The sequence below is a fragment of the Callithrix jacchus genome, chromosome 21 (genome assembly GCF_049354715.1).
Source record: "Callithrix jacchus isolate 240 chromosome 21, calJac240_pri, whole genome shotgun sequence".
In the NCBI taxonomy this organism is placed as follows: Eukaryota; Metazoa; Chordata; class Mammalia; order Primates; family Cebidae; genus Callithrix; species Callithrix jacchus.
Window position 1 is genome coordinate 40435422 of NC_133522.1, and position 135435 is coordinate 40570856.

A 135435-nucleotide genomic window follows, 5' to 3' on the forward strand; every position below is an offset into this window, starting at 1 on the left:
CAAGATTCTGAGAGAAGTTGTCTGCTTGACTGGTGAGACGGATTGTGACTCTTCTTTGCAATTGGCCATTATACTAGTTTACGATGCGACACAAAAACCCAGGCATAGTTTTCAAAGAAGTTGGGATGGGTTATTAAGGTTCTGTTGAGTTCAATGCGACTCCGTGGCCAAACTCATACACCCATGTTCAACACGTGTTTTCTATAACAGGACACAGAGCAATATTTGCTAATGAATTGGGGTGTGCGGTAGGTGACACACACACACACACACACACAAAAGAAATCTAAGCTTATTCTGAGGTTTTTTGGTTTACATGACTAGAAAGAAGGTGGAGTCACTTTACTGTGATAGGAGAGGAGTAGTTTGGTAGGAGAACTGAGTTATGTTTGGACATCTGAAGTTGAGATGCTGGTTAGAAATCCCAGTGAAAATGTCAAATGAGCATTTTGACACTTGATTCTGCAATTCAGAGGAGAGGACTGGGCTGGAGATACAAATTTTCAAGCCCCCCTACAAATATGTGGATTTTAAATAAATCAACTTTATTGTGGTATAGTTTACATAAAATTATACACACCTGTTTTACTTGCATGATTCAATGAGCTTTACCCAGGTAACCACCTACGACAACCAAGATATAGAGCAATTTGATCACCCCCCTCCCAAAAATCTCTCTTCATCCTTTGCAGTCAGTCTTCCCCTCATCTGGTCATAGAAACTACTGCTCTGCTTTCTGTCATGATAGATTGCTTTTGCCTTTCTAGAAATGGAATTATACAGTACAACCTCTTTGTGTATGACTTCTTTTGCTCATATACTGTTTGTGAGATTCATCCATGTTGTTGTGTGTATCGTTTATTTGTTCCTTTTTATTGAATAATATTTCATTGTATGAATAAAACACAATTTGTTCACCCACTTATCTTTTGAGAGATATTCGGCTTATTTCCAGTTTTTAGCTATTTTGAATAAAGCTGCTATAAACACTCATGAGTTTTTGTGTGGGAATATTTAAAAAATTTCTCTAGGAAAACACCTAGAAGGGGGATTGCTGGAAACTTTAGGTCCAGTTACCAAACTGTTTTCAAGTGGCTGTATCATTTTACATTCCCATAACAATGTATGAAAATTCCACTTAGCCCACATCCTCACCAACACTTGGTGTTGTCAGTCTTTCAAAATGTAGCCATTCTGGCCAGTATGGTGGCTCATGCCTGTAATCCCAGAACTTTGAGAGGCTGAGGTGGGCGGATCACTTGAGATCAGGAGTTTGAGACCAGCCTGGCCAACATGGCAAAACTCTGTCTCTACTAAAAATACAAAAATTAGCCAGGTGTGGTGGCGTGCACTGTAATCCCAGCTATTCCTGCTGAGGCAGGAGAATTGCTTAAACCCAGGAGGGGGAGGTTGCAGTGAGCCAAGATCTCATTACTGCATTCCAGTTTGGGTGACAGTGCGAGACTCCATCGCAAAAGAAGAAAAAAAAGTAGTCATTCTAGTGAGTGTGTAGTGGTATCTCATTGCGCTTATAAGTTACATTTCCAATAATGTTGAGCATTTATGTGCTTATTGTATCTTTTTTGGTAATGTCTGCATAAACCTATTGTCCATTATTATTGAGTCATTTTTTTTTCAAATGAGTTCTTTATATATTCTAGATGCAAATCTGTTGTATATTCTAGAAACAAATCCAGCGTGGTTTTTTCCCCAGTCTATTACTTACCTTTTTATTTTCTTAGAAGTAAAAGGCTTTAATGTTGAGGCCCAATGTATGAACATTTTCCTTTTATGATTCACGTTTCTTAGTTTTTGTTTCCTCCATCTGCTTTTAAGATTTTTCTCATTGCTTTTGATTTTAAGCATTTTATGCAAAGGTATGACTTTCTTTGAAACAATTCTCTCTGAAGTTTTTAGTACTTCTTGAACTCATGGCTTGATTTTTTTAAAAAAGCACTTTTGGAAAAATCTCAATTACTATTTCTTCAAATATTGCTTCTGCATCAGCCACTTTCTCCTCTATTTCTGGGACTCCAACTGTACTTTTATTGGTTCTTTTTCCTATATCTCTTATACTTTTTTGGGTGTATTCTATTGTTTTGTTCTGTGCTTCACTGTAGATATTTTCTGCTGAATAGGTTTCTAATTCACTAATCCTCTCTTCAGCTTTACCTATGCTGCTGGTAAATCCATTCTCTAAATGGATACATTTAAAAAATAGATTTCTACAGAGATTTTATTTATTCTTGGCCTGATTTTGGAAATTTGTATTTTTCTGGAAAATTATTTATTTCATCCAAAACTTCAAATTGTATTTCCAGAGTGACTTTTTATTTAGTTGATTTTATTTTTATTTGCTTTCACTTTTGTTCCTGTTTTTATCTTAAAGTTTCATTTATTCTACATTTTTGGTTTATTTTGTAGTTATTTTGCTTTTTGAGTTTAATGAGTTTCTATTATTTTCCTTTTATTTATTTTTATTTTTTAGAGACAGGGTTTCACTCTATCACCCAAAGTGGAGTGCAGGGGCACCATAATAGCTCACTCTAACCTGGAACACCTGGGTTCAAGTCATCTTTCCACCTCAGCCTCCTGAGTAGCTAGGACAACAGCCATGCACCACCATTCCCAGATAATGGTTTTTTTTTTAAGTTTCTTTTACAAAGATGGAGTGTCACTATGTTGCCCAAGCTGTTCTCAAACTCCTGGCCTCAAGTGATCCTCCTGCCTCAGCCTCCCAAAGCATTGGGATTACAGGTATGAGCCACCATGCCTGGCCTCCTTTCCTTTTAATGAATTCATTTGCTGTATAAACTTGCCTCTAGGGTTCACACTGTCTGCATCCCAGAAGTTTTCATATATGGCATTTCCTTTGTAATTTAATATCTTAATATTTCTGTGTTTTCCTCTTTATCCATAAGTTAAGTGGTGATGTACTTATGTTTTGGTTTTTAGATATATCAAGGTGTACTGTTTTTTGTTGTTGTTGTTTTTCAGACAAAGTCTCACTCTGTCTCCCAGGCTGGAATGCAGTGGCACGATCTCCGCTCACTGCAACCTCTGTCTCCCGGGTTCAAGCAATTCTCCTGCCTCAGCCTCCCAAGTAGTTGGGATTACAGGAGTGTGCTACCACGTCTGGGTAATTTTTTTTTTTATTTAGTAGAGACAGGGTTTCATTGTTGTTGAGGCTGGTCTCAAACTCCTGACCTCAGGTGATCCACCTGCCTTGGTCTCCCAAAGTGCTAGGATTACAGGTGTGAGCCACTGCACCCAGCCTTAAGGTGTACTGTTACAAAATATCCAGGAGACCGGAGAGACCAGCGGGTGAAACGAGGATTTCATTAAGGTGGCCGCTGGCTCAGAGGATTAGTATTCCAAGTCTGAGCCCTGGAGAAAGAAAATGGGGTATTTTATACATTCAGGATGATGTAGCAACTAACAGGTATACAGATGTTAGAACAAGGAACGGTTAATTAATTCGCAATGTGTCTCGTGATGTGCGTTACATTAGAAAAACAGCATTTTGAGGAACGCATTGTACATTCTTTAGGTGTTATCTTGTCCTGTGACCTTGCAGCTGGTCAGTAAGAAAAACAGGAGTCTTGAGATGGCTGGGAACTTTGCTGAGAATGTGGGGAGAATAGATAAGGTAGGTTTTACGAGGAGTTAATTAATTTTAGGCAGAGCTGGGGGTTAGGTTTTATATTAAACACCACACAACACAGCAAAATTTACTTTATTATATAGCAACTCCAAATTATAAGGTTTTTTACTATTATTGCTATTATGTAATTCCCTTATTCAGTACAGAATGTATTTTTGTTGATTTGTAATTTAATTGCATTTTTGTAATAGATTCCAGTCTACATAAAGCTAATATTTAAAATTTAGGTTGGATTTCTTTTAGGACCCAGCACACCGTGAGTTTTTAAAACTATTTTAGGGACCTTGTAAAGAATGCATATCACTTATTGGTTAGGTGTGGGTTCTCTCTCTTTTATAAAGGTAATTAATTCTATTACTCAAATATTCTATGTGTTTACTTTTAAAAAAATTTATCATTTTCTGACACCTAATTCCTACCATTGTGGATGCCTCAATTTCTTGTTAATCTGCCTGTTCTGCTTCAGATATTCTGAGTCTACATATAAGCCCATGATTTGAGTATTTTCCTAGCATGTTGCTGCTTCTACTAAATTGTAGTGACATTTCATAGCCTGTGGCTCACCTGAAATTTCACTTTTTCTTAGATTTCTATATTTTAGCCTTAGCTTTTTTCATCACTTTATTTTCAACTTTTTATTTGTTTTTACTTTAGATGTACATCTTTATTTTGTATTTTACTTTTTGAGACAGTCTTGCTGTTTCAGCCAGGCCGGAGTGCAGCAGCGTGGTCTCGGCTCACTGCAAACTTTGTCTCCCAGGTTCAAGTGATTCTCATGCCTCAGCCTTCCAAGCAGCTGGGATGACAGGCATGTGCCACCACGCCTGGCTGATTTTTATATTTTTAGTAGAGATGAGGTTTCGCCATGTTGGCCAGGCTGGTCTCGAGCTCTTGGCTTCAAGTGATCTACCCGTCTCAGCCTCACAAAGTGCTGGGATTACAGGTGTGAGCCACTGCCCCAGGCCTAGATGTATATCTTTTAAAAAGCATATTGTTAGATTTTATTTTGTTATTAAATTTAATAATACTTCTTTTAATAGGTGCTTATTTTATTTAAGGATACTGTGATTATAGATATATTCAGATATTATCTTAGTCATTGGGGCAGTTATAGTAAAAATATTGCGAACTGGATGACTTATAAATAACAAAAGTGTATTGCTCACAGTTTTGGAGGCTGGGAGGTCCAAGATCAAGGCACTGGCAGATTCGGTGTCTGGTGGGGTCTCCCTCCTCAGTTCACAGATGGTGCCGTCTAGCTGTGACCTCACATGGGAAAGGGGAAGGCAACCTCCCTGCAACCTCCCTTCTAAGGGCATTAATTGCATTCCTGGGGTCTCCACCCTCTCAGGCTAATCACCTCCCAAAAGCCGTACCTTTCAATAATATCACATTGGGAGTTAGGATTTCATTATATGAATTTTGCAGGGACAAAAACATTTATGCCACAGCAGATATATTTCTACCACCTTATTGGTGATTTCCGTTTTTTTGTTTGTTTGCTTGCTTTTTGTGTGTTTTTTTTGAGACAGAGTCTCGCTCTGTCGGCCAGGTTGGAGTGCTGTGGCGCGATCTCGGCTCAATGCAACCTCCGCCTCCTGGGTTCAAGCGATTCTCCTGCCTCGGCTTACCGAGTAGCTGGGATTACAGGTGTGCACCACCACGCCCGGCTAATTTTTAGTATTTTTAGTAAAGACGGGGTTTCATCATGTTGGCCAGGCTGGTTTCGAACTCCTGATTTCAGGTGATCCACCTGCTTCAGCCTCCCAAAGTGCTGGGTGGAATTACAGGTGTGAGCCACTGTGCCTGGCCAGTGATTTCTGTTTAGAAATTTTTTCTCAAAGTGTTTTTCACACCTTTATTTGCATTGGTAACACAGTCTACATTTGCTTTTATTTAAACAAGAAATGAATTTTGCTGTGTTTCAATTTACAGATTTAATTTGTTTCCCATGATCACCCACACAAGGTTAATGATAGTGCCGTGTGAGGTCAAGGACTGCTCCATGCTGGGAGAACTCATTCAAGCAAAACAGCAGAGCTGTCCCTTAAAATTGATTAATTTATTCATACAATTTAATTCCCTTTTAATTCATTTTTAAGGGAACATCACATTTTGTATGAAAAAAACAAGATTATTTTCATATCCTGCTTGTGGGAAATAAATGTATTTATAATGCAATAAAGTAAAATTGAATGTACAATTTTGTGGCTATATGTTTATGTGTCTTTTTCTGGAGGGCACTTACTAATGTGTGTCCGGTTCTCAGAACTCATGGCTTCAAAAGGTTAAGAGCCACTGGCTCAGATTTGTGTTCTAGGTGTCACTGAGGCTGTGCGTCACTGGTCCTAGAGGATGTTTTGTGGAAAAAAATAAGTTTCTACCATCAGATATGTTTGGGAAATGCTGCGAAGAATAGGTAGAATAACGAGAATCCCCCAAATCTCCTTTTGACGATTTGCCATGCTCAGATTATATTGAAGACAGAAATCCTGCCATGAAGAAACCTCCAACTTTGTCAAGTCAAAGTACCCCACTTCAATTTGATCTCAGAACCTGTTTCTGAAATCATTTAGCCTTCCACTGAACATTAGGGGAAAGAAATGATGCTCTAGAATATTCTCGATCTTTGCATTATGCCACACTTCAGGGAGCTGTTTTGTAAAACTGCTTCTACTGAACTCCATGTTGACTTTGCATTTTCAGCTAATTTTGAGGAACTTCATTTTTAAAAAGGCTAGCAGCTGTTTTCAACATGAGAGAGATGTCTAAATGACTTGCTCTTCAAGAAAGAGGGAGACGGTTGGGTGTTGTGGCTCATGCCTGTAATCCCAGCACTTTGGGAGGCCGAGGCAGGTGGATAACTTGAGCCCAGGAGTTTGAGACCAGGCTGGGCAACACGGAAAAACCCGTCTCTACAAAAAATAATAATAAAAAAATTAGCTGAGCATGGTGACACATGCCTGTAGTCCCAATTACTCGGGAGGTTGAGGTGGGAAGATCACCAGAGCCCAGAAATGTCGAGGCTGCAGTGGGCCATGATCATGCCACTACACTCCAGCCTGCAAGACAGAGCGAGATCCCATCAAAAAAAGAAAAAGAGAGAAAAAGAAAGAAAAAGAGAAAAAGAAAAGGAAGGAAGGAAAAGAGAAAGAAAGAGGAGAAGCATGGAGAAGTATCCAAGCCAAGGAGGGTGGTGAAGAGAATTCTCAGGATGATGCCAAGGAGAAATCCCAGAATGCCAGCTATATGGCATGCTTAGGGAACAGTCACGGAGGGAGGAGGATGGAGCAGCTGGGGAAAAAACAAAACTGACAAATTATCTAGTGAGGCAGACCATGTAGAAAATTGTACTGAGCCTGAGCACATCACATAGCCCTTGAGGGCTGTAGGAAGAGGGTCAAAGATAGCTAGGCAAAAATGAAAAAAAAAAAAAAAAAAAAGCAAAAGAATTATTAACTTCAAGAAAAACAAAAACCTGTACAGATGTAATTGTAGTTCATTACTGCGCCCATCAAATAACTATATTTATATCATCATAATGCACACTCTCAAGTTGGATTTGACCCTAAGTTGTGATGTGATGTGATTATATTGGGAGGGTGTGGAGAAGGGAAGTGGGAATATCACCTGCTCTAACAGGAAGTCAGTAGATAGAGAAGCCAGTGTCTTTAATGTAGGCTATCTCCTAGTGGGATTGGTATTAACCGACTAGAAGATCTCCGAGAAGATTATCCTGCTTTCCGTACTCCCCATCATGTGTCATGAGCAGTCCTGCTCTAAGGCGTCTCATTAGCCTGGTAGTTTGCACCCACAGCAGTCCCCTCAGAAAAATACAGTAGCTTGAAAGGCACAGTCCATGAGAAACAGTCTTCTACAGCTCTTCCTTTTTGAAAGAATTTTGTTTTTTGTTATGCTGGATGGCAAACCAAATAACATCTGATTATATATCCAAATGCAGACTCAACTCCTTGCGTTTTAAAAACACATTTCATATGTAGGCAAAAGAGCTCTTGTAAAGGTGTAGGCTACAATTTGATTTTTTTTTTTTTTTAAGCCAGAGTTTTGCTTTGTTGCCCAGGCTGGAGTGCAATGGCATGATGTTGACTCACCGCAACCTCTGCTTTTTGGGTTCAAGCCATTCTCATGCCTCAGCCTCCTACGTAGCTGGTACTACAGGTGTGCACCACCACTCCTGGCTAATTTTTGTATTTTAGTAGAGATGGGGTTTCACCATGTTGGCCAGGTTGGTCTCGAATGCCTGAGCTCAAGTGATCTGCCCACCTCGGCCTCCCAAAATACTGGGATTACAGGCATGAGCCACTGTGCCTGGCCTGCAATTTGATTTTCACCAAGAATCTTTGCTTTTACATCTCTTGTTTTCTGGGCGTGTGCCATTTCACTCTCTTGTTCGGGATGATGTGGAGCGAACCCATTGAGAGCCTGCTGCAGAGATGAAGGAGACGGCAGCCTGTTAGGGACACTCCACGGCTCTCGCCTTCCATTTTCTTCTCCAGCCTCTGACTGCTGCAGGGGTTGTATGTGCACTCTGCTTCTGCACCCACTTCTTCCAGGCCCCATCTCCTTCCATACCTTAGTCTGTTCTCACATTGCTATGAAGAAATACCGGAGACTGGGTAATTTACAAAGAAAAGAGGTGTAATTGGCTCATGGTTCCACAGGCTGTACAGGAAACACGATGCTGGTAGACCTCGGGAAATTTATAAGCGTGGCAAAAGGCAAAGGGGAAGCAGGCACACCTTACGTGGCTGAAGCAGGGGGAAGAGGGGTGCAGGGAGGTGCTACGCACTTTTAAACAACCAGATCTTGGCTGGGTGTGGTGGCTTATACCTGTAATCCCAGCACTTTGGGAGGCTGAGGTGGGTGTCAGGAGATCGAGATCATCCTGGCCAACATGGTGAAATCCTGTCTCTACTAAAAAAAAAAAAAATTAGCTGGGTGCGGTGGCACGTGCCTGTAGTCCCAGCTATTCAGGAGGCTGAGGCAAGAGAATTGCTTGAACCTGGGGGACAGAGGTTGCAGAGAGCTGAGATCACGCCACTGCACTTCAGCCAGGGCCACAGAACGAGACTCTGTCTCAGCAAACAAATAAACAGATCTTGTGAGAACTCTACCAAAAGAACAGCACTGGGGGGATGGCGCTAAACCATGAGAAACCACTCCCATGAGCCAATTACCTCCCACCAATCCCCACCTCCAGCATTGGCGATTACAATTCAACACGAGATTTGGGTGGGGACACAGATCGAAACTATCTCCTTCCAGTTTCTCAATCTAGTTCTGTGAATTGTGTAGTGGAGTGTAGGTAACAGCTGTCTAAAAATTAAGGAGCTACTCTTCACCTGGTGCTAGAACATACTTTTCATTGGTGAAGGTCTGGTTAAGCTCTACTTTTCACTGGCATGTGTTCTTGCTTATTTCTTCTAAAACAATAGCAAAAACTAATATGTGTAGGGCGCTTACTACCCTATCTCGCGGCGGGTTCTGTGCTAAGTGCTATATATCTGTGATCACAATTTAACTTTTATAACAAGCAAAATGAGCAGGAACTCTTATTATCTCTAGCTTACAGACGAAGAATCCAAAGACCAGGAACCGTAAGTAATTTGCTCACCTGGTTTGCCAGCCTCCATAACACATCGCCGTCCAGTTCCGCCTTTAATTACCAAAGTGTAGACTAGCACACTGCTTTGATTCTCCTCTCGGCCAGGAGAATTCAATAGTGACGTTAAACAGAGGCTGCGTTAGAAGATTGGCCTCAGTTCCCTGTTTCCACCAGCAGGTGGCACCGTCTCCCAGCGGAATGCTTATTCGAACGTTTTTGCTTCCTTTTCTGCAGAGGCACGCGCTCAGTGGCACCATCAGAGCATTCCTTTTGGCCGGGTTTGCCTATCTCGTTCAGTGAAGGCCACTCATGAGGACAAATGGTGTTAATGAGAAGCTGATGTGGAGTTACAGAGATCCTTGAATTTCTTTAAAATACACCTAATAACGCTAACTCTGCAATAATTTGTAGATCATTTTAAATCTTCGCCATCTTCTCTTGCCACCCAGTGTGCTTCAAGCCACGTGGTTCAGAGCACCATTTAATGTGAAACTCCAATTTTAAAACAAGGTGAACCTTCGCTTTACAAAACCGTAAGATAAGTCACAGAGTAATGACCACCCACATGATCTTGAAGTGATTTTGATTGAGTGAGTGTAATCTCCGTGACTGCCATTTAAATTGGATTCAAATCCAGATGGCTCCACTCCTATGTCTCCAGACCTCTTGTGCCCCGATTCCCCTGGCTAAGTTCATAGTACCTTCTACATGGGTATGGAGTACTGGGGTTGTGGCAACGATTACCTGAGGTTAATACAATAAAAGCACATGGCAAGCACTCCTCAATGACAGCCAATATAAAGACCCAATCCTCCCAATTCTAAGCATCCCCACCATGATAGGAAAGGATCTTTTGGTAAACAGAGTTTGTTTAGCTCTTGCTAGGTCTTTAAATACTTGCTGGGAGCCAGGCATGGTGGCTCATCCCTATAATACCAGCGCTTTAGGAAGCTGAGGCTGGAGGATCCCCTGTGGCCAACAGTTTGAGACCAGCCCGGGCAACAGAGCAAGACCCTATTTCTACAAAAAATAAAAATTAGCCAGGCGTAGTGGTAAACACCTGTAGTCCCATTATTTGGGAGGCTGAGGCAGGAGGATCCCTCAAGCCCAGGAGTTCAAGGCTGTAGTGAGCTATGATTGCGCCCTGCACTCCAGTCTGGGTGACAGAGTAAGACTGTTTCAAAACAAACAACAACCAATAACAAAAGCTGAAACCCCAAAACCTCTCTGATGGACTTCCATCTCCATGTAGTACCTTAGTATACTTGCAGCCAGTTTCCCTTTTACAAGACAACAATGTTATTATAAAGTCCAGCACTTTGGGAGACCGAGGCGGGTGGATCACGAGGTCAAGAGATTGAGACCATCCTGGTCAACATGGTGAAACCCCGTCTCTACTAAAAATTACAAAAAATTAGCTGGGCACGGTGGCGTGTGCCTGTAATCCCAGCTACTCAGGAGGCTGAGGCAGGAGAATTGCCTGAACCCAGGAGGCGGAGGTTGCGGTGAGCCGAGATCGCGCCATTGCACTCCAGCCTGGGTAACAAGAGCGAAACTCCATCTCAAAAAAAGAAAAAAAAAGAAAAAAGAAAAAAAAAAAAAGAAAATGGTCCCATGGAGGAGTATTTACACAACATTTAGCATATGGGCAGGTCTTCAGAACACAGCACTTGCCTGGAATTATACTGACTGCCTCAACGCAAACCAACCACCCAGAGATGGCTATTCTCAGTTCCTCTCCTCCCCCTCCCCCTCCTCCTCCTCCTCCTCCTCCTCCTCCTCCTCCTCCTCCTCCTCCTCCTCCTCCTCCTTTTTCTTCTGGTTTGAGACAGAGTCTCACTCTGTCACTTAGGCTGCAATGCAGTGGTGTGAGCTCAGCTCACTGCAACCTCTGTCTTCTGAGTTCAAGTGATTCTCCTGCCTTAGCCTCCAGAGTAGCAGGGACTACAGGTGCATCCACGCACCCAGCTAATTTTTGCATTAAGTAGAGATAGGGTTTCACCATGTTGGTGAGGCTGGTCTCAAACTCCTGACTTCAGATGATTCACCCACCTCAGCCTCCTAAAGTGCTGGGGTTACAGGTATGAGCCACCGCACCCGGCCCTTCCTATGTGTTCTGGCAGGGAATGCTGTTGTCCCCCAACCCTACCCTAAGAGGAAGACTTCTCCTGGGGAGAGATGCTCACTGTGCTCAGGCCCTGCCCTGACTAGAGCTGGCAGAAAGGGTCCCAGAGGGAGAACTTGTGCCACTCTGCCCAAAGCCAGAGTCCCTGAGGCACACACCCCATCAGGCACCAAGGTTGATTCCAACTGCCAGTTGGTATTTAACTTTCCATATATGATTAGATTAAATACGAGGGTTCATAAAAGCCTAGGATTGCAGACTGCAGTTGTAAGGGCTTAGATGGTCGTAAGCTGAAGGTGCCCAGCTGGCTGAGGCTTATGTGCAACCCAGAAGGGAGCTCGCTAACGCCAGCAAGAAGGTTCAGAACAGCCCAGCTTTGGAAAGGAATTTCATCTTGCCCACACGCTGCATAGGTAAGTCTTAGTACATATCTTTATTTTTTGAGAAATGAAGTAACAAGCTTATCTTTTCCAGAAAATGATCAAAAGAATGGTTTTCCTGGTATATGGCCTGGCTCCCCCATCCACTCTTCCTTCTTTCCTGCTTGTGTTTTCCTTACTTGTTTCTTTGTTCATTGACTTAGCATGAAAATTTGAGAGTTTTTTAAATGGGGGATTCATGGTAAATGTGGGTAATCACACTGTTCTGTCTTCTTGATATAAAAATGAAAGACTTTGCTGCCTTTTGTCGGCCCAGGTGACGCGAGTGATCCATCATCTTTCAAGAAAAGAAAACTCTGGACTTTGGGGTCAAATGGATGCTACTTTCCTAATAGTGTCCTGATTGCCCTTGTCATGAATAACACACATTCGTGACAGGAACGGCTGGAATTAGGGGATCATTCTGTAGCCTGGAGACAGGGCACAACTAATGACACGTGTAAGCTCAAACCGTGGTCTCCGTCTTGTGTCCTGTACCCAGTTGAGCTGACCGGTCACAGCAATGGAAACGGAGAGTTACTAGAATGTGTGACCTCTGCTGGGATAGTCAGTGCTGGACCCTGGCTGCGGTGACATGGGTTCTAGTCCAGGCACTGTGGCCAACTTGAGAGCCCCGTCATCTTGAACAGGTGACTTAAGCCCTCCCGGCTGTAGTGATTCCACCTATCAGAGAGCAGGCCAGCCTAAATCATCTTCTGGGCCCCACCTGTGCCAGGACTCGGCAAGAACCATTCGCTGGAAATGTAGCTCCTGCTAGGTTGAAACACATGAACTGCCCATATTTGACCATTTCTAACCTATATAAATGGCTATTTCATATGAGTCCAAAGAATATAAGTAACATTTGTCTTAGTATTACTAAAGTAAATGCCTATTATGATATTCTAAGTAGGGGTAGGATAAGTGTGTGTACCAAATACGGTTTGTTTTGTTTTGATTTTTCAGATAGGGCCTCACTCTGTCATCCACGCTGAGTGCAGTGCTGCGATCATGGCTCACGTGGCTTTGTCCTCCCAGGCTCAAGTGATCCTCTCAAGTAGCTGGGACTATAGGAGTGGGCCACCTACATCCAGCTAATTTTTTTTATTTTTTGTAGAGGTGGGGTCTCACTACATTGTCCAGGCTGATCTCGAACTCCTGGATTCAAGCAATCCTCCCGCCTCAGCCTCCCAAAGTGCTGGGATTACAGGCATGAACCACTGTGCCTGGCCTCCAAATATGGTTGATGCCTATCAGTTAAATAGTAATTTTGGGAATAAAAAAATTGAAGTCAATTCACTTATAATTTGAATGTCTTAGCATAATGTCCTTCAATGAAACTGCTTTCACACACTGTGACTGGTGTTTTCCTGTGGTCAGGGAGCAGGCATGGACCACTCAGCCACAGCTCATGCATCCGAATTCAAAAAATGATTCCCTTTTGGATCCTATTTATTTGGCCTGGAGGGGTCGGCACTTAGGTATTTAATCCCCATAGGCCCTTTCCCTCCCTGTGATTAAGTGTTATCAAAAAGCACCTCCTGACCTGCTTAGCAGCGGGGCCTTTGCTCACATTAGAAGGGTTGAACAAATAATGGGCAGTCGGGGCCACTTAGCTCGAAAAGGCTGGTGAACGCCGCCATGGCTGCACCTGGAAATCAACCCTGTGACTCCAGGGGAATTCAGCACTGAAGTCCCTCATCTCAAAGACCTTTTGTGGCAGAGATTCTTGGATGGGCCTTAGGGGGCCCAGGAGTCCCCTGAAATTCAATGTAGAGCTTCCTATGTGCATCTCTATACTTTCTTGGGGAAAAATAAAGTCACATGATTTTATTTTACTTTTCGAGGGATCTGGGACACTGCCCCCCACCCAATTCCCACACCCCTTAAAAATAAATTATGAATCACTGTCCTGGTAGTTTCCAATTGAATTCCATAGAGAGAGGAATTCACCTAATCTTAAGTAAAGATTTGCTCTGTGCCCATTGCTGTGCAGGGTCCTGGGATTCAGAGATGATTAAAGCAATCTCTGCTTCCAGGGGTTCAAGCTCTCCTGTCACTGGGTCTCCAGTTACTTAATCTCACTAAACATGGTGACGGCAGGAGTTTATAGAGTGGTTTTGAGGATCTCATGAATAAGCACGTAATATATGCGCAATTGAAAAACTAAACTAACACGGTCATTTGCAGAGGGGGCACAGAAAAAGGGTCTCTGCCTAGACCGGGGGAGGTCAGGGAAAGTCCTGTGGATTGGTGACAACTGGTCGGGGTTCCTACAAAAGAAAAAGAACTACATCCACAGAGCCAGAGCTTGTCTCTTTATTTAAAAAAGGCCTGGCACAGTGGCTCACACCCGCACTCCCAGCACCTTGAGAGGCTGAGGCAGGGGGATCACTGGAGCCTAAGAGTTTGGTAACATAGTGAGACCTCATCACTACTTTTTTATTAGAAAAAAAAGTTAATTAAAAAGAAAAGGGTGAGAGAGCCAGTGGCAAAGTCCACTAGTTTTAGTCCAGTGGACTAAAGCCAGCTCAGCTAACTTTTACAGCAGACTGTAATTTTCAAGGGGAAAAACGCATCTCTGTTACATTGCTTAGGAAGTGTGCTTGGTATACACCTTGGGGGAATCTTATCTATTTGTTTAGTTTCCTTCCAACCCACCAGTCTGTGTGCACAGGAGAGGGAGAGAACGATCTTAGAGCTCTCTAAGTAACAGAACTTAAAATATCAGACAGAGAAGAATATATTACCTTGGTGACAGTAATTCTCAGGGAGGAAAATCCCGGGGAGGTATGCTCTGTGGGAGAAATGCCTGCAAGTTTGTTTAATAGGTTTGTTTATTCAGGTAGTATTGAAGTTCCTTTCCCAGACAGAAGATCTGAAACTTCTCTTTTCGAGAAGGAAAGAAAAGTCTCGTGTTTAAGAGACAGGCACGTCTTTAGAACAGCAGCAGGCAAACCCCCGCTGGGTTGCTGGGGCTTTTACTAATTGCTGGTTTACCGCCTGTCTGTGCTCCTTCCAGCTTTGTTGAAACCTGTCTAGGAACCGTGTTCAGCTCCATTTTCTGAGCTCCCTTATCTTTCTATCCATCCCTTTTACAACTCTTGGCACATTGCATTGTGTTGGTTTGGTTCCTCCCATTCAGCTGAGCCTCTCACAGAGTTCCTGCCATCTCTGCCGTTTCATCACCCGGTATAGTACCTGGCACTAGGAATTAACATGAATCAAATGTCCGCTGAGTGCCTTCTATGTGTCAGACATCTGCTATCACGAGCTAGACAAAGTCGGCAGTCATGACAGCCGAGTGGAAAAGTGAGACCCTAAACCCCCTCAACCAATCATCAAACAATAAACCACACACATACACACAGGCACAATTTATATACACACACACTATATATGTTATATACATGTATGTATAAAAAAATCTTTTGCCTTGCAATCATCTGCCTTGATGTTGTATCTAAAGCCCCACAATTCTCTAAAAACAGAGATGTATAAAAAAGCGCACCTATATAATTCTCTAAAAACAGAGAGTATAAATGAGTCATTACTTCATTTGACTGACATTTGTTGAGTGCTTGTTATAAATATGGCACTATTCTAGCTGGTGTGAAGTTGCCAATTTGTTTAAAAAACAAGAGTAATATAAATATATATGCACACATTTAGTTCCTGCATATATGAAGCGTGCTTTTGAAGAATAAGGCGCTGTTGGAGAAAAATGATGATGGTGGTGGGAAATGATTTAGAGAAAAGCCAGGGAAGTCTTCTCAGAAGTGACGAGGAGGCTGGAACCTAAGGAATGAGGAGGTAGAGGTGGTAGAGAAAGGCAAAGCTATTCTGGGTTGAGAGAACAGAATGTGCTGCTGTCCTGAGGCAAGAGAGCTTACGACAGGGCGCGAAGATGTCAGCTGTGACCCAGCTGTAGTGAGCGAAAGGTAACTGAGGAGGTGGTCAGAAACCTGCTCAGCCAACCGGGTAAATACTATTAAAGAATTAGGACTTGATTTTAAGAGCAACTAACCATCATTTTAGAAGCAAACAAATGGCACTATAATTTTCCCTTTCAGAAGGGCGCACTGGCTGGGTGCAGTGGCTCACGCCTGTAATCCCAGCACTTTAGGAGGCTGAGGCGGATGGATCACCTGAGGTCAGGAGTTTGAGACCAGCCTGGCCAATATGGTGAAATGCTGTCTCTACTAAAAATAAAAAATGAGTCGGGTATGGTGGCACATGCCTGTAATCTCTGCTTGAACCTAGGAGGTGGAGGTTGAAGTGAGCAGAGATTGTGCCACTGCACTCCATCCTGGGTGACAGAGTGAGATTCTGTCTCAAAAAAAAAAAAAAGTGGGGCACATTGATGGCTATTGAAGGCAGAGAGGGGCACATACAGCCCCAAAGAGATGGCCGTGGGGAGGGCTATGTTGTATTACATTGTTGAGATTGTATTATCCAGGTGAGAGATGCTGGCAGCTGGGCAGCGCCAGTGGGGATGAAAATGTGAGATGGATTTGAAAAATAGGAATAGTCGCTCAGATTGTCTCTTGGCATCACTCACCTAAAATGCTGCTTTCAAATATGGATGTAAACACCCCTCCCTTTAGGATACTTGGGACAGTGTGTCACCTAGACATAGGGGATGGAACAAATTGGACAGTCTGTCAATGCCCCTTGCAATCTTTTCCCTTGATGGTATATCAAATGCCCCACAATTCTCTAAAAACAGAGAACATAAATGAGTCATTGATTCATTCAACTGACGTTTGTTGAGTGCTTGTTATGAATGTGGCATCATTCTAGCTCTTGTGAGGGTACTCATTTTTTAAAAAACAAAAGTAATGCAAGATTACTGATGAAAATGTGGAATATGAGAAAAGCATAAAGAAGGAAAGATGTATCTTTAAGTACACCCCCCACTGTTAACATTTTGATCTATGTATTTCTAATGTTTTCTCCATTTTCATATATATATATATACATTTACATGCAATGCAGATATCAAAGCATATATATAATTTTGTCTGCCATTAAAATTTTTATTGTACAATAATCATGCATTGTAAAAATAGTGAATAAAATGTATACGGTCAGTATAAAGACCAACAAAATATGCATTCAATCACCAGCCAGGTTAGGAAGAAATACTATCACTTCTCCCCCTGCAGCTCCCTCCCTCCCTCCCCTTACATAGCCAAATCCAGAAAAGATCTGTTTTCCTAACCTTGTTCACCTGTTTTATTATTTAAACTGCAGCAGGAGGGAGACATGCCTATTTTATCCAATTTCACACGGACGCTGGAAGGCATCTTCCAAAGGGTTTTTATTACTTACATGGACGACTGGCGCAGGAACATGACAGCTGAGCAAGAGGCACTCCAAGCCAAAGTGGATGCTGAGAACTTCAACTACGTCATCTTGTACCTCATGGTGATGATCGGAATGTTCTCTTTCATCATTGTGGCCATCCTGGTGAGCACCGTGAAGTCCAAGAGACAGGAACACTCCAACGACCCCTACCACCAGTACATCGTGGAGGACTGGCAGGAAAAGTACAAGAGCCAAATCTTGAATCTAGAAGAATCAAAGGCCACCATCCATGAGAATATTGGTGCGGCTGGGTTCAAAATGGCCCCCTGATAGGGGAGAAAGGTAGCAGGCCAACACCTGACATCCAGACATGAGATGCCAGTGCCACGAGGCAAATCCAAATTGTCATTCTGAGAAGAAAGTGAGTTCCTGGTTCTCTGTTGAGAATTTTCATGGAGATTATGTGGTTGGCCAATGAAGATAGCTGACGTTTCAGTCTCAGTGATTTATTTTGTGCTGAAGTATTGTTGGAGTAGTATTTTGTGCTGAAGACCTCTTTTATTTTCTGGGCAACTAAATGTCATTTTAATCAATTCAATGGTAAAAATAAAGCCAAATTGGAAGTAAAGTGTCTGGGCAGTGGCCGTGGGACAGAAAGGAGAGATTTACAAAGCACTGAATCTTCTTTCACATGAAACATCATTTGTGTGTGACAAATTCCATTCATAAATAACCCAGATGTATTATGTAGAAGCTGAGGCTCAAAAGCTACCACTCGCATATGAGATTGACATAGGGGCATTTATATATAATATTAATTCATGAGTGTTGAGTCTCAAGAGATGAATAAATGAACCATAAGGTTACTTTGTATTTATTGTTTTCCTGGCCTTTAATCTATTTAGAAATCTTAAGACAGAACCAACATTTCTCCTTTTTCCTTTGAGACAGTGTCTTGCTCTGCCACCCAGGCTGGAGTGAAGTGCTGTAGTCTCAGCTCACTGCAGCCTTAACCTCCTGGGTTCAAGTGATCCTCCCAGCTCAGTCCTCCCTAGTAGCTGGGGCTACAGACACGTGTGCCACCACACCCCGCTAATTTTTTTTTTTTGTAAAGTCAGGGTCTCACTATGTTGCCCAAGCTGGTCTTGAACCTGAACAAACATTTCAAAGGACAATCCATACCAGAGAAGTCGAATGTTTAAGAACTACCCAGTATAACAAGAACATATTTTAAAACTAACATTTAAAGTTCTGCAGAGAATTAATCTTAAAAAGTTATTATTATTTAAGGAAAAAAGTTATAATGTTGCATTATAAATGTATTCTTTTGACTTAATTTAGTTTTCCTCTGTTTACAATTACTTATTTGCATTTATGTTTAAGAAACTAAAGGTTCAGAAAGGGTCTAAATTGCTGATGCCTTCTGAAGACCTAGACAGGAACTACTTAATATTTTGTACCACGGGGTGCAGGATACATAGAATGTCAAGGCTGATCATTCTACTGTTGGCAGAACACTTCATTTATAGATGAGATAACTACAGTCCACTGAGAGGAGATGATTTCATTCACTAATTCAATCAGGCAACATTGATCTACTTGGTTCACTGGCCTAGACCCCAGGAGTATAAAGATGAACAAGGCCGGGCACAGTGGCTCATGCCTGTAATCCCAGAATTTTTGAGGCCAAGGCGAGTGGATCACCTGAGGTCAGGAGTTCAAGACCAGTCTAGCCAACATGGTGGAACCTTGTCTCTACTAAAAATACAAAAACTAGCCAGGTGTAGTGGCAGGTGCCTGTAATCCCAGCTATTGGGGAGGCTGAGGCATGAGAATCGCTTGAACCTGGGTGGCGGAGGTTGTAGTGAGCCGAGATTGCATTACTGCACTCCAGACTGCGTGACAGCGTTAAGACTCTGTCTCAAAACAAAACAAAACAAAAAGATGCACAGGATCCCTAAGCTCAGGGATCCTCATACAGTAGAGATGGAGTCAGATGCTAAACATTATGGTACAATGTGACAAAGCCCTAACAGAGATCAATGAAAAAGGGATATGGCCAGCCAGCGCAGGGACAGGAGGGCATGTCTAACACAGGTCAAGGTCTTCTTTCTCAGAGGAGCTGAGAGGAGCAGGTCAATGGCAGTAGAGAGATGTGGGGCCTCACCATTCCACAGCTTCATGCCTCCTAGTTTACCCTGTTCTCCCCCTGACACCCCAGCCAAGGCACAGCAATAATAGGCAAGGCCTCAAGCCTCAGGGCACTAGGACAAAATTGAGAAAAAGAGCTCTTCTTCAGAGCACGCTTGTAGGACTCCTTACTCCAACCACAAGATTTGTCTCTTTAAAATTACAGAGTGAGATATACAAGGTATCTACTTCCTAATAACAGATTTGCAATCATGCCACCTGAAGCATTCAGTCCCGTGTTAGAGAAAACCACCCATATTCCAAGAGCAGATGTAGGAAGAACAGCCTCCCTCCTCAGATCAGAAACCCAGAAATGCTGTCCCACCCAGAAACATCCATCCCAGAGAGCCTAGAGCAGCCATTAGGCTTTAAATCCCAGGACTCTGCTCTGCATCTAGACAGAAATCCGAGGTTTCTATCAGGTGACAAAGACCCTCTCCTTAACCAAACTATCAAGCCCCTCTGAGTCCTCTTCTTGGCCCTATACAAACTGCAGACTCTTGGCACAAATGATTTCGCCCACCTTCGCACACTAAGAGACTCAAACACTAGCATAGGTTCTAAGGGCTGAAAGCTAAACTGTCTGCCTGAGAAAAGTGAATGCTGCCTGAAGAATTTACTATCTGTTCCAACCAAAACCTGGTGACTGGCAGACAGTCCCCTGATCCCTCTCTTAAAGCAGTTACTTTAGAAAGTCTGCAATTATAAATCCTTTCTCTCCCACTTTGACATGTAAATCTTCTACCATTCAGAACGGTATTGTCTCTTTGAAATGCAAACATTCGAAGTCTCCTTGCTGAGTGGATGCCTTGCTCTAACTTACTGCCCCCTCATTATAGACAGAAGTTTGTTTCTTTCTCGATAAGAGCCAATTAACAAACCCAGATCACACTGACCAACCCCTTCCTGTTTTTTATGCATTTCCACTTCCTTCACTCTGCTCAAGCCCCGTTCCCACTCAGTTACCTTTGCACAAAGGGTAATTGGGCTGGGCCACTTTCCTCGGGCAAGAGCTAATGATTTCAGTTAATCCTTGCTGGTATAACTAGTGACTGGTTTTGTTTACCTCTGAGACAGGTAAACAAACACATGGAGAGCAAAATCAAATTTTTTTCTGGCTGGGTGCAGTGGCTCATGCCTGTGATCCCAGCATTTTGGGAGGCCAAGATGGGAGGATCACCTGAGGTCAGGAGTTGGAGATCAGCCTGGCCTACATGATGAAACCCCATATCTGGGCGCCCGAAATCCCAGCTACTTGGGAGGCTGAGGCAGGTGAATTACTTGAACCCAGGAGGTGGAGGTTGCAGTGAACCGAGATTGCACCACTGCACTTCAGCCTGGGCAACAGAGTGAGGTTCCATCTCAAAAAAAAAAAAAAAAAAAAAAAAAAAATTGAGGTTTTTCCTAATTAAGTACATTTCATCACTGAAACTAGGGTGATAACATAGAGGGTTATCAGCCAACTTCACTTTGGGGGAATGGGAGAAATGATGACTCTTTCCAAGCACGCTGGGTGAATAGTGGTTGAGGACATTTGCCAAGATTGCCCATCTAGGATCCACTCCCACCAAACCTGGGCTTTTCACTTTCAACCTACCAGCTGAAAATGCCAGGTCATTTTTCTACCCCATTTGCTTTTAGAGTTCCTTCTGCCTGTTTTAGTGGCTCTATGTGACCTGAATACCACTTATTTCTTAAAGCATAGCTCAGATGCTATTTTAAAAGGAGCCCAGGATATTGGCTGATCTGATAGAATCTAGACCCAGATTACCCAGGGTCAAGTCCCAGTTCTGGTGCTTGCTGCCTTTAAAGCCACAGAAAAATTACTTTAATCTCTCTGCGTCTCAATTTCCTCATTTGTGAAATGGTTACCATTATAGCACGTCCCTTACAGCCTTGATATGAGACTTAGGCAAGAGCCACTAAGTGCTTAGAACAAACCTGTCTCTGTTACTTTCTCCAGGAACACTTCCCTTAACAGAACCAACCCCTCCACCCCCCAGTTCTTGCCTCTGCACCCTCTATCATTCTAACATAACCACAGAGTCTTGATGGGATTTGGAGTTACACTGCCTTGGTTCCAATCTCAATTCCGCCACTGCCATTCGCGCGTTTTCTATTGCCAGCCAACTTACTCTCCCCTGTCCCCAGTTTCCTCATCCTTAGAGGGTGAGCAGAGCAAATGATGGTAACTCCATGCACATTCCTCTCGTCATCCTTGTGTTGGGTGCCCAGTTTGTGCCCTCCCATGGCGCTAGCACTGAGTGGGCTCAAACTGCACGCGTCTACGAAGCATCTGGTTGAATCGAAGAAATCTGGGAACTAGCACCAGGGCACCATACCGTTACCCCGAAGGAAAATGCATGCGTGGTGTCAGAGATCTGGAAACTTCTTAAGGGGACCCACGTGTCCTCGGCTGCAGACAGCAGCGAGAAGACACCCAGGGAATGCGAGACCGGGGAGGGTCGGAGGGGTCCCGTGACAACTCAATCCCGCTCTGGTGAGTTCAGAGCGAGAACACGCCCCCAGGCCTGTGCTGCCCGGTCCACTCCCCAGCTCCTCCCCGTTGGGGCCTAAGTGAACATCAGCCTTCCGCTACTCCGCCCAGGCTGCTCGCCTGGGCCCACTGCGCCTGCGCACGGAGCGGCGCGCCCTAGGACGGCTGCCCGCGCCCACGGCGCCTTCGCACGGAGTAGTGCACCCCTCCCCCCAGGTCGTCTGCACCGGCCCACTACGCCTGCGTACGGAGTGGTGCGTTTCGGGAAGTGTAGTTTAGTTTTTCCCGTGGAAGTCTTGGTTTGTGTGCGGCGGGGAGCTGGAGGCTCCGCCGCCAGGAGCAGTAAGTGTGTGACGTCGGGGTAGGAGGGAGCGACTCGACCTCAGTATCTCTTTGGGGTGCTGCGATCTCGCGGCCGGCCCTGCGCTATAGTTTTCTCTCCTAGACAAACGTCTGCCGGCCCCCTGCCATGCTGGGGCGGGGATCTGGAGGATGAAGGCCACCAGGCCGCATCCGCTGGGCGCCCCTGCTGGATCCCGCCGTCAGGCGCCGCCAAACCCGCAGAGCTGCGTGTTCCGGCTGGCACACGGCCCGGGCGGGGTCCACGATTGGTTCAAGCCTAAGGGTGTTGGTCCCCGGAGGGTCTAGGGGGACGATCGAATGTTCTGGAAGGGCGGGGGAAGCGGTGACAGCCCTTGGCCCTCATTCTTAGGTCTGAGGGGGGGCAGGTGGGGAGAGGACCCTGGACTGGCCCCCGGGTTACCCAGGAGGAGCTGAGGCCAGAGAGGTTCAGCGACTCGCCCAGGGTTGCACAGGGAACACAGACACCGACGTTGCTCTCCAGGGCCTGGGCTTCCAGCAGGAAGAGAGGCAGAAACCTGTCTTGGCTCCTCGGCAGATCCCTGGGTAGCTGAGATCGGGCGGGGCTGGGTTCTTGAAGGTCAAGGCCCCCGTGTAGAGGGGCAAGTGATGCCCGAGGTTCACCTGGCAGCCCCCTCCCTGGACCTCCTTCTGTGTATGATTGGGTGAAGGTTTTGTGAAAAGGGTAGAGACTGGGAATGAGAACAGCTTCAGAAAGTTCAGACAAAGGGCGCAGCATGGAAGGATATAGCGGGTGGTAGACTGATCCTCGAATTTGTTAGGGGTGCCGAGAAGAAAAGGTATCAATAGTTTGTGGACAACACATTATCCATATTGCTTTAGTTGGCCTAACCAAAATAAGCGAATAGCTTTTTTGTTTCTAGCAGAAGCCTGACAACGGAAGACAGGATATTTTTGCAGTGAAGGAAATAGAAATATTTGGAGTTGTAGCTAAGCCGCTTGTTACTTTTGAGTTTTAAGCTGAGATCGTGGATAGTTCCAAGGAAAGTTAAAAATTTCCTGCACTTCGTGGACTCTATTCCCCTCGAAAAGTCCCCATCTTGTTGGCTTTTGCAGTTCAGCCCTCAGATACCAGCTGCCTCTTGTTTCTAATATTGCATCAGGTGTACATATGGCAGCAAAGCACATAGCTTACTGATACTTTTAGCTTTTTTGTTCTCATTTGCTGAAGGCTGAAGGGTGCTATGGAAATGGCTGGCTTGGGTGTGCAATTGAAGGGAGGTGGGGAGAATTGGTTACTCGGAGGCAGTTGGTGGGAATGAGCAGGGCAGGTCAGGGTGGTTCACTCTCTTGCCTGCCACCCCCAACAGCCCTTCTGTTACTGTTGCAGATTGACTCTAAATGTTTCTTTCCTAAAGAGTTGAATGTTACCACTCTAGGTATGAAGTTGAGGCAGCTGCCAGTATATTTTGGCATCAGGTCCTGTGATATGAGCCAGGATGGTGAATTGTGAATTCCAGAGTTGCAGAATTGTTCTTTAGATTTAGTTTTTTCCTTTTTTTTTTGAGATGGAGTTTCAGTGTATCATCCAGGCTGGAGTGCAGTGGCGTGATCTTGGCTCACTGCAACCTCCGCCTCCTGGGTTTAAGGGCTTCTCCTACCTCAGCCTCCCGAGTAGCAGGGACTACAGGTGCATGCCACCACACCCGGCTAATTTTTTGTACTTTTAGTAGAAACAGGGTTTCACCATGTTAGCCAGGATGATCTCTATCTCCTGACCTCGTGATCCACCCACCTCTTTCTCCCAAAGTGCTGGGATCACAGGTGTGAGCCACCGCTCCCAGCCTAGATTCTGAATTTTTTAAATGACAACACTTAGCTTCAGAGGGTTAATGACTTACTCCATATGCCACACCATGGGTGCCACCAAGAGGTTCAGGTCTCCAGTTCTCCTGGTCCTCAGGTTGCTGTTCTTTATTCCACGCCCTGCTGTCTTGGAATGACTGCATTTTGCACTGGATGCCACTGGTCTATATCCTTCAGCTTGGCATGTTCGGTAGTGGATGGAGTGAGATTTAACATAACAAGAACAGCTGACATTTAATGCTTTCTCTGTGCTGGCTATGGTGCTTTGTGTTTACAGTCTAATCTGCAAGAGAATTTACAGATGGGCAAGTTGAGGCTGAGAGAGGCCAAGTGACTTGTCTGAGGTCACATTGCTACTGAACACAGCACAGGCTTTCTAGAGGGCCAGACCACGGGATATTCTTTTTCATTCATTTCCTCCTGCAAGATTGGTGGACCTGTTTCTCATTCTTGACTTTGGGAATCAATATTCTACATACATCAATTCAATGGATATGCAGTTTTGCCTCAGAAAATTTTGAAGGAACAGCCAGACTCATCTACTGTATTTGTATACAACTCAATTAAAGCGGGACTTGTAAAAATAACATTTATAAGACCTTTAACATTTTAATATACACACAGCCAATCACTAAGATTATTAGAGATTCTCGAAGTGGGAATTGTAGCAACAGGTTGTAACATGTTAGGAGCATATTTCTTTAGTGCAGGTCAGAATCTGCTTCTCCTTAAAGATAAGTGGGCCATTTATACATAGAGGTAATGAGCAAATTCAGCCACCATCATTAAAACAGATCTACCATTTAAATTCCTATCACTAGCTTATCTGACTTTGAAAAAGTCATGGGGAAAACTTGGCTACGTTGTGCCAACTGCTAGCTTGTTTTCAAGATATTATAATCTTGAATAGATGGGGAATGAACTTTTTATACTTAGATATCTTTGTAATTGAAAAAACTTTTTTTTTTTTGAGATGGAGTTTTATTCTTGTTGCCCAGGCTAGAGTGCAATGGCACAATCTCGGCTCATCGCAACCTCCGCCTCCTGGATTCAAGTGATTCTCCTGCCTCAGCCTCTCGAGTAGCTGGGCTTACAGGCATGCGCCACCATGCCCGGCTAATTTTGTATTTTTAGAAGAAGTGGGTTTCTCCATGTTGGTCAGGCTGGTCTCAAACTCCCAGCCTCAGGTGATCTGCCTGCCTCAGCCTCCCGAAGTGCTGGGATTACCAGCGTGAACCACCAAGCCTGGCTGAAAGTTTTTTAAAAATCGTCTTGCCTGAGGTTCATTGTATCCCCATTCTAAAGGCCTTTGAAATTTTCAGCCACTTTTCTTAATTATAACTGTAAGTGCATTTCAAGAGAAATGTTTCCCTGACTTCTGAATGCAAAGCTCACTGCCTGCGTCAGGATAGTGCCGAGGTTAAAGCCCCAGAGCCAGACTGGATGGGTTTGAATCCCAGGCCTACCTGTGAGACCTTGGATGTGTTCCTACATTTCGTTTTCTCTTCTGTAAAGTGGAGACAGTCAGCTGTGTCATGGGGTAGTTGTGAGGGCTACATGCCTTAACTCATTTAAGCACTGCAGCCACTTTTCTTGTCTCATACAAAAAAGTTAAGCTATGATTATTGTGCTATAAAGCATTGAATTTCAGAAAGAGTAGGGACACTAAGCACCACGTCTTTGACACGTTTCTTCATTTACAGATAGGACTGAAGCCCCAGAGGGAAGTCACTTACCAGAGATGTAGGAGGCTCTTGGGGTACGTGGCATATTCTGAGAGTAGTGACCGCCAAGGCCCTGGAGTGAGTCCTGTGCTGGGGCTGCCCCTGCCTTCTCACTTCCTTCCTGCCTTCTGCTATGTCTCCCTCAAGCTGTAGAGAGAATTCCGCATGTGAATTGCATCTGACAGTTTTTCTGCCCTGTCCTTTATTCCCTTGCCTCCAGATAATCCTTGAAAAAACCAAGATGAGCTTAATTAACACTCAGAGGACTTGACAAAGACAGTCCCCAAACAGCCTCTGTTTAGGTCTGGAGCAGGTAGAGGGACAGATTTTAGACGTGGCCTCTTAGGTCCACAGATGAATGGGATGGGAGCACGTGGCCCCTCGGGAGCGGTGCTGGGGGCTACAGAGAACTGCTGAGGAGAGCTTTCGGCTCATTGAGGACCAGTCCTGTCTGGGCTTTCGCCCAGCTTGTCCACTTCCCAGCAGTCTCTCAATCGCCTTATCAGGACACAGCCCACCTCTCTGTGAAGCTCACTTTCTGTTCACATGCCCTCACTCCATCAAAGAGACATCTTTCTAAGGTGGTCTGCCCTAGGAACTCCAAATTGACCTGTTTCTTTCTTCCTGCCCAGGTCAGACCTTCCGGCTCCCTGGACTTGACCTTCCAGCCGCCTCTCATGTACTTGTCTGGTGGGGGTTTGTGTTATTAATCAGGAGTGAATTTACAGTTGCTCTACCATGAACTGGAAGGTGAGTATAGTTTCAGGCACACACACCCCTGCCAGGTGCACACACCCATGTCAGAAACACACCTGCATCAGGAACATACACTGCTGCTGGGCGCACATACTCATGTCAGACACACATGCCCGTCAGACACACACATCCAGGTGCACATACCCCTGTTGGGCACACACGCCCTGGGCGCAGTACCTATGTCAGACATACTTGCTCCTGTCAGGTGCACACACCACTGTTGGGCACACACCTCTTTCAGGTGCACACCTGTCAGGTATAGGTGTGACAGATTCTTTTCTCAGTCAGTGTAGTGTTAGCATAAATATATATGGCTTGGGGTTTTCCCCTCCTCCTGATGGCGAAAATTCAGAATAACAGTTCTATACAAGTAGATTGATTAAAAAGAAAAAGGTGAAAGCCTAATATTTATGTTTCATTTTAAGTTAAACATAAATGTACATTTACTCACTGGACTTGAGGAAGAAGGCCAGACCTTTTCCTCTTGTGTGCATTCACTAACTTCAAATCTGCCTCACTGTTCTTACAAAAATTAGACCTTTAAAGCTTTACCTGCAATTTTGCATTTTGCTTTCTTTTTTTATACATTTTTTTTTGTGGAGATAGGCTTCCATTATGTTGCCCAGGTTGCTCTTGAACTCCTGGGCTCAAGCAGTCCTCCTGCCTGAGCCTCCCAAAGTGTTGGGATTGCAGGAGTGAGCCACTGTGTTCAGCCTGTTTTGGTTTCTTTAGAGTAGGTGCAGTGGACTGAATGTTTGTGTTTCCCCCGGTTCATATGTTGAAACCCTAGTGCCCAGTGTGGAGTTGGAGCCTGTAAGAGGTTATCAGGTGAGGAAGCTGGAGCCCTTATACAAAGGACTCCAGAGAGCTCTCTTACCCTCTTTCTCCCATGTTGGGGGCACAACAGGAAGTCAGCTGTCTGCCACCTGGAAGAGGGCCCCACTAGAAGCCACCTGGACTGCACCCTGATCCCCAGGCTTTCAGCCTTCCAAACTGGGACAAATATCTTTTTAATAAGTCACCCAGTCTGTGGCCCTTTGTTGGAGCCTGAATTGACTCAGACAGTGGATTAAGATCTTAGGAAGCTCTGCACACAGCATCTTTCCAGAGTTTCATGCTCTGCCCGAATCTTCTACAGTTGTCTTAACAACAGCATTTTTTTTTTCCAGCTCAAACTTGAGTCTTTCAAAGTATTCAACTTGGTTTTCATATAAACTTTGTTTTACACAGTCATATTTCACAAGTGTAATGTTTTAGTAAGTTATCGAACATAATGTCAAGTACAACTTAAATTGTTTGGTGAATAAACACACCTGACCCTTGTGGATCATTAGATTTGACTGGTGGGAGCAGAAGTTCAAGGGCAGCCAGAGAGTAGGTCAGCAGTCAGGTTTCACAGAGAGAAAGGAGAATGTCATTTTAAGTCCCTGAAGTCGGTAAGGTGTGGTGGAGGTTGGTAAAGAGAGCAGCCACTAAAATATACCTTTATTGTAGTCACTTAGCAAAGTCTAAAATCAAGCAAAAATTATACATTGTCTCACCATCTAGAGATGGCTACTATTAGCAATCTTGGTATAGTAACAATCTAGGTATAGTAACAATCTTGGTATAGTATCCTTTTCTGTATATGTGTGTGGTGTGTTTTCATACATAGGATCTTATTATATGTGTTTTTTCAATTATTATAAGCATTTTCTTCAAAACATCCAGTAGTGTTCTATTGCAAGGAGAAACTGGAAAGGTCTGGAAGCAGGACCAGGGAGTCAGGAAAGTAGCTTTCCCATCTTCCCCAGCTCTTTGGGGCAGGGGGCTTGGCAGGCCCTGCAGGAGGGCTGAGACCTCAGGACCTGGCATAAGTTAAAGATGCAGAATGAGTGTTCTATGACGGGTTGGAAGATATAGGAGAGTTTGTTTAGCATGGCTTGAGGATCAGAGCTCACAGTGGAAAGGTTGGGAGGGAAAGAAGAGGCAGTGAGAGGATGGAGAGCGGAAAGCAGTGTGGGGTGAGGTTTAGGGGAGCCATTCACCCACTGCAGTGGCTGAGTCAGTAGAGGTGAGAGGCAGTAACTGGTATTAAGGGCCAAGGTTCAAGGCATTAAACCTAATGCTTCCTGGTGGTGTTTCTCACTCTAGGACTAGTTAAGGCAAGGATTTTAGGCCCCACGCCCAGAGCTTCTGATTGGGTAGATCTGGCTGGGGCTGAGAATTTGCACTTTTCTCAAGTTCCAGCAGTGCCGATGCACACCGGTCACCAATGCACACCGGTCGAAGGCAACATGTGGAGACTCTTCTTCTTAAATTGTGGAGTGGCACCAACCCACTTGACCCTTGGGCCAGTCTTGCTTGTGACAGTTTTTTCTGCCGTCAGGAACAAAATCTGCCCAAACCTTCCCAGCCTTAGCACCATGGCTTCCATGGAGCAGCTTTGCGTTTAAACACAGCCCCTTCCAATGTAGCGTTAGAAAGCAATGGCCCCAGGCTGGGCACTGTGGTTCATGCCTGTAATCCCAGCACTTTGGGAGGCCGAGATGAGCAGATCACTTTGAGCTCAGGAGTTTGAGACCATCCTGGACAACGTGGCGAAATCCCGTCTCTACAAAAAAAAAAACACAAAGATTAGCTGGGCATAGAGATGCGCACCTGTAGTGCATCTGGGGAGCTGAGGCTGGAGAATTGCTCGAGCCTGGGAAGTGGAGGTTGCAGTGAGCCTAGATTGTAGCACTGCAGTCTGGGCTACAGAGTGAGACCCTGTCTAAAAAGGAAAGGAAAGGAAAGGGGAAAGGAAGGAAGGAAGAAAGGAGGGAGGGAGGGAGGGAGGGAGGAAGGAAGGAAGGAAGGAAGGAAGGAAGGAAGGAAGGAAGGACCCTGATAGCAGAGAGCTGCAGAAAGTTGAAGGATTCTTTGAAGGATTGTGTACCCCCAGAGCATCTGGAGGCCTTCCCCCTCTGGCTCAATGGGCCGTGGCCGGCAGCGACAGTCAGCACTGCCTGTGCATTAGTAACAAATGTGGCCTCATGATTCAAAAACTTCCTTATTCCCACTTTACAGGTGTTGGGGTTTTATTTTTAAAAATTAATGTAGATCTAGGCCAGGCATGGGGGCCCATGCCTACAGTCCCAGAACTTTGGGAGGCTGAGGTGGAAAGATCACATAAACCCAGGAGTTCAACACCAGCCTGGGCAACATAGTGGGACCCCCATCTCTATAAAAAATAAGAAAAAATGAGCTGGGCATGCTCTCACGTGCCTGCAGTCCCATCTACTCAGGAGGCTGAGGGGGAGGATTGCTTGAGCCTGGGAGCTGTGATCATGCCACTGTACTCCAGGCTGGTTGGAGTCTCAAAAAGAAGTTAATATAGATCTAGTCTACCCTGGTAGCATTCATTTTCCTCACTGAAGGTCTGCATGTTTCAAGAAATATAAGGGGCTTATATTAAAAGGAAATTAGAGGAAGTGGTTTCACACCACTGAAGGTTAGTGCCTAGGAGAGGGGCAGGAAAGGGGTCCCGAGGCCCTTCGCATTAGCCTATTAATGTTCTTGACCTCTGCTGCCCTTGTTCTGCCTCCTTCTCAGTCCAAACCTCGGCCTCTTGCTGTGCCTTTTTGCTGTCTGTAAAAGAAAGTGGGCACCGAAGCCTCCTACCTGCGTCCGTTGGCTGATGCATCTCCATTTTCGTGGGTTTTCTAACTTCTGGATGAGAGTGTACACCCCGCAATTGCTAAAGCTAGGTTTCCTATTTGGATTGTAGGGAGCTGTGGGCAGTAATGTGGCCTTTGTTATATTAATAGTAGAACCCCATTAGTTTATGCGGAGAGACTGAGAAAGCTGGAAGAGAGTAGCTTTTCCCAGTGTGATTCAGTGCGTCAGATAGCCTGGGAACTCCTAGCAGAAAAAAAAGAAGTTTCTACAGCACCATTCTTAGCATAGCTGGTTTGTATGCATGGAGTCAAACCTTCACCACTAAAATGTGAACCTTCAAGAAAACAGAGGATCTCAAGGTTTATTGAAGGGAGGGGCTTAGCTTAGGGAGAGAAGAGCCTGGTAACCACGTCAGTATTTGAAGCCGCTTGTGTTTACCAGGGTAAAAAGTTGAAAAGTCCCACTTTCTGAACGTTTTCAGTCTTTTATACTGATGCCAGCATGATCTTTCTGAAGTAGATGTGACGTGTTTATTCTTTACTGTCAAAATGAGTTCGTGGTTGAAAACTATTAGCTGATTACTGAGTGTTCTTGTGTTCTTACTGTTTTAGTAAAATTAAAACGATTTAAGTATTTGCATCCCTGCCCCCTCCCATGGTTTTCATTCCATTTCTGTTATATCACGTTATATCCTTCTGCAGATCCATACATAACCAGTAAGATGATTTCAGAGGGAGCGAGTCCAGTTGCCTCTGGAAGTTTCAGTAGCCAAGCCGTAGTGTATTTGCATAACATAATTGTGAAGTGGATGAGTGTGAGGAATGAATCATACATAGTAGGACAGCGTGATGCTACAGAGTTGGGCTTTGGAGCTGGGTCGGGCCCTGCCTCGCTGACTGCTGCTTCCCCGCCTCTGCATTTTCTCAGCTCTGCTGCAGTCGGGGCGATCCATCTGCTCACGGAGGTAGCTAAGGACAAGAGGGAAAGAGCCACGTAAGGCACTTTGCATGCTGTGAGTTCCAAGTCCACAGTAGCTGATGGCTACAGTTCTAAGTGTGAAATCCACATCTAGTTCTGAGTCATAAAGAGTTTTGATACAATCGTAGGAACATGTATCTACATATATTGTGATTTCCTGAATTTCAGCATATTGAAAATCAGGCATCGGTGGAAGGGAAGGGAGACTGGCCCTGGGGTTAGAATGTCCTTCCAACTAGCTCCTCATGAGGGAGCTGTGGGACCTCTCAGCCTCCTGGAGCTCTACTTTCCTTGCTCATGTAACTAGGGGGTCAACTAGGTCACCCTGAAAGTTCTTTTCAGCCCCTCGGTTCTGTGAGCATCTCATGCACACCAACTAGGTTCAGATCAACTTCAGTTAGACTATTAGAGGGAGGTGTGCATGTACCCCCATAGCAGAATCTCATTTTATTGGTATTACATAGAGTAAGTGATTGGCAGAAATATGAGGATTTCACTGGGTGTGGTGGCGCATGCCTGTAGTCCCAGCTACACAGGAGGATTTATCTGGGTTTTTGTTGCTGTTGTTGTTTTAAGATACGGGATCCTATCAGGTAAGATGCTACCTGGTTCTCTAAAATAATGATTGCTCAACCGAAGCATACCTTTTCACTATTTGGGAAGGAATTTTTAATCACCTCAAAAGCACATAATTATCATTCAGGTCATACTAACCATGTGTATGGAACTGGTATTTGCTTTGAGGTACTGCTGCAATATGTAGAATTTCACAAAAAAACTTACTAGTGCAAATAGTGAATAATTCAAATTCATAGTTTTTCCCTAGGTTTTATTTTAGTAAATGGGTTTGCAAGAGCAGTTGATAAGTAGCTATGTTTTAATGTTTTCAGTTCTGCTGTGTTTTATTTTACCATCAAGTGCCAGTGCTAATGAGTCTCTAGAAACAAGAGAAAATCCAGAGTATGAAAGCTGCAGTTTCCAGAAGCAAGGTCTGATTCACCTTGACTTTGCAGATGAAGGGGCAGGAGCTCAGAAAGGCCCATGGCCTGACCCAGGTGGCACAGTCAGTTGGTGGCAAAGTAGAGCTGTCACCCAGGTCTCTGGGCTCCAGCTTCTTTCACTGATCTGGCTGCTGCCTCAGAAGCAAGGGTCTGGGTGATCGGCAGGTTGCATGGTTTGAGCTGAGAGAGACCAGAGTCACCATGCCGGTAGTTGACTGGTGGTCCCCTCCATGAAGCCAGTCGCAAGCAAGCCACAAAGAGCAGAGCTGTAACTTGAACGCCGGTCCCGTGGGGATGCAGACCTTTTCTGCTTGGTCTCCAGTGTAGCCCCCGCTCCTAGCCTCGTGCCTGTTGCGGAATAGGTACTAAGTAAATATTTGTTGACTGAAGGAACATAAAAGAAACCTCCCACATCAGTGATGGAACATAGCATGACTCCTTTCTTCTTCAAGGTTCTTGAACACGTGCCCCTGCTGCTGTATATCTTGGCAGCAAAAACGTTAATTCTCTGCATGGCATTTGCTGGAGTGAAAATATACCAAAGAAAAAGATTGGAAGCAAAACAGCAAAAACTGGAGGCTGAAAGGAGGAAGCAATCAGAGAAAAAAGAGAACTGAAGGTGAGTTACCGGAACCTGCAAACGGGAGCCGGCCAGTGGGGCGGCCAACGAATGAGAGAGCTCTGAGGCCTCCCTGTCCGTCGGGTCGGAAGGGCTATGTGGGGCACGTGGCCTCACCTGTTCTCTAGAAGGGCCAGGTGTGCAGATCCTGGGCCTGGAATCTGAATGCTGCTGAGCCGAGGCTCACGGAGGATTAGTTCATCCTTCTCGAAACCTGCAGTGCAGTGGTTCTTCACAGGTATTGGGTTAAGAATTGAGGAATTAGTGACACTCTGGACCTACTTCCCAGAGAAGCATATACTAAAACCATCTGCATTTGTGTGGGGAGAAGTTTGCAGATGTGAGAAGTCACAGGTCATTTGAAATTCTAAGATTAAGAAACCCTGTAATCTTTAAGATAAAGTCTGACTCCTTGGGATGACAAATCCCTTCCCAGTCTGGTCCCAATCCAGACTTCACTTGCCGCTTCTGCCCACTCACTGCAGGCCATTCCTCGGCCACCATGGCACATTCATCGCTGTCACCCAGAGCCTGTCACCTGTCACAATGCACACTGGTGGGCTCAGAACATACTTGGGAAGTTACAATACATCAAGGCACCAGAACGTTACAGATCTAACACCTGATAGTTCACAGCTGCCTTGATTCTGGTGCGTTGGTGTGGTTTCTTCAATTTGCACGTTGTTTTGTACTTTAAAAATTGGAGGATTCAGCCAGTGTGGTGGCTCATGCCTGTAATCCCAGTGCTTTGGGAGGCAGAGGTGGGAGGATTGCTTGAGCCGAGGAGTTTAAGGCCAGCCTGGTCAACATAGGGAGACTCTGTCTCTACAAAACCTAAAAAACAACCACCAAAAAAACGCTTAGTCACACACTTATTGGGTGGGGTAACACATGCCTGTAGTCCCAGCTACTCAGGAGACTGAGGTGGAGGATTGCTTGAGCCCAGGAATTCAAGGCAGCAGTGAGCCATGATCACACCATTGCACTCCAGCCTGGGTGACAGAGCAATACCCTGTCTAAAAAAAAAAGGATTAAGTATGTGGCAGTGGTGGGGGTTCTAGGTTAGTGCTTCCCAGACCCGGCTAATGATTAGAATTGCCCAGGTGTTTGTTAAAATGAAGATTCCCAGGCTTCAACCCAGAGAGATTCCATAATGTCTCTGGTTAGGTTTCGGTATCTGGGTTTTTTTGTTTTTATGATGTGGGATCCTACTCTGTCATCTAGGCTGGAGTGGTGCAGTGGCATAATCTTGGCTAACTGCAGTCTCAGCCTCCGGGGCTCAAGCAATCCTCCCACCTCAGCCTCCCAAGTAGCTAGGACTACAGGAGCATACGACCATACCTGGCTAGGTTTTTAAAAAACTTTTTGGTAGAGAAGGGGTGTTGCTGTGTTGCCTAGGCTGGTCTTATACTCCTGGGCTCAAGCAATACTTTCACCTCAGCCTCCCAAATTGCTGAGGTTACAGGTGTGAGCCACTGTGCCCAGCCTCTGTTCTTTTTTTTTTTTTTGAGATGGAGTTTCACTCTTGTTACCCAGGCTGGAATGCAATGGCACGATCTCGGCTCACCGCAACCTCTGCCTCCTGAGTTCAAGCAATTCTCCTACCTCAGCCTCCCGAGTAGCTGGGACTACAGGCGTGTGCCACCATGCCCAACTAATTTTTGTGTTTTTAGTAGAGACGGGGTTTTACCTTGTTGACCAGGATGGTCTCGATCTCTTGACCTCGTGATCCACCCGCCTCGGCCTCCCAAAGTGCTGGGATTATAGGCGTGAGCCACCACGCCCGGCCCACCTCTGTTCTTTTGAAAACCAGTTAGGTAATCCTTAGGTTGTCTTCTCAGCAACAGATCATCGTAGGAACCACTGGGCTCAGTGACCCCCCAAACCCAGCCCACTCTGAGATTCCATGCTTCTGTCAGTAGGAATTCCTTTGCAGTGCCGTCAGACTCGTTGAGGTTAAAGGCCTACTGATGAGGAATAGTAACAACACCTACTGGGTGGTTCTTCTGTGCTGGGGACTTGGCCAAGCAGTTCATGCACAAGTGTGTTATTCAGCCCTGATGACTCTGTGAGGCATGTTCAGATGGAAAGAATGGCTCACTCTGTACGTGGTGAAGAACAGAAGCAGAAACGGATCCCAGGTCAAATGCATTCAATCATCAGGCCCAAGCCCAGCTGCACTGCCTTCCTGAATACAGGCAAGTGAGCTTGGAGGGACACTTCACTCTCAGTTACTCACCCTTTCCAGCGTCTGCCCACCGCTTGCTGGTCCTCAGTGAGCTGTAGGCTTTTGCTAGTTAGGAATTAATTTCCTTTTTTTTTTTTTTTAAAAAAAGGTTGTTTTATTGGCACATTCAGGAGTAGGCATTAGGATGGGGAGGAGAGACATTAAAAAGGGTGAGGGAAGGCAGTTTAAATTAAAACATTGCTGATTGAATTTATATTCCTGACAGTCCTCATGTTGTGTGTTAAACCGATTAAAGGAAGAAAAGATGAGATGGAAGATAATGAAGGTTTTTTCCCTCCCAAAACATCACCAGAGACCTGCAGTTAGGTCATGGCTGGATGGCTCAGAACCGACTCGGGGTGTGGGTCTTCCTCTCTAGGCTGGGAGCTTCTTAAAGACTAGAGCCTTGCTTCAAACAAAGGGGTTTTTCAGGCCAGGCGAGGTGGCTCAGGCCTGTAATCCCAGCACTTTGGGAGGCTGAGGTGGATGGATCACTTGAGGTCAGGAGTTTGAGACCAGCCTAGCCAACATGGTGAAACCCCATCTCTACTAAAAATACAAAAATTAACTGGGTGTGGTGACATGTCTCGGTAATCCCAGTGATACTTAGGAGGCCAAGGCACGAGAATTGCTTGAACCTGGGAAGCAGAGGTTACAGTGAGCCAAGATTGTGTACTGCACTCTAGCCTGGGTAACAGAGTGAGACTTTATCTTAAAACAAAACAAAAAACGGGGCGGTTTCAGATGGAAGGGAAATGTGATGTTAAAAATATATTCATTAATAAATAGACTTGAGTGATAGCCTTGCGTGATGTCCATTTGTTTAGTCTGATTGTCTGAGCATAGGTGTTTAAAACATTAGGTTTACCCTTATGAAACATTTCCCACTCATCCCTTTGGTTTTCTCTTCTAGATTCTGCAGTGTAAATGTCAGCTTGAGTGGATTCCGGCTGAGAAGAAAGAGAAGAGAGACTTAACTATTGGAAAATGTGTCAGAGGATAAACTCCCAACCCAGACTTTTAACTCAAAATAGTGTGAATTTGTATATGCCTTTAAAAGAACCAATATTAGCCAGGCATGGTGGCTCACGCCTGTAATCCCAGCACTTTGGGAGGCTTAGGTGGGTAGATCACTTGAGGTCAGGAGTTCAAGACCAGCCTGGCCGACATGGTGAAACTCCGTCTCTACTAAAAATACAAAAGTTAGCCAGGTATAGTGGCACACGTCTGTAATCCCAGCTACTCTGGAGGCTGAGGCAGGAGAATTGCTTGAACCCAGGAGATGGAAGTTGCATTGAGCTGAGATCGTGCCACTGCACTCCAGCCTGGCAACAGAGCAAGACTCCATCTCAAAAAAAAAATAAATTAAATTAAAAAAATAAATTAAATAACCAGTATTTTGTTTACTAAAATATCTTTTTTAAAAAAGGTGTCATGGCTTTTAAAATAAATCAAAATTTATCTCTCTCTGTCTCCCATATGGCACCCTCCACTCTATGTTGTAAAGAAGGGGGTTTTGTAGACTCACACCTCCTCTACCATCTCAAGCTGGGGGGTGCCACATGAGAGGCTTCCACAGAGGACGAGGTGGTGCAGAAGCATTTGCTGTGGGGGTGGGGCCCCCAGCACTGGGTGCCTGGGCCAGCTACGACCCCACCCCAGGCCCCCTCATAGGCTGTCCTCCTGGACCCTCATTTCTCCTCTTTCCTTCTTACAGGTGCCACGCCCCTGGGAGAGTGTTTTCACTGTGAGGGTGGAGGGAGGCTGTGTATGTCTAGGAGGGCTGGCTCCTGTGCTACCCACGAGGGTCCTCGCAGCGGGGAATTGTGGGAGCCCCACGGTGTGCTTTGTGCTCTCCTCATCTGTTTGCTTCTTGGGATTTGCTGATGAGATGAAGGATGAGGCATCCATAGGAGCTGCTGGAACCAAGGGCAAGGAGGATGGGAAGAGGTTTTACCCAGCACCTAACACACACAGATCTCTGTGACAAGAGCTCATGCTCTCCCGCTTTTCACAAGACCCCAGAGTGGATGGGGAATGAGGCGACAGCAGCCAGCACCGGAAGCAGGGTGCAGTGTTTGATCTTGTTGCTGACGGCTGCATGGGAAGCTTGCAGGAGTGTGTGTTACTAAATGTCTACCCGTCCTGGCCCAGCTTGGTAGCAGGTTGCATTTTCCATGTGGGGAGTCGGGAGTTCCATCTTAAATTGCACCGTGCTTGCTGGATGCTCTTCATCACAATTTAGGAAGCAGGAGAGAATTTACAAAGTTCTGCGGACAGACAGACCCTGGTCCCACAAGCTGCGGAGCTCACCATAGTCAAAGCGGACTTTCCCGTAAGCCCAGACCTAAGCCTCTCTGAAGGAGGCCACTCCAGCCTTTGCCAGGAGCTCTGTCGACTTTATTCTGCCTAATCCTGCTGTGGCCTGGGGTCCTGTTGGAACATGAATGGAAGACCAGAGCAGAGGTGGAATGCCGTTGGCTTTCTGCCACCTACCCCCCACGCGTCCATGACATGCTCAAATGGGGCCTAGAACTGACCCTGGGCCGTGGCCTACCATCCTGCCTGTGTCAGGGCCGCTCTGCAGCCTGGCAGGCCACGCCGCCCACCCTGGCCCGTGTTCCTGCCCCAGGGGCCTGGCCTCTCTGCTTACTGCCCATCCCGTGGGTGTCGGGCATCCCCTGCTCCTGCCTGGCCTGGTATCAGACCTACAACCTCGGCACTGTTTCCTCATTTCCTCCCTCATGCCCATCCACCTGTGCGCCTCCCTAAGTCCAAGGAGGGTGGGGGAATCTGCTGGCCAGGAGACACTCAGGTGCTAAATATAGTGCTTTTCTAGGCTTTGGGGTTTAAAGCTACACTTTGGAATTTGCGGAAGATCTGGCCACCTTGGAAAATTTGGCAGAAGATGACCTAAGGATGGAACTCAACCACTGATCATCCCCGTCATGTCCCTGGCTTTTCTGGTTTTTCTTTTTGGTTTTATTTTTTTAGAGATGAGATCTTGCTGTGTCCCCCAGAATGGAGTGCAGTGGTACAATCATAGCTCACTGCGGCCTTGGACTCCTGGGCTCAAGTGATCTTCCCACCTCAGCCTCCGGAGTAGCTGAGACTAGGCCGTGCTAATTTTTTTATTTTTAGTAGGGACAAGGGTCATGCTATACTGCCCAGGCCAGGTGTAGGGTTTTTGTGAAGAGCATTTGGGAGCTTTACTTTTGCTTTGTTACTTTTCCAAACCACTAGGGGGAGATGATTAATCACGAATTAAAGGGATTTGTTTCTTTTTTTTTTTTTTTTTTTCCAGTTAAGAAAGAATTTAATTGAAGTAAGGCAGGCCACCCGGGGGATGGAGTTATTATTCAAATCAGTCTCTCTGAAGACTCAGAGGTTAGGGGTTTTCAAGGTGGAGTTCTTGTTATAATTCCACTCTTTCTCCCTTCTCCCTCTCTCTTTTTGAGAAAGGGTCTCACTCTGTCACCCAGGCTGGAGTGCAGTGGTGCGATCAGAGTCCACTGTAGCCTCAAACCTTTAGGCTCCAGCCATCCTCCCGCCTCAGCCTTCTGAGTGCCTACAGCCGCTACACCTGGCTTAGTTGTTTTTTTTTTTTTTTTGAGACGGAGTTTCGCTCTTGTTAGCCAGGCTGGAGTGCAATGGTGCAATCTCGGCTCACCGCTACCTCCGCCTCCTGGGTTCAGGCAATTCTCCTGCCTCAGCCTCCCGAGTAGCTGGGATTCCAGGCACGCTCCACGACGCCCAGCTAATTTTTTGTATTTTTAGTAGAGACAGGGTTTCACCATGTTGACCAGGATGGTCTCGATCTCTTGACCTCGTGATCCACCCGCCTCGGCCTCCCAAAGTGCTGGGATTACAGGTTTGAGCCACCGCGCCCGGCCGGCTTAGTTGTTTTAAGCCACCAAACCTGTGGTAAGTAACCCGGTGAAACAACTCCTATTGCGTAGTATATTTGTGAGGTCTTTTCCCCTTAGGATTTCATGTACATTTTAGGATTTAAGTTCTTTGAGAGCAAACCATGGTACTCAGACCTCCTTATTCACTTCAATGTGCTGTCATCGTGCAGGCCCACGCGTAGGGCCTGAGTTTTGGGAGATGAGTGCTTTTCCCTACATCCCGTTTATTCCACGCCTCCCGGGGTCCTGGAATAGTTGACACCACCAGCTGCACAGGCCGAACTCACACCACGGGGATGTGGGAACTACTGTTACCTGCCGCAAACTAATACAGCACTGTTGGCTGTCAGGTGAGGCCTGGAACAGTGGGAACTTGGTAGTTCTGAGTGGTTGGCTGTTCGAGGTGTGATTCATCTCCTGGAGAAATGCTCCCAGGGTTTCCTTTGTAACCAGGACAAAGTGCCATAGAAGTTAATCATTTAGTTGCTGAAAAGCATTGAACACCCACTTGGGTCTGGCAAAGTCTTTCTGAATAATACAGGGAGGTTCAGGAGGGAAAGAAGCCAAGCCAAGGATGGGGGGCACTTTCTGTACTTGGCTGTCAGAAACCTGGACTCACAATTTTATTGAGCCCGTTAGGGGTTGAGTAGAAAGTTTTTCTTTCTTTCTTTCTCTCTCTCTCTTTCCTTTCTTTCTTTCTTCTTTCTTTCTTTTCTTTCTTTCTTTCTTCTTTTTTTTTTTTTGACAGGGTCTGACTGTGGCACCTAGGTTGAAGTGCGGTGGTGCCATCTCTGCTCACTGCAACCTCCGCCTCCCAGGGCTCAAGCGATTCTCCCATCTCAGTCTCCCAAGCAGCTGGGACCATAGGCGTGTGCCACCGTGCCCAGCGAATTTTGGTATTTTTTGTAGAGACAAGGTTTTGCCATATTACTGGCCTCGAACTTCTGAGCTCAAGCAATCCTCCCACCTTGGCTTCCCAAATTGCTAGGATTACAGGTGTAAGCCATTGTGCCCAGCTCAGAAATTTTTATAACTTGTTTTTATTTCAAAGAGCTTATGTTTTTAGAGCCCCCCCTTTTTTAGATTCATTCAGAATTGAGTGAATTGAGAGGGTGTCCCACCACCCACCATGCTATCAACATCCCATATACATTTTTAAGTCTTTTTTTATTTTAGAGGCAGGGTTTCGCCTTGTCACCCAAGCTGGAGTGCAGTGTACAACCATAGCTCACTGTGGCCTCAAAACTCCTGGCTCAAGTCATCCTCCTCCCTCAGCCTCCCAAGTAGCTGGGACTATAGATGCATGCCACCCAGCCCAGCTATTTTTAAGTGTTTTTGTAGAGACATGGTCTTGCTATGTTGCCCAGGCTGGTCTTGAACTTGTGACCTCAAGCAGTCCTCCTGCCTCAGCCTCCCAAAGTGCTGGGATTACAGATATGAGCTGTTGTGCTCAGCCATAAGGTATTCTTACACATTTTAGAATGATTACTTCTATTGTAAAATTACTGTCCGAATATATATATCCAAGAGTGAATTTTATGATAGATTTAAGAGGGGTCAAGCCTTTTTTCTATAAAAGTGAAAAAGACAACCACAAACCCTTACAACTGACATCAGCAGCAGCCCCAAACCTAAAGAGGGGGGTGTTGTCCCAGCTTCAAGTGGCTCAGCTACAGGGTCTTGAGATGGAACTCCACGGCGGCATCTAAGGACCTGCTGGGATTCCTGGAGTTGGCCAGGAGATTGGCTGGATAAGTGGTCTCTACAGACCACCCTGCGTGCCACCCCATGCCCACATAGCCCACTTGAACCCACCACTGCATAACTTTGCAGGTCCTAATTGGGACCACCTACTCTGCTTGGAGGGTCTGGATGGAGTTTTACCTCTACGGATGCCTCTCGCTCATCCTCCATCACCTTGCTGACAAGGCAGGACAATTGGGAGGAGGGAGTCTTGCTTGGCAGACCTAAAGGCAGGGTTTCACTTTGTCACCCAGGCTGGAGTGCAGTGGACAATCATAGCTCACCGTGGTCTCAAACTCCTGACTTAAATCATCCTCCTCCCTCAGCCTCCCAGGTAGCTAGGACTATAGATGCATGCCACCCGGTCCATCAGCAGTGTCTCGCCCATGGCAAGCTGGATCTCTGTGGATTACTTTGGTGGGCAGAAACCGGTTGGCACCCTATTTAATTTGGACTTTTTGGGGGATAACTGCACACTGGTTCTCTTTTCTTCTCAGACCTGAATTTTGACCACACAACCTTTCAGCCTGCTCACCCCTGCTCACCCCCATCCTCCTTTGGGCTGGGTTGGCCCCGATCCACCCCCTGACAGAGCCCTCAAAGTAGCCTTTACAAGATAAAGGTCGAGACCCCAACTTACCAACAAATTTTAATGAAACTTCTAGAAAAAGTGCTTTGCCAACATCCTTAGGAACCGCTCAGTTCTTGCAGCTGAGGGCGCTGTTGAAGTCTCTTTGGCTGCAGTGGGGTGGAATCCGACATGCAGCAGCCTCACTGCTTGTTGGAGGAATCGCCCTTAAGAACATTTCCCAAGATAGTGGTTTTCCCATCTCCGTACTCTGCTAGTTAATGTTCTCCACTTGCTTGGGTTTATCCTTTCAATCCCTTCGGCAATTAAACTGCTGAAAAGTATATATTGGTAAGAACAGACATCGTCAATGGACTGCAGACAAAACTCTTTTCTGTTACTGAGGATAAACCATTTCAGACAAGACCAGGCTGAATCTAAAGGGTTCAGGTAATTGCAGGGGGAAGGCAGAGAGAGTAGTTCATGGCCACAGGACTTGGCCACCTCTGGGCAACACACAGTGTTTGCTAAGCTGCTGACTGCAGGGATATAGACCTGGCCCTCAGCCTCTCTGTCTTCCTTTGGCCTCCACTCCTCCCGCTGCCTTCTTTCTTTGACCACGATAATACACTTTCCATAGGCCTTCCTCACCACGTCGCAGAACTCGGAGAAGAGGCTGACTTCTTGTTTGACGTGAAGCTCATCTCTTAGGAACATCCGATATCGCCAAGGCACCCATCCCTGACTACCCCCAGCGTGCACAATACACCAACTTGGGGTTTGCATGTAATATCCATCACTGACATCTTCCCCAGTCACGAGACTTTCTGGGATACTGGTTTCCCCAAAATATACGGTCTTAAATCCATCATATTGCAGTGTTCTCAGGGTTTTCAGATACTGGAGGCATTGCTTCCTCTTAATGCCATCAAGTTGACTTCTGTTAATGATGTTTCTGAAAAGAGGGTTTGCAAAGCGAAGCATGGTGGCTTCTCAAGTGGTTTTTTCTTGAGACAGAGTTTCACTCTTGTTACCCAGGCTGGAGTGCAATGGTGCGATCTCAGCTCACCGCAACCTCCGCCTCCTGGGTTCAGGCAATTCTCCTGCCTCAGCCCCTCGAGTAGCTGGGATTACAGGCACGCGCCACCATGCCTAGCTATTTTTTTTTTTTTTTATATTTTTAGTAGAGACAGGGTTTCACCATGTTGACCAGGATGGTCTCGATCTCTTGACCTCGTGATCCACCCGCCTCGGCCTCCCAAAGTGCTGGGATTACAGTCTTGAGCCACCACACCCAGCCTCAAGTGTTTTTAAAAGCTTACATGTCTGCATCTGGGGGATGATGACCTCATAAAGGGCTTTCTTACAGCTGTGCCAGTCCCACAGATACACTTCAGGTTTCAAAGCATCATGAACAACTCCCTGCTGACCCATAAAATGTGGGAATCGCTGATGCTACCCACAAAAGTGCTCCTTCGGCATCACTTCTGCAAAGGTCTGAGACAGAGGTTTGCAATCTTTTAGTAGCAGTGAGTCTACTGGTTTGGCTTAAGGTGGAGAGAAACGTTTACATTCGTGTATCCACGTCAAAAATAGTTCCTGAGCACCCACTACACACCAGGCATTGTGCCTGGCTCCAGGGGTATAGTCATGACACACCCAGGCAGTCCTGGACTTACATGTTGTGTGTCTGTGTATGCACAGAACTTCTGCCAACTGCCTTCCCACTGGTGCAACCAACAGTGATTCTTACGGGTGGCAGAGGAAGGGATGGCAAATAGCAAAAGAAAGTCAGTCTGCACACCTGCCTTCCACTGGAGCTTGCAGTAGGATTAGCTTGAGCTAATTCAATACCCCATCTGGAAAGCACTTTTAATTTTGCATACTCAGGCAAAATGACAGTTTGCTTCAACACTTTCTTCAATTTCCTTTATATTTTCTTGTCTTCTTGGTCAGGCTGGTCTCGAACTCTTGACCTCAGGTGATCTGCCTGCCTTGGCTTCCCAAAGTACTGGGATTACAGGTGTGAGCCACTGTGCTCAGCCACTGTAATCAGCCAGTGATTTTTTACTTTTTGCTAGGCAAAAAGATCATTTTGTTGTTTTAACTTGTTTAATTATGAGTAAATCTGGCAATGTATTATGAAAACAATAACAAGAGGAGCTTGATATAAAATGTGCAAATTCAGATGTCCTTGAAGATCATTTTAGAGCCAGTATGAAGTGGGGCGATGCTGGTAGTGGGGGCTGGCTGTGGAGAAAACAAGCCAAAGGCAGACTTATGAGATCCTGAAGCTTTTGACTGGGGTTCACTCGGAGCCCAGACTCAGGCTGGTTCTGACAGGGACACCTGCCAGGCCTCGGCTTAGGGCCACAAGGTGGGAGACAGGAACTGGGGGTGAGGTCCCAGAGCCTAAGAGGCAACAACAGAGAGGTCTCTGCAGAATCCCATCTGAGCCCCAGACTCACTGTCCCAGGACAGGCTAAGCCAGAGTCTGTCCAGGAACTACTTTTGCATAAGGAGCTGGAAGTGGTCTACCCAGTAAGTGGGGGCCTGGATTCACGCAAACCATTGCACCATGGACGGCCAGAGAAACTCACAGAACCTTCCTGTGCTGGCTAACATACTCTCTCACTTCCTCTGCAGCCTCTGCCAAGCCAAGCAGCCAGCTCCTAGGGCTCCCCTCCCTCCACCTGAGGCTCCTCGTCCTCCCTTCCTCTGGAGCCTCCAGCCTCCCGGGGCTTGCCCTCCTCGCTGCCAGCTCCAGCAGGGGCTGCCAAAGGTGTGGGAGAGAGAAGTGGGCTTCCTGGGGCCACCTCCCACTTTGGGGTGTTTGGAGGGTGACGGAGTGACCGCCAGGGGGCAGTGTGGACAGGTCTCCATAGGACTGGTAAGGAAGACACCTTTGTAGCCACCTCAACAGACGGGAGCCCTCCACACGCCTTCTCCACTGCCCAGGTAACTGATATTCTCAAGTGACGCATTGTAATTTGTCTAATTCATTTAAATTGATTTCATATAATTGGGAGATCAAGATTGGTCAGTTCCAAGACAAAGTCTTAACTTGAACTCTCAGGACAGGGGTGGGTTCCTAAACTCGGTGTGTGAGTGTTGCTGGAGGACCGTCGGGCCATCTTCCACCTGCCACCGATCACATTCTTCACCAAAGAGGAGGAAATATTCAGAAACTAGCGGTACCAAACAACAACAACCAACAACAAAACACCAAAATACACACACAAAAAACGAAGCAGTTGCCACTATAAATAGATGTGTGTATACATGTGGCAGGTATGAATCTTAGCCACAAATTCAGTTCTGCAGGACACATCACATTTATTTATTTAAATCAAGTCATAATGGACTTGGACATGGTTGGAGGCTCTTACTACCTCCGCTCCACTTCCCAAGCCCAGTGCACAGGCGGGGCCTGAGGTCACCCTTACCTGATACTTGAGTTAAGTGCCCAGACACAAGCCCTTGTGGTCCCGTCATGTGGGCACAAGCAATTCTCCTGCCTTAGCCTCCAGAGTAGCTGGGATTTTAGGTACCTACCACCATGTCCAGCTAATTTTTGTATTTTTAATAGAGATGCGGGTTCACCATATTAGCCAGGCTGGTCTCAAACTCCTGACCTCAAGTGATCCACTGCCTCATCCTCCCAAAGTGGTGGGATTACAGGCGTGAGCCAACATGCCCGGCCTCCCAGTGACTGGCTTTCTGTGTGGTAAGCAGCAAGACCTAGACCAAACTCCTGGTGGTTCTTCAGTAGCACTTTCGGGAACAAAAGATACCTGACCAGGACCAAGGGGGCTTCTTCACCTTTCTCGATCTCTCTCTAGACCTTCTTTTCCTCTTAAGGAAAATGAGAGAATTAGACCAGGCAAAGACTGAGGTTCATTCGCCCTAAGAGTCTGACCTTTCTCTTTCTTATGAAACTAGAAAGGTGTGTGGGTGTGCATGTAAGCATGCGTGTGCGAGGTGTGCACAGGTGTGGCAAAGTATGTAAATGTGTCTGTGTATATGTGGGGGTGTCTTGACCCATGTGAGTGTGTATGTGTGTGTGAGGTTGTGTGTATGAGTGTGTGTATTTGTTTGCTTGTTTTCTGAGACGGAATCTCACTCTGTCGCCCAGGCTGGAGTGCATGGCACCATCTCAGCTCACTACAACCTCCGCCTCCTGGGTTCAAGCAATTCTCCTGCCTTAGTCTCCCAAGTAGCTGGGATTACAGGCACCTGCCACTATGCCTGGCTAATTTTTTGTATTTTAAGTAGAGACAGGGTTTCACCATGTTGGCCAGGCTGGTCTCAAACTCCTGACCTCAGGAGATCCACCCGCCTCGGCTTCCCAAAGTGCTGGGATTAGAGGCAGGAGCCACCACGCCTGGCTGAGTATGTGCGTCTGTGTGTTTGCTTATGGGAACGTGCAAATGTTTGTGTGAATGCATGCACGTGTCCCTGTGAATTGTGAATACGCTGGACTTATGGAGCACTCAGTTCCGGATGTGCTTCCTGTTTCCTCAGCAGCCGAGCTTGGGCCTGGCATTGAGTGACAGCACTCCAACCCCCCTGGAACCCCTCCCACACCTGCTTCCCATGGCATTCCCAGCTCCCACCACTGGGAAGCAGCTGGAATCACGAATCAGGGTAATCACTAAATTCTCTTCAACCTTCCTCAGCTCCTGGTTTGTTGAGGCAAACCCCCATTTCTGGCTTCCCCTGAGACCTCCCCTCCCCGAAACAACAGACTCACCATGGGCCCATCCAGGTCTCTTCGGGAGCTTCACGGAATTGCTTCTGCCTGGCCCCAGCTCAGAGGTTCTGACAGAATTGGCCTGGGGTGAGGCCTGGCATCCATGGGATTTTCACAAGCTTCCAGGTGATTCTACAGGGAAGCCAGGGTGAGAACCCTGGTCCTAGAACCAGGTCTGATCAGGGCCTGGTGGGGAACTGTGAGTGCAGAACATTAGCGCTCCCAGGGCCTCAGGGGTGGTTTCGAAAGGAACAGAGCACATGTTTTTCTCACATAGACATATAGAGAGAGACTTTTTAATACATACATATAGAGAGGATGTTTTCATAAAGAGAGGTTTGGGTTTTCTGTTTTGTTTTGTTTTGTTTTTTGAGATGGAGTTCCGCTCTTGTCACCCAGGCTGGAATGCCCTGGAGTGATCTCAGCTCATTGCAACCTCGGCCACCCAGGTTCAAGTGATTCTCCTGCCTCAGCCTCCCGAGTAGCTGGGATCATAGGCGCCCACCACCATGCCTGGCTAATCTTTTTTTTTTAAGTAGAGATGGGATTTTGCCATGTTGACCAGGCTGGTCTCAAACTCATGACCTCAAGTGATCTACCTGCTTCGGCCTACCAAAATATTGGCCTGGGTTTTATATAGGTTAAAAAGATAGAAAATAGGTAATGAGATTAGGCTTCCCCTTGCTTTCAAAACATGGTTTGGGAGCCTCAGAACTGGTTCTACTCTGCGATAGCCATGAGTACTGTTCCTCCAACTTTTGGCTCTCAGCCTTCCAGGCACCAGCGGGATGGGACTTCCCTGCCACTCATGGTTGAGTGGAGCCATGGGCTTATTCTAGCTAATGAGTAGTGGATGGAAGTGGTGCGTGTCTCTTCCAGGCCTAGAGCATTTAACTGTCCAGGTGAAATTCTCAGGGCCTCTTCCCCCAGGTGCTGAGAATGGCAATGTTTCCAGAGGGTCTGCGGGGGCAGCCTGAGTCTCAGAGCACAGCCCCCAGTGGACCTGCTGCACATATGTGGCAGGGAAAGGAAGAGAGCCAGCTGTCTGCAGCCACTGAGAGTCTGGGGTGGTTGTTTTCATGATGAAACCAGCTCGCCCTGACTCATACAGCCTTTGAGTTATATAGATGGGGAATGAGGCTCTTGGGCCCCTCTGCTCTCACAAAGCAATAGTCTAGCTAAATCCATCTATCGGCCAGGCACAGTGGCTCACGCCTGTAATCCCAGCACTTTGGGTGGCCAAGGGGGGTGGGTCACCTGAGGTCAGGAGTTGGAGGCCAGCCTGGCCAGCATTGTGAAACCCCATCTCTGCTAAAAATACAAAAATTAGCCTGGTATGGTGGTGGGAGCCTATGATCCTAGCTACTTGAGAGGCTGAGGCAGGAGAATTGCTTGAACCTGGGAGGCGGATGTTGCAGTGAGCTGAGATAGCACCATTGAGCTCCAGCCTGGGCAACAAGAGCAAAATCCTGTCTGAAAAAAAAAAAAAAAAAAAAAATCCATCTATCTAGGGAAGCAGAGAAGGGGAGGTGCTGGCTCGCACCTGTATATTGTCACGCAGGTGACAATTGTTCAAAAGTCAGGACACCTGGAGCGATACCTCAGCCACACCTAGGTGAGGGCCTTAAGGCCACACCAACAGGAAGTGGCAGAGATGGGACGCACATTGGTCTTCTCACTCCCAGTCCAGCACTGAGCTGCGAACTACCAGGACACCATGCCCCCACATGAGTAGTCTTCCCACTCCTCACCTGGAAGGAAAAGTGTTTTTTGGACAAATACCTAATGGAGACATTACATGGGCTTTGGAATCCATTAGACCTAGCTTCTTGAAACTCTTGCTAGCTGCGTGACAATATACAAGTTTCTTAACCTCTCTGAGCCTCAGTCCTCTAATTACACTCCCCTCATAGAGTTTCTAAGAGCAACCCCGGGGCTGGCACATGTCAATGCACCTAGCATTTGGTGGAGTTTGTTAAATGTTGGTTATCTTCTCTCCCTATTGCACCTTGAATGGTAAAGGTGGCCTGCCAGCCTCCATTCCCCAGCAGTGCCCTGAGCTCATTCAGGTGTTCATCCATCTCCCACAGAACTCAGGTTCTTTTGGAGGAAGCCATGTCAAGTCCTGCTCCAGGCTTAAGCCAGTCGCACATTCCCTGCCCTGCCCCATTGCCAGGTTCGGGAGCGTGCTCGTGATCCAAGCGTCCCACCCCCAGATACATCTCAAGATTCTTGCTTGTACTTATGGACACTCAGGCTCCTCCAAGAAGGAATCGAACTTGCTTCTCTTTATGTCCTTTCCTCTGGGAGATGTGTTCTCATCAACATGTTCAGACGCGGCCCATCCAGCAGGGGACAGCCTGGGCTCAAGCTGGGATGCCTATTTAATTTATTTTCTGCTAATTAAACTTCCTAATATACTCCACTCTGAGCGTGTTTGCAGGCAGGGGTGTGGGATAAGCGGCCCTGCCTGGCTGGGAGACGAGGCAGCTCCCTGCTGCACTGTGTATTAATAAAGAGACATGCATGGCAGTGCCTGTTTGGGCCAAGGTGGCAGCTTAGGACAGAAGGCACGTGGCAATCAGGGTTTCAAACAACCCAGGAAGAACACTGCTTCAGGGAAGACAGCTCAGCATCTCCCTGGCAAAGAATAATGACATTGGTAATACTCTCCAAAGAATTTCAGGATTTTGAGCAAACAGAAAAGCAACACAGAAATTCATATCATCAAAACAATATGGCTTTATTGGACCCTTAAGACTTTTATTGGAGGCTCAAGAGCATAATCCTGCTGGTTGGTTTCACTTCGTCGATTTTCCGTTGTGTCTAATTACATTGCTCATGCTGATGGCAGATGACCATCAGCTCTTTTCCTGCCTGTCCTGAGGTTCATCCACCAATGTTTCAGTTCTGCTGTAAGATATTGTCCTGAACCCCCAACATCTCGTGCGTGCTGTTTTTTTTTTAAGAGTTCATAGCGGGTGGAAGACTCTCCTCTGTAACACACTTAGGTTCCCTCCCAACCAGGCCTGGGAGGAGGAGGAGTCTAGCTTGTGGGGGCTGTTCATATGCTGTGGACCATGCAGAACCTGGAGAGGTCATGACCCCCTCTAAAAGTCATCTGCCCTGAGCCCTTCCCTTTGTAGGAGGCATTTACTAAATGCCAGGTTCCTGAAAGGCTCTGGGATGGGCACTCCCTCTCCCAAGCCCTCTCTTTCATTACTGCTTTTCTATTTCTGACCAGGGTTCCCTGTCCCTCCTCCCTGCTCCCATGGGACCCCAGTTCACCTCCATCTTTGCTCAGTTGCCCTGCACTGTAGCAGTCCATTCACATGCTGTCTTCTCCAGAAGAAATAGCTGGAGGAGAAGTTTACAGGGTTTCCTGGGCCAGGGCTGGTCTACAGTCACCGGGCAGCAGGAAACAACCCTTCAGGGCCCAGGAAGGCCAAGGCTGGTGGGCAGGTACAGGGGGAGCTCTCCACCACTGTGTAACCTGGAGGCTGTTTCCCCTGGACCCTGCTGATGGGACCCCAGACACTTCAGGCTGCCCACTACCCTGCATGTCTCCCCGTGCCCCGGCTTCCCTGCATGTCTGCCTGACACGGACAGTGCCCCCTCAGGCCTCAGGACACCCTCTGTCCTGGAGGCCTGTGCCATGGGCCCTGTGTGCCATGGGTGAGGTGCACAGCAGCCTCCGGGTCACACTTGCCCTGCCAAGGAGCCTCCAGGAACTGGGAACTCCACAGGGCACAGAGGACTCACACCAACACTGTGCTGAGAGATTTCACTACGTTGCAACCTGGCTTCCACCTGCACTAAGCTTCGTCCCCAAAGGCGACCCCAGCCCGGGCTGAGTCTTGGCTCAAGACTTTGCAGTACAGCCAAACCACAAAATACGCCTTGTCCAGCCCACCCTGCTAAACCGTTTTCAGTAGTTCTTCCCTCACCCTTCAGGAACTTTCCACTTCCAGGTGGCCCCCGTTCCATGTTCGTTTCCTCTTAGTCCCTTTTTGTTCCCTTTCTGTTCCCCCTTTGAAGACCTCATTCACCGTTTTCTCAGTTGGGGCTGAGCTTGGTTGGTTCTGGAATCTGTCTCCCCTGCTGCAGGAGTCTGAAGGAGTCCGTCTTGCCGCCTGAAGCACATGTCCAGCGCTGCTTTTTTTTTGATGAGTGTCTTAGTCAGTTCAGGCTGTTAGAACAAACACCATAGACTGGGTAGCTTAAGCACCAAACGTTTCTCTCTCACAGTTCTGGAAGCTGGAAGTCTGAGGCCAAGGTGTTGGCAGATTCGGTGCCCGGTGAGGGCCTGCTTCCTGGTCCATGGAAAGGACACTTCTTGCTGTGTCCTCACATGGTGCAGAGAGAGAGGGAGGTGGCTGGTGTCTCTTTCCTGTAAGGGCACTGATCCCATCATGGGGGCTCTACCATCGTGACCTCATCTAAACTTCCTGAAAAGTCTCACCTCCATACTATCACATTGGCGATTAGGGTTTTAACGTAGATTTTTGGGGATGAAGGGCAAAAGCGTTCAGTCCATGGCACATGCCCAGTGCCCTGACTCCTGTGACTGCCACACCACAGCCTCGCTGGGCCTCTGTCCTGAAGGCATGTGCCATGGGTCCTGTATGCCATGGGCGAGGTGCACAGCCGCCTCTGGGCCATGCCACCAGCGAGTAAGCTCCTGGCACCTTGGCTCTCTCTGATCACCCATCTACCAGTCTTGCGGCTCCTGTGCATTGGAGGATTTGCTCCCTGGGGACTGTGGGCCAACTGTGGCCCCTGCCAACCATGAACTTCCCCTCCTGCTAGTGGCTGCGATCACATCTTCTCTAAAGATGTCCGAAGCCCAGCCTTGGGGAACCGAGTTGAATCTTTCCTGGGTACTGAGACCTAGGGAACCCTTGAGAGTTCTCTTTGTACTTGATAGTTTCTTCCTCACTAAGCGTAATCATTTCTTCACAGGGAACTTCCTCTATTCAAGTGACCGTATGGTTTCTGCCTCCAGCTTCATTTTTTGGTACTGTAAGAGAGGCAAGCATGGAGCATAGGGGCACAGGGGATGGGCAACTGGCAAGCAGGGAGATGCGTGCTGCACACTTAGTGCCTGGTACACACCAAGTTCTTTTAGTCTGGATTTCATTATTTTTCAATGAGTATTGCTATTTTTAAAAGAACAGTTGCAATATTTATTGTGTGTTTTGCAGTAAGTGGGTAAAGATCAGTAAGATATTGTAGATCAATTAATCAATGTTATCTTTTATTCTTTATTTTTAAAATTATTTTTTTGAGACAGAGTCTCATTCTGTCACCAGGCTGGAGTGCAGTGGCCTGATCTTGGCTCACTGCAACCTCTGGCTCCCTGGTTCAAGCAGTTCTCCTGCCTCAGCCTCCCGAGTAGCTGGGACTACAGGCATGCACCACCATGCCCTGCTAATTTTTGTATTTTTTAAGTAGAGACGAGGTTTCACCATGTTGGCCAGGATGGTCTTGATCTCCTGACCTTGTGATTCACCCGCCTCGGCCTCCCAAAGTGCTGAGATTACAAGTGTGAGCCACTGCACCCAGCTGATATCTTTTATTCTTAAAAATCATATTCTCCTGGTTCAGTGGGAAACAGACTGCTGACCTGTATTTACAGTATTATGTGGTAAGGGTTCTCATTTTCAGGTGTGTGTTAGTCCTTTCTCATGCTGCTAATAAAGACATACCAGAGACTGGGTAATTTATAAGGAAGGAGGCTTAGTTGACTCCCAGTTCCACATGGCTGGGAAGGCCTCAGGAAACATACAATCATGGCAGAAGAGGAAGGAAACACATCCTTCTTCACATGATGGCAGGAAGGAGAAGGGCAGAGCAAAGGAGAATTATAAAACCATCAAATCTTGTGAGAACTCGATCTCTATCATGAGAACAGCATGGAGATAATTACCTCCCACCAAGTGCCTTCCAAGACATGGGGATTATGGGATCCATAGTTCAATATGAGATTTGTGGGGACACAGCCAAACCATATCAAGGTGCCGTCTGTGAGCACCTGCCTCCACCCCTCCTTCATCCTTGCCCTCCTTCTGAAACGATTTGGTGAAATCTGGTCTCTGCCTCAGTTTCACGGCTTCCCCATGACTCCAGTTACTTCCTGATTAGCTTAAACTAAACCAAACTAAGTTACCCCAGGAAAGGATTTCTGTTCCTGACACCCCCCAACTCCCTGCTGCTTCCACTCCCCCTGTATGCTTCTGGGCACATCCCCGCGCCCCTTTGCTGCCTTCTAACCCACCCACTTCAAGCCTCTATCCCATGAGTTTCATAAAATCAGAGAAGATCAGGGCTTGAGGTGGTGGTGAGGAAATGATAGGAAACACATTTCTGGATGGGCTCGGCCATCCTGCAGATCCCTAGACCACTCCTCCCCCTTCTTTCTCTCCCTCCAGAGAACAGCTTCTCCTTGACTCCTGTGGAATAGTTCTGCTCACATTCTGCTCCAAGTCTTGGCAAACAAATGTAGTTCCTGTCCTTGGAAAGATTCTGTTGAATAAAATTTTCTCTGTTTGATCCATCCAAATGTTTACAAAGTGCTGTAGAAGCTCTGGAGGAACAAGCAGTTCTGCCTTAGGGATCAAGAAGGTTTCACAGATGGGGTGATATCTGAGCAACAATGATTATTTTTAGGTGGCTCTTGCTCTGTCGCCCAGGCTGGAATGTCATGATGTGATATCAGCTCACTGCAACCTCCACCTCCTGGGTTCAAGTGATTCTTCTGCCTCAGCCTCCCAAGTAGTTGGGATTACAGGTGCCTGCCACCATGCCCAGCTAATTTTTGTTTTTTAAGTAGAGACAGTGTTTCACTATATTGGTTAGGCTGGTCTCTAACTCCTGACCTCAAGTGATCTGCCCACCTTGGCCTCCCAAAGTGCTGATATTACAGGCGCGAGCTACTGTGCCCAGCCAACAGTACTTTTAAATTGGCATTTTCTTCAAAGACTTGGGTGCCCTCTGGATGTAGAAGGGGCCCATGACCCAGCTTCAGCCAATCAGAGCACTCCACTTGCTGGGCCACCTATATACCTGCTCTTCCCTGATCCACTACAATGCCCTTACTCTGAGATCTGAAATCTGAGCAAAAGCACAAAGAGGCAGACATGGGAGCTGAGCTGTCTTTTGGGAGGATCCTAGTGATTCTCACTGAAGAATTCATTCTCCGGCTGAAGCCACCAAGTGAGGACCCCAAGACAGACTAACCTGTCTCCTGAGGCTGGGAGGAGCTGCTGTCCTTTTGATTCTGTGAGCTACCTCAGTTGCCTTCCCCCAAATCACTCACACACACACACACACACACACACACGCACACACGCACGAGCTAGGTAGAGCTGTTTTCTGTAATTGCCAACAGAACACTAACTGTATTTGAAGAATGAGCTGGCATTCTTCTGCTCCAGTAGAAGTCAGAGGGATCGGTTATGAGAATCAGAGCCCGCCTGTGACTCCAGGAAGAGATGCATAAATACCAACAAACTTTTAGTCTCTAAATTCTTTCTTTAAATCCTTCTTTTTAAAAATGTGAGGAGTACATCACACAAGAAAATCAAATCTTAATGCAACCAAGTGATCCAAGTTTTACTGAAGAGATGGGTTACAATCACCTGGGCAGCTCCAGTTACCTTGATTTGGTTTGTTACAAACCCTGGTACCGTCAGCCACAGATTCCCAGAGGAATTCATTCCTGGATGACTTCCTCATTGAATTTAAGTAATTTCCATTTCAGAGGAATGGCCTTTATCTGACCTGATCCCCTAAATCTTAGGGGAAACTTACACAGGGACATAGACAGTAGGTGTCTGGAATGTTCAGAATCTGCATGTTCTGTCACTGTCTCCATCAGGGTTGGTGGCACATGCAAATCTCTTTCCCACTCTCTGGTTGAACATTTAACGTCATGGTGCCCACACCTTTCCAATTAGTCTCTGTACACGGGGTTTGTCAAGACAGAGGTTCATGGTCCTGACCCTGAGCATGTCAGAGTTCAGGCGTTTTATGCGAAATACCCATACTACTTGGGATCATTTCCCACTGGTAGTGCTCACAATGGAGCAGACACAGCCCTAGTTCCCATCCAACACATCTCCAAGGCTGACTCGCAGACCAGCTCCCAGAAAGGGAGTGATTTTAGATCAGGCAGCAGAGAGGTGGCCTAGGAAGACATCCTTGGAGTTCATGCACCTGTGTCTGGGCAACAACAGGAAGACGGTGGTTTTGCTCCTTGGGAGGTACCTTTGGAGCCAGTCTCTGATCACGTGTCTGACAGGACAGGCATCCTTGGGGTTTCCATGGCAGTCTACTGACAGTCAGGGGTATGGATTAAGTGGTACAGAGTCTCACTGTATACTCTTCGAGAGGCCAAGCAAAGAGATGTCTTACAAATGATCATTGAGCTGAAGGAGTGCACAGAATCCATTTTCTCCCCTATAAATAGAAAAATCTTGGTGAAAGAAAGGTGATGCCAGCCTCCCACACAGAACATCACACATCTTCTCTTTTCATGTTTGACTCCAAGGCCCACTTCCTTCAGGAAATAATTTATCCGATGATATCTTTTAGGATATTCTTGGTTGTGAGGTACAAAAGCCTAGCTCCAACAGACTTAATAAAAGGAACTCATTGGTTCACGAACTGAAAAACTCCAGTGATAATGAAGGCTCTGGGTGCAGTTGGTCCAGGCTCTGTTCTCTGTAATTTCTTTGTTCTGCTCCCCTCTAGTTGCTGTTTTTTTTTTTTTTTTTTTTGCCCTCAAGTTGGCTTTCTTCATGGTGGCAAAATGGATCCAGCAATGCCGTGATTAGTGGCTGTGTAAAATGAGGATGAGACTTGCTGGGCTGCATTCCAGGAGAGCAGGCATTCTTAGTCACAAGGTGAGACAGGAGGCCAACAGGACTGGCATCACAAGATACGGGTCACAAAGACGCTGTTGATAAAACAGGATGCAATAAAGAAGCCAGCCAAAACCCATCAACACCAAGATGGGGATAAATGTGACCTCTGGTCATCCTCACTGCTCATGATATGCTAATTGTGATGCATTCGTGGGTAAAAGACCCTTCTAGTGGTGCCAGGACAGTTTGCAAATGCCATGGCAATGTCCGGAAGTTACTCTATACGGTCTAAAAGAACTGAGGGTTCTGAGTTCTCAGTTCTGAAAAATCCCTGCCCCTTTTCTGGAGTATTCATGAATAATCCACCCCCTTTTTAGTGTATAATCAAGAAATAATCATAGTGTACTCAGTCAAGCAGCCCGTGCTGCTGCTCCACCTATGGAGTAGCCATCTTTTGTTTCTTTACTTTCTTAATAAACTTGCTTTCACTTTACTTTATAGATTTGCCCTGAATTCTTTCTTGTGCAAGGTCCGAGAACCCTCCCTTGGGGTCTGGATCAGGATCCGATTCTTGTAACAATTCCAGGCTCAGATCTACTTTTAGCACCATACAGAGCAAGAGAAAGTTTTTTGGTCCAGAGTTTCCCATTAAAGTTCTTCTGGTCATTCTTTGTGTTGTTTTGCTTAGGCCGGGGGTCCATCCTGGTCCCAAGCAACGAGGCCAGGACATGGGATGCAACGACTGGATCAGTCCAGGCCTCCTATTCCCACTTCTTAAGAATTTATTATTATTTTTTCAAAAATTATTTTCAGTTAGCTTTCTCAGGTCGAAACTTATTCCAGTTCTTGAACTGAGGGTAGTTTCAACGTCCCTAGTGCTATATGGGTCCTCAAATGAAAATCTGGGGCAGCTGGATTAGAGAAGGGGAACTTCATGCTTCAGAGACCAGCACCAAGGGGCGATTGTGCCAATTCACTCTTCCTATTCTCGGAGTTCCTATCACCCAAGTTTTGGCCATTCAGCCCCATTTGAATGCATTCTGCTGTCCTATGTCTGCGGATTACATTTTTGTCTACCTCTGTGTCTTCCGTTTTGTCTCGCCCTGTACACATCTCAAATTTATGCATAAAGCCTATATAAATTATACAAATAAACAAACACTTCTGTTTTCAACCTGTAGGATATGACAATGACGATGACAATGGTAATGATGATGTGGAAAATGTGTAAAGAAAAAGAAATACTTTGAAATGTATCTCACCTCCAAAACAAAGCTTGGGGTTTAGTTCTGACCTTTATGAGGTTTCATGGGGTGAACTGCAAACCACTGTCTATGGACAGGAAAAAGATATTTCATCTCTAGCCCCAGGGACATCTCCGAAAGCTGAACTGGATGAACTTTATATAAATTATTCATCTAGGGCCTGGTACGGTGGCTCAAGCCTGTAATTCCAGCACTTTGGGAGGCCGAGGCGGGTGGATCACGAGGTCAAGAGATCGAGACCATCCTGGTCAACATGGTGAAACTCCATCTCTACTAAAAATGCAAAAAAGTAGCTGGGCATGGTGGCGCGTGCCTGTAATCCCAGCTACTCAGGAGGCTGAGGCAGGAGAATTGCCTGAACCCAGGAGGCAGAGGTTGCGGTGAGCCAAGATTGCGCCATTGCACTCCAGCCTGGGTAACAAGAGCGAAACTCCATCTCAAAAAAAAAATTTGTTTATCTAGTTTATATACAAATTTATATACAAAACATAATTTTCTCTTTGCCTGCAGAAAGCCACTTGTAGCAATTCTGTTAATCAGAATCTCCCTAAGTTAGTCATCTAGATAAGATCTTATTTCGTTTTTGGACAAAGAAAAGTATATAAGTAACAAGTATTTGTGCTGTTGAGTGAACATTTGAGTGAAGCATATGATATTTAATATAAGGAAATCTCAAAGTGTCCACATGGAAACTCTCATGGATTCAGATGACAGCACAAGCCATCAACTGATATGCAGACAGAATTCTGTTGTGGAACAAGGCAATACAACCACTGCTTAGAGACTAATTGTCAATGAATTAGTCATTTCCTGTTTCAGAATCGCACCGCCACCACCACCACCACCAACATCAATCACCACCACCTACACCACCATCATCAGCATCATGACTGCCACCAATAACATCGCCGACACCAACACCATCATCAACATAAACCATCACCACCACCACCACTCACCACAAGGCTTATGTTGACATACTTATTTCACTTTTCAAAATACATTCACATGCATGGTTTCATTGGATCTCATCTACTTGGTAAGGTTGGCAGATCTGACATCGTTAGCCTCATTGTATCTGTACGGAAACTAAGTCCTAGAGAAGTGAAGTGACGTGGGAAAGGACAACGGAATGATTGATTAGCAAGCCCAGATTAGAGTTTGGTTCTTCTGACTCAAAAATTAATGTCTTTTGCTTTAAAAAAAAACTTTTTTTTAAGACAAGGTCTTGCTCTGTTACCGAAGCTTGAGTGCAGTGATGTGATCGCAGTTTATTGCAGCCTCAATTTCCCAGGTTCAAGAAATCCTCCCACCTCAGCCTCTCAAGTATATGGGACCACAGGGACGTGACCAGCTAATGTGTTTTAAAATTGTTTTGTAGAGGTCAGGAGTGGTGGGTCACATCTATAATCCTAGCACTTTGGGAGGCTGAGGCGAGAGGATCACCTGAGGTCAGGAGTTTAAGACCAGAGTGGCCAAAATAGTGAAACCCCATCTCTACTAAAAATACAAAAAAGTCAGGAATAGTGGCACGTGCCTATAATACCAGCTACTCAGGAGGCTGAGGTAGGAGAACTGCTTGAACCCAGGGGCAGAGGTTGCTGTGAGCTGAGATCGTGCCATTGCACTTTAGCCTGGGCGACAAGAGCGAAACTCTATCTATAAAAAACAAAAAACAAACAAACAGAAAACAATTTCATAGAAATGTGGTCTTGCTAGGTTGACCAGGCTGGACTTGATCTTCTGGGCTTGAGTGATTCTACTGCCTCAGGGCCCCCAAGGGTTAGGATTACAGGCATGAGCCACCACACCTGGCTCCAGTGCTGTTTATTTTTTTTTTTGACATACCTAATTCTTTCAATAAAAATGAAGAATTTCCAACTTCTGTTATTAATAACTTTGGTCCTATGTTCAAGCTGAAGTCTTTCAAATAAAACAGACTTTTAAATCTGTCCCCAACCCCCGGATGTCCCAGGTGAGAACCAGCCGCTCAGTTTACGGGATTCCCCAGAAGCTGAATTTTAATCCAGGGCATTCGACTCCAAGTTTACCCTTCTTTCCATGACAAGGAGCCACCTCCTTGTGTGCCCCCAGGAGTCTCCCGGATTCTTCTGAGAACTATGGAACAGGGCTGCTCTCCACAGCACAGGCTTTCCCAGGGAAGAATGAATCTGGCTAGAAGTGCTGCCCCGCTCTCCCTTTTCCAAGCACCTCGAAGCCTGAGAAGGAACTTGGTGGCTGGCTCTGGTCACAACCTGGCAGCCTGAGGCACCCTGGTCAGCAATGCACCCCAGCCCCACCCAAAGGCTCCGAGTGAACCCAAAGCTGCTCCCCTCCAAGAAGTCTGGGGCCACCCTGGGGAAAGCCTCCTGGCCTTGGTTTTCAGGGGCTGTCTGGGGTTGCGGTCTGGGGCCCGCTGCTCCCGCCCTTTGGCCCCAGGCGGGCCTGGCAGGGCTGCAGCACAGCTCTGTTGCTGATGATCAGTGTGGGGCATTTGGTGACCTTGCCCTGGAGCCCTTTCATTTTGAGTTCAGAGGTCAGATTTGAGTAATAAACATCTTCCAAGCACTTGTCATTTTTTCTGAGGATGTTGCTGGCCAGCCGGAAGAGGAAAATCACCGCATAGATGCCGAAGATCGTGAGGATGTACCAGGCAGCGCTAGTTCCGTCTGGCACCTTCAGGGCCCTGGTGGAGTTGGTGCCGTTCCTCCCCTCCGTGTGGCCACCCGGCGGGAGCCCCAGGAGGATGCTGGCCTGCGTCTGGTTGGAGGCTTCATGGGGAGTCCACTTGGCCCCTGAGAAACAGAGAGGTCCAGATGAGACCTAGCATCCTGGGCTGAGGGCTGCCTGGCCACACCAAGGAGAATGGAGCCCTCATAGTCATGCAAACGTGGCTCTGCTCAAAGAGGCCTTCTCCGAGGCATGAGCAGGAGTGTAACAACAGGTATGTCAATATATTTTTAAAAATCGAAAGAGTCCAAAACACTATGTTTTTTGTTAGTTTGTTTTCGGAAAGACAGAGTCTCGCTGTCACCCAGGCTGGAGTGCAGTGGCATGATCATAGCCCACTACAGCCTCGAACTCCTGAGCTCAATCGATCCTATTGCCCCAGTCTCCCAAATAGCTGGAACTATAGACATGTGGCACCATGCTGGCTAATTTTTTTCTTCCTTTTTTTTTTTTTTTTGTAGAGCTTGAGTCTCGCCATGGTGCCCAGGCTGGTCTTGAATTCCTGGTCTCAAGAGAGCCTCTCACCTTAGCCTCCCAAGCATTGGGATTCCAGGCATGAGCCACTATGCCCAGAAAAACATTAAGTTCTTGGATAGGAGACACTGCATCATGAAGCTGTCAGTTAGCCCTCAAATAATCTATACAACAAACATAATAGCAATAAAAATATCGATAGAATTTCTTTGTGAAATCAACAGACTATTCATTTAGAAAAAGCAACTGTTGGCCGGGCGTGGTGTCTCATGCCTATAATCCCAGCATTTTGGGAGGCTAAGGTGGAAAGATCGTTTGAGTCCAGGAAGTTGAGACCAGCCTGGACAACACAACAAGACCCTGTCTCTACAATAAATAAAAAAAAATAGCCAGGTATGGTGGTGCAAGCCTGTGGTCCCAAGTGCTCAGGAGGCTGAGGCCAGAGGATTGCTTTAGTCCAGGAAGTTGAGGCTGCAGTGAACTGTTCACACTACTACATTCCAGCATGGGACCCTATAAAAAAGAAAGAAAGAAGAAAAGAAAAAGAAAGAAAAAAAGAAGAGAAAAGAAAAATCAACTGTCAAAAATAATTAGAAAAAAATCTGAATAAAAAGGAATGATTAATGAATTAGCCTAGCCACAAATTTTAAATTAGCCAGCCAGAAAAACTAATTTACATTTTTTTCAATAAATGAATGCTTTATATGCACACAGCCCAGCTGGGGTTTGCTGGACTTTGCAGAGTGTGTGGGTTGGGGGTTCTTCAGAACCAGATACAACTCTCCCTATAAAACAACAACAGCCCTGGGAGCAGTGACTCACTCCTTAATCCCACCACTTTGGGAGGCTGAGGCAGTGATCACCTCAGGTCAGGAGTTGGAGACCAGCTTGGCCAGCAAAACCCCGTCTCTACTAAAAATACAAAAATTAACTGGGTGTGGTGGTACATGCCTGTAATTTCAGCTACTTGGGAGGCTGAGGCAGGAGAAGCGCTTGAGACCAGGAGGCGGAGGTTGCAGTGAGCCAAGATCGCACTGCCGCCCTCGAGCCTGGGTGACAGAGCAAGACTCCATCTTAAAAAAACAAAAATAAAAATCAAAAAACTACAACAGCTGAAACAGTGTGATGCTGAAAACACAGGCAAGCAGACCAATAGAACAGAGCAAAAACAGCATCCATAGTTAGGAATTAGAATTTGGTACCTAATAAAGGAACATTTCTGATTGCTAGGGAAAAAATGAATTATTCAATACGTAGCTTTGGTGGAAATAGCATTAGACACTCATCTCTCCACCATATAACCAGATAAATAGGTCCAGATTGAAAAAAACAGTCCAGATAGATCAAATCTTTTAACATGAAAAGTGAAACAATTTATAGTACTAGAACACAGCATGGCAGATTTTTTCTTGATCACTTCAGAGTGGAATGTCCTTTTTAAGCATAACAAAAATTCAGAAGAAAAAAAGACGAAATAGAAATTAAGTTCAACTACATAAAAAAAATTTAAGCTATTTCAATCATAAAATCATGAGGCTATTTCATACCATAAAATCATGATAAAGTGCAATCTGTATCACTGATTTTCTAAATAGCCTTCAGTTCTGTAAGAAAAAGTTCAAAACTGCAGTAGAAAAATGTGCAAAAGATGTGGACAAATAGTTCATAGGGAAAAAATGAACGTTCAACATAAGAAGAACTTTGCAATATCACTCATATAAGAAAAATGCAAAATTACGACAACTAGATAACATTTTGCTACCTATTGAGTTTGCAAATTCATGATGTTTCAGAATAAGCTATGTGGATATGTGTGCAGGATAAGCAGGCCCTTGTATTATTGCTGGTAATTCATACAACCAACATGGAGGGCACACAGACAAGATCTATGAGCATTACAGATGCACTTACCTTGACCCAGCAATTCCGTCTCTAGGAATCTATCCTAAAGACGCTCTAGAACATCTAGAAACAATATATGCTGAAGGTTAGTCATTGCAGAGCTGCTTGTGATGACGAATGCTTGGAAGCAGCTTGAATAGCAGCAACTGAGGAATGGGGAAATACATTTAGGAACCTCCATGCAGTGGAATACTACGCAGTCATAAAAAGTAATAAGGAGTTTTTTTTTTATGATACTAAATGTTAGTAAGTGAAAAAACAAGCCAATCGTGATATGCTATGCAACACCACTTGTAAAAAAGTGGAGTGGGGTTATATGTTACTTGCTTGTAGTTTTTGTATATATAGAACATCTTTGGAAGAATGCATAAGAAATTAGTATTTGCAGTTATCTCTGGGGAAGAGACCTGGGGGAAGAAGATGTATTTTCACCATATGCCCTTTTGTGCACTTAGTACCGTGTGTACTTATTTTTAAAAAGAAAGAGTACAAGTTGATATTTTTCTGGTCTCCTTGGTGAAGTGCCCCTGGGTAAAGACGTTGTGTGCCCTTGTAAGACCAGTAGATTAAGATCTCAATTGCTGTTTAATTCAAAACTGTTTTCTGTACTTGGAGAGGCAGTGGAGAAAATGAAACAATGAAAACTAGGGATGTAGGGTGCAATGCTGTGAAACACTTCCCAGTGGGGCTTTCCTGGCTCAAACCCCCATTTCCTGCTCCATGTGAACACGGATGTATTTAAAAACACATCATAGGATCAATCTCCTAGCCCCCTGGGTAGACCCAAAGTGCTCCAAAATGCTTCCCATTTGATTGGTATTTGTTTGTTTTTTGCTGATGCAAGACTCAGAGAAGTCAGTAATTTTTTTAAATTATAGTTAGTTACCAGAAGGAGTGAATGAGCTTATTACTTTTAGATGAAGGAAGAAATTATTGAAAAATTACTTTTCAAACTACATGTGACAAAGCCCAGGACAATGAATAGATTTAATTATGTAAAATTAGTCACTCTCAAGAAACAACATAAATTGCGAGCACAAATTTTACACCATTGTTTGGTGAAATGGTTTGAGATATTAAGGTAAGGAAGGCAAAAAATTCCTGTAATTATTACAATAACTAACAGACAGCAAATCAACCCAACAAGAAAACAGTGTCCTTATATTAGGGAAAGAGAACTTATTGAAACTTGGAACACATGTATAAACTCATAGAACTTTCTGTGGAAATTGCCACAGAACAATGGAATATATTCAAGTACATATAAAATATTCCCAACTAAGAACTGCATATAGAAAATTAAGTTATAAAAACCAATTCATTTTCCATATGACAGAAACTCACTATATTAATTATCGCAATACATTACATTTTACCTTTGGATCAACATATCCTGGAGAAGAGAGAAAACTCTTCCTCCATGCCATTTTGCACTTGTAATTTAATGACGTGAAATATGTAAGCAAATCTCAAACCACCAATCCTTGCATTATAGCTGAGTACTCACATTCCATGGGGTGGTCTTGTCCTTGACTCTTGGAGGGGCAAATTCAAGCAGCTGCCATGTACAGAAGGGGAAGACGATGAAAGGAGAATTCCTTCTCCTAGGGAAGGATCAGTCCTACTGCAGCTGGGCTGCACTCAGTTTCCTGAGCGGGGAGTAATATGATTCCCCAAGAATCTTAGGGCAGCACCAAGCAGAAACTTAGTAAGTGGATGACTTTGCTCTCATGCAATTAATCAGAGGGTCCGATCTGCTGTCTTCTGCTGCATCGGAGCAGAAAGGACTTCCCGGCTTTGACTGGATAAGAAGTTCTAAATCAAAACAGTTTTTTAAAACGTGCTGGTACGAAGGAATCTCCAGCTCTCCCAGGTCCCATCGTGAGCTGAAGTGGCCAGAAACCCTCCTTGAGGCAGCTCTCAGCTTAGAGCTTGGATGGCTGTTGAATTATCCTGTGCTGTGCACCTGTTGCAGGTGTGGCAGACGGCCAGGTGTGGCAGAGATCTGTCATCATAGGGCCAGGAAACGCCATGGTCAAGACTCACCAGTTTCCTCTGGACAGTCTCCCAGATGAGGAAACCCAGACAGGAAGGGAGTGACACCCCCAGGGTGACACACTGAGGGGCCTCGGGCAGTCAGTGGGCAGTGGGTTCCTGTGCCAGGTGGTGAGAAATGGCTCTTCTCCTTCCCAGAGTCACAGACCCCATTGGAGTTGAGGAAGGCTTAACCGGAAAGTGCTAGAGTAAGTGTCTGGGGGTAAGGTTTCCCCAGGAGCAGGGAAGGAACAGTTGGAAGGCTGGCGAGTTCAATAATCCAACCGCTGTTTCCAGCTCCATTTTTCCCCAATCCTCACTCTAAAGGACTTTAACCTGCCATGTTTGTGATGGTTGCTGGTTTTTAAGATGCAATTTGATGAAGTTCCCATTAATCGGGTGCTGGGTAAGTAAGTTGTAAAATAAGCCATATGATCCAGCACTTCCACTCCTGGGTATCTTCCCGGGAGAAATAACATCATAAATTCACACAAAAACCTGAACACACATGTTCAAAGCAGCATTACCTCTAATAGCAAAAAATGTAAACAACCCAAATGTCCATTAACTCTTGAATGAACAAATGGAATGTGGTTTATCCATACAATGGAATGTTACTCATCAATAAACAGAAATGTGGTACTGATATATGCTATAACATGGATGAACCTTGAAAACATTTGCTAAATAAAAGAAGTCAGTCACAAAGGACTACATATTGTAGGATTTCATTTATATGAAATGCGAAGAATAGGCAAATCTACAAAGATAGAAAGTAGATTTATGATTGACTATCGGGAGGGATTGGGGGGTGATAACTAAGGGTATAGCATTATTGGGGGGTAATAAAACTATTCAAAAATTGTGTGCTGGCTGTCCACAATCTGTGAATATACAAAAAGCATTGAATGTGTACTTTAAATGGTTGAATTTTATGGCATATGAATTATATTTCAATAAAGTTGTTAAAAATTGTAATATACAAATACAATAGAGTATTACACCGCCATGAAAAAGAATGACAAAGCTGTTTTTTTACTGATGTATACAGTTCTCTAAGGTATGTTGTTAAATATAAAAGGTAAAGAAGAGAGCATGTTACCATGCATGAAAAACGGAGAAGCATAGATATCTGATTTTGCCTGTGCAAACATGTAAAACACCAGTGGAATGTCCAAGAAATTAAGAAGAGGAGTTACCTAGTGGAGGAGAGAAACAGGTAGATATAGGGGAGGTGGGAGGGAGAATTCTCACTAAATATTTTTACACTTAAAATATTTTTAACCCGTATGTTCATTACCTATTTAATAATAAATGTATCCATTTGTTACATATAAGTCTTTGTTGAAGTTTAATTTGGCTCCTGCTGTCTCTTGCTATGGAATGGACTGTGGTATTCCCCGCTGCCACACAGACAGGGGTCTGGACAGTGCCGGTGGAAGGAGAGCACCTGATCTGCGATAATAAGGGGCAGGTGGCAGTGATGAGGGTGGGAGTCGGGGCTTTGGCTCCAGCCACATCAATGCTGCATGACCCTGGGCCAGCCCCCTCACCTTTGTGAGCCTCAGTTTCCTCATCTGCAAGGTGAAGGCGGTGAAGAATGAGCAGGATCCCATGTCCTTGGTCCCAAGGAAGGCAGGCGAGAAGCCTGGGGCTCTGTGTGGGAAGAGCTTCTCCCTAGGGAGGTGTCTGAATGGACGAGGGAGAGCACACTGGGCAGCCGATGTGCCAGAGATGGAGGCTTTGGAGAGTGTGTCATTTGTGAAGTCAACAGATTTGACAGTCAGCTCAGGAGGATGCTGGCATGAGATGTGGGGAATCATAAGCTCTAAAACAATGGTGCAACAGAAGGAAAGACGGCCTTTTGCTGAGCAGACATTCTGCTCCACAGAGAGTCCTGTCTAGTCCGCGTGTAGAAGGGCACTGATGTTAGGGAATAGATCTGTGTCAAATGCTTCCCACATCTCCCAGAATCCTGCAAGGCAGGAGTATCATCCCCAATTAAAGAGAGGACAGTCAGGCTCAGGGAAGTGACTGGCCCAATAGCTCACAGGTGTCAGAATGGGTCATCCACACCAAGTCATTCTGTTTCTGTACCCTAAATGTCACCCTCATGCAGGACCCAGGGTCCTGTGTCGGGAACTGTCTCAATCACTTCCCCAGAGGTTAAATCATAAACTGTCACTGTGGAGGCACATCCATGACCTTAAACTCTCCCTGTTTGGGAAAAGCAATCTCTGATGTTAAAAGGCACCATAGTGGATTCTTTTCAGGGGAGGGTAAGTAACGAGGGCACGAGGGGAACTCTGGGTGCTGGTCACTCTGTTTTACAGGTTTGTTCTATTTGAGACACTTCATTGAGCTGCATCCTTGTGCACAGGGGCTTTCTTGGTATGCATCGTATGCTTCAACATAAATCTCTCACTGTTGTCTCCTCTCCCCTCCCCTCCCCTCCCCTCTCCTCCCCTCCCCACCCCTCCCTTCCCCTCCCCTCCCCACCCCTCCCTTCCCCTCCTCTCCCCACCCCTCCCTTCCCCTCCCCTCCCCTCCCTCCCCACTCCCTGCTCCTGTCCTCTGTCTTGTCTTGTCTTGCTCTGTCGCCCAGGCTGGAGCACAGTGGCTTGATCTCGGCTCACTGCAGGCTCTGCCTCCCGGGTTCAAGCGATTCTCCTGCCTCAGCCTCCCAGGTAGCTGGGATTACAGGGGCATGCCACCATGCCGGGCTTACCTGTTGTTTCTTTAACATAGAAAGCTCTGATAGGCGGTGGGAAAACAAGGTTTAAGGTATTCACGGAAAAATACAAATGCTACTTTTAAAGAAGGATTCTATGTCTGGCCTCATGGTGCCATCTCATAGAGTGTCCTGTCCCTGGTGGGGGGGTGGTCAGGATCACGGTCATCATGGGGTCCTGTAGCTGCCATGCCTTCCTATGCCGTGTGGATGACGCCAGCCTCCTGTCATTCCCAGTGCTTACATAACAGTGAAATGGAACAACCTGTACCAGCACAAGGGCCAAGAATTTTCTTCGGACTGTGGATACCTCCTTCTTTAGGCCTCTGGTTCAACCTAGACAAATATTTCCCTGAACGCAACCAAGCAAAGCCAATCACCCGGTAAATATTTGTGTGAGCTACAGTTCTGGGAGAAAGAATTCCACTATCCTACAGTCCCCTTGACATCAAAGACCCAACTCTCCCAGAGGGCAGTGGCTTTTTTTTGTCCACTGAGGAGCCAGTCAGCTTAGAAGAAAGATGTCTAAATTGGGAGCGAAGGTGGCAATGATGTGAACTTGACTCCAAAAGAAATTTTAAAAAGAAAAGAAACAAATGCCTTTGCATTTCAGGGGGTCAGCACTGGCATTTAAAAAATGTCAACAGATGTTCATATCCACACTTGACATTCTGTACAAGGAGAATTTTCTAGAGGAGGCAGACCTCATCGGTTAGCCCTGCAGAGCAAAAAGACATTAAAAATGACAGTAAAGGACCCCCATGGAGAACAACTGAGTCTCTTCTTTGCCCTGCTTCTCCAGATAAAGGACCCCTGCTTCCCCTCCCAGCTAAGAGCACAGACTCCAGATGCTTTTCCCTCTGCTGGAGGTTAAAGAGGCGTCATATATCTTTAAAATCTTTAATTTATATGTCACCTTTGCCCTTCCTTTTAACTTCATTTTTCCCTTCTCCAGCATTTAGGAATTCATCTCTAGCGAGGTTCAAAGGAAAGCTCATGGCCTTTAGAACTGCAAGAACCATTTTCCAGTCGGGACTTTATCATTTACTAATTGTGGGATGGCAGCCAAGGCACTTTATCCCTTTGCCGTTATTAAAAAAAGGGGGGGATTAACATATGATGACATTTGTGGAATGAAGACCAAAAGGGCAAATATCACAGCTCATTTCTTCTCTCAGTTCATTACTTGCACCCTTGGCTGCCTGGTTGGCAGGACAACCTATGTTCACCTCCCTCTTAAAGCCTTCCGGGTTGACCAGGACTCCCAGGGCTTTGTACGTAATGAGTAGAGTGGTCGCCCGGCCTCCTCAGTCTATCAGAGAGGACTAGCATCTCAGCAGTTCTCTGCACTGTTGCTTCCAGCTGCCACACGGAGCCCCTGTTGAACACCGGCCTGATGCAGTTGGCCAGATGATGCTTCCGGGTCTTCAAGACTTGAACAATGTGCCCACAGGGGAGGCATTAGCTCTAAACACTTGCCTCTGCTAGTGTACACTAGAGAATAGACAGACAAGATTGTTCTGCTCTCTCAGTGCTCTCTTTTTCCTGGCTTCAGTTCTGGGGAGGTCAGAAGCCACAAGTTTGTTTTGTTTTTGAGATAGAGTCTTGCTCTGTTGCCCAGTCTGGAGTTCAGTGGCACAATCTTGGCTCACTGCAATCTCCATCTCCCGAGTTCAAACGATTCTCCTGTCTCAGCCTCCCAAGTAGCTGGGACTACAGGTGCCCACCACCACACCTGGCTAATTTTTGTATTTTCAGTAGAGTTGGGGTTTCATCATGTTGCCCAGGCTGGTCTTGAACTCCTGACCTCAAGTGATCCACCTGCGTCAGCATCCCAAAGTGCTGGGATTACAGGCATGAGTCACTGAGCCCAGCCAGAAACCACAGTTTACGAGTCTGGGGGGTTTGGGGCATGGGTACAGAAACAGAAGAGTCCTGATGAGAGGAAGATGCTACCTGACCTCTCCCAGCTGCAGTTCTGCCCATGGCAGGCCCTAGCTGGGAGAGGGGGGAGCCCCAACTTTAAATCAAATTCAGAATTTTATTTATGACATGAGACTGTACATTTTAATTAATGAATTCAGACTATATTTTCCAAACTAACCTGACCAGAGGGGCAGGGAAAGATCAAACTCCAGTGTGTAGGGCCCACAGAAGAGATTTAAAGAAAGAGTAGGGGCAGAAATAAATCTGTGTGGTTATCAGATCCCATGAGTCTTGTCTGTAAGGATGATGGTTACAATGAGGATGCTCCGGGGTGCAGAGCCACCTCTCAGAGTTAGCAACAGGGGAGAGTTTACTGGTTCATGTGAGCAACAGAGAGGAAGGGGAGGGCTAGCCAAGGGGCTGGATGCAGGGAGGAGGGTCCCCCAGAGTTATCCATCCCCATCCTGTCTTCCATATCTGCCTCTCTCTGCAGGTCGGCCTAATTTCCCCCGACTGCAGAGAAGCACACAAGCTGTGGCAGGTGGTGCTCAGACTCACACCTCAACAGTTCCACCAGTAGATGGGGAGAGGTGCTTTCCTGCCTGTTCAGCCAGGGAAATCTCATGGCATGGCTCTCACTGGCCTAAGTCAGGAACCTACTGCGGACAAATTAAGACAGCTCCAGCAGTTGAGCCAGTCTGCAGCACATGCTCAGCCAAAGACTAAAGCCGCCTGTCTGAGATCACTCAGGCTGCATTACAGAGTGTGGATGGAACAGGGACAGAATTGGAGGCAGAGAAACCAGTTAGGCAGCTGCAGGCATAATCCAGGCCAGAGATGACAGTATCTGAAAGAAGCAGTGGGAGCAAGCCTGGAGAGAAGTCAATGGATCCAAGAGATTTTTAGAAGGTAGAAGGTACAGAACTTAATTAGTTGGTGCAGTGGGTGGAATGGTGTCCCCCTAAAAGATATGTCTGCGTGTGACCTTATTTGGAATAAGGCTCTTGCAGAAGTAAGTAAGGTGAGAATCTTGAGGTGAGATCGTCCTGGGTTACAGTGGACTTTGTATCCAATGGCAAGTGTCCTTATAAGAGATGGAAAAGGAGAAAAGAGAGAGGTAGCGAAGAAGGCCACGTGAAGATGGAGGCAGGGATTGGAGTGACGCAGCCACAGGCTACAGAATGCCTGGAGCCACCAGAGGTCAGAAGAGCAAGGAAAGATACTCCCCTAGAGCCTTCGCAGGGAGTAGGGCCCTGCCGATGCTTTGATTTTGGACTCCTGGTCTCCAGAATAAGAGAGAATAGATGTTCTAAGCCACCAAGTTTGTGGTTATTTTGATGCAGGGCAGGCAAGCCCCCAAATTGGGGTATAGCCTGAGAGGGTTCTTGGCTTCACCCAGGAAGGAATTCAACGGCAAGCTGGTGGCATTAGACAGCAACTTTTATTGAAGCAGCAGTGGACAGCAGCAGCAGAGGTCCTGCTCTTTGCAGAGCAGGGCTACCCAATAGGCAGTGTGTCCAGAGCAGCAGCTCAAAGGCTGTTCTGCAGCCCCATTTGCACCCACTTTATATGCAAATTAGTGGGCGGACTATGCAGAAAGTTTTAGAAAAAGAGTGCTGATTTTCAGGTTGTTGGGGCTGCAACTTCCGGGGTTGCTGCACCAATGGTGAACTCCGTAGTATGTGGCACACACTGGTGGATGTATTTTATGGAATGGTGCTTCTGCTTAAACCAGCATCAAACCTCATAAAGAAAACTTTATAGAAAATGAGAAAAAAATGAAGAAATAGTTTAGAGTTAGATAATTTAAATTTACTGCTCAGTGAATAAAAGAACAAATAAACAGCAATGTTTAAGTGTAGAAATAAAAATGTATAATTGATATGGTTAAGGAGGCAGATGTAATTTGATATATATTAAACTCTATGCTCTGAACATATGATATATACTTTCTTTTTAAGAACCATGGAATTTTCACACACATAAAATATCATATATTGGCTGTAAAGGACACTTTTTTTTCTTTGAGATGAGTCTCACTCTGTCGTCCAGGTTGGAGTGTAGTAGTGCTATACTCGCTGCAGCTTCAGCCTCCCAGGTTTAAGTGATTCTCCTGTCTCAGCCTCCCAAATCGCTGGGGCTACAGGTGTCTACCACCACACCCAGCTAATTTTTGTATTTTTAGTAAAGACAGGGTTTCACCATATCGGTCAGGCTGGTCTCAAACTCCTGACCTCAGGTGATTCACCTGCCTTGGTCTCCCAAAATGCTGGATTACAGGCATGAGCCACCACATTGCTGGAGCACTTTTTCAAAAAGTAGAAATAATCAGTTTTACAATTATTAAAAGTAAAAATTAATTTTAAAAATTAAAAAAAGGCAAGTCTTGCCACTTGGAAATTAAGGCTTGAAAAGTTATTGGGTCAAAAAGAAAATCAAAACTAAAAGTAAAATGTTATCTAGAAAATAATTGCAAACAGTGTATATCTGAACCTATGTGAAATAGCCAACATTAATAAACAAGAAAAAAGTAATAAGAATACATTTACAGAAGAAGGAAAGAAAGATAGTCTTTCCAATTTATATTACCAGAAAAAATTGGGTTTTCATATACCAGGAAAGAGAACTGAAACCCTTACCTCACACCATATACAAACTGGATTATCAATCTAAATAGAAGAGCTAAAACTGTAAAACTTCTGGACAAACACAGAAGAAAATCTTTGTGACCTAGGATTAAGCAAATATTTCTTAGATAGAACATCAAAAAACATAATCTATAAAAGAAAAGAAACTGACATGTTGGACTTCATCAAAATGTGAAACTTTGAACTTCAAAAAATACAATTAAGAAAATGAAAATACAGGCAACACAGGTGGGGAGACGATAATTGCAAGTCATATATCTGATAAAGGACTTTCATTTGGAATATATTAAATAGTCTTACAATTTAATAAAAGAGGACAAACAGCCCAATAAAAAGTAGAAAAAATATTTAACAGATGTTTCACCAAGGAAAAAATACAAATGGCTAATCAGCACATGAAAAGATACTCAACATTATTTAGTCATTAGGGAAATACAAACTAAAATCCTCATAATATATCACTACACACCCGATAGAACGGCTATAATTTAAAAAATGACAATACTAAGTGCTGGGAAAGATGTGGAAAAACAGAAACTCTCATACCTTGCCAGTGGGAATGTTAAATGATACAGCAACTCTGAAAAACAGTTTGGCATTTTCTTAAAACGTCACACTTATTGTATGACCCAACAATTCCACTCCTAGTTATGTACCCAAGAAAAATAAAATATATGTCCACACAAGGTCTTGTACATAACGTTCATATCAGCACTATTTGAAATAGCCCCACATTGGAAGGAATCCAAATGTCCATTAACTGAATGTAAAACCAAAATCCTTACAAATAATTCAGCAATAAACATGCATGAACCTTTCAAACATTATTCTGGGTGAAGGAACCCAGACACAGAAGACCACAAGGTGTGAGACTGTATTTATATGACATTTCTAGAGAAAGCAAAACTCTATAGACAGCAGATCAGTGGCTGCCAGGGGCAAGAGGTGGAGGCAAGGATTGATACAAGCAGGCAGGAGGGAGCTTTCCGGGTTGATGGTAATGTTCTTGCACTGGATTGTGGCAATGATTCACAGCTGTACAAATTAACTAAAAATTATTGACCATACCCTTACAATGGTATGGAAATTTCATCTCAGTAAGGCTGCTTTAAAATGTGAAATTAAGCACCTAATGATGTTAAGGAAAGAATAACAAAATAAACCCAAAGAAAGCAGAGAAAAAAAGTAATTGGAAAGGGTGAGAGCAAAAATAAAGAAACCATAAAAAAAAATCGATAATACATCTAGCTGTTGGTTCCTTAAAAAACGAGAGAAGATGAGTTAATCATTGAGTGCCCTAATAAGCAAATAAAGGAGAAAGAACAAATATACCAAATAAGAATTGTGAATGAAATAATCATAGATACAGAGGAAATCAGATAAGTGACTCCTCAATCCCTCTGCTCAATTCTGTGCAAATAGATTCAAAACGACCAAATGGATGATTTTCTAGTAAAATATAAATTACCAAAACTGACCCTAAAAGAGATTTTAAAAAGCAGAAAATATCATTTACCACAGAGATGGTAAAAACCTAGATAAAAAGTCATTCGCCCAGAGAAGCAGCTGAGTCCAACAGTTTCACACGTGCATCATATTAAACCTTTATTGATTGGTGAACAGAGAACACTAACGTCTTTAAACTGTTCTAGAGAGTATGGAGAAAAGAGAAAATCTTCCAGATTATTCCGATGAAGCTTGCATATCAACGATTCCCTGACAATAACCATAGAATCAAATAACCACAATAAAAGAGAAACACAGACCAACTTCACTTATGGATATAGATGTAAATATTCTAAATACAATATTAGGCAAAAATCTAAGAGTGCATTAAAAGACTTGTGGGAGGAGTTGTTCAATATTAGGAAATCCATTCTGTGATTATCTCAAGTTAGCAACTAGACTTACTTTCAATGCTGAAGCAACAGAAGCACCCCAGGATAGTCAGAAATAAGACGCAATTACCCATTATCACCACCACCGTTTAGTACTGTGCTGAATTACCAATTCAATTAGACAAGAGTGAGGAAAAGGCACAAAAACTAGAAAGAAGGAGGCAAAAATAATCATTGACTGTACGATTGGAAAAAATAAGAGAATCAATTTCAAAACCATTAGAAACAGCAGGATAATTCAGAAAGCTCAGGGGGCAGAAAATAAACATGTTTACAAAACAATATTCAAGAATCTATATTAACAGCAATATCTTTGAAAAGTAATTGAATAAAAGATTCCATTTACAATAGGAACCCCCAAAGATAGAACACCCAAGAGTATAAAAAATACAATAAGAGAATCTAAATGACAGAGGGACAAATGGAAGATTTCACTAAATTCAAATATATTTCCTAATCTAGGGTAGAAAGACTCATTTGTATAAAGATGACAATTCTCCCTGAATTAATCTACATATTCAGTATAATTCCCATGGAAATTTCCCTTCCTTTGTTATTGTCATGTTGCTGTTTTGTTTTCTACAGTACACCGAATGCCAAATGCTCCATTTAATGATTTTTTTCTTCTCTTTTCTTTTCCAATGACGTATTTTGTGCTATTCAGACCCACCTTTCTTTCTCTTGGTACCAATGAATAATGTTCCAACTTTTAGGCTTGAAAAATCACAGCCAAGTTGCAGCAATATTAAAAAAACATATACGTATATGTGTGTGTGTGTGTGTGTGTGTATATATATATATATTCCTTTTCTTCTGCAGCTGTAGAAAGTAATAGATAGATCCTGCATCATAAATACCTATCCTTGGCTGGGCGTAGTGGCTCACACCTGTAATCCCAGCACCTTGGGAGGCTGAGGTGGGTGGATCACCTGAGGTCGGGAGTTCGAGACCAGCCTGGCCAATATGGTGAAATCCTGTCGCTACTAAAAATACAAAAATTAGCTGGGCTTGGTGGCCGGTGCCTGTAATCCCAGCTACTCAGAAAGCTGAGGCAGGAGAATCACGTGAACCTGGGACGTGGAAGTTGCAGTGAGCTGAGATTGGGCCATTACATTCCAGCCTGGGTGAAAAGAGGGAGACTTGGTCTCCAAACAAACAAACACCTATCCTCACTGATGTCATTTTAACAAAGGAATAGGTAAATCACCTGGATTTCAGAAGTTGCTGCTACGCCCAAAAACAGCAACCCTAACTTCCTCAAAGGTTCAGATTCAGGCTGCTTGGCTCTGGAAGAGAGATTTACATCGATACCTCTGCTTCCGCAAAGGTGTAAGACTTTGCAAACTTTCTTTGGTTTCTCTCTTCTCTCACAGGAGACAAGGGATACACAAATCTGTTAGATTTCTTGTTTAAACAAAGAGCTTGAGAGTTTTGCCTCACTGAAATTAACAGAGAGAAGTTGATGCTAAAGTTTCTATAGAAAATCGTACTGCAAAAATAGCCAAGAAAATTCCAGGGAAAAAAGAATGAACAAAAATGTCACCACAAGATGCTAAAACATATTGGAAAGCCACAGAAATTAAAAGTGTTTGATTCCGGCATGTAAACAGGCAGACAGGGGGCTGGGCTCGGTGGCTCATGCCTGTAATCCCAGCACTTAGGGAGGCAGAGGCTGTGTGGATCACCCGACGTCAGGAGTTCAAGACCAGCCTGGCCAACATGGTGAAACCCTGTCTCTACTAAAAATACAAAAATTAGCTGGGCATGGGGGCTGAGGCAAGAGAATCACTTGAACCCAAGAGGTAGAGGTTGCAGTGAGCTGAGATTGTGCCACTACATTCCAGCCTGAGTGACAGAGCAAGACTCTATCTCAATGAATAAATAAATAAATACATACATACATACATAAATAGGAGGCAGACAGATCAGTGGAACAGAATAAAAATCCAGAAATAGTCTCAAAACATTCAGGAAAACAGTATAAAATAAAGAGGGCATTTCGAATCAATGCAGAAAAGATGAGTTATGTCAGAAATGAATGGGACGATTGACTAGACTGAGAAAGAGTAAAATTGGAGCTCTAATACACACACCGAAAGACATTCCAGATGGAGCTAAGATTATATTATACATATGTTTAAATAAAGCAATGAAAGAACTAGAGGAAACATGATAAGTTCATTTTTATAATCCCAGATTGTGGCAATTTTTCCAAGTGTGGTACAAGTCAGAAATCATTAAAAAAAAAGACTGATAAATCCAACAAAGTTAGACATTTCATTACAGCAAAAAATGCCATCAAAAAGTCAAGAGATCAGTGATAATGGGGGAAACATTTGTAAAACATACGATAAACTGTCCAATATTTTACTAGTCAAAAGCTGTAACAGTAAGAAACAGACCAGCTGGCTAGGCTTGCTGGCTTGAGGTCAGGAACCAGACCAGCCTGGCCAACACCACGAAACCCTTTCTCTACCAAAAATACAAAATTTAGGTGGGTACTGTGGCTCACACCTGTATTCCCAGCTACTTTGGAGGGTAAGACACAAGAATTGCTTGAACCTGGGAGGTGCAGGTTGTAGTGAGCCCAGATTGCACCACTGTACTCTGGCCTGGATGACACAGCGAGACTCCATCTTGGAAAAAAAAAAAAAAAAGAAAAAAATAAAGAAAAAGAAGCAGACCAGCAACTCAGCAGAAAGACAGAGGAAACAACGAACTAGTCACAAATGTCTTTTTTTTTTTTTTTGGAGTGCAGTGTTGCGATCTCAGCTTACTGCAACCTCTGCCTCCCAGGTTCGAGTGATTCTCCTGCCTCAGCCTTCTGAGTAGGTGGGATTAAAAGTGCCTACCACCACATCTGGCTAATTTTTGTATTTTTAAGTAGAGACAAGGTTTCACCATGTTGACCAGGCTGGTCACGAACTCCTGACTTCAGGCGATCTGCCCACCTCAGCCTCCCAAAGTGCTGGGATTACAGGAGTGAGCCACCGTGTTCGGCCACAGATGTCTTTCAAACAGATAAAAATATGCTTATCCTCACTCATAATCATATACATGCAAATTAAAATTATCAAGAGATTTCATTCAACTGCCAGTGGATGCGTAAAGGTCGTCTGTAAAATGAGGCTACTCGCAGAGCCTTCTCCACAGTTTGGTTTGTATATTTAAGGCAGTCAGAATGGTGTCTGACGCAGTGAAGCTATAGAGTCCAGTCATTATTCTCGGCATGCTTAAGGATAATTGGCATTATTAAAATGTATACCATGTATACTTCTGATCAGCCATTCATCTTCTAGGAATTTGGAGGACTTAGGTAGGAGCCTGATATAGGAGATCGTTCACAAAATATAAACACAGATAGTCATTGACCCATTGTCTCCATTGTTTGTAACAGCAAAAGATTGGAAACTACATAAATGCCCATTGAGAGAGAACTGATTAAAGACAGTATGAAGATCCGTGCAATGAGCTCTGGTGCAAGCACTGAAAGAAACAGGGAATGGCTGGGTGTGCTGGCTCATGCCTATAATCCCAGAATTTTGGGAGGCTGAGGTGTGTGGATCACCTGAGGTCAGGAGTTCAAAATTAGCCTGGCCAACATGGTGAAACCCTGTCTCTACTAAAAACCCAAAAATTAGCCGGGTGCGGTGGCAGGTGCCTGTAATCCCAGCTACTTGGGAGGCTGTGGCAGGAGAATGGCTTGAACCGGGAGGCAGAGGTTGCAGTGAGCCGAGATTGCACCATTGCACTCCAGCCTGAGCAACAGAGTGAGACCCCGACAGCGAAAAAAAAAAAAAAAAAAAGAAAAAAGAAAAAAAAGGAAGGAAGGAATGGAGGGAGGGAAGGAGTAAGGAAAGAAGGAAGAAAGGAAAGGAAAGGAAGACAGGAAGGAAGGAAGACAGGAAGGGAGGGAGGGAGGAAGCAAGGAAGATAGGAAGGAAGGGAGGAAGGAAGGAAGGAAGGGAGGAAGGAAGGGAGGAAGGAAGGAAGACAGAAAGGAAGGAAGAAGAAACAAAGCACAAAAGGAAGGAAGGGAGAAAGAAAAAGGAAGGAAGGAAGCCATGGTGGTGCACACCTGTAGTTCCAGCTACTCAGGAGCCTGAGCGGGGGGAGGCCTTGAGCCAGGAGTTTGAGGCCATAGTGAGCCCTATCACACCACTGCACTCCAGTCTGGGCAGCAGAGTGAGACCCTGTCTCAAAAAACTGAAGAGCAATCTTCCATATATTGCTAAACAGGGGGAAAATAAGTATGGCGCCCATTGGTGTGTGCCATATGCCATCATTTGTATACAAAAGCTGGATATTCTTGTATGTGCTTAAGATATTTCTGAGAGGAGACATAGGAATCCCTTTATTACCTCTAGGCAGTATTTTAAAAAATAGTTTATTTGTTTATTTTTACTATATGTCTATTATCTACTGAAAAGGTAATTTATTTTTTTAAGAGTCAAGAGTTTGCAACACACATATTAACTCTTTGGGGGAATCAGCCGTTTCTATGAGACTATGTTTGCAATTCTGGCTTCAAACATTTTATTAAATCTGTTTTAACTTCCATCTGTGTGCCTCATGTGCTCGATTTGCATCTTCTAGCAGGAATGTTCCCCTGTTTAAGAGAAACAAGCTCTCCCTCGCTGCGATCTGTTGAAAGCAGCCCTCGACATAAAGGTTTGTAAAAAAAAGAAAATAGAAAAATTTAAAAAAGAGAAAAAACGGAAAAAAATTTTTTGAAGAAAAAAGAAAAGAAACATACTGGCTCACAATCAGACAGTGAAGTGAACTCCGTGTGCAAATTGTCCTGACTTTAACCCCAAAGACCCTGTGAAATTCAGTGATTCAGTCTCCTTCTGATTCAGCACCCATTTGCATTGCTGGTGTAGACCCGTAGGCTTCGGAAGCAGGCTCCGAAGTCACTCTGGGACCTGCGGGAGTCGTGCACAGCAGGGCTACGTGGTATACATGGATGTTCTGCCCCCCTGTGACGAGAAGCGGCTATAACAATGGGACCACCGGCAAGGAGCCCCCGCAGACGGATTCCCCGGGTGTCTAGGCCAAGGGTTTTCAATAGAGGGCGCCAATGAGGCAGCCGTGTTTACGGGCCGGAGCTGTGTATGCTAGAAAGCAAAGCAACAGTCAGATGTGTGGATTTTACACATGTACATACGAAAGCAATAAAACACGTCGGTGCTGAATTCTGGGCTTAGTGATAGGTACTGGTTAGCTTTTTTTTTTCGTATGCTCTCATCACAAGAACCCAACTCTGCCTTTGTGGCATGAACACAGCCATAAATAGTATTAATATAAACGAAGAGTGTCTCTGGGTTCCAATAATGCTTTATTTACAAAAACAGGTGGTGGGTGTGACGGTTAATACTGAGTGTCCCCTTGACTGGATACAAACTATCGATCCTGGGTGTATCTGGGAGGGTGTTCCCAAAGGAGAGTAACATTTGAATCAGTGGGCTGGGGAAGACGGACCCGCCGTTCGTCTGGTGGGCACCATCTCATCAGCTGCCAGCTCGGCCGGAATGTCAGCAGGTAAAAACTGTGAAAGGGGAGACTGGCCTAGCCTCGCAGCCTCAGTCTTTCTCCTGTGCTGGATGCTTCCTGCCCTCAGGCATTGGGCTCCAAGTTCTTCGGTTTTGGAATTCAGACTGGCATTCCTTGTTCCTCAGCCTACAGATGGCCTATCGTGGGACCTTGTGATTGTGTGAGTTAATGCTTAATAAACTCTCCTTATATTACATACATATATACACACACATATAATGGGAGAGAGAGATATATGTATAGGCATATATGTAGAGAGGAATATATATAGGATATTTAAAATTTTTAATATTATTTATATTTAATATTATTTATATTATATACACACAGATACATATATACACAAATATATATATGAATATATATATATTCCATTGTGTGTGTGTGTGTGTGTATATATATATATATATATGATAGCCAAACCCCAGAATACTCACAACACCAAATGCTGGTGAGGACTTGGCATTTTCTACCCCCATTTATTGTTGGTGGGAAGGCAAAATGGTGCAGTCACTTTGGAATACAGTTTGGCAGTTCCCTACAAAACGACAGGTACCCTTACCAACAATCCAGCAATCGTATTCCTAAGTATTTACCCACGGAGTTGAAAGCTTGTGTCCACACAAAAACTTGCACACAGATGCTTATATGTAGCATATTTTTATAGCGAGCTTTATTTATTATTGCCCAAACTTGGAAGCAAGCAAGATGCATTTCAGTAGGTGAATGGGTAAATAAACTGTGCTGCATCCACGCAACAGAATAGTATTCGGTGCTAAAAAGAAATGAGCTATCAAGACATGAAAAGACATGGAGGAAACTTGCATGCATATGACTAAGTGAAAGAAGCCAAATGACAAGGCTACATACTGCGGGACTCCAACTATGCGACATCCTGAGAATGGCAAAACTATGGAGACAGTAAAAACATCAGTGGTTGCCAGCGGTTGAGATGGGTGTGGGGAGGATAACCAGGACTTTTAGGGCAGTGAAAATACTTTGTATGTTACTACAATGACAGATACATGTCATTATACAGCAGGTCCTTGGATGACGCCATCTTGTTCAACAGCATTTTGCTATAAATTTGATGAGAAAAAAAAAAATCACTTCCTAGCCAGGCCACTGTCTCTGTGGAGGATGCACATTCTCTCAGGTATGTGTAGGTTTCTTCTGGGTCCTCCAGTTTCCCCCCACATCCCAAGCTATGCACTGTAGATGAGCTGGCATGTCTCCGTGGACCCAGTGTGAGGGGGTGTGGGAGTGGGTGAGGTGCCCTGTGATGGAAGAGGACCCCGCCCAGGGCTGGAGTCTGCCTTGACCCTGTGCCTCTGGGATGGGCTCTGGCCATCCACAGAATAAGCAAGTGGAATAAGCCAGTCAATAATACTCTCACCCTTTTTTTGAGATGGCCTCACTCTGTTACCCAGGCTAAAGTGCAGTGGCACAAACTTGGCTTCGCAGCCTATTGCCTTATAAATCCTTGCATGGACCACCTGAAGTAGGGAATGAGAAGCAGAGTTGTGTATTTAGGGCCGAAGTGTAAACTAAACCACATGAGCTGCTCCTTAGAGGTTAGAGATGCCTCCTAGGGCTGATTGCTGAACATACACCAGATCCAAGCTTTCTGCCTGTTTTGCCTTAAAGTGTGGTCTTTCTAATATCCCTGGTTTATAAAAAGAGAGAGAAATCTCCAAAGTTTTAGCTATTGAGCAAATCCTCCAGAGCTAGCAGGACTGAACCCCTACTAGTGAGGAATTTATGAATTGATGGAGAAGCGGAGGTCACAGACTCAAAGGCTGATGCTGCATGAGAAGCGAAATAAGAAAGAAGGAAAAGAAGGCGCCTTAGTCCATTCCAGCTGCAGTAACAAACTACCACAGACTGGGTGGCTTTGAAACAACAGACGTTTCTTTCTCATAGTCCTGGGGGCTGGGAAGTCGTGCCACGATGGGTCCCATCTCCCTGAACTTGACGGCTGAATAGAAGTGTAGCCTCCCAAGGGCATCTAAAGGCATTCAGAGCCCCTCACCCAGCCTCAGCAGGCACCTGCTGGCTGCCGGGTCTTCAGGGTTCCCTGTGCATTAAGCAATATCCTCAAAGTGACCACCAGAGGGCATCAGTACCCAGATCGCTTTTCACTGCACCTGCAGATCAATAAATTCCAGTATTTTGGAATTATTTGTATAAATAAATACATTTTTTGTATTTAGATTTGTTTTATGTATCCAATGATTTTGTTTACTCAAAGACTTAACAGAAGCTGGGTGCAGTGACTCATGCCTGTAATCCCAGCACTTTGGGAGACAGAGGTGGGTGGATTGCCTGAGGGCAGGAGCTCAAGACCAGCCTGGCCAGCATGGCGAAACCCTGTCTCTACTACGTATACAAAAATTAGCTGTGTGTGGTGGCAGGCACTTGTAATCCCAGCTGTTCGGGCGGCTGAGACAGGAGAATTACTTGAATCTGGGAAGCAGAGGTTGTAGTGAGCCAAGATCACACCACTGCACTCCAGCCTGGGTGACAGAGTGAGACTTAGTGTCAAAAAAAAAATTAGCTGGGCATGGTGGCTTGTGCCTGTAGTCCCAGCTACTCAGGAGTCTGAGTGGGGAGGATGGCTTGAGTCTGGGAGGGCGAGGCTGCAGTGAGCTATGATTGCAGCCCTGCACTCCAGCCTGGGTGACCGAGCCAGATCCTATTTAAAAAAAAATGTACCAGTCCCTACCCACCCATTCATAACTTTATGTCCATTTCTTTTGTCTTCAAGCACTGGCAGCCTTTACTCATCTCTCCTTGCCTGATCTAGCATTTACATCTCGTTTGTGCCCATAGAGAAGTCACACACCAATGTGGGTTTTAGATGGAGAACACTTTCAACAGTGACACATGCATTATTTTGTGCTCGCACAGCCTGGCCTGGAGATGCAAAGACTGTGGAATCCAGAATCTGAATGGGAGGGTCAGATGAATGGGATGTTCTCACAGTGTCAGTGTCAGCCTTTCATCATGAGGCTGGGACCTCTGGTCGCTTGGCCCCAGGACCACACTCAAGGAAGTGCCTGTTCCTGCCACTGTGGCTGAGCAGGGTTCCTCTCTCTCTCCCTCCCTCTCTCTCTCTCTCTCTCTCTCTCTCTCTCTCTCTCTCTCTCTCTCTCTCTCTCTCTCTCTCTCTCTTTGAGATAAAGTCTCACTCTTTTGCCCAGGCTGGAGTGCAGTGGCGCACTCTTGGCTCACTTCAACCTCTGCCTCCCGGGTTCAAGCAATTCTCTCACCTCAGGCACCTGAGTAGCTGGGATTACAGGCACATGCCACCATGCCCAGCTAATTTTTGCATTTTAGTAGAAATAGAGTTTCGCCATGTTGGCCAGGCTGGTCTCAAACTCCTGACCTCATGCAATCTGCCCACTTTGGCCTCCCAAAGTGCTGGGATTACAAGTGCCCAAGCACTGACTCTGTTTATGCTTCTCTCAAGTGTGGTATGGGGCTGGCTGGGAGCCATTCTTCCTCTGTAAAGCACAGGCAGTTAATTGGTGGGCTCTGGGCAGAATCCAGCTCAAGGTTATATTTTGTTTGACCCACACAGGTTTCAAAGAGCAAATTAGTTGCCAATGTGTAAACATTAGGAGAGTTCACGGCTTCTCCTACAATATCCAGAAGTTCGTCCAGACAGTGCCCACATTCCCTGCTCCACCTGGACGGTGCCCACATTCTCTGCTCCGTCTACATGGTTTCCCCATTTCCTGCTCCATCCCGATGGTGCCCACATTCCCTGCTCCATCCCGACTGTGCCCACATTCCCTACTCCACCTAGATGGTTCCCCCATTCCCTGCTCCATCCTGACGGTGCCCACATTCTCTGCTCCATCTAGATGGTTTCCCCATTCCCTGCTCCATCCCGATGGTGCCCACATTCCCTGTTCCATCCCGACTGTGCCCACATTCCCTGCTCCACCTAGATGGTTCCCCCATTCCCTGCTCCATCCTGACGGTGCCCACATTCTCTGCTCCATCTAGATGGTTTCCCCATTCCCTGCTCCATCCCGACAGTGCCCACATTCCCCACTCCATCCAGACTGTGCCCACATTCCCTGCTCCATCTAGATGGTTTCCCCATTCCCTGCTCCATCCCGACGGTGCCCACATTCCCCGCTCCATCCAGACTGTGCCCACATTCCCTGCTCCATCCTGACTGTGCCCACATTCCCTGCTCCGTCCCAACTGTGCCCACATTTCCTGCTCTGTCCCGACTGTGCCCACAGCACAGCAGCCTCCCCTCTACAAGGCAAGAGGGTGCTACAGGTGGCCACTGTCTCCACTTAGGGCTTCGCTTGCTTTCTACCTGCAGGCATCAGGGGGACTCACACCTCTCTGCTCTGACCCGCTGTGTGTTGATGGCAGTTTCATTATCTACAGGCAATCATACTTTCCTTATTCCCAAGTCCGTGGGGCTGCCTCATCAGAGCATTGCAAGAATTGATAACCATCTTCTAGAAGTATCATAGTGATATTGTGAACACACATCACAGATCATGATAAATGGCTTTAATTTTTCAACAAAATCTCAATACTGCAAAAGCATTGTTGTCCTAGCTAATGAATGCATAGAGCATTGCCTGCAAAACAATCATTGAGATCCTATCTTTAAGAGCTTAGAACAGTACATGGTGCATACAAGGACTCTGTATGTGAAGCCAATTTTTAAAATATAGTAACAAGGGTCTGAAAAAATGTGTCTCGATTTGTCTTCCGCTTACTTTTCCCTCTCCTCCTTTAAAATGAAGAGGAAGGGGAGGGAGAAAGAGAAGTTTGTGAGTGAAGACAGGGGCCCTTTAAGGCCTGGGAAGACTAAAGCCACAGGGATCTCCCTCTGCCTTAAAAGGCACAGGAATCTTAGTGGGGAAAATGAAGTGGTGATAAAGAGCCAGTCCGTGTGCCTGGAATATCAAAGTCAGTGTGCATCAGGGATCACGCCGCGGGTCACGTGCACTCTGGGTCTCTCTCTGCAAACCTGCCTTGCCTTCAGTCTGGGAATATGCAGCTGCCTCAGACGGGTCTGGCTCGCACAGGGGCTGTGAGACGCACAAGGCATAGCTGGGCTGCCACTGGCCCATGAACCCTGGACACGGTAGGCAAGGTGTGGTGTCCATATGCATTATTCAGGTGGGGTGAAGACCACAGCTCTCACTGGATTTTCAAAGGACTTTGTGACCCAAAGGACCACTCATCTCAAGGACTGTGATAACTCAGGGGCTGAGCCATGCCTGTGTTTATTATATGAAACAAGGACTGGAACCTCATGAGACCATGCGGATCCATCAGAGGATGGTCAAAGATGCACGCATGCTGCTTTTCATTTATCTTAGGTGCAGGTTTTAAAACGTTGCGTGTCATTTAAATATTCCACACTCTTCAGGAATGCCCAGGCAGGTGAGCTTCCAGGATGTCGCTTTGCAGAGGACTCCAAAGCTACAGATGGCAGCTGGAGACCTTCTCAAGGCAGGTGGCAGAACAGAGGCCCTCTCTATCTGCTGGGGAAGTTCCTCCAGGTGCCCCACTGGTAGGCAGCATGGCTCTGTCTCTGAGAGGTGCTGTATAAGTTCCCTGTAGTATCCTGAGCTGGGTGGCCTCAACAGCAGATACTCACTGACTCACAGTTTTGAAGGCCGGAAGTTTGCATTCAAGCAGGGCCGTGCTTCCTCCGAAACCTGTGGGGGAGGAGCCTTCCTGGCCTCTTGCCAGCTTCTTGGGATGGGAATGAGCATCCATCCTTGACCTTCCCTGGTTTGCGGCCTCTGTCACGGCACGGTGTTCTCCCTATGTGTCTGTGTCCAAATTCCCCTCTTCTGATAAGGACTCCAGTCACTTTGGAAGAGGGCCCGCCCCAATGACCTCATCTCAACTAGATCATCTCAACTACATCATCTGCAAAGACCCTATTTCTCAACCAGGTCACATTGAAGGTACCTGTCTTTTTGGGAGGTTACAATTCAACTCACGAAACAACCCCATCACCTCAAAAGGACCTGCCACCCCAGTGCCATGCATTGCTCCCTGCCCATAGCCACTCCTTTCCCTGGCTCTTGGGGACTGGGGGCACCTCTCCCTACTCCGACAGTGACTGAGCACCTTCCCCTTGCTATGCATTCTGAAGAAGGCATTTTTTCCTCCTCCATCTTAGTCCTGTAGGAAGTGAGTTCTTTCTAGCTTGAGGGGTGTGTGTGTGTGTGTGTGTGTGTGTCTATGTATATGAGTGTATGTGTCTGTGTGTTTTTGGGGAGATGTGTGAAGGGTGTGTGCAAGGGAGGAGTAGGTGGCAGAAGGGCAGGAGGAGGATAGCAGCATAGGAGTGAGCACAGAAGTGACCAGGGCAGAATCGGTGTGTGCTTGTGACAAGTATGGAAATGTCATGCCTTTAGGTTCAGTCCTATAAAGTAGGTGTGTTAGTAAGGGCATTGATTCTGCTACAGATCAAAATAACAGTGGCCTAAGGAAGAGTGGAGTGGGTTTCTCTCTTCTGTACATCAGGCCTGTGGGTGGTAAGGAGGACCCTGCTCCATCACATCGCCAAGGCCCAGATGTGTGGTTCTTTGAGTGCCTGGTTAGTTTCCAGACTCAGAGCTGCACTCCACCACCTCCACGTCCAGCCACTGGGAAGCAGGACCAGGGAAGTAAAGGGCACGTCCTTTACTTTCCAAGAATTCCTCGACGTTGCTGTCTTCACTTCCATAGCTACGGGCCAGGGCTTAGTCACACAACCTCGCTAGCTGCAAGGGAGTCTGGAAGATGCAGCTTCTATTCTCAGAGGCCATGTCCTCAGGGATTCTGCTAAATTTCACAAGGCAGGGACAGCTATGGGGGAACAAGTGACAGTCTGTCACAGAAGAACGTGATTTTAGAAAAACAGTGAAACTGTCATTAATCCACCCCTCACCCCTTACAGTAGCAAAAAAGAAATCCAGTGGTACCCATTACAGTAAAGAGTATGAGAGGAATGTGATTAGAAAATCAGGTTGCCAGGCAGGATGTGTCCCGTGTTAGCCAGTGGTGGGGTTCATGGTGAAGGCTTCGTCTCGGGAAGGTGTGTGTTGGGTTGTTCTACAGCCAGCTGGTTTTCGACGACGTAGCATGCCCTGCAGCTCTCCAGGACCCGAGCCTGGACGTAGGCCTTGTCCTTCTCTTGCCAGCTATCAGACTCGATGTACACGTTGAACGGGTCATGAGAGTGCTCCAGCTTCTTGGAGCGGATGTAGCTCAGCATGATGCCCAGGGTGAAGAAGCCAAAGAAGCCCAGCACCATGAGGACGTAGAGGGCCTCCAGCTTGCTGTCATCGCGGCGGGGGGACCTGCGGGCCAGGCTCGACACGTTGCCTCCCTGCTGAACTGTCTCCTGCCACAGCTTGTTCAGAAAAGGCATCACCGCTGTGGTGTTGGACAGGATCATCCTGGGCATCAAGGTTCCCCTGCTGGAGCTTGAACTTCCCAGGAGCACCTCTTAAAAGAAAAACGCAACCCCAAATCAAAAAGTATGTATTGGCCAAAACCCACACATACGCACACACACGTACACAATTTTAAAATCTCAGGTGAGAGGGATAAGCTGACACGCTCCCCAGGCCATGGCGTGTGCCATCTGGGGTCTGTGCAATGCCTTCTCTTGATTGATGAATGGATACATTGATTCTCTTCTATTTCCATCCATCACCTCTATTCTCCACCCCTATAGGTGACCATCAGAATGAGCGTCTTTAATATGCATTGCTGCATGTTGCGGTTGTATGGGGTTGCATGTGTGCATTTTAGTTTATCTAAATGGTATCAAGTCAATCAGCTCATTCACTCTCCTTCCTTTTCCACACGACTGTGTTTTGTGGTTCACCTGTGTTGCTGGGTGTGTGCATTCCCTTACTTCCAATGGTTGCATACAACCCATGGCGAATACCCACTTCTTTTCTCTGACCTCTCTCCCAGAGATGAACACTGCGGTGGCTGCTAACTCCATAAACAAGAGGGGGACAAACATCCCTATCCTTGACCTCCTATGGACCTAAAAAAAAAATCACACATTTCGTACAACTAGTTCCTGGGGCCTTATGCATGACCAGTTAGATTGGGGAGACGCCAGGGCGCCCTTAAAGGTACTGTGCAATGGGGGCTCTATTTCACCACGGAGCATCTCTCTATGAGCACTTACATTCATTTGAATGAAATATCCACTCTGTCACACGGTGGACTTCGGAATGTCTAGGGAGATTTCACAGAGAGCTCCCCTTGAAGAGGCCAGTGCTGCAGCTTGTGCTGTTTTCCCTCCTTGCCCACACATACGCACATACATGTACACAATCTTAAAACCTCAGGTGAGGGGTGAGCCGACATGCTCCCTAGTCCCTGGTGTGTGCCGCCATGGGTCCATACAATGCCCTCTCTGGGTTGATCGATGGATATGTGGATTGCCTTTAATTTTCACTCACCATTTGCTGGCTATGCAGAAAGTGACACTTTCCCTATCATTTAATCTTGATATCACTGTCCCTGTATACTCTTAATGGGCCTGATAATTGGAAAAATTGTCTCCAAGTTGCTGTGAAATTCTGTCAGGGGTTTGGTGTGCTGTGGAAACCCCATCTAGGTGACCTTGAGATCATTGGTAAGCTAAAAAACAGGACTTATTCTTTTTTTTCTTTTTTCTTTTTGGTTTGAGCAAATGCCAGCCTCTACCCCCAGTTTCTGCTGGGAAACAGAAGCCCTGAGGCCAAGTCGTTGATATCACACTCCAGACTCAAGCTGGAGGGGACCACTCGGAGCTTATCACATGTAAGTGCTCCCACTCAATTCTTTCTTTCTCTGTTTTATTGAGACAGGGTCTCACTCTGTCTCCAGACTGAAGTGCAGTGGTGTGATCTCAGCTCACTGCAGCCTCCACCTCCTGGGCTCAGGTGATCCTCCTACCTCAGCCTCCAGAGAAGATGGAACTACAGGTATGCACCATCATGCCTGGAGAATTTTTGTATTTTTTGCAGAGGTGAGGTTGCCCTATGTTGCCAAGGCTGGTCTTGAACTCCTGGGCTTACAGGATCCACCCACCTCAGTCTCCCAAAGTGCTGGGATTACAGGCATGAGCCACCCCACTTGTCCCTTACTCACTTCTTAGGAGCTTAAATTAGCTGAGTAGAACACGGCCTGGAGGCACCCTCGGGATAACTGTTGTAACTAGAGGTGAAGGATGTGTTTGGGAAGACAGTTCATGGCCAAACACAAATCCCCAACACACGCTGGGACAGCTCTGTCTTTCCCAGCCAGGATGGGGACTGTGACATTGCACATCATCTTGTGTAGGACAAATAACCTCAGAAACCTGGCTCCTCTCCAGCTTAGACCTAGAGCCAATTCTTCATTGAATTGGCTTCACTGTAAAACATACGCTGAACCCAGCATCGGGTGAAGACATCTGGCACCTTTCCAGGGCCCTCTTCCTCTACCCACCTCTGCAGTGTGGCTGAGTCTCAGAGTTCTATCACCTGCTCTCTCCTCGTCCCACTCTCCTCTCTCCCAGGGTGACCGCACCTGCTCCAGTTCACCTGCATGGCCATGACCCAGGGCCCTCTTTAAGCTCCAGAGCCATGTGTCCAATGACCTGCTAAGGAGATGGTTCCCTTTGGCCATCCCCTGGCCAACCCCTCCCTGGGCTGTCAGAGACCGGCCCCTGCCTCAGTGGGCTGAGTGGCAACACCAATCACCCCAAAATCTGCATCACTGTCACTGATGACTGCAATCTCAACATGGCAGTCCCCATCTTGAAGGCCTTCCTTGCCTCCTCCCCACCTTCAAGGTGGAACTCCTGGTCTTCTGCAAGGAAGGCCCTAAATTTGAGAATCTCTGCATCCCTCTCCAATTTTGAATCTGCACAGACTCAAAAGCCTAGACACCAGGAGATGCCACGAACAATCTTTGATTCTCATTCATGTCAGATCTTTCTGCAAAGTAAAGGAGAGAGCCGCCATGGTCGGCCACAGGGATGCCAAGCCTAAACCCCAAAGCCTGAAATCCTTGGGCTGCAATTTCACTGCAATTGCCACTGTGTCCAGACCCTATGCCCTATGGTCCCTGCTGGCCCCAGAGCCTCCACATGCTGTGCATCTCCAGCTCACACTTGCACCTCCTTCTTGGCTCATGAAACTTCTCAGTGATGCCTACTCATGCTTAAAATTCAGCCCAGCTCTCACTCCTTCCTGAAGCCCGCTCTGATGTGTGGGGCTGGGCCAGCACTGTGCACACCATGACCCCGCTGACCTTGTCATGGTCAGGATCTCCAGGCCCCTTACCCCATCCCTGCACTGCCCACCTAGCCTGGTGCTGGGCACGCAGCAACACAGGAGCTGGCCATGAGTGCTTATTGAATAGATGCCACCAGAACTTAGTACCTTTTGACCAGTGGGGCTTGACTCTTTAAAACCTGCTTATTCTGATGAGCAGATGCCAATGAGCTGGCTCCAAAGCTTTAACTGACTCCCTTTTCCAGAAGGGCAGTCATCTCCCACCCTGAGCCACAGTCTCAGAAGGCAGGTGTGAGGAGCAGAAAGAGGTCAGTTTGATTGCCACCCCCGGTTTGATTCTAGCTTTGCTTTGCTACTTCCCGGCCACATGATCCTGGACAGGTTTCTTATTTGCTCAGTCAAGACTTTCTCTTTCCAAAGTAGTGGGAAACACCACTGACATCTGCGGGCTATTGAATCACTGATCAGGTGCGTAGAGTGGCTGACAACACGTGGCATGTGGCAGGTGCACACTCAGTGGTCCTGGGTAGGAGTTTATTTTTTTTTCTACCTCGTTAAGAAATTGCAGCCCAAGGATATGGGGCTTTGGGGTTTAGGTTTGGCGTCCCTGTGGCTGACCATGGTGGCTCTCTTCTTTACTTTGTGGAGAGATCAGATGTGAATGAGAATCAAGAATTGTTTGTGGCCTTTCCTGGTTTCTAGGCTTTTGAGTCTGTGCAGAGACATGTCAGGGGCTTAGCTGCCTGGGCTCAAGTGACTCAGGTACTTGTTCTTATACAAAACTAGCATTTAGCTCCCGTCTAATCACAGGGGTAGTGAGGAATTGTTTGGTAACAGTTCCAAACTACATGCTCAACCATTTCTTTTTAAATGACCTGAAACCACTTATGAATGCATAAAACCCTGCCCCAGAAAGCAGACAGACCTGGACCTGATACTATGATGTTATTTCCAAAAACCCAGAATGATCACAACTGGCAAATAATTCTGCCACCAATTACTGTTAGAGACCATGTGAGAACAGAATTATGAAAGGCAGCATTTCAAGATCCACATGTTAATTGGCTTAAGACTGATAAATACACACAGCAAATTAAATTAAGAATAATGTCCACAGTTAATTCATAATAGTGAGTTCACTGAGAAGGCTTGTTACTTTCAACCAAATGGACTTTTCTATGGTCAAAGAAGCAACTGGAAACACCTGCTTTGAAAACCTCCCAAGCCCAAACCATCCCCCACGTCATTCTAAAGCAGTGATGCTCGATCTTTAGAGTGCTTTAGGGTGACCTTGTTAAAGTACAGAATGCTGCTGTAATCCCAGCACTTTGGGAGGCTGAAACAGGTGGATGACTTGATGTCAGGAGTTCGAGACCAGCCTGGCCAACATGGTGAAACCCTGTCTCTACTAAAAATACAAAAATCAGCCGGGTGTGCTGGTGGGCACCTGTAGTCCCAGCTACTCGGGAGGCTGAGGCAGGAGAATCACTTGAACCCGGGAGGTGGAGGTTGCAGTGAGCTGAGATTGTGCCATTGCACTCCAGCCTGGGTGACAGAGCGAGATTCTGTCTAAACAAATGCAGATTGCTGGGCTCTACTTAAAGAGTTTCTGATTAGGTAGAGCTGGGGCAGGCCTGGGAATCTGCATTCCTAACACATTCCCACGTGGTGCTAATGCTGCTGGTCTGTAGGCGCTGCTTGGTGATCTCTTGGAATCACCGGGGGAGCTTTTAGAAAATTAGTTCCTAGATCTCACCTCCAGAGATTTTAATGTTACTGTTCTGGGTTCCTGCCTGACCTGGAGACTTTTCAGAAATCTCCCAAATGATGCTAATTTGTAGCCAAGATGGAGAACCACGGAGCTGTGGTCTGGGTCCCTGGGAAACTGAGCCATTGGCCTTTTGTGCTGCCGGGTACCTGGAGGAATTTTGCAAGAGTATAAACTATGATTTCTCTATTTTTCAAATCTTGTTTGTTTTTTATATTTTCCTTTTTGTTCTTGTTTGCCTCTGATACAGTCTGAAGAGAAATTGCAGAAAGAAACTCTCCAGTCTTCAGTGTAACCTCAGCTGTCCCCATTCTCATGCACGCTGATGCCTTCAATTACAATTCCCCTGTCGGAGCTTAGGTCAAGCGAATTAACTGCCTTTCAAATAACAACCCTATATTTTTAAAACAATTAAAAAAAACTTTACATGTAATTTATTGCATGTCTTTTGCTGAATGTCCTCCGTACTCCCAATGCCTGCAGGCTGGGTCACCGTGGTACTTCTGTGTAATGAGTCTCAGAATGAGTTTGCCAATGTCTTCTTAATAGTCAACGTGGTGTAAATGACACAGAGTCTGGGATCTGCATGTCATTTGGAAATTTATATCAGATTCTCTAGGTTCTGTTCTATTGTACATAATTCCAAAGCACCTACATGCCCTGTGGCTGCACGTTCAGACTGTTGGACTCCAACAGAGTGGGAGAGCAACTGATCCAACAATTTTAATTTACAGAAAACGAGCTCCTTAGAGGTGAGATGCTTGCCGAAAGTAATCTCTCCTATCAGAAATACATGTATGTCCTTGTATATGCTCTCACTTATATGTGGGAGCTGAACAATGAGAACACATGGACACAGGGAGGGGAACAACAGTCACTGGAGCCTGTTGGGTGGGGGGAAGGTGGGTGGGGAAGAGCATTAGGGAAAAGAGCTAATGCATGCTGGGCTTAATAGCTAGGTGATGGGTTGACAGGTGCCGCAAACCATCATGGCACATGTTTACGTATGTAACAAACCTGCACATCCAGCACATGTACCCTGAAACTTAAATAAATAAACAAAAACAAAAACAACCAACCAAAAATAGATCTAAAATGTAACCTCTTAGCTATTGCCTCACATTTGATTAGTATAGAAAAGAGCAATTCCCAGGACCTCGTACAGAAGAAACTGACCCTTTATTGAGGCTCAAAGCAGCTGAGGAACAGGCCGTCTTTATCAGGTCGCATTGGATCTATGCAAATGGAGGTTGGCTTCTTACCTAAACATGCCATCAGAAGGCATCCCTGCTCCTTTCCCCTCAGCTTTTTGTGGCTTGCTCAGTGATGAAAGGGATGAGGGAGACAGAAACGGTAGGGGCCAGGGATGTTTAACTCCAAACAAAGTCCATCTGATGCTCAGCCTGTGCTGAACATTCTCAAACCGTGGCCTTGTCTGGCCCAGAAAGTAGGAGTGGATTCTGGCCATTTCTGCTTCTGCCTGGGTGTGAGACATGAATGCTGCCCCTAATCAAGGGTAGCATAATTTTTGTTTTCTTAAAAGCTTAGACCCAGAGCTGCTGGTCTGCTGGAAATCATTCAGGACACAGAGCTCTGGGTAGCTGAGCTGAGTGAAGCACCAACGGGGGCTCCTGCACCCTGGCGTTCCGTTAGGCCCCCAGCCGAACCCAGGGGAGAAGAGGGCAGTGGGTGGCGCCTCGCTGCTCCTGGCACACACTACCCTTCTGACTTACCCCACGTGCTCTGGCTGTGTGGCCGGCCTATCAGCACTGATAACAGCCTGGAAGCTTTCCTAACAGAAGCTTTCCCAGCATGAGAAACTTTCTTTCTTTCCCTCCCTTCCTCCCTCCCTCCCTCCCTCCCTTCCTTCCTTCCTCCCTTCCTTCCTTCCTCTCTCTCTCTCCCTTCCTTTCTCTCTTCCTTCCTTCCTTTCTTTTTTTTATTCTTTCTTTCTTCTTTCTCTCTCTCTTTCTTTCTCCAAAGCTTTTATTTCTAAGACCATTTGTGGCCTCCCCATGCATAAGCTGGTCAGGCCGTAGACAGCAGCCTTCCCCAGTAAATACCGCAGGCTTGCTTCCAATATTGAGCCCTGTCCCACTGATTCTGCAGGGGAGATGTGTGGGGCATTTGCTCATGGGGAGGCCACAAATTTGTTCCCCTCGTCCCTGTGACCTCAGACTCCTTTTGAGTGTGTTTAAAAGGGAGGAGCTGCTCTTCAGGCCCCTGCCCTGAGCACGCCCCTCTCATTCTTTTATTATTATTAGCAAATCCTCCAGATCCTGATCTTTCTCACCCATTTATTGACTGAGTAAGGTTCTTGTGGCTGACTCCAAGCTTTCATCTAAAAGGAATAGATTCTAGGGGTGAGTAGGGGAGACAGAAATGTCAGAGTCAGAGCTCAGGAATCTGGGCTCCAGCCCCAGCTCAGTCCTAGATAAACCACACGACTCCTTAACTTACTTCCCTAGGTGACTGGGGGTAGCATCTTCATCAGGCCTGACAGCACTCCTTACACATTTCCTCAGAGCATCACATGTGTGATGACACGACCATTTGGCCTCATTTGTTTTAAGAAGCAGAATTAGGGTAAAAGCAATGATGGATAAGCTTCATTTTGGTGAATATGATCGTATTGAGTCAAGAATTCTGAGTCGGTTGTCTTTGGAAGCAACTGTCTATTGCTTTCATCTTTATCACAACACTGTGTCCAAATTCTGGGAACGGATTTACCTCCTAGCAGAAAAGAAGCCACCCAGACCCACCACATGCTTCCAGGCAGTTGGCTGGCTTTGTGTGGTCTTCTGTCCTTCCCCTCTTCCCAGAGTCCGTGGGCGCTAAAGTGGCCAGGGTCTCTCAAGAATCAGGATGAAACTGCGCAGAGGCCCAGAATCAGACTGTCCCCTCTGATCAGAAAAGTGTTTTCTGTCACCTCCCAGCGGGATGTGGGGTGTGGCTTGAGTCTGGTGCTTTTACTAGGAGCTTCCTGGACCTCTCTGCAGGTGATGGAGAGAGGGTTTGGGGTGCAAAGAATGGAAATATAAACACTGACTGGGAGTCAGGCCAGCGAGCTGGTGAGGAGACTCCATCAAACTCAACATGAAGACGTGGGCGAGTGTTTGAATGACAGCTGAAGTCACACATCAGGAGGGAAGGAAGGAATCTCATCTTCAGCAAATGAAATAAATCCAGGAGCCTCAGTTTCCTCACCTGAACAGTGGAAATGATGGAATCTACCCTCATTATATACTATATATAATTACACACACACACACAATGGGGTAAGCCTCATTTTGGTGAATATGATCTTACTGAGCCGAGAATTCTGAGTCAATCGTCCTCGGAAGCAACTGTCCATTGTTTTCATCTTTATCACAACACTATGTCTAATTTCTGGAAACATATTTACCTCATTGCAGAAAAGAAACCACCCAGGCCCACCAGATGCTTCCTGGAAGTTGGCTGGCTGTGCCTGGTCTTCTGTCCTCCCCCTCTCCGCAGAGTCAGGGGGCCCTAAGTGGCGAGGTGGTGAGGAGACTCGATCAAACTCTATGAAAACATCTGTGAGCATTTGGGGCATATGCCCCAGGTTTTTGTGCAGCATGGGATCAGCCCCCGACCTTACTGGCTCACTTTATTTTATTTTATTTTTGAGACCGAGTCTCGCTCTGTTGCCCAGGCTGGAGTGCAGTGGCACAACCTCAACTTACTACAACCTCCTCTGCCTCCTGGGTTCAAGCGATTTTCATGTCTCAGCTTCCCAAGTAGTTGGGTTTACAGGTGTGTGCCACCCTCCCAGCTAATTTTTGTATTTTTACTAGAGACACGGTTTCGCCATGTTGCCCAGGCTCAGCATATCTGGACTCAAGCCATTGGCCCACCGTGGCCTCCCAAAGTGCTGGGATTACAGGCATGAGCCACTGCGCCTGGCCTCTTGCGTTATGTTTGCTGTTCTCTCTACAGGTGAGGCATTCCCACCATATTCCCTTGTTAAAATTCTACTGGTCCTTCAAAAGCCAGCTCATATCCACACTGTGTCTGACTCTGATCCAGAATCTCTTCCCCTTCATTGGCCCCTCATACCTTGTCTATATGTCTCCTACGGTGCTGGCAATATTCTAACTTCTGAACATTTGTAGACCTGTCTGGGCATGTCCTCCCGGGAGCTCCCAAAGGACAGAGACCATCTTGCTCACCTTTGTCTCCACTCCGGTACCCAGAATATTCCAATAAGGTTTTCCTGAACTAAATGGGAATGCAAAGAATTAGATTCAAACCACTACAATGGGAAGGTGAGTGAATGGCCGATAACGTATACCACGCTCTGAAAATAGATTGTTTAGTAATCAAAGGAAGAACTCTTGGAATGTAGCATGTTTTTATATATTAAATTTCATATTACTTATTTATATTTATATTATTAATGTATTTTTGTTATTACTCATTTTGTATATTAAGATCTACAGTATTCTTATCTATGTATCTGCAACCCACTTTATTTCTAAAACACTTTCAGGCAGTCGGTGATTGTTAACAGTAGAGCACAATTTTCTTCCCTCCTTCCCCATTCCCCGTAACTCTACACCTTTTCTCTCCTCCTTTTCCAGAGTCTTTGTCACCTTCCAATATAATAAAGTTTTCTTAAGTATTATGTTGATTGTTCAATGTTTGTCTTTCCCACCAAAATGCAAGCTTTTGCAGGCCAGGATCTTTGCTTGGGTTGTTCTTCATTGCATCCCAAGCAGCTAGAACAGGGTCTGGCATATGGTAGGAGCACCATAAACATTCAGCGAATGCAGGCAGGCATGCATGAACACATGAATAATAAGTGTTCCATGCAACTACCAGAAAGACCGAAACCACACAGGAGCTGTCTCACCCTCAGAGATTTAAGATGACAGCAATGAGTCCCTCTGATGTCTTCTAAGTGAGCTTTATTTTCAAGACAATTTTCCAATAACCTGTCAAAAGCAGGTCCTACCTGAACATCTTGGCTATTTCCTTTGGATACAGAGAATATCTTCCTCCAAGGGATCCTCAGCTCACCTGATGATTGTGTGAAACTGGCCAGAGAAAGATCAGTTTTGCCTGGTCATTGAAAATCAGAGTCCCGGCGGAATTTAAGCAACTGGGTGAACTCAGCAAAGTCCCCACCACCTGGACCATAAATGATAGCTGTGGTTATTGACGAGGTACTTCCTTAATGGAGCTGGAAACTCCTTCTTAATCTGAATGTGGACTCAAATGAACTGTCAATTCTCATAGAGAATGGGAGGAATCCCGGAGGCAATGTATTGTGCAATAGATTGGGCACATGCATATGTCTCTGCTGCTTAGTCAACTTTCTTCTAAAGTTCCCCAGTTTTCCCATTACCGCAATCAAGATCAGATATCAGTAATGTTCTCCGCGTCCCATGCCCTTTCTGCAGGGAGATGCCAAGGCCCAAGAGCTGGTCCAAAAAAAAAATAATAATAAAAGAAAAAGAAAAAAGCTGAAGATATTTGAAACAAAGTGGGGACTCAGGTCCCTTGAGTGGTTTTGATTTTCTTTTTTGTTTGAAACTTGCATGTAGGTGTTTTCCAAATATTCCACAAGAATGTCTATAACTTAATAATGGAGGAATGTTTTCTTTGTTCTATGTTGGTGAGATGCTTTCCTACGCGTTTGTTGTATAAGTAGTGAGAGCGGCAGAAGGAAAGGAGGGGAGAGGCTGGACATCCTATCCTGTCCCCGACTCTGGGGGTCGCGGCGCTTCTAGCCTGGAGCGCGCCGGCTGCGCGTCCAGAGACGCAGGTTCCAGGAGCCCCCCGCCCAGGGTCGCCGGACTAGGCCACCCGCGACCCGGAAGAGGGCCGCGGAGGTGGGAACCCCTGACTTACCTGGGTCTGAGATGCCGAGAGAACCGGGTGTGGAGCGGAGTGCGCGCCTGCCGAGCGCTGAGGCCACCGACAGCCCAGCCCCGGGGTGGCACCCTCTGAGCGCCTGAGCGCTGCGCTGGGGGGCGGGCGGGGCCTCCCGGGGCCTCCCGGAGCCGCCACGCGTCCCGCCCCACTCCACCCATCCCCACGGCCCAGCCCAGGGTCCCCCGGGACCACCCCTCACCAGCCCCGGATCTCCCTGGTCCTCCGCACCCTGCACTCCAGACCAACGCCGCCGCGCGCGGGAAAGCGCTTTGGATCTTGCTGGAGAAGCTCAGGGCCGGCAGAAGGTCTGCGTTAGGATCCCGAAAGCCGACGGGCCGACAGACCCACCTACCTTCCGGCAAAAGTTTGAGGCTACCAGGGAAGAAACCACTGCAGCCCGGAGAAAGGCCCACTGGGAAACGCCCCACCCTCGGACGCGCGGGCCTTCAAACATCTCCGAACATAATCACTCCAAAACCGCTTAATCTCCGCCCCCACTGCTCTTTTTAGCCTCATCCCGCACCCCAGCTTCGGCCACACCCTTATTTGGCAAACATTTATTAAGTACCTACTTACTGAGTGTGCAGCCCTGAGCCGGGGGTGCAGCTGTGGGCCAGACAGGAGGGGACCCAGAGCGGTAGACAGTCGCTGGAGGCACCCAAAGCCTTGGCGCGCACTCTAAGGTCCTGCGGACCTTTCCGTCTTTCCGTCCTTCTCCAGGGAGCAAACCGTGCAATGACCCAGGTGACTTCCCGACAAATTTCATAGCTATTGCTCACCAGCCTGGCAGACAAGAATGAGAAGGGGCAGTCCCCAAAAGACAATCCCATGAACCTTCTGGGGAATGACGTCCAAGCTCCAGGATCCTGCTCCGCAGGTGGGTCGCAGAGGCAGGTTACTGACCTAGGGCTAGAAGACATTCTCTAGGGTCACTGCCCCCCATGGTCTTCCTCGGCAGGTCACTTGTCCCTGGGCCTCGACCTCGGCGTTCTCATGCGGACGAGGGTGATTGGAGGCTCTCCGAGGAGGGCACCGACATGTCTGTGACAGGCAGAACCAGGATTGCCCTGCAACGTGGGGGCAAAATGAACCCAGACAGCCAGGTTGGAAGGGCCTGAAATGTTCATAGCCTGTGACATGAAATTGCACTGTGTGAGATCTATTCTGTGGAAAGGATCAGAGCTGTAGAAAAAGCCTTATGCATGTAAAAGTTCTTTTTGTTTTTACTTACAATAACTAGAATCTAAACATCTAAAAATTGAAAAATAGGTAAATTATAGTACATATTATTCTACATAGTAGAATATTATATGCAGTCCTTAAAATAATGTTTACAAATAGTTTATAACAACATGCGGCCAGGTGCAGTGGCTCATGCCTGTAATCCCAGCGTTTTGGGAGGACAAGGCAGGTGGGTCACTTGAGGTCAAGAGTTCAAGAGCAGCCTGACCGACTTGACGAAACCCGTCTCTATAAAAAACACAAAAATTTAGCTGGGCGTGGTGGTAGGCACCTGTAATCTCTACTTGGGAGGCTGAGGCAAGAGAATAACTTGAACCCAGGAAGCAGAGATTGCAGTGAGCTGAGGTCATGCCATTGCAGTCCAGCCTGGGCAACAAGAGCCAAACTCTGGCTCAAAGCAAACAAACAAAAAACTAACGGGGAGATCTTTATGTTATCATGTTAGGTGAAAAATACAAATACAAAAAACAAAATCCCCACAAAACTTAAGGCCCTAAATTGTAAATATTGGATGCCAGGTGTTATTTCTATGAGGAAGCACACCACCATGTTAACATTGTCTATTAATGGTAGGTCTCCCAGGGATTTAATATATTCTTTATGCTACTCTATGTTTTCCTTCCTTTTTTTGTTTTGCAACAACTCAGTCCATTCTCACATTGTTATAAAGAACTGCCTGAAACTGGGTAATTTACAAAGGAAAGAGGTTTAATTGATGCACAGTTCAGCATGACGGAGGAGGTCTCAGGAATTTACAATCATGGCTGAAGGGGGACCAAACATGTCCTTCTTCACATGGCGGCAGGAGAGAGACGTGCAGAGCAAAGCGGAAGGAAAAGCCGCTTTCGAAAACATTAGATCTTGTGAGAACTCACTCACTGTCATGAGAACAGAATGGAAGAACAGCCTCCATGACCCAATCACTTCCCAGTGATTGGATCACTTCCCAATCAGTTCCGAACACATGGGGATTACAATTTGGATTACAATTCAAGATAAGATTTGGGTGGGGATGCAGCCAAACCATATCAAACTCCATGTATTTTAATATTTAAGAAAAATTACATAAACTTTATCTGAAAATTCCCTGGATTCTTCTCCTCCAGGTCATGCTGTACATTTGCAGTATCCTCCTGCCTACCTCTCCAAATGGATAATGGATTGAAGCAAAATGTTTGTCCCACCAAGCTTTGATGTGTAACCCTTTTAGTAACAATTTGTAGACCAGGTAAACATGTGTGGAGCAGCCCAGATCAGCTGCAGGGAGCATTATTCCCGTCAGAGTGAAGGACAATGCCTGCCCACCTGTCACCTGGTTATTGTGAAGACAGTATGAATGGAAGCTCTGTCAGAAAGTAAAGACTTAGGTAAGTGATGGATGGTGTTTTTATGTCTCCTCTTCTTCCTCTCTATCCCATGTATGATGAATTATTTTATTGCAATGATGCTGTGGTTGTCATTTTCTATTTGAAATGATAAGACATGATTACAGATGAGAAAGAGTATTTTGTGATCCTTGATGAACTTGAAATGGTTTCCTCTTTTTCTCTTTTTCCTTCTTCTTCCTTCTCCCTTCATTCTTTCATGCTTGCCTCTTTCTGTCTTATAGGTATGACTGATCTTGAAATAATGATGATAACAGAACCATAGTCCACATAGTCCTTGGTTCACTCTGTCTTTATTTCTCTCTCTTCCTCTCCCTTTCTTCCTGGTCCCTTTGCTAGAGGGGTGGTGAGCATGGCTCCCTGCCCCCTCAGTGGGTTTATCTTCATTTTTCATGAGCTCTCACTTCAGTGCATGTGACATCAAAGCCAAAGCTCCAGCCACTTCTCATCCTTTCTTAGAAAAATCTCAAGTCTTAACTTGAAACTTGGATGCCCTGCTTTTGCTCCTAACTCTGCTCAGGGGGTAGTAAAGGAAGAAGGGCTCAGCCTGTCACCAGAAAGGACAGACCTGCAGTGGAGCCTGCTGAGGATGCAAGGTCATGTGGACAGTTCTTTACTCTTCCCTCTGGCTACCCTTCAGTTGGTATCCAGATGCTCCTGTGTTCTCCTGGGGACATTCCTTGCCCTTTGGCCCCTTTTGTTGACTTTTTTTCCCCTTAGACAACGTCTAACTCTGCTGCCTAGGCTGGAGTGCAGTGGCGCAATCATAGCTCACTGCCACCTCGAACTCCTGGCTTAAGAGATCTTCCCAGCTCAGCCTCTTGAGTAGCTGGAACTACAGTTGTGCACCACCATGCTTTGGCTAATTTAAACTTTCTTTTTTTTTTATAAATGGGAGTCTCAGGCTTGCTTGAACTTCTGACCTCCAGTGATCCTCCTGCCTTGGCTTCCCAAAGTGTTGGGGTTACAGGCGTGACCACTGTGCCTTGCCCCTTGTTGCTTTTTTACTCCTTTATCCTGCGGTTTCTACTATCCGCAGGGACAACTCTTATTACCCTGGGGCTTCTGGATCTTCAGCAAGACACACCCCTAAAGGTAAACAATCTTTCTTCCCCCCCCTCTTTTTTTTTTTGAGACAGAGTCTCACTTTGTCAACAGGCTGGAGTGCAGTGGCGCAATCTCAGCTCACTGCAACCTCCGCCTCCTGGGTTCAAGTGATTCTCCTGCCTCAGCTTCCCAAGTAGCTAGGACTACAGGCATGTGCCACCACGCCCAGCTGATTTTTGTATTTTTAGTAGAAACGGGGTTTCACCATCTTGGCCAGGATGGTCTCGATATCTTGACCTCGTGATCCACCCACCTTGGCCTCCCAAAGAGCTGAGATTACAGTTGCCTGGCTGGCAACAATCTTTCCTAAGCAGCAGCAGAGCTTAAACTGAGTGTCACGGTATGCTGAAAGCATAATATTTCCTCCCCATGAGAAAGTCCAAGGTAAACAATGGCCCTGAAGTCCCCATTCTGTCCCACTAGTGGGGCACAGAATAATGAGAGACCCCACACAGCTACCGGCTCTGTCACTGCCCCCCCCAGCTCTATCCCCTGCCCACACGGGTGGCTTAACACATCCATGTCTTCTGAGAGTCATTGGTTGCTCTCTTCTGTTTCCCTCCTTTGACCAACATTTCCCTGTCTGATTTCCTTCGTCATAGGTGGTCTGTGTCAGTTTCCTTCCAGGACTCTTTTTGCCTGGGAATGAGTGCTACATGCGAGAAACCTCTCTCCCAAGCATTGCGTGTGGCCTCCTGGCATTCTCCTAAGACCTCCTAGAGGATTGTTCTGGTTCCAGAAAGAAACCACCCACAACCTGTTTGGAGCCCTGCAGGCTGTTCCAGCTCACCGACTTCGTTCCCTACTCCTCTGCCCTCTAGCAGAGCTTCTAGACCAGCACCCAAGCTGCCTCTGTTCTCTGTGCATGACTCACCTTTCCCCCTTCCAGCCTCTTCTTCGTGGGTCCAGCCTGTTTCCAGCTTTACACAGCACAGGCTGACGCCTGCCTCTGACTGGGGCCCAGGACTTTTTCAAACCTCAGCTCCCCATCAAAGATCTAAGAATGGGCACCTCTGACCAGCTCTGAGCCTCTAGCCATAGGGCTGTTTGTTTACTTTAATTTTGAATTCACTTTTAAGATTTAAAAATGGAGAGCTCTCATATGCAACAAAATTCAGGGGACATGGAAATGTCACGCCCACTTTTGGAAGAGTAGCCAACTGGCAGAAACTGATGTGGATGCAAATCAGAGTTTACCCCAGGCCCTGCTAATCCACATTCTCCTCCGCAAGGACCCTCAGCAGGTTCCCGTGCCTGCTCTGTTCCAGGATCGGCTTTCTGCAAAGCCCCTTACCCAGCTGTTTCTTCCCTCGGCATACCTGAGAACTCCTTTCCTCATGGAATTGCTTTGACCGTGCTGATTAGTTGTGTTGCAAGTGTTTTTTGGCTATGTCAGATGTGTATGTTCTGTTATCATTTTAGAACAATAGTTATTAATCTTTTCAGATTCTTGGGAGTACGAGGAAAAGTATGGCTCTCCTCCACCATCCTGCCCCCACCCATCCCGATGCACACATATGCAATATTTGATCTACAGTTCAAGAGTTCTCTAGACGCCTGATATGCTAGGCCATTTGTGGCTGCCACATTAGGAACCCCTGATTTAGAGGAAGGACTTTTTTCCACTAGACAAAGTCAACTGCATAATAGTCAATTTCATAGGTCTCTACTGGGTACTGTGCCCCAAAAATGCCACTGAATCCTGCCTGACTGGTGGATAGCAAGACTGTCCATTAACATGGTCACCTAGGCTGCCTCTGCCCAGGTCTTGGGGTCACTGGCACTAATTCACAGCACCCTCAAGTCACCCAGGGAAGACGAGACGTGGTTGACTGTAGACCCACAGGTTTGGGCATTACAGCTGCCCTTGCAGTTAACCAGCAACCACAACCTTCACATTGGTATGAAAAGAGCACAAATCCAATTAAGAAAGCTTTTCCAGAAGAAATAACAGTGTTCCGACCCCCTCTATCACTCTCCACCCCGTTTTTGTCCCTGAATAATGCTCTGCTGATAGGAACATGGATAAATTAATTACAGTCTGGAATGTTATTCATGGGTAGGAAAGAACACTAAATCTACTCTCACAATATTTGACATTTAAAGATAAACATTGCCTTTATGGCTTTTTTAAACCTCAGTCAGTCTAGTTTATGCAGACATAGGTAAATCCTTTTAAATGCTGTGGATTTTGTAAATCACAAAGGTAACAATATGCTGGGTGTTGTACCAGGAGATGCAGGAATGAGATTAGCATCTCTTTATTTCCTCGCGTATTTGCTATTATTTTGGTGTACCTCCAATTCCCGATAACATAGAAGCACTGTTGTGTTGAAGTCCCTGAAATGGAAGGACATTGGTAACCCTGAATTTGAAACTACCACAGGAAGCCTTCGTGGGAATGTGTGTGAAGGTCACTTTCTAGAAACATGACTGTCCACAGTCATTGCCGTGGTTTCTGTGTCATTTCAACCAGAACCTTAGGCCTGGAAGTCTGGATGGATGTGGGTTGGCATGGTTCTCTACGGGCATTAAACAAATAAATGAATACAACACAGGTGGTGTCTGGCATGCCTCAAAGAAGGATGAGAGGAAACAAATTCAAATGAAGTCTTTAGAAAAGCAAATTTCAAAAAAAAGGCTTAAGTATAAAATATTTTGATGACAACCATGATTTTCAACTTAAATCCTTATTCTAAGCAGTGGTCTAATCTGAACTTACACCTTTTTCTTACAATTTTTCTCAAGACTTTGATATCTAGTCAGTTCAATTCAGTATTTACTGAGTCCCTACATGGATAGGGTATAGGGCACAAATCAAATGAACGTCCAAAATTGCCCACCATGAAGGACAGAGCTAAAATACCTAACGCCCCTCTTCTCACCAACACACTCCCCACCCACATCTCCAAAGACTTGCCAGCAGAAGTGATCTCTCCCTGCTGGACAGATGTATAGACTTCAACGGCATCAGGGTGGCCCCGCTGGCCACTGCCTTGGGACCCACATTGCTCTTAGAACTATTCCTCTCTCCTCATTCCTGAAGCCCCCACCAAAGCTCACCTGGATCAACTTTTCCCAGGAATCTGACAAGCAGGCTGATCTCCTGACCCAGTCAGACCCTCTTCCATCTTTCCTTGGGTGGTCCATTTTCTACTTCATTTTCCACCTCATATATTGGCCATTGATGACCACATCAGCTCTTCTATGCTGTAAGTCCCCAAGGAACAAGTTCTATCAAATGATTAGCCTTTCAGTTCTCTACTGTGACCAGAAAGTTGCCTGGTACGTAAAAAGTGGTTCACAGATATTTCTCATGTAGATAACTGGTTACTCATCTATCTATGATTTTGGGGATCCCCCACTTCCTGGACTTATTGTAGACCACATTGTATCACCTGGTGGTGCCCGAGCACAACAGAACTAAGTGAACATTTCATCAGTCTAATTGAATTCAGTGGAATGGTGGGGCCTGGAAATTTGGACTAGGAAGGTAAGCGGGAGGCATAAGTGTGAATGACAATATCTAAATTAAAATCTGCTGTCATGACAGAAGATCAGACCTTTTCTCCTCTAATTTGTCCTTCTAGAATACAAGATGCCCAAAGAATCATAAGCAATGGGTAACCAGGCAAAGGAATTATCTTTGACAAATACCATGATTGCTCAGTGTCCCATTTCTCTTGGCAGCAAGGCAGACTCAAAGGCTAAACTGAGACGGGGGTCTGCAGTCAGGCATGGGGCTAGGGCTCTGTAGTTAGCCACCCATCCACTAAACCCGAGCTGAGGTACTTTGAGATCTTTATTTCTTGTTTTTCTCATTTGTCGCTCAGATGAGAAGAATGCCTGCTCTTTTGACTCAATGTCAGTGTGACAAAGTAAAATAGCTTCTTTAAAGCTGTGCAATAAGGCAGTGAATTGAAAATAAGAAAGGTATGGAAGAACATTCTGGGCAAGACAGCTCAATGAATTCATGCTTTGATCCATCTTTCGGCTCTGAATACAAAGGCATGTCAGGTAGGTATAAAAATAGAAAGCTAAAAAGAGATGTCTGGCTCAGCAGAAGCAGAAGAGACACTGCCAGAAGCCTCTGACCTACTGGGCCCTTTGTCTCAAATCAGCAGGGAGTTTGGCCTCTGCTGGGCAAGCCCAAGATGCCCCATCCAAGATGGCAGACAGGAACCAAGTACTTGCTTTAAGTCAGGAACTAGGGTGGGGCCCTGAAAGAAAGAAATAGTGCCTCACTGCTGCCTAGGGCCCAAGGTTTTAGAAAAATAAGGTTGAGGGGCCAAGATGGCCAATTTGAAGCAGCTGCAGTCCACAGCTCTCAGGGAAAGGAGTGAAAGCAACTTCAGCTAAAATATCCAGATTCTCACACTGGGACTGCCTAGGCAGGGAAAATGCCTCTTAGCTGGGAAAATGGCCCACCCAAGAGCAGCACAGAGCCAAAGGAACCCCCAGCCCCAGCAAAGGGAAGTGGTGAGTGATTGTGTGACACAGCCCGGGAAACCATGCTTCTCCCATGGATCTTTACAACCTGCAGATTGGGAGATCCCTTCATGAGCCCACACCAGGGCCTTGGGTCTGATACACAGAGTTGTGCAGAGTCGTGGCAGAGAGGCCACTTAGGCACACACAAAGACCCAGGAGTTTTACATACTCCAGCCCAAGGAATCTCAGCAAGGCGGGAGTTCCATTCATATATTTCTGCTAGTAAGGGGGCTGAATCCAGGGAGCCAAAAAGCATTGTTCTGCAGGGCCCACTTACACAGCACCTCACAAGTTAAGGCTCACTGGCTTGGAATTCTTGCCAGCCAGTGGTGACAGGCTGGAGTCTGCCTGAGATGGACCAAGCTCCTGTGGGTAGAGGCAGACACCACCTCTGCAGTTTGGTTGACTCAGCCATTCTAGTCTGCCAGTTCTGGGGAGTCCAGATGGTCTGGACAAGGAGGAATCTCCCAAAACGCAGCACAGCTGCTGTGCCAGATCATGGCCAGACTGCTTCTTTAAGGGGGACCCCGATCCAATCCTCCTCGTTGCATGGGGCTTCCCTATGGGAATTTCAACAGCTCCAGCAAGGGTTATATGGGCAAAAATCTCTGCTCTCTCCTGGGACGGAATCTCCCCAGGGAAGGGGTGGTGGATGTCTCTGGTTCAGTCGACTTAGTCTTTCCAGCCTGCTGGCTCTGGATGAGGAATGAGGAAAGGGCCCCTCAATGTAGCACACCTGCTACACCTGCTCTACCAAAAAGCAGCCAGACTGCTTCTTTAAGTGGGTCCTTGATCCCATTCCTCCTGACTGGGTGAGCCCTCCCAACAGGGGTCTCCAGATACCTCCCACAGGAGCAATCAGGCAGGCAACATGTCAGCACATCCCTGAAATGGAGCTCACAGAAAAAGGAGCAGACTGCTGTCCTTCTGTTTTGCAGATGTCACTGGTGATACTTCCAGGTATGAGAAAAACCAAGGCAACTAAGGTCTAGAGCAGATCCTGAGGAAACCACAGCAGCCCCATGGAAGAGTGACCTGACTGATGAAAGAAAAACAAACAAAGAGAAAGCACCACCATCAATGTCAACAAAGAAACCCCTTCAAAGATGAGCAATCTTGAAGATCGAAGACTGATGAACCCACAAAGATCAGAATCAGTACGAAAACGCTGGAAACTCAAATAACCAGAGTGCCTCTTCTCCTCCAAATGACTGCAACACCTCTCCAGCAAAAGCGCAGAACTGAGCTGAGGCTGAGATGGTTGAAATGAGAGAAGTAGGCTTCAGAAGTGGGTAACAATGAACTTTGCTGAGCTAACGGAGCATTTTGTAACCCAATGCAAAGAGGCTAAGAATCATGATAGAACAAAGAGGAACTGATAACCAGAATAGCCAGTTTAGAGAGGAATATAATTGACCTGGTGGGGCTGAAAAACGAGAACTTTATGATGGAATCATAAGTATCAATAGTGAAAAAGACCAAGCAAAGGAAAGAATTGCAGAACTTGAAGACTATCATTCTGAAATAAGAGAGGCAGACAAGAATAGAGAATAAAAGAATGGAAAGGAACAAACAAAACCTCTGAGAAATACAGGATTATGTAAAAAGACTGAATTAGCCGTAGGGCTAATTAGGCTACCTGGAAGAGACAGGGAGAATGGAACCAAGGTGGAAAACATACTTCAGGATACCATCCAGGAGGACTTCCCAACCTAGCAAGACAGGCCAACATTCAAATTCAGGAAGGGCAGAGAACCCCAGTAAGGTACTCCATGAGAAGATCAACCCCAAGATACATAATCATCAGATTCTCCAAGATCAAAATGAAAGAAAAAATATTAAGGACAGTCAAAGAGAAAAGCCAGGTCACCTATAAAGGGAAACCCATCAGACTAATAGCAGACCTCTCAACGGAAATCCTACAAGCCACAAGGAGGCCAATATTCAACATTCTTAAAGAAGAGAATTTCCAACCCAGAATTTCATATCTGGCCAAACCAAGCTTTATAAGCAAAAAAAGAAATAAGATTCTTGACTGGGTGCAGTGGGTCATGCTTGTAATCCTAGCGCTTTTGGAGACCAAGGTGGGTGGATCATGAGGTCAGGAGATCGAGACCATCCTGGCTGACATTAAGAAATAAGGTTTTTTTTTTTTTTTAGATAAGCAAATGCTGAGGAAATTCATCAGCACCAGGCATGCCTTGCAAGAGCTCCTGAGGGAAGCACTAAATGTGAAAAGGAAAAACCATTATCAGCCACTACAGAAACACACTGAAGTACTCAGACCAGTGACACTATGAAGCAACCACATAAACAAGTCTGCAAAATAGGCAGCCAGCATCATGATGACAGAATCTAATTACACGTAACAATATTAACCTTAAATGTAAATGGGCTAACTGCCCCAATTAAAAGACACAGAATGGCAAGCTGGATAAAGAACTGAGACTCATTGTATGCTATCTTCAAGAGACCCATCTCATGTGCAAAGACATACATAGACTCAAAATAAAGGGATGGAGACAAATTTACCAAGCAAATGGAAAACAGAAAAAAAGCAGGGGTCATAACCCTAGTTTCTGATAAAACAGACTTTAAACCAGCAAACATCAAAAAAGACAAAGAAGGGCATTATGTAATGGTAAAGGGTTCGAATTGACAAGAAGAATTAACGATCCTAAATACATTTGCACCCAACACAGGAGGACCTGTATTCATGAGGCAAGTTCTTAGAAATGTACAAAGAGACTTAGACTCCCACACAATAACACTAGGGGACTTTAACACCCTACTGACAATATTAGACAGATCATTGAGACCAAAAATTAACAAAGATATTCAGGACCTGAACTCAGCTCAAATGGACCTGATAGATATCTACAGAATTCTCCACCCCAAAGCAGCAGAATATACATGCTCCTCATTGTCACCTGGCACTTACTCTAAAACTGATCACATAATTGGAAGGAAGACACTCCTCAGAAAATGCAAAAGAACTGAAATCATAACAGTCTCACAGACCACAGTGCAATCAAATTAGAACTCAAGACTAAGAAAATCACTCAAAACCACACAACTACATGGAAATTGAACAACCTGCTCCTGAATGACACCTTGTTTAAGTAATGAAATTAAGACAGAAATCAAGTTCTTTGAAACTAGTAAGAACAAAGAGACAATGTACCAAAGTCTCTGGGATGCAGTTACAGAGGTGTTAAGAGGGAAATTTTTGCACTAAATGCCCACATCAAAAGGCTAGAAAGATCTCAAATCAACACCTAACATTAAAACTAAAAGAACTAGAGAACCAAGACCAAACAAAACCCAAAGCTAGCAGAAGACAAGAAATAACCTAGATCAGAGAGGATCTGAAGGAGACAGAGACTTGAAAAACTCTTCAAAAATCAATCAATCCAGAAGCTGACTTACTGAAAAAATTAATAAAAGAGACTGCTACCTAGACCAATAAAGAAGAAAAGAGAAGAATCAAATAGACACAATCAGAAATAATAAGTGGGATATCACCACTGACCCCACAGAAATACAAACAACCATCAGAGAATGCTATAAACACCACTATGCACATAAACAAGAATATCTAGGATAAATGCCTGGACACATCAAGACTGAACCAGGAAGAATTGAATCCCTGAATAGACCAATAACAAGTTCTGAAATTGAGGCAGTAACTAATAGCCAAAAAAAAAAAAAAGCCCAGGACCGGGTGGATTTACAGCTGAATTCTACCAAGGGTGTAAATAAGAGCTGGTATCATTTCTACTGGTGAAATGATTCCAAAAAATGAAAAGGTGGGACTCCTCTCTAACTTATTTTATGAGGCCAGCATCATCCTGATACCAAAACCTGGCAGAGATAGAATGACAACAAAAACCCAAAACTTCAGGTCAGTATCCCTGATGAACATCAGTGCAAAAATCTTCAACAAAATACTGGCAAAAGGAATCCAGCAGCACATCAAAAAGCTTATCCACCACGATCAAGTCGGCTTCATCCCTGGGATGCAAGGTTGGTTCAACATTAAAAATCAATGAATGTGGTTCATCACATAAACAGAACTAAAGACAAAAACCTCATGATTATCTCAATAGATGCAGAAAAGCAGTGTTTAGCGGAAAAGTTTTAGCATTAAGTGCATATGTTAGAAATGAGAAAAGATCTAAAATTAACAATCAGCTTTCACCTTGGAAAACGGGAGAAAGAAGAACAACGTAAGCCTAAAGCAAATAGAAAAAGAGAAATAAGAAAAATCAATAAAAATGGAACATAAGCGAAGAAACTCAACAAGGCAAAAGCTGGTTCTTTGAAAAGATCAGTAAAATTGACAAACTTCTAGTCAGCCTAAGAACGCAAACAGGAGACAAAAATTACCAATATTGAATAAGAAAGAGAGTCATCACTACTGATTCCATGAACATCGAAATGATAGTTTAAAAATACTGAAAACAACATTATGCCCACAAATATGAAGAACCTTGATGAAATGGACTAATTCTTTGAAAGACCCAAATTACCAAAACTCACACAAGGAAAAATAGATCTTAATAGGCCCATATTTATTAGATAAATTAAATCAATAATGAATAGCCTTCCAAAACGAAAGCACCGGGGTAACATGGTTTCCCTAGTAAATTCTATTGAACACTTTTAAAAGAAATGATGTTAATTCTCTGTACTCTCTTCCAGAAAACAGAAGCAGAGGAAACACTTCCTAATTCATTACACGAGGCTAACATTACTAATACTAACAGCAAACATTACAATAGAGGAAAACTACAGACTAATGTCTCTCATGAATGTAGATGCAAAAATTCACAACAAAATACTAACAAATCCAATAACGTGTAAAAAGAATTATACATCACAAATGAGTGAGATTTATTTCAGGCATGGAAAGCTGGTTTAACATTTGAAAATCAGTTAATGGAACCCACCACATCAACAGGCTGAAGAAAAAAAATCATATGATCACATCAATTGAAGAAAAAGCATATGACAAAATCCAAACCCATTCATGAGGAAAACTCTCAGCAAACTAGGAATTCAACTTCATAAAGCACAGCTACAAAAACCAACAGTTAACGTCATCCGTGGTGGTGAGAAACCAAATGTTTTCTCCTTAAGACCAGGAATCAGACTAAGATGTCCCCTCTCAGAATTCCTATTCAACATTATACTGGAAGTTCTAGCTTTTGTTAAAAAACAAGAGAAGGAAATAAAAGATATACACGTTGGAAAGGAAAGAAAAATCGTCTTTGTTCACAAATGACATGATTGTCTATTTAGAAAATCCCAAGAATTAACAAGGATTTCTTGAAACTAATAAGTGATCTTATTAGTTTGCTAGGACTTCCAATAACAAAATACAACAGACTGGGTGAGTTAAACGACTTAAATTTATTTTCTCATAGTTTTGGAGGCTAGACGTTCAAGGGCAGGATGTCAGAAGATTTGATTTCTCTGAGGCCTGTCTCCTCTTCTTGCCTTTGGCCACATTTCTATTGTGTCCTTATGTGGCCTTTTCTCTGTGTGTGAGAATCCCTGGTGTCTCTCTGTTTGTCTCATCTTAGAGGGACACCAGTCAGATTGGATTAGGGCCTACCCCAGAGGCCTCATTTAACTTCATTATCTTTTTAAAGTCCCTGTCTCCAAATACATTCTAGGGTACTGGGCATTAGAGTTTCAACACATGAAATTTGCAGGGGGATAGATTCAGTCCACAAGAGTGAGTATACTATAGCAAGGTTGCAGAATACAAGGTTCATGTATGAAAGCCAATAGCTTTCTATTATACCATCAGTGAGCAATTAGAAATACAAATCTAAAAACACAATATCATCTACAATAGCACCAAAGGAAGAAAGACATTAATTCTCAGGTGTAAATCTAAAAAAAACACATACAGAATCTATATACAGAAAACTATAAAACTCTGATGAAAGAAATCAAATCAAATAAAAACAAATGGAGAAATATCACATGTCCATGGATTAGAAGACCTAATGTTAAGTAACAATTCTTTGTAGCTTGATCAATAATCTCCCCAAATTTTAGCAAGCTATTTTGTGCATATCAACAAACTGATTCTAAAGTTTATATGAAAAAGCAGAACACATAAAATAGTCAATACAGTAATGAAGAACAGAATTGAAGGCTGACGCTACTGACTTCAAGACTTAATCTAAAACTCCAACAAGAAAGACAGCACAGTGCTTGTGAAAGAATAGATGCTTAGGTCAGTGGAACAAACAGCCCAGAAAAGGACTCACACAAATATACTGTAGTCAACTCTATTTGATAAGACAAGTCAATGGAGTAAGGGTTATTCTTTTCAAGAAATGTGCTTAACAATTGGACAGCCATATACAAGAAAACTAATCTAGACACAGATCTAGATTAGTTTTCACAAAGACTAACAGAAGTAGATCATGGATCTCAATGTGCAATGAAATACTTTAAGACTTCCAGAAGAAAACAAAGCAGAAAATCTCTATAACCTTGGATTTAGTGATGAGTTTTTAAATACAACATCAAAAGCCTCATTCATGAACAAAATTATAAATGATACTTGATTAAAATTAAAATTTTATGTTCTGTAAACAGTACTGTTAAGGGAATCAAAAGACAAACCACAGACTGGGAGAAAATATTGGCAAACCACCTATGTGATATAGGACTTGTGTCCAAAACACAAAAAAAAACCTCTTACAACAAAAAAGCAAGTAATGCAATTTAAAAATGGGCTAAAGATCTGAACAGACACATCATCAAGGAAGATTCATAAAATGGTAGATAAAAAGATGCTCATCATAATTTATGGCTGGGCACAGCAGTTCCAGCTGCTCAGGAGGCTGAGGCAGGAGGGCTCCTCGAGACCAGGGGTTTGAGGCTATCACAGGCTATGATGTGCCTGTGAATGGCCACTGTACTCCAGACGGGGCAGCATAGTGAGACCGCATCTTTAAAATAAATAAGCAGATGAATAAATGATTTAAATTTGTCAATTAAGAGTTCCAAATTAAAACAACAGCAAGATGCCACTACACGCCTGTAAGAATGGTTAAAATCCAAAAACCTGACAATACCAAATGATGGCAGAGACGCAGAGCAGCAGGAACTCTCTTTCATTGCTGGTGGAAATGCAGAATGGTGCAGCCACTTTGAAAGGCAGGGTTTGGCTGCCTTGTATAAAACCAAATATAGTTTTACTACAGAATCCATCTGTTCTGCTCCTAGATACTTATCCAATTGATTTGAAAACTTATGTTCGCATAAAAAATCTGCATGTAAATGTTTAAAGCAGATTTATTTATAATCGCCAAAACTGGAAGCCACTAAGATTCTGTTCAACAGCTGAATGAATAAACAAGCTGTGGTACATCTATACAGTGGAATATGGAATGTAATTCTGCAATAAAAAGAAATGAGTCTTAAGATAAAAGATATGGTGGAATCTGAAATGCATTCTGCTAAGTGAAAGCAGCCAGTATGCAAAGGATACCTATTAGGTAGTTCCAATTATTTAATAGTCTGGAAAATGTACAACTGTAGAGACTGTAAAGTGATCATGATTTCCAGGGTTAAGACGGAGGGCAGAGGATGAATAGGTGAGGTGCAGGGAATTTTTAGGGCAATTTTATTGTAATGTAAAATTTTAGGGCAGAAGAATTATTAAAATGGTGGATATAAGATATTGCGTGGTATTACCTATGCAACAAAAGGTGAACCTTAATAAATGCAAAATTTGAAAAATCATTTAAGAGTTTGGGGGATCCTAGGAGAGAATGCGTACCATGACAAGTGAATCTAACTGTATTACAAATGTAAGAAACAGTCTCACTCAAGGGATGGGTCGGGTAGGGGAAGAGATGTTAACTGAAGTATTTTGGAAATGAGGGAGGTCTATACGATCAAAAGTAAAGGGGAAACCGAATGTGGTTTTATGGGAACTCTCTGTGCCATCTTCTCAATGTTTGCGAAAATCTAAAACTGTTGTAGAAAATAAAATTGATTTTAAAAGACTTAAATAAGCAAACTGCTCACTAGTACATAAAAAAGCAAAGATTAGTCTCTTATGTATAAAATTGAGCAAAAGAAGCCAGCTACAGCCTGCAAGCTCCAACTCCATTCACAGAGTTTATAAGCTGGCAGCAATGGCGTGAGAGCTTAGGAAATTATTTCATTTGGGGAAGGAGAATAGACGTTGACTGAGTGAAGTCACGCGAGGGGCTTCTCTGGGGTACTATGAACATTCTGTCTGACATCCAACTGGTGGTTAGATTTATGTTTCCTTAAACTAATATGTATTAATTTATGAAAATTAATTGAAGCGACACTCATAATCTGTGCCCTTTTCTGTACAATTCAGTAAACTTCAATGATGAAAATAAGAATCGATCAGAACTGTGTATATCAACATGGATGAATCTAAAAAGCAATGTTGATTAAAAAAATTAAAAAATAAAAATAAAAAGCAATGTTGAATATGAAAAAGTAATTTGTTAGATAATAACGAAAATATACTACGTTTTTACATACACCCCCTATAAAACAAACTATATTTTTATTTATGGACTTATGAAATTTAGCCTAAGTATCAAAACACACTTGAGATTGTAAATACCAAATTCATGATAGCAGTTATCTCTGCAAAGAGGAGAGAGAATGGAATTGAGGAGGGAGACTCCCTTTCTGGTTTGTTTTTTTTTTTGAGACAGAGTCTTGCTCTGTTGTCCAGGCTGGAGTGCAGTTGTATGATCTCGATTCATTGCAACCTCTGCCTCCTGGGTTCAAGTGGTTCTCCTGCCTCAGCCTCCTGAGTAGCTGAGACTACAGGTGCATGCCACCACACCTGTATCTTTCGTAGAGATGGAGTTTCATCACATTGGTCAGGCTGGTCTTGAACTCCTGACCTCAGGTGATCCACCTGCTTTGGCTTCCCAAAGTGCCGGATTACAGGTGTGAGCCACCATGCCCACCAACTTCTACCCATACTGCTTCATGTATATATAGTTAAAAATCCAAAAAACATATTGCAAAATGTTAAGTTGTGATACAGTTGGGTTCAGCTATAAGGGTAATCATGACATTTCTCTATAACTGTTTCTAGTTTTGATATATATGTACACACACACACACACACTTGTGTGTGCTCTATAACAACACGTAACTAATATTGTATAGTGCAATAACAACCTAGGAGAATTAACAGCATTTTGCCATCAATACTTGTCCTGTGTGTTGCTGAGGATGAATGAATCCATAGATCCTTTGCAGACTGGAAACCACTGGCTTCTTTATCATTAAGAGTGGTTCTAACTCGAAGACTAATGGCTTTTGCATTTCACCAGCCCCCTTGTTAATCTCATATCTTTCATGACATGTAATCTCAAAGTTTCCTTGAAGATAAATTACATTTGCTGACAGGACTCTTTAGAACTACTGAGAACAGCCAGATTTTGGAGGTCAATGAGAAAATAACCCCACTGCTGATTCACTCCACAGCATGAACTGAGCACTCACATGGTCCACGTGAGATGTGGCGGGGCTTAAACCAGGCTGGCTGCAGAGGGGAGAGAAAGAGAAAAACAGACCTGAGAAGCATTTGGAGGCAGAGCTGTTAGAAGTCATCAAACGGCTCTGAGTAACATGGTGGAATCCAAGAGGCCAGAAGAAGAATCAAGAACAGCCAGCATATTTCATTCTCTTTTGAGCAGTTGTGAATGGGGGTTCACTTGTGATTTGGCTTTCTGTTTGTCTGTTATTGGTGTCTAGGAATGCTTGTGATTTTTGCACATTGATTTTTGTATCCTGAGACTTTGCTGAAGTTGCTTATTAGCTTAAGGAGATTTTGGGCTGAGACGATGGGGTCTTCTAAAAATACAATCACGTCGTCTGCAAATAGAGACAATTTGACTTCCTCTTTCCTAATTGAATTACACTTAATTTTTTTCTCTTGCCTGATTGCCCTGGCCAGAACTTCCAATACTATGTTGAATAGGAGTGGTGAGAGAGGGCATCCTTGTTTTGTGCCAGTTTTCAAAGGGAATGATTCCAGTCTTTGCCCATTCAGTATGATATCAGCTGTGGGTTTGTCATAAATAGCTCCTCTTATTTTGAGATATGTTCCATCAATACCTAGTTTTGGAATATATGTATATGTACACACACACACATGCACACACACACACTCATGTGTGCTCTATAAGAACATGTAACTAATACTGTACAGTGCAATAACAGCCTAGGAGAATTAACAAGGATTTTGCTGTCAATACTTCTCCTATATGTTGCTGAGGATGAATGAATCCATAAATCCTTTGCAGAATGGTAGTTAGAGAAGAGAGGTCTGAGGATCAAGTCCTGGGGTGGTTAGAGTTTCACAGAGGAGCAGGAAAATAAATAATAAAGGCCAACCAAATAAGGAAAACAAAAGCTATTTATTCAGGGCATGCTGTAACAAGGGAGTCATGACCATTGCTTGCATTTTGGTAGACCCCAAAGCAGAGTGGAAAAGTTTGATAGTGGTGTTAACCAAAAACTGACAGAAGCAGGTGTCTCAAGTAATAGAGGTTTATTTAGCCAAGGTTGAGACTAAGCCTGGGAAAAACTCAAGTCAGAGAAACATCTATGACCTGTGCTTTCCAAATAGGGCTTTGGGAATTCAGTATTTAAAGGGGAAAGAACAGGCAGGAGGGAAAAAAGAGAGGGAGGGTGAGCAGTGAGGCAAATGGTTACGTGCTCGTGAGGTTCTGATAACGGTCAGTAAATCTACATTTTATATATGATAAAGCAAACACGTGAAATGAGGGAGTTTGGGGAAAAGTCAATGACGCATTTATCTCAGGTCCAATGAAGGGATAATTTATGCTCTTGTCCTTGTCCTCTACCTGCAAAAAGAAGCTTGTAATTGACATTGTCAGGGTGAGACTGAACAGAACTCAGTTTCAGGGCTAGATTATAAGGGGAATATGTATCCTGTAAGATTAAGGGGCTCACGCAGAATTTCCTTGTGAGCAATTTGTGAAGGAGGCCATCTGAGGAGATATGTGGCCTCCTGTCCTTGGGGGAACCTGGCTTATGGATGAGGTTATGACCCAGGGTTTTGAAATTACAGCTATTTAAGAACAAAAGAAAGGCAGTATTGCATGACTCAGTTCCCAAGCTTATCTTTCCCTTTGGCATAGTGAGTTTAGAGTCCCATGATTTTGTTTTCTTTGTAGATAAAAGGGGAAGTGGATAAAAAAGGAAGGCTTCAGGTGTGCCCTGATGGGGGTCTGTTGGCATGGTGAAGCCCTAGGTGAGCTAATTAGGAGCAGCGTGGCCCATGGAATTGGCTAGGGATGCATATTTGATTTTTTCTGGTTGGTTCTAAAATGAAAGTGAAGACAAAAATTGGGGGAGCAGTCAGTTATTAATCAGGTCCTGGTCATCGTGGGCCGATTTTTACAGAAATTGTTTAACTTCCTGAATTGTTACTAGAGATAGCAATCTGATTTTTCTATGAGTCTGGCTTATAGCAGATTGGCTTCCTGGGTTGTTTGTTACAGATAAAGGGGTTGGGTTCCTGGCAGGCAGCTACAAGTTGTGAGTCGTAGTTCTATTTATATATCCTATGGCCATTGTCCATTTGTTTATTTAGTCTCTGGGGAGAAAAATGCAGGAAAGGAGACTCAAAAGAGCAGCTAGAGAGAGGAGGGAAACTAAGAGAGTATCATCATCCCAGAACTTGGGAAAATCAAGTGCCAAGAAGGTGGTTCACTGAAGTAAATGCTGCTAAAACGTCTGATAAGATGAGGATGCCAAAATAGGTGAAGCTTTTCCAGGTGAAAAAGAGACATAGCCATCATGGTTGCTGAATTCTCAAACATAGGAAACATTTTCCTATGGCTTCAGGTAATGGTGAAATAGAAACTAACAGGGTCAGTTAGGAAAAGAAACTTTCAGTGCCTCTAGGGGGCACAGCACGTCATACCTAAAAACTGAGCAGAAAATACTTTCCACTACTCCACAGAAGCAATTTCCTGCCCAACATGGGATTCCTGGGTTGGTTAGATGGCAACATCTGAGATAGAAATTAACCTGAAACCCAAGCTCAGGCACTTGCAGCCCCAAAGCCTCACACCCAGTGCTCCAAGTTTAGGGACTTCTATTATCAAGTAAATTGGGAAATGGGTCATTCTCCTTTGAAGACTGTTAGGAAAGGGGGACAAAAACTGAAAAAAGAAAAACAAAACTCAATCCCTGAGTTTAATCTCCAGTGTTCCTTCCCAGAAACTTTAAGTCAGCTACAAGACTGTTAACCATGAGCAGAAATTATTCAATAATCTTTGTTTAATAGTCAAAGTATCATAAATTTGGTTTTCTTTTACCTGAGTTATGTAACTATGTGACAAACATTTGCAAAATTTCGAATAGATAAAAGTACTCATCATATGATCCAGAAGTCCCACTGTTGGACATATGCCCAAAAGAAAGAAATCAATATCTTGAAGAGATATCTGCACTTCCATGTCTTCTGCAGCACTGTTTACAATAGTTAAGATTTGGAAGCAACTGAAGTCTCCATCAACAGATGAATGGACAAAGAAAATGTGGTACATATCCACAATGGAGTACTATTCAGCCCTTAAAAAGAATGAGATCCTGAAGATTCAAGATGGTGCTGTAGGAGCAGCTCAGGATTGCAGCTCCCAGTGAAAACACAGAGGATGAGTGGACGCCGCATTTCCAGATGGATCAATTATTGCCCACAGACCAGGAGATTCCCAGGTGGAGGAGCCAGCATGGCTGTTTTGGCCGGCACCACAGTGCAGCGGCTCTCCATACAAAATACACTGGTCCGGTTGCCCTGTTAAACTGGCAATTGGAGATCCAGGAAGGCAGATTAGACCATTCATCAGATTAAATGGGACTGAAACATAAAGCCAGGCCAGGAGATTCCCGGGCAGCGACGTTGTTTCAGCCGGCGCAGTGGGTCACTGCATGGGAAATCACACAGATCCCGGCTCCCTTTCAGCCGGTGACTAGAACACCTGGGAGAGAGTCAACTGTTCAACTTAAAAAAAAGGGGCTCTGAGGCAGGGAGCCAGGTGGTCAGGCTCGGCAGGTCTCATGCCCACAAAAACAAACAAAAAAGAACAGCAATTGGAAACGCTCGGGGTTGAGAGTTTCACAGCAAGCACAGCTAAACCTGGGATGGTCCAGCTGTGTGGGGGAAGGGTGTCTGCCATTACCGAGGCACTCCACCCCTGTGGAGGTAGTCTGCCATTTCTGACGCAGCCTGCCATTGCCAAAGCAACCCACCCTTGCCGAGGCAACCCACCATAACAGAGAGAGTCCGCCATTACAGAGACGGGCCAACATTACTGAGGCAGTTCTAACCACACCCATATAAACAGGACTGCAGGGAAACACACATGGCAGCAGGGTGGAGCCAGCAGCAGGGCAGACCTCACAGCAGCTCAGCAAAGCCTCTGCAAGCAGTGACTAGGCTGCCTCCTTGCTGGGCCGGACAGCCCTGGAAAAAAAAAAGGCAGCATCGCAACAGATACTCATAAATAAAGCTCTAACTCCCCAGGACAGAACACTTGGGGGAAAAAAAGGGTTTATGAGTTCTGCTGAAGCAGACTTAAACATACCTGCCTCGCAGCTCTGAATGAACAACAGAGCTCACAGCCCAGCACTTGAGCTCCTATAAAGAACAGACTGTCTCCTCATGAAGCTCCCTGAACCCCGTATATCCAAAAAGTCACCTCACAAAGGACTGATCAGACTGACATTTGGCAGGCATCATTCTGGGACAAAGATAGCAGAAGAAGAAACTGGTAGCAACTCTTACTGTTCTGAAGCTGCTGCAGGCAAGCAGGGCCTGGAGTGGACCTCAGCAATCCTAAAGCAGAGAGGCCAGACTGTTAGAAGAAAACTAAGAACAGAAATAACTTCATCATCAACAATCTGGACATCCACTCAGAGACCCAATCTGAAAATTGGCAACTACACAGACGACAGGTGGATACATGCACAAAGGTGGGAAGAAACCAGTACAAAAAGGAGGAAAACACCCGAAACCAGAACACCTCACCTCCTACAAGGGATCACAACTCCTCACCAGCAAGGGAACAAAGCTGGACGGAGAATGAGTGTGATGACATGACAGAATCAGACTTCAGAAGGTAGGTAATGAGAAACTTCCATGAGCTAAAAGAACATGTTCTAAATCAATGCAAAGAAACTGATAACCTTGAAAAAAAGATTTGATGAAATGACAACAAGAATGGACAACTTAGGAATATGAGTGAATTGATGGAGCTGAAAAACACTACATGAGAACTTCGCGAAGCATGCTCAAGTTTCAACAGCCGAATTGACCAAGCAGAAGAAAGGATATCAGAGGTTGAATATCAATTCAATGAAATAAAACAAGAAGGCAAGATTAGAGAAAAAAGCACAAAAAGGAATGAACAAAGTCTCCAAGAAATGTGGGAGTATGTGAAGAGACCTAATCTACATTTGATAGGTGTACCTGAATGTGACGAAGAGAATGAATCCAAGCTGGAAAATACTCTTCAGGATATTATCCAGGAAAACTTCCCCAACCTAGCAAGGCAGGCCAATATTCAAGTCCAGGAAATACAGAGAACACCACAAAGATATTCCGCAAGAAGAGCAAACCCAAGGCACATAATCGTCAGATTCACCAGGGTTGAAATGAAGGAGAAAATGCTAAGGGCAGCTGGAGAGAAAGGTCGGGTTACCCACAAAGGGAAGCCCATAATACTCACAGCAGATCTCTTGGCAGAAACCCTACAAGCCAGAAGAGAGTGGGGCCAATATTCAACATCCTTAAAGAAAAGAACTTTCAACCCAGAATTTCATATCCAGCCAAACTAAGCTTCAGGAGTGAAGGAAAAATAAAATCCTTTGCAAACAAGCAAGTACTCAGAGATTTTGTCACCACCAGGCCTGTTTTACAAGAGCTCTGGAAGAGGCACCACACATAGAAAGGAACAACCAGTACCAGCCACTCCAAAAACATACCAAATGCTAAAGAGCATCAACAAAATGAAGAATCTACATCAACTAATGAGCAAAACAGCCAGCTAGAATCAAAATGGCAGTATCAAATTCACACATAACAATATTAACCCTAAATGTAAATGGGCTAAATGCACCAATCAAAAGACACAGACTGGAAAATTGGATAAAAAGCCAAAACCCATTGGTGTGCTGTATCCAGGAAACCCATCTCACATGCAAGGATACACAAAGGCTCAAAATAAAGGGATGGAGGAAGATTTACCAAGCAAATGGAGAGCAAAAAAAAAAAAAGCAGGAGTTGCAATTCTCGTCTCTGATAAAATACACTTTAAAGCAACAAAGATCAAAAGAGACAAAGAAGGACATTACATGATGGTAAAAGGATCACTACAACAAGAAGAGCTAATGATCCTAAATATATATGGACCCCATACAGGAGCACTCAGATATATAAGGCAAGTTCTTAATGACTTACAAAGAGACTTAGACTCCCACACAGTAATAGTGGGAGAGTTTAACACTCCACTGTCAATATTAGACAGATAAACCAGACAGAAAATTAACAAGCATACCCAGGACTTGAACTCAGACCTGGAACAAGCAAACCTGATAGACGTTTACAGAACTCTCCACCGCAAATCCACAGAATATACATTCTTCTCAGCACCACATCACACCTACTCTAAAATTGACCACATAATTGGAAGTAAATCACTCCTCAGCAACTGCAAAATAACTGAAATCATAACAAACAGTCTCTCAGACCACAGTGCAATCAAGTTAGAACTCAGAATTCAGAAACTAACTCAGAACCGTACAGCTTCATGGAAACTGAACAACTGGCTCTTGAATGTTGACTGGATAAACAATGAAATGAAGGCAGAAATACAGAAGTTATTTGAAACCAATGAGAACGAAGACACAACATACCAGAATCTCTGGGACACATTTAAAGCAGTCTCTAGAGGAAAATATATAGCAATAAGTGCCCACGTGAGAAGAGTGGAGAGATACAAAATTGTCACCCTATCATCAAACTTGAAAGAGCTAGAGGAGCAAGATAAAATAAACTCAAATCCTAGCAGAAGACAAGAAATAACTAAGATCAGAGCAGAACTGAAGGAGATAGAGACAGGAAAACCCTTCAAAAAATCAATAAATGAAAGAGCTGGTTTTTTGAAAAGATCAATAAAATAGACAGACCACTAGCCAGATTAATAAAAAAGAAAAGAGAGAATAACCAAATAGATGCAATAACAAACGATAAAGGGGAAATCACCACAGATTCCACAGAAATTCAAACCATCATCAGAGAATATTACAAACAACTCTATGCACATAAACTAGTAAACCTGGAAGAAATGGATAAATTCCTGGGCACTTGTGTCCTCCCAAGCCTAAACCAGGAAGAAGTCGAAACTATGAATAGATCAATAACAAGATCTGAAGTTGAGGCAGCAATTAAGAGCCTACCACACAAAAAAAGCCCAGGTCCAGATGGGTTCATAGCCGAATTCTACCAGACACACAAAGAGGAACTGTTACCATTCCTTCCGCAACTATTCCAAATCATCCAAAAAGAGGGAATCCTTCCCAAATCATTTTGTGAGACCAACATCATCCTGATACCAAAACCCGGCAGAGACTCAACAGGAAAAGAAAACTTCAGGCCAATATCCATGATGAACATAGACGCAAAAATCTTCAATAAAATACTGGCAAGCCAATTTCAACAGCACATCAAAAAGCTTATCCACCATGATCAAGTAGGATTCATCCCGGGGATGCAAGGCTGGTTCAACATACACAAGTCTATAAATGTAATTCACCACATAAACAGAACCAAAAACAAAAACCACATGATTATCTCAATTGATGCAAAGAAGGCCTTTGACAAAATTCAACAGCCCTTTATGCTAAAAACCTCAATAAACTCGGTATTGATGGAACATATCTCAAAATAATAAAAGCGATTTATGACAAACCAACAGCCAATATCATACTGAATGGGCAAAAACTGGAAGCATTCCCTTTGAAATCTGGCACTAGACAAGGATGCCCTCTTTCACCACTCCTATTCAATACAGTGCTGGAAGTTCTAGCCAGAGCAATCAGGCAAGAAAAAGAAATAAAAGATATTCAAATAGGAAAGGAGGAAGCTAAATTGTCTTTATTTGCAGACGACATGATAGTATATCTAGAAGACCCCATCGTCTCAGCCCAAAAACTCCTGAAACTGATAAGCAACTTCAGCAAAGTCTTAGGATACAAAATCAATGTGCAAAAATCACAAGCATTCCTCTACACCAATAACAGACTTAAAGAGAGCCAAATCAAGAACTAACTGCCATTCACAATTGCTACAAAAAGAATAAAATACCTAGGAATACAACTAACAAGGAATGTAAAGGACCTCTTCAAGGAAAACTACAAACCACTACTCAACGAAATAAGAGAGGACACAAACAGATGGAGAAACATTCCATGTTCAAAGTTAGGAAGAATGAATATCATGAAAATGGCCATACTGCCCAAAGTAATTTTCGGATTCAGTGCTATCCCCATCAAGCTACCAATGACCTTCTTCACAGAACTGGAAAAAACCACCTTAAACTTCATATGGAACCAAAAGAGAGCCCGCATAGTCAAGTCAATTCTAAGCAAAAAGAACACAGCGGGAGGCATCACACTACCGGACTTCAAACTATACTACAAGGCTACAGCAATCAAAACAGCATGGTACTGGTACCAAAACAGAGATATAGACCAATGGAACAGAACAGAGGCATTGGAGGCAACACAACATATCTACAACTATACAATCTTTGATAAACCTGACAAAAACAAGCAATGGGGAAAGGATTCCCTGTTTAATAAATGGTGTTGGGAAAACTGGCTAGCCATGTGCAGAAAGCAGAAACTGGACCCCTTCCTGACACCTTACACTAAAATTAACTCTAGATGGATTAAAGACTTAAACATAAGACCTAATGCCATAAAAACTCTGGAAGAAAATCTAGGCAAAACCATTCAGGACATAGGAGTAGGCAAGGACTTCATGACCAAAACACCAAAAGCATTGGCAACAAAAGCCAAAATAGGCAAATGGGACCTAATGAAACTCCACAGCTGCTGCACGGCAAAAGAAACAGTCACTAGAGTGAATCGGCAACCAACAGAATGGGAAGAAATTTTTGCAGTTTACCCATCTGACAAAGGGCTGATATCCAGAATTTACAAAGAACTAAAACAGATTTACAAGAAAAAAACAAACAAGCCCATTAAAAAATGGGCAAAGGATATGAACAGACACTTTACAAAAGAAGACACACATGAGGCCAACAAACATGAAAAAATGCTCATCATCACGGGTCATTAGAGAAATGCAAATCAAAACTACATTGAGATAACATCTCACGCCAGTTAGAATGGCGATCATTAAAAAATCTGGAGACAACAGATGCTGGAGAGGATGTGGAGAAATAGGAACACTTTTACACTGCTGGTGGGAGTGTAAATTAGTTCAACCATTGTGGAAGACAGTGTGGCAATTCCTCAAGGACCTAGAAATAGAAATTCCATTTGACCCAGCAATCCCATTACTGGGTATATATCCAAAGGACTTTAAATCATTCTACTATAAGGACACATGCACACGAAAGTTCATTGTAGCACTGTTTACAATAGCAAAAACCTGGAATCAACCCAAATGCCCATCGATGATAGACTGGACTGGGAAAATGTGGCACATATACACCATGGAATAGTATGCAGCAATAAAAAATGATGAGTTTGTGTCCTTTGTAGGGACATGGATAAATCTGGAGAACATCATTCTCAGCAAACTGACACAAGAACAGAAAATGAAATACCGCATGTTCTCACTCATAGGCGGGTGATGAACAATGAGAACACATGGACACAGGGAGGGGAGCACTACACACTGGGGTCTATTGGGGGGAATAGGGGACGGACAGCGGAGCGGGGGGTAGTTGGGGAGAGATAGCATGGGGAGAAATGCCAGATATGGGTGAAGGGGAGGAAGGCAGCAAAGCACACTGCCACGTGTGTACCTATGCAACTATCTTGCATGTTCTTCACATGTACCCCAAAACCTAAAATGCAATAAAAAAAAAAAGAATGAGATTCTGTCATTTGCAGCAACATGGATGGACATGGAAGACATTATGTTAAGTGAAATAAGCCAGGCACAGAAAGACAAACATTGCATGTTCTCACTTAATTGTGAGATCTAAAAATCAAACTAATTGAACACATGGACATAGAAAGAAGAAGGATAGTTAGCAGAGGCTGGGAAAACTAGTCAGGGGCTGGTGGGTCGGGGGAGATGGGGATGGTTAATGCATACAAAAAAATAAGTAGAAAGAATAAATAAGACCTACTATTTGAGAACACAACAGGGTGCCTATAGTCAATAATAACTTAATTGTACATTTAATATAACTAAAAGAGCATACTTGGATTGTTTGTAACAAAAAGGATGAATGCTTGAGGGGATGGATACCCCATTCTTATTATGCACTTATTTCACATTGCATACCTGTATCAAAACATTTCATGTACCCCATAAATATATACACCTATTATGTACCCACAAAAATTAAAAGTTAAATTTGTTTTAAAAGTACTCAGAAACTCTGTACCCTAGCTCTGTTGGAATTACTTAGTGCTGATAATCATGTTTGCTGAGTGATGCTTGCAGATGTCTCTGCCCTTTAAGAATGAGGAGACCCTGCTGCTCTGCTTGGTGTGAACATAAACTCCAGTTCTTCTGGGAACTGCCTTAAAGAGAGCAGAAACTGAAGAGCGGAGAAAAGTGGAAAGTACAGCCTTGCATGACGGTGAGGTTGAATTCCCTTTCTCAAATTTATTCCTGTCTTCCTACTCTTCCGACCCCCACCTTAGCCCAAGCCCTGCATTAACCTAACCTTTGTAGGTTAACCTGCATTAACCTAACCTTAACCTGCATTAACCTAACCTTTTCCTAACCTGTCTCCTCTGTTCCTTTCCAATGCACCCTCCACTTGGCCAGCTACCAGAGGATCTTTCAAAATAACTAATCTTAACCATTCTCTCCCCTACAAAGCTTCAGAGGCTTCCAGACTGGACTCTAGTGACACATAAAAAATCCCTCTATGTTCTGCCTCTGGCTGGTGGCTCTCAAACTTGGCCACACTTTAGGATTCTGGGGAGCTTTAAAAACTTTAAAAACTTTTAGTCAGTCTGGGCTGGGTCCCAAGTATCTAGGGTTTTAGTTTTGTTACCCAGGATGTGGTGACTCTTTCTCGAGTTACTTGCAGATTCCTGAACACCCGTCTGAGAGTGATTTGTTTTCTAATCTCATCGAATTTAAGAAGAGATGGAGAAACTTGCCTTGAGGCTTGAATTTTTTCTTCTGCTACTCCCCACTGTTGGTAGTCAGTCTTTTGCATTTAGGGGTCAAAAATAAGAAGGCTTATTGTGTTTCCCAGGCCGGACTCCATAGTGCATACAGTAGGTTTCGGAGGGAGAGATGGGAGTGGAGATGAGGAAAGAAAAACGTGGAAAGCTGAGTCTAGGGGGTTGCTTGCTAGGTGTACCAGAATATGCCATCCCACATATGCCTCTTTGGCAAATGATTCTTTTGAGCTGAAGGCTACTGAGAACCAGCAGATGCAGGAAAGCTCTAAAAACAGGGTCTAAGTTTTTCTTTTGTAAAGGATTATAGAGGTGTCCCCTTCTCCCAGGAAGAAGACTCTTAACTCCTCATCAGAGGAGAAGGTGCAGACTTAGAGCTGTACAACAAATCTTACAAAACAATTCTTGTTTACCATCCCTTTCCTGGTTACCTTCTCATAAGTTGCTTCTCGTACACGGAAGCCCCAACCCCCTTTTTTTTGTTTTAGTCTGAGATGGTATTTAACCCCAGGTCTAACCACACCTTTCAGTTACTCACCTCTGAGTGTTCTCATGTGTACACAGACAATGAACTTGTAAGTAAACTTGTTTCTCTCTTGTTAATCTGTCTTTGGCCAGTCTAAGTTACAGGGTTTCAGTTGGAAACTCTAAGATAAATAGAGGAAAAGATTCCCCCAACACATTTACATAAATTATGGACCCAAACTGGATACCAAGCAAGGAGGATCAGGCAGCTAACACTTAACTCCTGACCTCCTCAATAGCTTGCAGGTAAGGGTTTTGTTTAGTTTTGATGGAGTCTCTCTCTGTCACCAAGGCTGGAGTGCAGTGGCATGATCTCGGCTCACTGCAACCTCCACCTCCCGGGTTCAAGCAATTTTCCTGCCTCAGCCTCCTGAGTAGCTGGCACTACAGGCACCCACCACCACACCTGATTAATTTTTGTGTTTTTAGTAGAGACGGGGTTTCACCATGTTGGCCAGGCTGGTCTTGAACTCCTGACCTCAAGCAATCCACCTGCCTTGCCCTCCCAAAGTACTGGGGTTACAGGTGCGAGCCACCATGTCCAGCCACAGGTAAGGGTTTTAAAAGCAGGAGGCAGAGGTTATAGGCAAAATAAAAAATCATGGAGGCTATACATTGGTTCAACCTAAGAAGGTGGAACATCTTGAAGTGGGCCCACAGGTCATAGGTGAATCAAAGCTTTGTCTGAAAATATGGGATCAGTAGAAAGGAATGTTAGCTCTGGCTCATAGGTGTGACCTACTCCAGGCCCATCAGGGAGATATTTAGAACAAAGAATGGTAGTCAGAATTCAGTCCTCGGTTCTCCCTTATCTGAAGTCTGTGTGCCAGTGGATTCACTGGCAGAGGTCCAGGTTTCTGAAACTACTCTGGGACATAGGTTAATGGCATAAGACTTTTTTGGGGGTGCCGCTTCACCAGCCCGAGACCTCTGCAGCTGGCTGCACCCCTGCCTGGGCCTTGCTCAGCTCTGGGTTGACTGCTGGGCTTGCTCCATCCACTTGGCCCAGCAGGCTGCACCCAGCTTACCCTACCAGCCATCATCGGTGAGCCAGGTGTGGAGTGGCAAGTGTGCAGGGTCCAGTCACTATGCACAGTGAGGTGCATCAGCTGCTGCAGTGGAATGAACAGCTCCAGGCACTGGCGTCCAGATGAGAACACAGTAGCACCCAAAAACTTGGAGGTGCCAGCACCCATGGATCCCCAAAGGGGGTGATACATCATGTCATAGGTCTGGCTGGGGGAGCCCCGAGGTCTAGACCCCACAAAGGGTTGCAGCTCTTCTCTCCTTCCTGCCATTCACAATGCAGAAAACGGGGATATGTTAACAGCTTGTTCAGTCCCGCTGCCCTGCTCCAGCCCATGGCTCCTGGGAGGGCCTGGCCACACTGCCATTTCCCATCACGTGGGATGGATGCCCAGCACTGGTGGAGGTTGGGAGGGCCTCAGTGTTATAGCAGCTCCTTTTGCACCTGCCATTTGATGGGTCCTGGGTTCTTGTCCCATGTCCATGAAGAATGAGGTTATGCTGGCAACTGGAGAGTGAGAAGGCAGAGAAGAATTTTATTGAACATCAAAACAGCTCTCAGCAGAGAGGGCACCTGAAGGTGGGTAGTCCCAACGTATGGCTGAGTCTGGGGTTTTTATAGGCTCAGAATGGGCAGGTGTTGGCTACAGGTAGCCTTGGAAAAGGCAACATTCGATGGGTTAAACAGCATTATTCTGAAAGAACCAATTGGGAAAGAGTGGGCAAGTGGAGATAGAAGTTCTCACTCTGGTTGCTGACTCCATCCAGAACTGATAGCCTGGTTTTCAGGCTTCAGGCTGTCTTTGGCTTGGAGGTTGGGTTTCACTGGGGACTTGCCCCTATCTGCCTGGGAATTTGTCTGTCGCCTGCTGCTATCTTTAAGATGGTATCTTTGGCTGGGTGTGGGGGCTTATGACTGTAATCTCAATATTTTGGGAGACTGAGGCAGGCAGATTGCTTGACACTAGTAGTTTGAGACCAGCCTGGGCAACATGACAAAACTTTGCCTCTATAAAAAAAAATTAAAAAATTAGCAAGGTGTGGTCTCAGCTACTGAAGAAGCTGAGATGAGAGGACTGCTTGAGCCCTCAGGTCGAGGCTGCAGTGAGTCATGATTGCACCACTGCACTCCAGCCTGGGCAACAGATAAAAAGGATGTCTCAAAAAAAAAAAAAAGGATGCTATCTTTAGTTTTTACAGAGAGCCAAACATCCCATGATTCTCACTTCCATGACTATTGTTTTAAGCTACGATTACTCTCTTGTTTATCAAGTTGCTCATTTACTTCTCAGGGTAGCTAGGTGCCTGGAATTTCCCTTTAAGAAACAAGATTTTTAAATTTCCCTGTTTGGTGCCAGGGAGCCCAGTCCCCCAAGAGGGGTCCCTGCTCCATCTTACTTATGAGTGCTTATGAGAGCTTATGAGCAGCTCCAGAGCTGGCCAGTAGCTTAGGAGGTAGCACAGTCAGTGGCAGGGAAAGAGAGGGCCAGGTCACTTGGGAGATAGGAGCTCTTCCATCACTCAGTTGGGAAACCATTATCTGGCAGCCCTGCCATTCAGTGGACTCTCAACTTCTCCTTCATTTCCTAGGCAGTATAAGGGCAAGCACGAGTAAAAGGAAACTGAATTTTCCCTGGTCCCAAAAGGCAAAGAGAAGTCCCTCCCTCCCTTTTCTTAGAGTATTTCCTTGATAATCCTTCCTCTGTCTATTTGGGAGGTACGTAAACCTTTCTGAAAGCTAAACAAGCCCTTTGCCACTTTTGCTTCCCAGGAGTTTGTTTCTTGGGGGCTTCAGAGCCATCTTTTTGAAATGTGAACATCAAGATGGATGGTGCCCTGTCTCCTGCCTCTCTGGGAGTTTTGCCTAGGAGCCTGGCTCCAAGCTGTGGCATGTGAGAGTTTTCTTTTTCCTTTGGATGAATGCAATTAACACATAAGTAATAGATTCTATCTTCCTGACTATGTAAGAGGCTGATACATTTTTTTTCTGTCTTTGCAATCTCTTTAGTGGATTGCTTTTGATGTGTGTTGCAATCTAGTTTAAGGCATATGTAATAATAACACTGCTTTTTTCTCTTTCCTATAGTTTTGGACAAGTTTTCTAGATTGGCAGATTTTATTTTAAATTTCCCCAACAGCCGCAAGTCCTAGCACACCCCAGCATCATCCCAGCAACACCCTACCCTTGGGGAGGAAGTTTGCCAGAGACATTAAGGGCCACTTCTAAATACAAGAGAGTCATCAGACATCTGTCAGGAGGGAGAGGATCCAATCTCTAGAGATGGAAATGTCAGCCTAAAAGGAAAAAGCAGAGGCAGAATTAATGTAGAGAGTTTATTTGAGCCAAGATTGAGAGCTGCAGCCATGGACACACTTCCAAGTTGCCTTGGGGAGTACTCTAGAGGACAAAGAAGAGGCTGGAGAAAAAAGGACGAACCAGGAGAGAAGCAATGACAGAAGCCATTTATCAGGAATTCTCCCCAGTTTACAGAAATAACATGGGTTAGTGATTGGCTATACGTTGTTGCAACTTGGCGTTAATCTAGAGCCCACAGAGCAAGTGGCCTCAAGAGGTCATGATTTGGTTACAGGGAGAGCGAGACCTGATTGTGGTCACATGTTAAATGCCTCTCCGAGCCTGATGATTTCAAGGGCTCACATTCCTCAGATAAAGTTTTTTTTTCTTTCTCAGATTGAAGCATTCTGGTGCACTCAGCCTTTGGATAGAGAGGATGGGCGCTTGCCTTAGTTGTTTTAAATTCATGTGCAACCAGGCTGCTTCTCCAATATAAAAGCACCCCTAAATAAGAGCCAACATTCTCTGTTGAGGCCTTTCTACACTTCAAGAGAACACCAAAGGGTAATCTAGAAGAGTGTTCTAGAAGGGTGGTCTAGTCCTTTCTTGAGGTTCCTAATCCAGTCCTGGCTGGATTACAAGGACTTCGATTATTTAGCACTGTGTCAGGTACCTGGCTGGCACTCAGTGACTGTTCAGAGAATGAGTGAGTAAATAAATGAATGATTCCAACAGATGAAGAAACTGGCCTGAAAATGACCTGCCCATTTGCCAGTCACCCAGCTTGTTAGTTTCTCCCCTCCTGACACCAACCAGGGATAAAGACCAAAACCTAGATTGGCTTCTCATCCCAAGACACGTCCTGTCCTTTATGTGAGTGTGGACTTATGTTAGAGTTCTTGCCATTCCAGATAATTCCCTCTTGTGTCTACCTGGATGGAGTCTCCTCGGGCTATGACTAGGAGAGCATATCTCCAGCCTCTGCACTCACTCACCTGACTCCACCTGACAACTTGACCTATTGGTTCCTCCATCAGTCAACACGAATGCCCTGGAAACCCACTGTCTGTCGTTCTCCGTGGACAAGTATGAAGTGCAAAGACATGCTCAGGGAACTGGCCTGAGCCTGGAATTCAGCTAAGGCTGGTAATGACATATGATCAGAGGTCACAACACTCTTTTTAAAGTCACAGCAGTTTCCCTTAAGCATGGCTTTAGAGTCTCTGAGCATTCCATACAAATCTCACCATGACTACTCATAGAGATAGCATAAGCCTAAAGGGCTTTCCCTTCTGTTTGCTCTCATTCATGACTCAGCACCACACTTCTGACACCAGATAGGTGGGAATTTTTCCCACACACATCAATCAAGTGGTTCTGCACCAACGTGGTGTCCTACAATTCAATTCAATTCTGACACGAACACCCGAAGATGGCATCAGATCCCACAGAGACAGGGCTCAGTCCCATAAGACTCCCTAACCTTGCTTACCAATTGCAAGTCCTGGGATGTGACCTGTGCCTCTGACCAACCAGCTACAAATTGGGATTCCTACAACCCCCCTCCTTGGGTTCAATTAATTTGTTAGAGCCCCTCACAGAATTAAGGGAAACACTTTGCTTATGTTTATCCATTATTATAAAGGATGGTACAAAGGGTAAAATAAATAGCCGGCTGAAAGGGAGGCACAGGATGAAGTATGTGGGAAAAAACAAGGGGCTCCAGGCCCTCCCTAGGCACCATCTTCCAGGAAGCTCCACATGTTCAGCTGTCTGGAAGCTCCCAAAACTCAGTCCTTTGGATTTCTATGGAAGCTTCATTATGTAGGCATGACTGACCACATCACTGGCCATCGGTAATCAGCTTAGCCATTAGCCTTCTCCTGCCCTGGAGTTTGGGAGTGGGGCCTCCAATCATGCCTTGGTCTTTGGGCAACCAGTCCCCATCCTGAAGTGACCTAGAGGACTCATCCACCCACCCATTACTCATTAGCATACAAAAGACACTCATCACTCTGGAGATTCCAACTGTATGTCAGGAAACATGGATGATGAAGATCAAATAGATATTTCACAATCTTTCAGTTGCCATCAGGCATGGGGGAGTGTTTTGTCACTCACAGGCTCCCTCTTCTTTAGAAACCACCTGTTTTCCTCTAAGGAAAGTAGATTTTTATGAAAAGTAGGCTGTTTTGGGGTCTAGCATTTCAACATATGCCACCAAACTCTTTTCTTCCCTCTGACTTTTTGGAGGTTCACCTCACCTTGTGAGTTTGTAGCACCCCAAACCAGTAAGTACACACATTCGAACACATGTACATGCTCACAGCTATCCACTGGTAGGCACCACGCCCATATCCAGTCACACAGATGTGGAGAAGATGGAGAAATGTTCATCTTAGCTAGTGTGAGGAGTCCTCCCTCTGTCAGCTAAGCCCACATGGGAAGGATTCCCAGTCCCTAAGCCCCCATCAACGCGCATAGGAAAGGGAAGGGAGGAAAGGGAAGCCACTCAGTCGTGGGGGGAGAACAGTCTGGACCTGGGCCTGTCTTTGAGGGATTCCAGAGGGTAGAGGGTGAGGAAGAGGAGTTGGGAGAGTGAGATGGTAGGATGTCACACAGGGTGAGACCCTTCCTTTTAAGCCAAAACTAACAGCCAACAAATACAGGAAAAGATCCTCAACATCACTAGTGATCAGGGAAATGCAAATCCAAACCCCAATAAGAAACCACTTCACACTCTCCAGGGTGGCCAGAATAAAAAGACTGAGAACAAGTGTTGGGAGATGTGGAGGGATCAGAACACTCCTACGCTGTTGGTGGCAACGTAAACGGTGCAGCTGCCTTGGAAAACAGTCCAGCCGCTCCCCAAATCTCACGCAACCCAGCAATTCCACTCCTATGTATATACGCTGAGAGAAATTAAAGTACACGTCCACATGGACACTTGGACACAAATGTGCATAGCAGCATTATTCATAGTAGCCAAAAGCCAAAGATTCATCGACTGATGAATGGACTGACACAATGTGGTCCATCCAGACAGTAGAATATTAGTCAGTCGTGACAAAGGATGAAGGACTGAAACATGATATACCAGGGATGAACCTAAAAAATGTTAGGTTAAGTGAAAGGAGCCAGTCACAAAAGACCTCTGGTTATGTGATTCATTCATATGAAAGTCCAGAATAGGGAAATCTATAGAAACAGAAAGTAGATTAGTGGGAACTTGGGGCTCGGCTTGCAAGGTGAGGGCAGGGGCAGGAAGATGGGAGCTGACAGCTAAAGGGTTTAGGGTTTCTTTTGGGGATAATGAAAATGTTCTAACACTGACCCCAGTGTTGGTGGTACATATCTGTATAGACCGAAAACCATTGATCATACAGATTGAATGGGTGAATTGTGTACATGCAAGTTGTTTCTTTGTTAAGGCATTAAGAACAAAACAAAAACTAAGAACACAGATTTTCTTTCTTTCCTATTTATTTATTTATTTATTTATTTTGAGATAGTGTCTCACTCTGTCACCCAGGCTGGAGTGCAATGGTGTGATCTCTGCTCACTGCAACATCCACCTCCCGAGTTCAAGCAACTCTCCTGCCTTAGCCTCCCACATAGCTTGGGATTACAGGCACCTGCCACCATGCCTGGCTAACTTTTTGTATTTTTAATAGAGATGGGGTTTTACTATGTTGGCCAGGCTGACCTCAGGTGATCCACCTGCCTTGGCCTCCCAAAGAGCTGGGATAACAGGCGTGCGCCACCATGCCTGACCATCTTTTTTTTTTTTGGAAAGCAATGAGGGAGCAACACTTTGTGACCTAGGAGGCATGGACTGAAAGAGAGGCAGAGGCCGGAGGGGAGAGTGTGAGGCAAGAATAAATGGGCATTGTGCCAGGCTTAGGGCATCCCCAAAGCTGTGGGACTGGGGCTTGAAGCAATCTTATCTAGGTCTTAGAGACCTGAGCAGGCCCAGCTGACGCAGGCTACAAACATCCTCTCATCCTCCCCGCATTTCCTACAAGCTGCTCGCCTCCTGTGCTTGCCTTGTGGAAGTGTCCTGAGCGGTCCATGCAGATTTCTTCATCTGACCCCCTCGCTTGAAATAAAAAGAGATAAAGTGAGTACAGACACCCTTACGCATTACTGTAGTGCAAACTACAGTAATGCAAACTAGATCCTAACAAAGACCTGGCATGGGGCATCTTCCATAGTTATCCCACCTCCCAGGACAAGCAAAGGGCCTGCCTCCAAATTGCTGCAACTTTCTGAATATTGAGCGCTTAAACGACACAGCAAGGCAGTAGATTCTGGGGGAGAAAGGTTTTTAATTACAGTATTTTAAAAATAGAACATTATTTTGAAATTACTTTGCCATCTACTTTCAGGTAATTTGTAAAAGCACTTGCATGTTAAATGCTCTACATTAAGAGATTATTTTGTTCTTGAGTCCATACAGAGAATTCTTTGGGAATGAAGTGCTCTTGTGCATTCAGAATTATGTGGCCATAGCAATTCCATATTGCAGGCCAGGGACTCATGAATGCCCCCTCTGTCCCAGCTCTTCAAGTTGGGCCCTACAGTTCCCAAGGGGACCACCGTTTGGAAAATTGCTGGGTTTCTAGACAAATCACGTCTTTGAAATGTCTTGTCACTCCGTGATTTCTTGCTGGCTCCCTAGATCAGGCAGCTCACAATATGAACACGGCCAGGGGGCATGGAGGATGAGAACAAACCTATCCTGACAATCCTGGCAGCATGTGGGAAAAGCCAGGCCCAAGTTCTCATATGTGAACATATTACATTGTCCCCACCAGGAAAACAACGCCTGTGAAATATTTACCTGTGTCACCCACTTTGCCTTAGGTTCCATTACCTAAGGCACAGACCTGGCATTGCTCAATAGTGCCAGGCTTAGCGCTGCCAGGGAAGACCTGCATCTACAAAGGGTTAAAGAAAAAAGAATTGCATTGGGTTATCAGCAATACATCTAATAAATATTTATTGAGTGACTATTTCATTCCAAGCATTCTGCTAGTTGCTGCGAAATCAGAAACAAATATGCTGAACTTATTGGCAAACTAGCTGGGGAGATGGGCAGGGGAGCCAGCTGTTGCAGTCTAGTTCAGTGTGGTGAGAGGTGTGCTGGGGAACACAATGGCTTGGCAGGAGCCCGGGGCAGAGACACGTCGTTCTGCTTGGTGGGACTGGGTGGATGTCAGGCGAAGCTTCCCAAAGGACACAATGTTTGAGAAGGGCCCTGAAGAATGGCTTGAAGCTGGAAAGTCAGAGGAAAGAATTGAAAGTGAAGACATGGCGTAGGGGAGGCATGGCACAACCCAGCAAAGTGCAGATGCCCCATCACGCCTGCAGTCTTAACCGGAGGTGAGAAAGAATTCCCAGGGCAGGTGGATGCATGTTAGGGAGGCTGAGAATGGTCTTCAGAGATGATCAGGCATAGGCTTGAAGACTTGATGCTTTCGAAAGCTTGCTCTGACAGTTGGTAGGGAAGAGAAGAGGGAGGCTTTGCTTATAATAGAGTGAGAAATGATGAGAGCTGCATTCAGAAAAAGGCTTTCAGGGTGGAGCATGAGGACATGTCCTCAAGATAGAAGAGAGGATGGCCAGGATTTGAAAGTCGTTGAAGTGGGGTACAGGGAGACAGAGGACACCTTCTATGGCCCTAGCTTGAGTCACGGTGTGGACAGGAGTACTTGTCATCGAGACCAGGAAGCTTGGAGGGGAAAATGATCATACACAGTTCTGAAGTTCTCAAGAGACAACTGGGTAACAAACAAGGATGAGTGTGAAAGAGACGAGGACCTGGGTCCCGTGAGCTCATCAGGGCTTCTTTCTGAAAGAAGTAAAGCGCATCTCTAATGGTGACAGAAATAAGCAGAAGTCTGTGAGTCCACCTCGAACATATCTCCTGGGGGTCAAATGATGGCTGAGGAGCGGGGTAGCTCAGAATGTCCCTTGCACAGGAGAGGACCTAGAGAAAAGAGATGATATTTTGGCCAGGTTGCATTCAGCTTACAGCAATACTTTTGTTTTAAATACTCCCCTGCATGATAAGAATGGAGTTTATGTGAGGGGTGAGAAAGTCTCAGTGACTTAGCAACCAGGGCATGCTTCTGAAAACATTTCAAAGACCTCTACTCCGGCTTTTACAATGCCTTCTAGAGCAAGTACCATATGTAACGACACCACTGCCTGGAATTATACACCGTCTCTCTTCAGAGGCACATGGGGAGCTTAACACGTGACCTTAGGTCTAGGTGAGCTGCTTCGTTTCATGCATGCCGTTGGTGTTTCTTGAAGAACATGTGTGAGGTGATTGCTCTTGAAAGGCTTCAGAACAGTCAAGGTGATTTGTTGGTTTGGGGATTTTTTTTTTTTTTGAGACAGGGTCTTGCTCCGTTGTCCAGGCTGGAGTGCAGTGGTGCAATCTCGGCCTCCTGGGCTCAAGCAATTCTCCTGCCTCAGCCTCCAGGGTAGCTGGGACTATAGGTGCATGCCACTGCCCCTGGGCTTTTGTTTTTTTGGAGAGGCATGGTTTTTACCATGTTACCAGGCTGGTCTCAAACTCCTGGGCTCAAACAATCTGCCTGCCTGGCTGCCTTGCCTCCCAAAGTGCTGAGATTGTAAGTGTGAATCACTGCGCTGACTGAGATTTAAAAATTTTATTTATTTGTTTATCGAGATGGAGTCTTGCTTTGCTGCCCAGGATGGAGTGCGGTGGTGCAATCTTGGCTCACCGCAACCTTCACCTCCTGGGTTTCTGCGACTCGCCTGTCTCAGCCTCCAGAGTAGCTGGGATTACAGGTGCACGCCATCACACCTGGCTGATTTTTGTATTTTTAGTAGAGACAGTGTTTCGCCATGTTGGCAAGGCTGGTCTCAAACTCCTGACCTCAGATGATTTGCCCGCCACAGCCTCACAAAGTGCTGGGATTACAGGTGTGAGCCACTGCTCCTGGCCTAAT

The 135435-nt window shown here is 45.1% G+C and overlaps 4 protein-coding genes, 1 non-coding gene and 1 pseudogene across 13 annotated transcripts; 3 read left to right on the plus strand and 3 right to left on the minus strand.

The window, feature by feature from the left end:
- The first annotated feature begins 16978 nt into the window (after positions 1-16978).
- KCNE2 (potassium voltage-gated channel subfamily E regulatory subunit 2) lies at positions 16979-18006 on the plus strand. The gene has a single exon (XM_035283002.3). It carries the CDS (start codon positions 17103-17105, stop codon positions 17472-17474), a length of 372 nt encoding a protein of 123 aa, XP_035138893.1. The 5' UTR covers positions 16979-17102; the 3' UTR covers positions 17475-18006.
- Positions 18007-21977: 3971 nt separating this feature from the next.
- SMIM11 (small integral membrane protein 11) lies at positions 21978-36359 on the plus strand. 6 transcript variants are annotated; one of them, XR_013530673.1, is made up of 5 exons: positions 22119-22173; positions 26375-26492; positions 32569-32735; positions 34577-34933; positions 35876-36359. XR_013530673.1 is itself a non-coding variant. In XM_035282943.3 (5 exons), the coding sequence occupies exons 3-4, from the start codon at positions 26481-26483 to the stop codon at positions 32731-32733; spliced, it is 177 nt and encodes a 58-aa protein (XP_035138834.1). In that variant the 5' UTR covers positions 22119-22173; positions 25722-25777; positions 26375-26480; the 3' UTR covers positions 32734-32735; positions 35876-36359. The 6 variants fall into 6 exon arrangements, 4 of the variants coding, with proteins under 4 accessions (XP_035138835.1, XP_035138834.1, XP_002761449.1 ...); XR_013530672.1 differs by having other exon boundaries at positions 34791-34933; XM_035282943.3 differs by lacking the exon at positions 34577-34933 and adding an exon at positions 25722-25777.
- Positions 26375-42483, minus strand: C21H21orf140 (chromosome 21 C21orf140 homolog). Its single transcript, XM_017967220.4, has 2 exons — positions 41254-42483; positions 26375-31105 (listed from the first exon to the last, which is right to left on the minus strand). The coding sequence occupies exon 1, from the start codon at positions 42163-42165 to the stop codon at positions 41410-41412; it is 756 nt and encodes a 251-aa protein (XP_017822709.1). The 5' UTR covers positions 42166-42483; the 3' UTR covers positions 26375-31105; positions 41254-41409.
- LOC144580686 (small integral membrane protein 11B-like) lies at positions 40698-41261 on the plus strand (annotated as a pseudogene).
- Positions 42484-82489: 40006 nt separating the features above from the next.
- On the minus strand, positions 82490-102775 carry KCNE1 (potassium voltage-gated channel subfamily E regulatory subunit 1). Of its 4 annotated transcripts, XM_078358745.1 has the most exons (4): positions 102700-102775; positions 96806-96969; positions 96479-96685; positions 82490-85453 (listed from the first exon to the last, which is right to left on the minus strand). In XM_078358745.1, the coding sequence occupies exons 3-4, from the start codon at positions 96666-96668 to the stop codon at positions 85014-85016; spliced, it is 630 nt and encodes a 209-aa protein (XP_078214871.1). In that variant the 5' UTR covers positions 96669-96685; positions 96806-96969; positions 102700-102775; the 3' UTR covers positions 82490-85013. The 4 variants fall into 4 exon arrangements, with proteins under 4 accessions (XP_078214871.1, XP_078214872.1, XP_035138920.1 ...); XM_078358746.1 differs by lacking the exons at positions 96479-96685; positions 96806-96969; XM_035283029.3 differs by lacking the exons at positions 96479-96685; positions 96806-96969; positions 102700-102775 and adding an exon at positions 96255-96381.
- Positions 92116-92242, minus strand: LOC118150007 (small nucleolar RNA SNORA11). The gene has a single exon (XR_004737776.1). It is a non-coding gene; the product is annotated as a small nucleolar RNA SNORA11 (small nucleolar RNA).
- Positions 102776-135435: the final 32660 nt, after the last annotated feature.

Bases quoted from the DNA above. Each gene is read 5' to 3' on its own strand.
- C21H21orf140 (XM_017967220.4), bottom strand. From the start codon at position 42,165: ATGCTTCGCTTTGCAAACCCTCTTTTCAGAAACATCATTAACAGAAGT.
- KCNE2 (XM_035283002.3), top strand. From the start codon at position 17,103: ATGCCTATTTTATCCAATTTCACACGGACGCTGGAAGGCATCTTCCAA.
- KCNE1 (XM_078358745.1), bottom strand. From the start codon at position 96,668: ATGAAATTTGTCGGGAAGTCACCTGGGTCATTGCACGGTTTGCTCCCT. The intron at 85,454-96,478 runs GTAAGTAGGTAC...TTTTCTTTTAAG, and splicing joins GGCTCAGGGCTGCACACTCA to AGGTGCTCCTGGGAAGTTCA.